Genomic DNA, 144,179 nt, shown 5'->3' with positions numbered 1-144,179 from the left:
ACCTTTAGAAATGAGAATGGATTTGGTTCGGTCAGTATTGGTACTATTCAATCTGTTTCATCCTGACATTGTTGAGAATTGTCACAATGTGATGCCAACTACAGCCTGTATAAATGTGTTGTGGCCCAGAGGCATTCTGGTGTAATCAAGATGGCAGCAGTTGCTGCTGCTGCAGAGCTTAGCCCTTCTCTTCAGAGCACCAGACCCCCCAATTGTTTAAAAAAAAACAAAAAAACAAGTGAAACAAGGAAATATTATTTAAGTAAACTAAATAGGTGCAGTGCCTGTTAATGTATGACTACCCTACATTGTTATAGTCAATGAGAATTATCCCAGCCATTGTGGTGATGAAATGCCTTAGTGAGCTCATGGCACATCACCACATGCATTTTATTCATAGCAGTTTATATGGTATTGTGATTAGGGGCAAAACTGCATTTCATCTTGGCAAATATGAGTTTGGAAAAATGCATTTGCTAAGATACGTTGAATGAAGGGGCTGGGAGGCTTTTGCAGGGGAGTGTCAGCAGTTAAGTAAGAGAGGTGTTAACCTCTCCCACTTTCATTGACCCAGGCGTCATGCCTCCATTGGAGGAATCAGAGGAAGGTTTGAACCTTCTGAGCCAGATGTTCCCATGGAACAGGTTGCGTCAGAGGACCCTGGCACTACTTAAGATGCACCCTCAGAGGTGATGCCTTCAGACCAGTCTCCTCAGAAGGCAGCTTCTGAAGCAGACAGGGGTGCGGAGCCACCACCAGTACTTAAGAACACTGGCACCTTAAGATTCAGGCTAGGACCATGGCAAGGTGAAGGCGTGTCTGCTTGCTGAAGAGGGCTCCTCATGAGTAAAGGACCCCTAATGAATAGTTCAACTTCCAGAAGCCCCTGCCAACATGACCAATGATCAGGAATGCTGGGAGTTGAGTCCAAAACATCTGGAGATCTACTTTCTGCCCACCCCTATCTTAGACTATATGTCTACTTGCAGTCAGATGTAGTGATTAGAGCAGGAATGGGCAATCTTCTTTCTCTCAAGGGCTGCATGCCCTTGGGGGTAAACTGTTGCGGGCCACATGTCATTAGTGGGCAGAGCTGAGGCCATCGGTGGGCAGCACCAAAAATGGGTGAGTCAAGCGTATTCTTGCCCCTCCTCTTCCCTCCCATCCAATTGGGCTGCCAGGGAAGGAACAGGCTGCTCTTGTTAGAGGTCTGATCTGACCATATGTAGAAGGCTTTTGAAATTAGGCCAGGGGCCATGGCATGCAGTCCTCAGGCCACAGGCTGTCCACTGCTGGGCTAGGTGGTTGGAGTAGTAATTGAGTTCAAATTCCCCCTCAGCTGCAACACTTGCTGGGTGGCTTTGGGCCAGTCATTTCCTTTCAGCCTAATCTACCTCACAGGGTCATTACGAGGATAAAAAATGGAGGTGGGGATGAACACCTAGAGTTCCTTGGAGGAAGGAGCTCCTTGTAATAAATAAATCAAATTAGCCTGTCTGCAGCACAGGGTTGCAATCAGGATCATCCCCCTGGATATTTTCTGTGCCTTTGAGAAAAGTATTGTAGTTTGGGTCAGAGGCATCTTACCATTCAGTGCTGCTGAGTAGAAGATACTGAGGATTTCCTCCCCCCCAAGGAAAGGATTGCCCTTTTGGGCAAGTTACCCAAAGTTTATCTTTAATTGGTAACCTTTGGTCCACAAGGCCTGAGGGGGTAGGAGGAAAAGAATCTGGGGGAAGGGTGAATCTAAGACAAAAGGAGAGATTGGTATTAATAAAAAAATGGAAAAGAGGATGTGAGGGACACCTCTCAACTGAAAACTCAGTTGAAATAGTTCCATGATTATCTGGAAGACCAATAATATTGGAAATCAGAAGACAGTATTTAACTCACAGCAGCATGCCCTCTTGGAATCTCCCACCATCCGGTGTGGAAGCCACTGAATTCAAGACAGAGTTAGACACATTTTTGAAAGAGATTGTATGATTTGGGTTCAGGTTCCTCTCTCAGTAATCACCCAATGGGGTGCAGAATACATTTCTCCTTCCTCTGCACTGCTAGAGATGCAACTTATGAATCACCAAAATGAGGGCCCGCATCACCAGAAAAAGGGACATCAGAGGACACTAACTGGCATTAAATTTTATTTATTTATTTACAGTATTTATATACCGCTCCCCATTGAAAATTTCAGAGCAGTGTACAAGATAAAAAATAAATAAAAACAGAATAAAACACTTTAAAATAGATTTTAAAAGAAGCAAAATGTACAGTAAACTGTAGCTGATCATTAAGGAAAGGCTTCCTGGGATAATGACGTTTTTAGGAGGCGCTGAAAGGAATATAAAGTTGGCGCCTGCCTGACCTCCAGAGGCAGGGAATTCCATAGTAGGGGGGCTATCACGCTGAAGGCTCTTTCCCCGGTGGACTCCAATCAGAGGATGGGTCTATGTGGAACCACCAGGAGCATGCCCTCGGATGTCCTCAGTGACCTGGCATATGCTGTTGTATATGGATAGATGCAGATTTCAAAAATAATTATTCAAATCACTTCCAAATTGCATGAGGTACTGGTTCCTCTCTATTCGGCCCTGGTTAGGCCTCATCTAAAGTATTGAGTCCAGTTCTGGGCACCACACTTCAAGAAGGACGCAGACAAGCTGGAGCGTGTTCAGAGGAAGGCAATCAGGATGATCAGAGGTCTGGAAACAAAACCCTATTAGAAGAGGCTGAAAGAATTGGGCGTGTTTAGCTTAGAGAAGAGAAGATTGAGGGGAGACATGATAGTACTCTTCAAGTACTTGAAAGGTTGTCACCAGAGGAGGGCCAGGATCTCTTCTCGATCATCCCAGAGTGCAGGACACAGAATAATGAGCTCAAGTTAAAGGAAGCCAGATTCCAGCTGGACATCAGGAAAAACTTCCTGACTGTTAGAGCAGTACGACAATGGAACCAGTTACCTAGGGAGGCTGTGGGCTCTCCCACACTAGAGGCAGCTGGACAACCATCTGTCAGGGATGCTTTAAGGTGGATTCCTGCATTGAGCAGGGGGTTGGACTCGATGGCCTTATAGGCCCCTTCCAACTCTACTATTCTATGATATTTAAATAGAAATGTAGTATATCTCACCATAATGTGGAAGACTATGACCAGGTAACATGGGTGCCTTGATCAGTCTGCTGTCCAGATGCTAAATCTTTCTTTTGATGGTTCCTTCTCTTTAAGCTGGACTTAGACTAGACAGCCCTTCAAATAAAGGGCTCCTCTGTAGAAGAGGATACTTGGCCAACCTGGCATGAAGTTGTTTTCCCGAATATTTTCCTGCAGCATTCTCAGTGCCTGGTGTTTCTTCCATTCAGAGCCTCCCTACCTGCCCTATTTGGAATAAAGAAGTTTTTTTTTTTTTACCAGCCCAGACTTGCTAGTGACCCCAGGGCATACGTGAAAGTATTGGCTGTGCAAAGCACCTACCATATCCTGCATCAGTGAGGCTTAAATGTGCGGGTGTAGATATATAGGAATTAATTTAGTATATAGAACTGCAGAAAGGAGCTACGAAGGGAAATTGTAAGACCAGACAGCTGCAGTCCTTAAAACCTTTGATACCCATTACACAAAACAGCTTCCTTCGTCCCCTGATGAAAACATGTTATCAACTGTACCTTTTCTCCCCTCCTATAATCCTTTGGGGAGGGAAAAAAAAGACAAAATGAATATTCAGCGCAAAGTTTGGAATTCAGTGAAAGTCATCTGTATACAGGGGCTGAATCTAGTTGGAGTCAAGTTCAGCAAGGCTATTGGAAATGAGCACGTTTTCATCACGCTATTCCAGGAAGGATTGCAAAAGTCAGGCCTTATTTAGCTTAGCAAGAAACAGCCTCCCTAAATCCCTTTGCACCTTGCTGATAATTTGCCCTGCAGGATCAACTTGTAAAAATGGCATCTTTGCTGAAGAAAGGGAAAGGCCAAAGCTCTTGATTATCTTTGCTTCGCTGATAAGTTGCAAAACAAATTAAAATCAGGAGGGAATGAGGGGTAGTTTATTACACACTTCACAGACTGCACAGTCATGTTCTTTTAACAAACGGTGCTATTTGGTCAGCGAAAATTCCAGAAACAAAGGCACTCTTGGCAAGGGATATAAAGGGGTGTTGCATTCCCACATGACTCTTTGCCCAACACCCTACTAACCAGAATGGCTGGCTCAGGTGAAGAAACTTAATTTTCCTCATATGTCTATTGCTTTCTATTCCCTGGCATATATCAGCAGTGGGATTTGGCCTGTTTTCCTTGTGATGTTTGCAACAAACTGCCTCTGGGAGCAAATTAATGAGATTGTCGGAAGTCGCCGTGAAACGGCAGCGTCATTCAGTTTAGCTGCCCCACAAAAACGTTTATTGGCATAAATATGAAAGGGCAGCTCTAAAAGCTTTTATCTCTGTGGCTTGATATGGGGTTGAGTCTGAATCTGCTTCCTGCATGGTATCTTTGGCGAGGTTTATTCCATCATCAGCATTTTTTTTTAACCCCCCCCCCCCCCACAATATCCAGTTTAAAAATGGCACTTAGTGTTTCAATACGGTGACCATATGAAAAGGAGGACAGGGCTCTTGTATCTTTAACAGTTGTATTGAAAAGGGAATTTCAGCAGATGTCATTTGTATATATGGAGAACCTGGTGAATTTTCCTCTTCATCACCACAGTGAAAGCTGCAGGTGCCCTGCCCTCTTTTATAGCTGGTCACTCTAGTATAGCTCCTGCACCTTTAACTGTGGTGATGAAGAGGGAATTTCACCAGGTTCTCCATATATACAAATGACACCTGCTGAAATTCCCTTTTCTATGCAACTGTTAAAAATGCAGGAGCCCTGTCCTCCTTTTCATATGGTCACCCTAGTTTCAAAGGATAGCAGGGAATGTCAGTGCCTTGTTTGGGGATCAAGCTCCGTGATTTCCAATTCAGCTGTTCTAATTAACAGAGTATTCCCTGGTCCAACTCAAGTAGCCCAGTAGCTACGTGGTACCTGTAACTAAGCACCACCCCACTGTTAGGGAAATTTAATTAATTTAATTAAATTCCCATAAGCCCCTTCATCTGCTCCCCTTTCTCTCCTTTTTCCAGATTCTCTGCTTCCACCATTTTTGTTTATATATGTAGAATAACACTTCACTCTAGAAGTGGACAAACTCCAATCGCTTATTAGAGTAGACCCCCTTGCACACATGTAAAACAAGGGACCAAGACGTAAATCGGGTCACCAAGCACTCAGTTGCACGCGAGAGATCGAAAGGTGACTCCCAATAACCCCAGCTGAAATAATAGAACGTAAACATAGCACGGAAGAACAGATTGTTCCCCTTTGGAATGTAGCAGCTCGTAAAAATGTGTCAATTACTAAAACCGCAAAGGTTGAAACGGGGTGAGACCGGAAGCGCTAAGAGAGGAAGGAAAGCACAGGCAATGGGAAGAGAGATGTGGAAATTATACAGAAGGGGTTTAGTGCCCACAGGAAAATGGGGGCGAAGGGACAAGTCACCTACAACGAAAAGAGTTTTGGGGAGACGGGAGCTTCCTCTCCATTTTGGGGAGACGGGAGCTTCTTCTTCTCTGTCCCTTTCTCTCACTCCAGTAGGAATTTGGGAAGGGATGCTGAATTCTGTTTGGATAAAAGGGTGGAGAAGTGGGAACATTTCCGCCATGTAGACAAGGTGGGGCAGGTTTGTCCCAAGGGACATTGCGAAGGGGGTCGGGCAGTAATGGAGATTGTGTGGAATTAACCTCTTCCCTTCCCTACTGAAGGCGTCAGGAATCCTGGAAATGATGGTGGTCGTGACAATTTTGGGCTGGGAGCCAATTGTGTGTGTGTGTGTAATGTTTCCTCCCTGTATAAGACTGGAAGCTAATTTCTGCTCGGGGCCCTTTCCCCTTCTAAATTGGCACGGGAGAGGGGACCTTTGCGCAAAGAGATTTCTTGGTCCATGAAGTGGAAAATAAAGCTTTTTCTTTGAACCCGAAACGACACATCCAGATTGCTTTTTATTGGATTTAATTGGGTTGTAATCCACAGTGTTTATAACACCACGTGTCTGGTTTGCCTAGCTGCGGGGGGGGGGATTGCGGGGGAAGAACAGGACACTTGGCTTGCTCCCATTGGTGGAGGCAAGGTGGTGCCACGGGCTGTGGGAGGGGTCCACAAGATGACATTAGTCATTGGGCCCCCACCCACAGCTTCTTCAGATCACGGTTCCCTCCCTCCCTCCCTGGATGCAGTGTGGGCTTCTGCTGGTTATCCTTTTGGGGGTGGAGTAGGAATGTTGGGTTCTCAGTCTCATTGGCCGGCTGGGAGTCTTTTTGCCTACTCCACACTGTAAGTAGGGCAGGAGTAGGTTATCTGGAGGTTTGTTACTTTGTTAGGTCAATTGGTCACAATTTCAGTTAGAGTGGTGGGGGCGGGCACGATGAGGGAATTCACGAATGGTGTGCATTCTGAGGCACCGTGACAGTGACAGGTGAGCCCTGAGGGCCTCCTGCTGAGCGTTTTATGGTCCCAGTGACCATACAGGTTACCTGTGAGGCCAACTCACCTCACCCACCTGGTGTTTAAGGGCCTTGGAGGGGGTGACACAGGAAGGCCTCCCCTCCTCAAAAGGGCCAGTCCTGTCAGTGATGATCTGGCAGATGCCACTTGACAGGAATGGAATGTTTTTGCCTGATAACAGCCCAACTAGTCACTGGCTGAGTTTAGCTGCCCATCCAGTTAGTCCTTTGCAGATCTAATTGAATAAATGTAGCCCAATTTGATGCCATACTTACCTGCTTCGTCTCTTTATTTCTCCTCATGCACCCGCAATTCTACCAGTGGCCAGAGGGTGGGGAACTCTGACATCAGAGGCTCTGCAACATAAGCCTGACAGTTGTTTGACAGCGGAAGTCATGGCTACTCTAGATGAGTTATGGACCCTGTAAGGAAGAAGAGGGGGACCCTCAATAGCAAACACCAACCAAACAAATCAATGGTGATGTAATTTACAAAAGGCAAAATTATACATTAAAATTTAAAAATATAAATCTTTTTCTGTAAATGTGTGGTACATGTACACCCACAACATGAAATAAATAGACAAGAGCAGGATCTACACTACTGCTTTAGAATGGTTTATAACAGTATTGACAACTGTTGGGGCCCAGGACACAGGCCATAAACTGTTTTCAAACCACTTTCAAAGTGTTATATCCTGCTCGGTGCAGATTTGTCTGTAATTAACATTGGACCAATTGCTTCTTAAGAATATGTAGGGCTGACGTGGCCGATCTGAGTTTCCTGATGGCAGCACAATGCCCCTGGGATCATGGGTCTGACCCCCCTGCTTCCTTTCTTATCGGATTCCTTTCTTATCGCACGGCATGTCCTGTTTACCCTGCTTGTTTACCTCTAGTCTCACACAGGGACAAGATGATAATGAAGTTGGCTCCACAGAAGCGGAGGAGGGAAAGAAGTGGTGGGGGGAGAACTATATAACGACATTGCATGTACACAATAAAGGAACTTCTGCCCTCACGTCCTGGTACGCGTTTCCTTCAAGAATACAATAACGTGTAGTGACAACCATACACAATTTAAGTTAAAAAAAACTTAAGTCAAAAAAAGGGAGGATTGGGTCTCCCAAATATTAACCTATATTATGTAGCTAACAGATTAAGACATATTGTGGAGGCAATTACAGGAATAGGAGAATTAGATTGGATGGAGGATAAAACTACAAGTAATATAGAGATTAATTTGGAAAATGTATTTTTTAGGGAAGGGAAAAAAAATGGGTAGAAAGTATAGATAACCCGCTTTTGAGGTCTCACTGGGAAATTTGGAGTAAATATAAAGGGGAGCTGCTTCCAAGCGGCTCCCCTTTGTCACCGGTAATAATGTTAAAGAATTTCCCGGAGGAATTAAAGAGTAGATTAAGTAAAGTTTTAATAGAAAAAAATAAAATGAAATTAAGGGAATGGTTAAGAGGAATGAATACAAGAGAGGATATGGAAGAGGTCCTTAAAGATAAAAAATTAACTTGGTTAAATTATTGGCAATTAGAACAGTGGACTAAAAAGTGGGTAAGAGATAACGGAGATTGTAGAGAATTGACGAAGTTTGAGGAATTAATAGTTAAGAAAAAATGATAGGGAGAAAAGAACAGTGTTAAAAGGGTTGATGAGTGAAATATATAGAATACTGGTGGAGAAAGGGTTGATGGATAATTCAGGCAAAATGGTTTGGGAGACAGATTTGAATGTACAAATAGGACAACAGGGCTGGGAGGGACTATGGAAACAAAGAGTGTTGAGAAATATGTCAGTAAGAATAAAAGAGAATTATTTTAAAATTATATGGAGGTGGTACCTAACTCCAGTTAGATTGAATAAGATAAATAATCAGCAATCAGCAAACTGTTGGAGAGGATGTGGGGGAAAAGGAACGTATTTACATATGTGGTGGGAATGCAAATATGTACAAAAATTTTGGAAGATGGTGTTTTTGGAGATTGAAGAAATTGTGGAAATGAAGATAGAACGAACACCAAAAGTTGCATTACTGTCACTATTTGAAGATTTTAAATGTAAAAAGGAAATCAAGGAATTGATAATGAATTTGCTGACTGCAGCAAGATTGATTGTAGCTAGGAACTGGAAGATTCAAGGGGAATATTCTATTGAAGAATGGTATAAAGAAGTATGGGATATAGCTATTAATGATAAATTGACATGTAATATTAAATGGAGAAGAGGTTTAGCTAAATCAAATGAGTTTGAAGGAATTTGGAAACAGTTCCTAATATTTGTGTTTTCTAAGGGAAGTGGGAAACCACCAGCATAAGAAAGTATGAGATTTTGGAATCAGGAATAAGATCCCGAGGTGGGGGGTGCACTTGTATGTTAATTTTGATTATGTTATTTAGATAAGATATTATGTATTCAACATTTCAATATTATGTAGTATGTTATGTTTTTTTTATTTCTTTTTGTGATAATGTAAATGTGTATGTTTAAGTATTGTAGGAAAAAAAATAAAATTAAAACAACAACAACAACAATAACCATTTGCTAAAAGCTATGTGGAGTCAGAGCAAAATAATTTTTCTGTTATCAAAGTATGTTCCAGGTCAGATCTTACTTCCAATTTAAGAAAATAGTCGAAGATTTTCCACATGCTATACAATACAACCTACTAAATACAACCTACTGATTATTGTCATATAGAGGCTTTAGAACTTAAATTGTATATGGTTGTCACTGTACACTTTATTGCATTCTTAAGTAGCAATTGGTCCAAAGTTAATTAGAGACCTTGTGAATTTACTTCTATAACTAAATACTGTTCGGTGTACATATGCCACACATTTACAGTAAAAGATTTATATTTTTAATTCTGAATGTATAATTTTGAAATATATTTCACCTGTGAGTCCCTGTACGGGTATCCCACGGGCCACAGGATATGTTGAATCTCACTTTGTGATGGTAAGCGGAAGGCAGTTTACAACGTTAGAGCTTGTGGAAAGGTTTTTAAACATAGGATACTACTGTCTATCACCGGCAACAAAGAGTCTTATGGCACCTTAAAGACTAAGGCCTTAGCTAGACCTAAGGTTTATCCCGGGATCATCCCGAAGTCATCCCTGTTCATGTAAATGACACACAAGGGATCCCGGGAGCAGGCAGGGATGACCCCAGGACAATCCCAGGATAAACCTTAGGTCTAGCTAAGGCCTCAATTATATTTTGGCATTAAATGTATTAATTATATTTTAATGTATTTATTAATTATTTTGTTAAGAGATTTATTGCTCTTTTGTGGCAACAAGCTACTTCAACTCTCCTTCTGGAAATGATCACATTATTGGTTTCTCTAAGGGTAAGTTCAGGGACTCAAAGAAAATTTTAAGAGATGATCTTTCATGCCAAATGCCCATCAAACTAGAGATATCTTATCGAGAGTTGAAATGCGTTTAAAACTAAAGTAAACATAAGTAAATCCTAAGATGGATAGTCCAAAGTTTATGAATATCTCAGCTCCAGTATGAAGTAGATTTCCTTTATTAGCAGGGGGAAAGTCCTAGCTCAGGAGTCTTGCCAGAATGCAAACCCTTGTCACAAAATAACAGTGCACACGGCAGAACACAACAATAGCATACTCGTCATGCAAAATAAACGCTAACATCCCTTATTTTACTTCCCACTGACTTTGAAATTGTTCAGGACCCATCAAAGCTCCACAGGAATATATTTTTGTCTGACAGCTGCTTGCTTCAGAAAAACATCCTCACCGATGACGTCGAGCACTGTTCTGAAATCTGTCCTTCAGTTTCCCAAAAGTTGTATTCCCTTGGAAAAGCGCCTACCTTTTTTTAGCCTCATTCTGAGGGCACTTTAGAATTTCTTTTTGTGGTGTTTTTGAGCTTACCATATTGCTGCGAAGTGTTCAAGGATGCTGTGCTTTCTTCCCTTTCCATTAGACACCTCTACATTACTCCGCAAGTCTCCTTGGTTGCCCAACGTTCTTTGCTGTAAACGCCCATGGGAGGATTTATCCCATGACCTCTTCCTTTGGACATTAATTGAAGTGCAGGAAGCTGCAGACCATCAAAGAGCCCCAGAAATTCTCATACAGACCGCTGGAATGTGTGTGTATGTGTGTGTGTGTCCCCAAACTTACATCAGCTCTCAAAACTGAAAAGGTTGTGGACTGCTGCTTTAAAGCAAAGAAAAGCCAGAGATGGCACCTGTCGCATCTCCAAAGGGAGGGTATTCCAGCTACAGGCCACTTGCAGACAAAAGGCCCTGCTCTCATGCTCAGCTAGCAGAGAGACCAAGGCCTCTCCCGCTGATGTTAAAGCCCAGGCAGATCCTTAGGTAACCAGGTTCTAGACCATGGGCAAAAGGAGTGAAGGTGAGGTGGAGATTGCTCAGCAGCTAGCCTTTCAGAGATTATTTCACCCCAGATAAAAATACAGCTTGGAATATTCTGCAAAATATTTAACTGTAAACACAGCAAGATAATGAAAGATGGCCTAAAGCTAGATAAAAATATTGAAACTGTCCATAATGGTCTTTGTTGGAATGAAATATGCAGTTAATTCTAAGTTTCAGTATCTTGCTACCCCCACCCCCTTGTAGAAATGCCAAATACTCTTGGGGTTCATCTCTTAAAATTTGCACTAACTTCCTGGTTCCACCAGTCAAGGGAATACCTGAACAATGAATTTTGCTACATTGCTTTGTCTTGCTGTGAACCATTTTTATAGCAGTTTTCGAATACGCCTACATGCCTTATATAGTTTACCCTGCCTCCCTATGTGGTAGGTCGCTAACATTCCTAATGAACAAAAGCAATGTCATGCTTAATTCAGATAAGAGCCCCCCTTCCCACCTTTTAGCTAATTTCTAGGAGACGGCAAGTTTGTGTGTAGATGGTTTGGGTCTGATTGACACACAAGATATCTTTCAATTCTCAGCAGACACAAACTGAAACATGAACAGATGGACTCTCTCAGTCATTACAGAAGTGTGAAGAAAAGCCTGGCTGTAAAATCAGTAGACTCAGTAGTTAAAACAACTTTATTTTAAAGAAAACTCCAGCATCCTATCACATTAATTTATCTTTAAAGTTTACAGTCATTTATAAGACACTTGGATGTAAAAGTGGAATTCAGACTTGGCATATACCCATGATCATATATTTATCAGTCTAATCTTATCAGGCATTTCCTCACTAGGGTCAGTTATTTAACTTTTGATGCCACCATATGCAAGGTGGAAACTTGGCCTCCAGTATAGCATTATTAAAGAGAAATAACAATTTATCATCTCTGGTGGACTTGTAAAAAAGCTAAGGCTTTTTGGACACAAGTATATTCTGTAATTCAGAAAATATTAAAGACCAATATAGAAATGAAACCAGAAGCCTTTCTATTGGGGCTGAAAGAGAATTTCAACCAACTGAAAGAGAAGGGGGGAACTTTATTTTTATACATAACAACGGCAGCGAGACTGCTATATGCACAGAAGTGGAAAAATGAAGCAAGACCAACAATGGAAGAATGCCTATTGAAGATATTGGAGTTGGCAGAGATGGCAAAACTTACAACGATAATGAGAGATAAATCAACAGCCACATTCATATCTGAATGGAAACCTCTGATAGAATTTTTGCAAGAAACAGAGAAAATGATGTATTTGTCTGTGGATTCAGTGTATGAGATATAGGACTTAGCTAGACCGAGCTTTATCACGGGGCGAACCCCGGGATCGTCCCTGTGCGTCCACATGATGCACAGGGGATCCTGGGAACTTACCTTTAGTGCACGACTGTTCATGCGCTCTGTCCTCTTTAAAAATGGCAGGCACGATGCCTCTCTTCCTGAGGTCATTGCGCCTCACGTGTGAACGGAGGAGGGATCTCGCATTAATCACAACACGAGATCTTCCCCCCTCCATCGTGGGGTAACAGGTAGGTGTAGCTAAGGTCATAGTTAACTTAGAAGAAACAAAATAATTTGATTATTGTGTTAAATGTATCAAACAAGGAGAGAATATAATTCACATTTGGGATATGTAGAGAGCCAAAAATACAACTTAACTTTTGTGTGAGTATTTTTTTTCTTTTGCCTTTTCCTTTTCCTTCTTTTCCTCAGATATAATGTCTTTATGCAATGTCTTTATTTCATGTATGTTTGTGAAACAATAAAAAATTAATTAAAAAAATTAAAGAAAAATAAATAAAATGAAATGTATTTTAAATGCACACTTTAATGAAATATTATTATTTCACTGTTCTATTTCACTGTCAACACCTGCTTTGTAGGTAACAATTTCATACAAAATAAGAACTGAGTTAGAAAATATTTTTTTCTTTTTCCTACTATTTTAGAGTTTTGTTTTGTTTTTAGGTCGACACACATGCTTCTAATCCCAAATACTTTAAACTCTTTACTTTTTCTACTGCTGCCCATCGGAGGCTTTCTCTTTCATTCCTGGGGACGTATAAAAATATGTTCTCAATGTATACCAGGAAGTGGCCTATCCAGAATAAACCGGTTCTTTTTTAAATCTATCTATGGCCTTAGCTAGACCTAAGGATTATCCCAGGCAAACGGAGGGGTCGTCCCTGCCTGCTCCTGGTATCCCTGTGTGTCATTTGGATGTACAGGGATGATCCCGGGACGATCCTGGGATGGGATACAGGCCTGGTCTAGCCATGGCCTGCCTGCCTGCCTGCCTGCCTACCTGCCTGCCTATCTATCTATCTATCTATCTATCTATCTATCTATCTATCTATCTATCTATCTATCTATCTATCTCTATATCTTCTGTTCTAGCCACTCCATTTCACTTTCTCCTCTGGTCTGGTTGTCTCCCCCACCTCTCCAGTGGCCATTATTCACTGCTGTTGAGTTATTATGGGGATGTTTTGGTGGGTTATTTTTCACCCCTTGAGGGTTTTTACCCCTAAATACTGTTTGCATGTCTGCTTACACCTCTCTCTTGCACATGGATGGTGAGGTTTTGGCTTCAGACTCAAATATATATGATGATAACTTTACCAAATGATAACTTCCACCTCAGGTAATATATGAGGTAGCCCTGAGTGGTACTATAGCACATATTATTTTGACATGACTCTTTTTTTTTTTGCTGGCAGACAACACATGAAAGAACTCTGAAGAGAATCCTCAAAATGGCTCTGCTAACTGAGCTATATAGCATACACAACACATATTACAGAGCCTTGGAGTGGCACCCTTGAATATTAGCAAGTTATGTGCCCTGAAGGCCAGTGTTGGGGATAGTATTCTCTTGTCTCAAATGCAATTACTGACCAGCTCCAAATTACACCCATTTATCTTTGTGCCTACCTAGCGCCCCCCCCCCCCCCAATTAAGCTCTAGACAGAAATGACAGACATGAATATTTTTCTATGCTGCAAACTTCTCCTTCATTTTGTGGTACTGGGAATTAAGAATGTGTTGGAAAAAGAATAGGGATGTTTCTGTTGGTTTTTTTTTTAAAAAAACCCCATCTGATTTAAAAGCAACACTTTTTCGGATATTAGAAATGTGGGTTGCTTTATTCCTTTGGTTATTTATTGCTGTTGTTATGGTCTTCCCTTTCAGGGTGTTTTCCTGGTTCTCCCATCTGCTGCTTTGTAAATAAAATGTTAACTCTCAAGTTACCTAAAAAAAAGAAAGAATTGTAAGTCAATAGATTTGGGCAGGACAGCACCAAAACCCACTTAGCGCACACACGTTCCCCCCCCCCCCGAGGCAGCAGAAGTGTTAAAAGGGGTGACATTGTCTGTATAGAAGACTGTATAGTTGTTGTTGCCCCCTCTACCACCCAGCAATGTTGGAGACTATGGAAATAAAAAGGGAATGCTTTTCTTAAGTGGTTCCTTCCTCTTGTTTCCATTTCTGTTGCTTTCATTTTCAGATCCAGGTTCTCTTTTTGCAGTTATTTGAAGGTGTGAAGATAGGAAGAAGCATGCCAGTAATATTAATTAGACCTAAGTGTTACATTCCTATCATTATTATTATTATTATTATTATTATTATTATTATTATTATTATTATTTATTTATTTATTTATATAGCACCATCAATGTACATGGTGCTGTACAGAGTAAAACAGTAAATAGCAAGACTCTGCCGCATAGGCTTACAATCTAATAAAATCCTAGTAAAACAATAAGGAGGGGAAGAGAATGCAAACAGGCACAGGGTAGGGTAAGCAGGCACAGGGTAGGGTAAAACTAACAATATAAAGTCTGCACAACATCAAGTTTTAAAAGCTTTAGGAAAAAGAAAAGTTTTTAGTTGAGCTTTAAAAGCTGCGATTGAACTTGTAGTTCTCAAATGTTCTGGAAGAGCGTTCCAGGCGTAAGGGGCAGCAGAAGAAAATGGACGGAGCTGAGCAAGGGAAGCAGAGGCTGGCAGACAACACAGAAACATGGCATCAGAGGAGCGAAGAGCACGAGCGGGGCAATAGTGTGAGATGAGAGAGGAGAGATAGGAAGGAGCTAGACCGTGAAAAGCTTTGAAGGTTAACAGGAGAAGTTTATATTGGATTCTGAAGTGAATTGGAAGCCAATGAAGAGATTTCAGAAGCGGAGTAACATGGTCAGAGCGGCGAGCTAAGAAGATGATCTTTGCGGCAGAGTGGTGAACAGAAACCAACGGACTGATGTGAGAAGAAGGAAGGCCAGAGAGAAGAAGGTTGCAGTAGTCCAACCGTGAAATAACCAGCGCATGAACAAGCGTCTTGGCGGAAGAGACAGACAAAAATGATCGAATCCTGGCAATATTATACAGGAAAAATCGACAAGATTTAGCTACTGCCTCAATATGAGGAATAAAGGAGAGCCTATATATCTATATATATATCTATATATACACACACATTTCAGCATCTAATGCCTCTAGTGTGTACGTTTTGTTTTGAGGACAGAGCCTCAAGGAGTATTAATTCATTTATCTCTAATAAAAACATTTATTAGTAAACCTATCCTCCAGATTAATCTGGTGACATATTGTCCAAAGCAGTTGTTTACACGACATGAAGAAAGGGTTTGGAAAGTAGCAACAAGAAATTTGGTGACTGGTCTCAGCAAAAGAAAATCTGAAATCTACATTTCTGTACAAATCAGAACTATCATGCCCCCAGAGAATTATCATGACCCCACTTATTTGCCTTTTAAAAGTCCCAAACATTGTAACCTTTCCTCACAAGGAGTTGCTTCAGCCCCCTGATCTTTTGGCTGCACATTGCAGATGGAAGGTGAAATAGTGAGATGAGACAAGAAGTTGGATTTAAAATAAGGTCACATTTATTTATGAATACCTGCAAAGGAAGATGGAGGCCTAGGCAGGCATCCTATCTTGGCCAACATCTTGGCCACAACTGGGATTGGGCGATCCATTCACATCCCGACTGGTGACACATGTCTATTGCCACCGGTCAGGATTCCCGTTTTGGGGTAGGTGGACCTTCCGATGTCACTCCCCCTTAGGTTGCAAAACTCTAAGTGAGTGAGTAATGTAGGCCTAAGAGGTAACCCTTATCCCGTCATCTGGTGCCACAGGACTCCCAGCTGAGGGCCTCAGGTATTACCAATCACCACAATGGTGCCTAAGAATGCTCACCAACCTTATCCTTGCTCCCGATGCCCGCAAGCCTTCCCCAGTCAAAATGTGACCAAATTCAACCAATTAGCCTAGTTAATACTCCCCTGCTGTCTTACAGTGTGAAGTAGGTGAAAAAACTTCCAAAAGAAATGATTGAGAACAAAAAAATCTTATTTGCCTCCCCCCCCCCCCGGGGCAACCAGCAAACCCACACTGTCTACAGGGAGGAAGGGAGGGAGCTGCAAAAGACTCAGAGAAGGCTGGGGAGGGGAAGTGCTCCATGAATAGGACTTCCAGTCCCCTCCCCACATCGGTGAAACTAAACGGAGGAGGACTATAGTGAGCCTCCACTTGTCTCTTTTCCCTTCCTCGCAATTGCCTTTCTCCAGCTCTATCATATTTTTTGAGATGGTGACAGAAGTATACATAATATTCCCAGTGCGGCTACCCCGTGGATTTGTATAAAGGCATTATGATGTTGGCAGTTTTATATATTCTTGTATAAAAGTAATACAGTTGTATTGCAGAGATAGCTTTCTACAGAATTACAAGACAATAGAGGCAGCGTGCGATTCAAGTGAGAAAAAATTAAATGAGCCAGCAAGTGTCCATAGAGGACTACATTGCTACAATACTGGTCACAAAGGATGTAGACAGTAAAAAATTACAATTCATAAGGGTTACTTGGGCAATATGAAGCAAAGACTTCCAAGCATTTAAATTAATTGTACCAGTTCACCTCTAGTATAAACAATGTGTGACTCATTGCATGAGCATGTAGATGGGAATGCGCATAGAATACACATGATATTCAAGGCGATATAGTGTGGATGAAGAGCATTCTCCCTTTGACTTTGCATATCTGAATGCACAACGAATGGATGCCTGTGGCAGTTCCTAACAGAGAAAGTGATTTGTGTATGGAAGCCCCCTTAGCTGAACAGTGGTTTTAGCAGAATTGGGGATCATATTTACATTCAGCCTAAAAATCTACGAAGCCCAAGAGGTAAATAGGACTCTTGGTTTTCTGCAATTCTGTCCATGCAGAATTGCCATTTGAATTTTGCTCCTGGTGCAGAAATTGAGCTCTTGGGAATATGTGCTTTCATTTAAAGTAAAGCAAGCAAACAAAATACCCAACTAGTCCCATGCTTACAGAGAATTCTGAAAATGTCCAGCCAGAGTCTGTGAAAGTCTTCAGCACTCATGAGTTGAACAGCTGTATACTGAAGGTATATGTCATCTCTCTATATTTCTCCACATGGCCTCCAGTCCTGTTCCAATACTTCTACACAGGGACAACCTCTCTTTCCTATCATTACGCTCTATTGCTTCCAAGGCCCCTGTCATCCAGGACTTGTTCTTCTCTAGATCTCTCCACCTCCTTGCTCTTACTGAAACCTGGCTTCCTGCCCATGATACCGCCACCTCTGCTGCCCTCTCTCTTGGAGGACTCTCTTTCTCTCACTCGAGTCGCCCAGAGGGTCGAGGTGGTGGTGTGGGTCTTTTATTATCGAGTTTGTGCCAGTTCCAACCTCTTTCCATTCCACCTTCACACTGCTTCTCCTCCTTTGAGGCACATGTGGTGAGACTCTTCACTCCGCTGCGACTGCGTGTTGCAGTTCTCTACCGCCCCCCTGGCTCATCCTCTAAATTTCTCTCTGATCTCGACTCATGGCTGTCCTTTCTCCTCTCTGACAACTCTCCTACTCTGATCTTGGGTGACTTCAATATCCATGTGGATGACCCTCACGATGCTGCAGCTCTACGATTTCGCTCCTTATCTTCCTCTTACGATCTTAAGCTCTGCTCTGAAGCACCCACTCATTCCCTTGGACACTGTCTGGATCTTGTCCTCACTCGGAACTGCTCTGTCCTGGACTTTTCTATTGCTGACTTTCCTCTGTCAGATCATCATCTAGTCTCTTTCAATATCACTCACAATCCCCCTCCTTCACGTCCCGCTTCACGCCCTTGTCGTGACCTGCATTCTATCAACTACGAGGCTTTTTCTCAGTCTTTAGCCTCCTCTCTCCCTTCTGTCTACACAGCCGTCTCCTTGGACTCAGCCGTCTCCTCCTTTAACTCCTCCTTATCTTCAACTCTTGATAATCTTGCTCCATCTACAACTCGGATAGTTCGCCCCTCTCAACCCCAACCGTGGCTCACCTCTTTCCTCCGCTACCTTCGCTCTTGTTCCCGGGCAGCCGAACGCCTGTGGCGTAAGACCAAGGACTGGGCGGACTTTGTCCACTACAAATTTGTTCTCTCCTCCTTCTCTTCTGCCATTTCACTGGCCAAACAGCAGCACTACTCAACGTTGATCCAGTCAAATGCTAAGCACCCTCAGCGGCTCTTCGCGTCCTTCAATTCTCTTCTGAAGCCTAATCCGCCATCTCTCCCCGCCTCTCTGTCTGCCAACGACTTTGCCTCTTTCTTCAATGCTAAAATCCAAACTATACGCTCAGATCTAGCCAACTCTGCTCCGCTTCCAGCTCCTGCCCCTCACCTGTCAGTTCCTCCTTCAACTCTCTCGGCGTTCCCTTCGGTCTCAGCTGATGAACTGTCTAAAATACTGCGCTCATCGAAGCCTTCCACTTGTTCCCGTGATCCGATTCCCTCTCGCGTCTTTATTAATCTTATCCCCGCTATTCTCCCGTCCTTGCTTCACATCATTAATTCTTCTCTGTCCTCTGGTTCATTTCCTTCTGCTTTTAAACATGCTACAGTCTCTCCCATTCTCAAAAAACCCACTCTTGATCGACTATCACTGTCTAACTACCGACCTGTCTCCCTCCTGCCCTTTGTCTCAAAGATCCTGGAACGTCTGGTCTACTCTCGTTGTCTTGACTTTCTCTCTAATAACTCTGCTCTGGATCCCTTTCAATCTGGCTTCCGTCCTTTGCATTCCACTGAAACAGCCCTTACCAAGATCACCAATGATCTCCTTACTGCCAAGTCTAAAGGCCATTATTCCATTCTTATTCTCCTTGATCTAACCGCAGCCTTTGACACGGTTGATCACGATCTTCTCTTAGATTCCCTCCATGACCTTGGACTCTGTGGCTCTGTCTATAACTGGTTCGCCTCCTATCTAGAGGGTCGCTCTTTCAGCGTGTCGGCTAACGGCAGCTCGTCCTCCTCTTTTCCCCTTTCAGTTGGGGTTCCGCAAGGCTCGGTGCTTGGCCCGTTGTTGTTCTCTCTATACATGCTGCCCTTGGGCAAGCTTATTCAATCTCACGGCCTCCAATATCACCTGTATGCCGATGATACACAATTATATCTTTCATCTCCGGAACTTTCTCCAGATGTTCACGATCGTATCTCGGCATGTCTTTCAGATATCTCAGCCTGGCTGCTTCATCGTCGTTTGAAACTTAACATGGCAAAGACTGAATTGCTTGTTTTTCCTCCTAAACCTTCTCCTCACCTCTCATTCTCTCTTACTGTCAACGATGTCACGCTTACTCCGGTCAAGGAAGCTCGTAGTCTTGGCTTTATATTTGACTCCTCGCTCTCCTTTACTCCTCACATCGAGGCTGCAGCTAAATCCTGTCGTTTCTTCCTATATAATATTGCCAGGATTCGACCATTTTTGTCTGTCTCTTCTGCCAAGACTCTCATTCACGCACTGGTTATCTCTCGGCTGGACTACTGCAACCTTCTTCTCTCTGGCCTTCCTTCGTCTCACATCAGTCCGCTGGTCTCTGTCCACCACTCTGCCGCTAAGATCATCTTCCTGGCCCGCCGCTCTGACCATGTCACTCCACTTCTGAAATCTCTTCATTGGCTTCCAATTCACTCCAGAATCCAATATAAACTTCTCCTGCTGACCTTCAAGGCTCGTCACGGTCTAGCTCCTCCCTATCTCTCCTCTCTCATCTCACACTATCGCCCCGCCCGGGCTCTCCGCTCCTCTGATGCCATGCTTCTCGCCTGCCCAAGGACCTCCACTTCCCTTACTCGGCTTCGTCCTTTTTCTTCTGCTGCCCCTTACGCCTGGAACGCTCTTCCAGAACACTTGAGAACTACAAACTCAATCACTGCTTTTAAAACTCAGCTAAAAACTTTTCTTTTCCCTATAGCCTTCAAATATTGAGTTTGTTCTGACTCTATACTATTAGCTTTACCCTACCCGGTGCCTGTTTACACTTCCCTGTGCCTGTTTGCATTCTCCTTCCCTCTTTATTGTTAACTACAACTTATTAGATTGTAAGCCTATGCGGCAGGGTCTTGCTATGTACTGTGTTATCTGTACAGCACCATGTACATTGATGGTGCTATATAAATAAATAATAATAATAATAATAATAATAATAAATTATCAAAATATCTCAAAGGCTGCAAAAACTCATATACCATGTCAAGAAAAATATGCATCAATCTAGACACGTCTATGCAAAATAAGCATATTAGCATACATTTCCCTGATTTCTTTGAAACCATTTGCATAATTTGAGCTTGGGTGACAAGAAATTTAGATTTTCCTGGCTGATGTTCCAGATTGTAGGTTTTTTAAAAACTTAGATTCTGGTCATTGTAAGAGTGTGTGAATGATATGTAGGGAGGAATATTTGCCGACCAGTCTGGTGAAGTTACTACGAAGTAAGTCTTATTTATTCCAGTACTCAGTCGATGCCATGAAACAGAAGCATGCATGCTGTCAACACTTATTTTTAATTTGGCAAATATGAAAGTTTTCCTATATTAGCATAAATGCTTATGATAAAGTTCCATTCTTGCTGCCTTGGCTGTGTTTTGAAGCCCTTGAATGGGTTTCTATCATGGGGCATGGAATTCAACCAGTGGCATCAGGGAGAGCAGCCTTCCCCAACCTGGTACCCTCCAGATGTGCTGGACAACAATTGCCAGCATTCCTAACCATTTGGTTATGTTGGCTGAGGCTGATCAGAGCTGAAGTCCAAAACATCTGGAATGGACCAGGTTGGGGAAGGCTGATCTATGGCTATTTTATTCATTTACTTTATTTATCTGGGGCAATGGCCAATGGGGCACTTATGCCCCTGCTGATTCTTTTGCACCCCACCATTTCCTTCCTCGAGCAGCACGCACCACTTGCAGAATGGAGATTTAGGGATTCTGTAACCCAAAATGAGGGGGGGGGGATATGCTCATTTCTGGAACAGGGCAAATCAATGGAGCTCAGATATGGGAGCTCCATTGATCTGTCCCGATCCAGAAATGAAAGTTTCAGCTCATTTTGGGGGCTTCTGTGCTGCTTAAGGCCAAAGTCCAGCTTAAACCTACTGCCAAGACAGAGGCATCAAGCTTTTCATTGTCCTAATCATCTCAGGAGACTAGTAACCTGTCGTGCTTTGCTGACATGTGGCTGTACTAGTAGCAAAGGAGACTCTGGAACAATATAGATGATTGGACCTGGCACTTCCTCTTCATCATTGCAACCTGCCTCTCACTCTTGCAAAAGAAAGAGGTCGGATGGACGAGAGTAGCGTTGGGATCTGGTACTTAATGTTTTTCCTTACAACCTACAGGCTGTATCGCAGAAGTATGAGCAGGTTCCCATATATATTATCACCAGAGATGAGAACTAACTGGTGAGAACTGAGATTAGTGGAGTAGTTGCATGCCTGTAATTTATTAATCGCTGAAGCTGGAGGAAAGGTAGGACAATTGAGATGAATGGCTTAAAATAAATACTTGACACAACTTTTGTAATAAGTGCTGTGTTTTCCCACTGCATCCCATCACTTAAAGTGACTGGGGGCTTTGCTAGACCTGCCGGGATAAGCCGGCAGGGAGGCAGGGTGGCAGCACGCTTATGTTAGCGCGCACCGCCCAGGCTTCCAGACGCAGGACGCGCAGGGACGTCGGATCCCTGCAGCGTCCGCCATTTTTTTTTAAGTTTAAAGGGGCCACGTGCGGCCCGAAGACTGTGGAGAAGGTAAGGTTTTTTTTAGTTAACCCCCCCATCCGCTCCTGTGTCGTCTCCCCTTCTCCCTGCGTGTGTGTGTGTCTGTCCTGTGTCATCTCCCCTTCTCCCTGCGTGTGTGTGTGTCTGTCCTGTGTCATCTCCCCTTCTCCCTGCGTGTGTGTGTGTCTGTCCTGTGTCATCTCCCCTTCTCCCTGCGTGTGTGTGTGTCTGTCCTGTGTCATCTCCCCTTCTCCCTGCGTGTGTGTCTGTCCTGTGTCATCTCCCCTTCTCCCTGCGTGTGTGTGTGTCTGTCCTGTGTCATCTCCCCTTCTCCCTGCGTGTGTGTGTCTGTCCTGTGTCGTCTCCCCTTCTCCCTGCGTGTGTGTGTGTCTGTCCTGTGTCGTCTCCCCTTCTCCCTGCGTGTGTGTGTGTGTGTCTGTCCTGTGTCGTCTCCCCTTCTCCCTGCGTGTGTGTGTGTCTGTCCTGTGTCATCTCCCCTTCTCCCTGCGTGTGTGTGTGTCTGTCCTGTGTCGTCTCCCCTTCTCCCTGCGTGTGTGTGTGTCTGTCCTGTGTCGTCTCCCCTTCTCCTTGCGTGTGTGTGTGTCTGTCCTGTGTCGTCTCCCCTTCTCCCTGCATGTGTGTGTGTCTGTCCTGTGTCGTCTCCCCTTCTCCCTGCATGTGTGTGTGTCTGTCCTGTGTCGTCTCCCCTTCTCCCTGCGTGTGTGTCTGTCTGTCCTGTGTCATCTCCCCTTCTCCCTGCGTGTGTGTGTGTCTGTCCTGTGTCATCTCCCCTTCTCCCTGCGTGTGTGTGTGTCTGTCTGTCCTGTGTCGTCTCCCCTTCTCCCTACCGGGATCTCCAAAAAGCCACGGAAGTAGCTGGACATTCCCCAGCCCCCACCTCAGGAAAAGGCACGCCATAAGCGACTTCGCTTATGGCGCGTTAGAGGAAGCTTCAGTGCGGCCTGGAGCCGGATTCCCCTGTGTGTCATGTGGAAGCAGGCCTCCTCTAGGAACGCCCTTAGCCTTTGCCTTGGCCCATATTAAAAACAAACATTTACAGCAGCAACATTTCTGTTTGTCTCTTAGTGCAGGGGAAAATAAAAATAAACACGGTAAACTAAGAAATGAAAATGTCATAAGGTTTCCCACCCCCTTCCTTGACACTGTACGGTAATTGTATTTGCTTATGTTAATTTTGCTAATGTTGTCACAAGATGAATTTACTTCGCACATTGACAAATACAGTTATTTAGCGCTGCAGAAGGTTGAAAGGAGGACACACCTGCCGGAGGGCAAGATGATCTCAGATGTATTGGCAAGACAGATGTGCTTAAGCCTTTCAGTGTCCTATTTCTCTGTTCACTTTCTGTGGGAAGGAAAAGAACTGGGACAGGACTAGGGATGGTGGGCAATAAATCTAGCTGAAAGGCGGCATCGTTCATCTTGCTTTCTGCTTTACCAGGTTACAGCTGTCAGCGGAGTCCTTGACCATAATTCATTACGGTTGCTAGTAGGATTACCCACGCTGGCATGAATATTATTCCCCATGAAGCTGGTTGAAGAAAGCTCTAACCACAGCTACAGAGCTCAGATATTTTTCATTCATTGGAACTCGGTCACCCTTTAAAAGGGCTTTTTAAAAGCCTTGAAATATGCTCTTTTAGTGAGGGGCTGATCCCCCACCACTTTCAGAAAGCCAGTTGTACCCTCACAAAAGTGCAAGGGAGTTTGTTGGCACTTTGATGAGGGTGGGATGGGGGAGAAGGTAAATTCTATTCATTTTTGGAAGGCAGGAGGCTTACCGTTAGGACATGATGTGGCCAAAGGCTCTATACATTTCCCCTTTCTTTTACATGCAAAAATACTTTGCTGCTGCTTCATGGGGTGACAAACCTCAGCAGCTGTCCATGTTTGAGACCATTACATGGTCCAACGGGAGTAACATTAGAGCCATATCCAGGCATTCTATACCTGGAAAGATCAATCATATAAGCAGAGGAAGGATTCCAGCCCCGCCCCTCAGAGTCATCACATTCATCTGAAGAGGAGGTCCTCCTGTATCCATGGAGGAGGTTCACCATGCGATGGGAGAATACTGATTTCCCAGCATTCTCAATCACATGGAGAATCTCCAAGGATACAGGAAGCTCTCCTCTGCAAACTGTCGCCCTCCACGAGTTCAGTGTGAGCTTCTCTGGTTATTAAGGGAGCAACCAGTGCTGTACCCCTTAATTTTTCTCTGGCTTAAGCACCACTTGAACTAAGTGCTGTATCTAAAAGGAAACATTAATGTGGTGGTTCAGGTGGGGAAGAGGGGGGGAATTTGGGCTGACATTTTGTGTCTTTTAAAATGTTGACCTTTTGGAAATATCACTGTGTACATTTTAAATATTAATAAAGGAGCTGGCTGATAGATAGAAGAGTGGCTGTTTGTTGGGGTGGGTGGGTGACCTTTCATTGAAGCAAAAGAAAATTGACAGTTTTATTAGCTGTAGAGGACTGTGGGGCGGGCAGGAGGGAGGAGAATCTGCCACTTCAATTAGTTAAATGAGCAATGCGCTGTAAATGAATCAGATTTGAAGGCTGAGCTTTGAGGTTCCTAAAGGCATAGCTCAGGCCATTTTCTTTTTCTTTTTGAGCAAATATTTGCTTTGCTAATTGGAAAGTCAACCCAACTGTTAAGGCCGTTGGAGGTGATCTGAAATCACTTGGCCTGGTGAATCACACAGAGCTCTCCTCCCAGTCATGATACCTTCAAACCACAGTTTTGGGAAGAACACCAGGGGTGGGGTGGGCACCCAATACAACTCTTCAGGATATTCTGTACTTAAAGCAATAGTCCATCACCAAAGTTCTTGCCTGAATAGCTTTTCTGGAAAAACCTCAAAAGGTGGTTGCAGCAGACTAGATCAGACCAAAGATCCACCCAGTCCAGCATTCTCTTCAAACAGTGGCCAACCGGATGGTTGTGGGAGGACCACAAGCAGGACAGGAAGGCAGTAGAACCTTTTCGCTCATTTTCCCCAGCAACTGTTATTGAAAGGCCTACTGCCTCTGATAATGGAGGTAATATACAGACCTAATGACTAGTAGCCATTGATAGCTTTCTCCTCCATGAATCTGTCCAGTCCCCATTTAAAACTGGTGGCTTTCTCTATCTCTTGCAATAATGAATTCCATAGTTTATCTATGCACTGTATGAATATGTCCATTCTACCCTGAATCTCCCATCATTCAGCTTTATGGGATGACCCCAGGTTCTAGTATTATGATGGAGGTTTTTCCTCTCTGTCCACTTTATTGACACCATACATAATCTTTTTTCATATAGCTCCATCATTTTGCCACACATTGTAACACATATATGCACTTGATGTGTAGAAAACAATCTCATTGCCTCTCGGCCAGATGATACATATGGTCAAGATACCATGGAATAAGAGTGCCCAACCTAGAGTGTTTTGGTCCTATGCCTGGGCTTTAAGAACCACAGAATCATAGAACTGGAAGGTCCTCGGGGGTCATCTAATCCAACCTCTTGCTCAATGCAGAATGCAACTACAACAGCCCTGAGAGGTAGCCATACAACCTTTTCTTAAATACCTCCAGTGAAAAAAGCCCACCACTCCTCAAGGCAGTGTGTTTTTCTGTCAAACAGCTTGCAGTGTTAGCCTGGAAACAGAAGATACAAGATTTTAGCCAAAATCTCTTCCCTGCAATTTCCACTTACTAGTTCTAGTCCGGCTGTTTGGAGCAAGAGAGCACAAGTCTGCTCCATCTTTTATGGGTCAGCCTTTCGAGATCACTATCATGCCTAAGAGAATTCTCACTAGTTCTTCGAATAACCTTTATCTTATGGGAAGTAAGAGCTTAAGAGCCAGTAGGCTTCATTCTGTAGGGCTCATCTTCATTTTCTCTGGGCTCATCTACACCAAGCAGGATATTCCACTATGAAAGCGGTTTATAAAAGGCAGGAGCCACACTACTGCTTTATAGAGGTATTGAAGTGCACTGCAGGATCTACACTATTGCTTTGTAGTGGTACTGAAGTGCACTGACAACTATTGGGGCCCATGACACATCTACACCAAGCAGGATATAACATTATTAAAGTGGTATGAAAGTGGTATATGGCATGTATCATGGGCCCTGACAGTTGTCAATGCACTTCAATACCTCTATAAAGCAATAGTGTGGCTCGTGCCTTTTATAGACTGCTTTCATAGTGGAATATCCTGCTTGGTGTAGATGAGCCCTCTTTTTCTCACTTTTCCAGTCTTAAACTGGGTTGGTTTTGAATTGCAATTTTTCCAGTCTTAAGCTTGGTTTATCCTGAGTATTATTTTTAAATGTTCACATGAAAATTCATAAGCATTTTTGTGCACATTTGTCCCAATTCATGTGTTTTTTGCCTCATATATGCATTTTTTTGCAAGCTGTTTTTCTAATACAAGGTGTTTTAAAACATTATTTCCCTTAATACACATATTTTGGATTGAAAAACTCCATCGCAAAATTCAGAGAAGTGTGAATTGGAAAAGTTAGCTGAGCTTTGGTTTGCATAGTGGTTTAATAGTGTGAAATTAGATAAGTTTGCATTAAAATGCTAACTGAATGACTTTCTTCTCTTTCCCTATCGCTTTGTGGGCAGGTGGGCATGTAATGCATCTGTGTAAGTAATGATTTTGGAGATGTTCCTATTTTAAAACACATTCATTTTGGACATCAACCAGTCATCACCCAATTTTATCAGATTTAAATGGAAAAGAGGGGAGGGGTCCACCCATCCCTATGAATAAGCTGTGAAGTCACACTCACTGCCCAGTTTGTCAGCAATTTGGATGTACTAAAAATGGGATATTGTATTTGTCCTGTATGTGGGTTAAATCCAACATTGCACACTGGAACTTCTCCTTCTATCTCTCTAACGATCTAAAATTATTGCTAGGCTGCCTTTAAGAGTGGAATCCTCCCTTCCTCTTGTCCTCCTTGCAGACCCCTGAAACTTCCCAGGGATCCCCCCTGCCCAACCCTCTGGGAGATTTGGGAGGCATGTGGGGGCCTGAAGTGGGAAAATAAATCTGTTCCAGTGGACAGCTAGTCTTGGATCCAACCCTACTTGCTTATTTAAAAAGCAACAAGTAAGTGATGATCCCCCCACCCAAGTTGAACAGTTCTGATGTGTTTGTGTGTGTGTGTGTGTGTGTGTGTGTGTGTGTGTGTGTGTGTGTGTTTTAATGAAACCTCTTGTCATGAAGTAGATCTGTTTTGGATCAGATCAGACTCTGGATAGTCTGATCTGGAAAAGATCTGTCCAACATCCTCCATTAATGCATTGAATTTATTAAACAGAAGTCCAAGAAAAGGTTTCTAAAAACTGCTAGTGGACCAGCCTTAGTTTGTCTCTGTCTCTAGCCTTAGCTAGACCTACCTTATTGTCCACGATGGATGAGGGAAGATCTCATGTTATGATTAACGTGAGATCCCTTCTCTGTTTACACGTGAGGTGTGACAACCTTAGGAAGAGAGGCGTTGCACCTGCCATTTTTTTAGTTTTTAAAGACACGAGTGCACGAATGCTCGTGTGCTGAAGGTAAGTTTTTTTTAAAATTTTAATTACTTTCCCTGCTCCCTCCACCCTACTCCAGATGGGTGCAGTGCTCCTGAGGAGCTCTGCGCCCGGTGCGTGGCTCCCAGCTCTGTGCAAGTTTCAGTGACCAGCCACGAGTCAAGGCGTTCTGCTGAATGCTTTATTGCTTTAGTTTTTTATTGCCAATTACCCAGCCATAAATCTCTGGCCAAGAATGCAGGAGGGAACTGTTGCGTTTTAAGAAGAACACAGTCCTTTAAGTAAAGTAAAGTTCTAGCCAGAGACAAGTTCTGAAGTGCAAGCCTACCGATCCGGGTCGAAGAACCAAACAGAGGGTGCTGGTGTCAAGGAGCCAAGAGCAAGCGAAGGTCAGGTCCAGTCCGATATCAAGAGCCAAGTCAGTCGTCCAAAATGCCAGGGATAAACGTCAAGCAGAGTCAATCAAGCCAGTCCAGGTCAGGAAACCAAAGTCGCAGTCAAACGGTAAGGTGTAGGGCACAGTAGCAACCGGAGGGACGAAAGGTGTTTGCTACACCAGACCAGCGGTCAGGTTCTCCCTTTTCAAACCCTGCCAGCATGACCCCACCCAGATCCCAGCTGTGCCTCATTCGTTCACCTTTTGACCCAACCCCCTCCTACAGTTCAGCGTCTTTTCCCTGCCTGTTCTGCAGGCGCATACTTCGCCTCACCACCTGCATTTGTTCTGCCCTTCTCCTTCGTCTCCTTTCGCGGGGGCTGGGTGGTTGAACCACCTCCGTCTCTGACTCAGCCTCAGGAGCGACAGGCAGAGGAAGCAACTGACTGGCCCGTGGCTCCTCCACGGGACCTGCATTCTCTTCCATGGAATGACTCCCTACCAACTGTGCACTGGTCTCTGGTCCGGCTGTGGGGGAGGAAACACCCTCTACTTCTTGTAAGTTTGCCTCCTCCTCATCTGAGGAGGCTTCCTCGGGTGCAACTCTAACAGCAAGGAATTGCGCAGGGCCAGGTCAAACCGTGGCAACAGGCCACACATTCCGCAGTCTCGGGCTCAGCCCAAGACCACAGAAGAACTGGGCCTAATGTGTAGGGCTCTATCCCGGGGCAAGGAAGGGATGATCTCTCCCTGATCCTGGGATCCCCTGTGCATCATGTGGATGCACAGGGACGATCCTGGAGTTCGCCCCGTGATAAAGCCCAGTCTAGCTAAGGCCTCTCTCTCTCTCTCTCTCCTCTTTTCATGAAAGTTGACCTGATGGGAAAATACCAAATTAAGTGCCAAAGAACTCTGCAAAGGCCAGAATGAGAAGTGTCTCAAGGGTTTCCCTTAAACCTGAAGATGACGGATGATTTCACTGGAAGGTGACTGAAAGATTTCCCCCCTTTTTAAAGATGTGTGTTCATCACTGCCTCAGTCCCAAAAGGTGAATGCTCCTGAAACTGATATAAATGTTGCAGTCCTTAAAGCCTTTCCAAAATGACTCAGGAAGTCAAGTAAATTCATGGGGATGAATGTATCTGCAACTTCAGAAGCAATAAGCTAGAAAGAGTCATTTTCTCAAATAAGTGGGTTAACTCAGGGAGATACAAAAGCACCACTGAAATTCTTCCTAAGAGTTGCTATGGAGATCAGCCCTATCTAACTCAGTTTGGATTTCTTTGCACATGGCAAGAAACTGCCACACACACACACACACACACACACACACACACACACACATAATTTCCCCAGCCCCTCCCCTCACTTCTGTGATAATGAAATTATTTTCGCTAGGCCAGGCCTAATCAATGCAAATGGGACACCTTAGAATTTGCTTTTCAGGAGCAGCTAAGGAAAAGCAAAGTAAGAGGTAGGGTGGCCTATCTAGGCATTGCCAAAGGAGAGGAAATGCATCACGACAAAAAAAGAGGACAAAGATTTACATAGAATTTGCTTATATTAATTTATGGATATAGAGTCAAATTTAGGCATTAATATAATTTAAATCAAAATACAACACATGCCACCATAGGGAGGCGGGGGGGAGGGGGGACTGGACCAGGTGATCTGTGTGCTTGCCCAGTCTGCTGTTGAGTTGTTCACTGTTGATGGGCAACTTCCAGGCTCCTGCGGCCTTCCAATAGAAGACTGTCCTCTGACAGCCCTTCGAACAGAAGACTGTAATATAGCACACATGACCACCCTAGATAGAGGGCCTGATAATAGAGAGAGAAGGGGTAGGAAGAGCCAAGCAACAGTCAAAGGGCTTGTCTATATGGGTTCTTTACCCCAACCTAAACATGCAGATTCATGTTTCAGGACACATGATGCAGCCATCCATTCGCCATAGCGCTGGGTTTTTAATGCAATAATGCACATATTTGTAGTTGCAGTTTACCGCGACTTTTGGATCAATGTCCGAGTTTGCACCGCATTATAGTTATGTGTCGCTGGGGGAGTTAAATCACATTTTGACATGTGGGCAGAGCTTTGAGGGCAGGACAAAGTGACTGGCCGATTTTTCACCTTCCCACCTATCATGTCCTCCTCTGGCTCCCTCATTCCTTCCCGCCGTTTTCATTTTAAATTATATGATTTAATTATATGAGCTCCACAGATAAAGCTTATAATATTAAAACAAAGAGGGGGGCAGCCAGAGGGAGAAGACATGTTCAGTCCCTGTCTCGCTCCTTGGAGAAAAGCCTCCATTTTCCTTTGCAACGCTGCTTTCCTCCTTCTCGCGTCCTCCTTTGCTGCTGCGTTTCCCCCCTCTCAGTTTTTCTGTCATAGGGTATACAGAGGAGAGAGGAGCGCATTTGCGCATTAATAACTACACTACCAAAAAAAAAATTTAAAAATCAAGAGATAAATCGCTATTGCTGCTGCAATGTGATGCTCTTTGCCTAGATTTGAATCAATGAAAATTTGGGTTTATATTGAGGAGCAATCCTGTTGTATAGACAGGAGCAAAGATTCCACAGAGAGCAAAAATGGCTGCAACCTTGAGCTGGGTGGCAGATGTGTGAGAGCTGTCCAGTAGTGTTCCTTTCAGGAGCCCAAGCCCAAAGCTGTATTTATTTAGGATATTTCAAACCCATTCTTCAGTCTAAAAGGATTTTGAAAGCAGCTTACCAGAATTTAGAAAATAATAATTATAACGATAACGATAACGATAACAGTAACAATAATAATAAAAACACATGAACAGAGTGGTTGCATAGTCAAAAGCATGTCAAAAACTGGTTAAAACTACAGCTTGAAATTTAAAAGATTTAAAAGGCCAAAGCGTTTTAAAAAGTCTTCATCTAGTGCTGAAAAGATATCCAACGTTAGTTCCACGTGAGGTGGTCCATACTGTCCAAGAGGTGTTGCAGTTTATAAAAAGGTCTCACCTGAGGAAGGGTGTTTGTTGCCATGGATACCACTTGGGCCTAAAGTGTCAAGGCCAGATCTAATAGCACTCCAAGCTGTGAATTTGGGCCTTTAGGGGAGTGTAATCCCACCCAGAACAGCCCGAGCAGCACCTCCTGTGAGACAAACCACCTGTCAACAGTACTTCTGTCTACTTTAGAATGGTGATTTTTGAATGGATAAAAAAGAAGTTATGCGTCACTGAATATTGCAAATTTGCACAAAAGAATATTACAATTTGCATAAAATGTGCATATGTTAATGGAGACTGTGGTCAGGTAACCTGTGTTTCTGCTTGTTCAGTCTGCTCTTTAGATGCTTTCTATTGATGGGCAAAAGTTCTTGTGGTTCTTTATTTTTAACCGGCACTGAACAGGACAGTCCAAATTGAGAATGGCCCTCTGTAAAAGAGGACACACGTCCACCTAATTGACCATTGGTTTATTGGCCTTCTTCCAGTCCATTACTGATTCCAGGCACTGATTCAGTCCAAATTCACGTATTAGTTTCTGACATAAGAATCACATTGTGGTAATTTTACAAAGTGCAGCGAACATTTCGTATCATGGAGAACTATCGTTTTCACTATATTTTCCGGATGTAGTAAATCTCTGATTTTACTCCAAAGAAAAGCAGACATTTAGATAAAAATATTCACAATCTCAAACAGTGGGCAAGAGTGATTGTGGGGAACATACCATTTCAAAATAGTGATAATGAATACAAGCTCCAACAGATGTAGAAAAAGAGGTGTATCTGTATCCCTCTGTTTGGGATTATTAGCTTGACTGGGGCCTTAGCTAGACCTACTGGTCTAGTGGGAAGCAGGGGTGAAGATCTTGCGATATTTTTATCATGAGATGTCCCCCTCTGTTCACACGCGGCATGCAACGACATCAGAGGGAGAGGCGTCGCACCCGCCATTTTGTGTGTTTTTTCTTAAATGGGAAGATGCACATGAATACTCGTGTGTAAAAGGTAAGTTTTTTAAAAATATATATATTTCCCCTGCTCCCCCCACTCCACCCCACCCCTGATGGATGCAATGATCTTGAGGAGCTCTGTGCCCATGTGCGGGTCCCAGCTCCTTGCAAGCAACTGCGAGGAACCAGGACTAACCATGACGCCCAGCCACAAATTCTGCGGTCTCAGGGTTAGCTTGGGTACGCGGAAAAACCGGACTCAAATGGTAGGGCGAGATCCCAGGGTAAGGGAGGGATCATCCCTCCCTGATCCTGGGATCCCCTGTGCATCATGTGAACGTACAGGGACGATCCTGAGGATTGCCCTGGGATTTCGCCCCATCTAGCTAAGGCCTAGGTATAAGAATTCAGGGGTGACTTTGCAGCTTGGTAAATGAGAGCTTCAAGCAGAATGGATAATATAAGGAAGGATCTAGAAGGACCAGGATGGCTCTGGAAGTGTTGGGTCCCAAGTTATTTGCATACTCTTACATTTTTGAAATCAATGAATATTTATATCCCACCTTTTTTTACATCCTAAACATCTAGAGCACTAATATGCTGAAGATATGCTTTATCTGCAAGATATCCTGCTCCTTATTTATGCATTTTATGATCTGTATGACAGGTTACTTTGCAGAGGGGCTAATATGTCAAATTGTGTGGTGTTGAATTTAACTGTCAGCAAAAATTGATGGGCCTCTGATACCCTCCACCCATGTGTCACTTCTGTGACATAATTACTGAATATTCTACTTAGATTGTGGTCCTAAATGTCAATTGGAAGCAACCCCCGCTGAAAACAAAGAGCCTCTCTTCTAGGCATTGCTTTTAATTAGGGTGCCAGTTAGGCCTTCCTTCATACCTATGTACAGTGGTGTTGGGACCCTTTGTCATGGGGTGATCTCATGGCATGAGCATGCATGAGTAACTCCAAAAATCATGTAGGATAGGACTAATCAAATGGGTGTTTCCCATGAGATAAGCACCACACTGGGAGAGAGTGTACTGATTGGGTGGAAAAGTCTCGAGACCTTGGTCCCACCTGTGTGCTTGCAAGGCTCGGTGCTTGGCCCGTTGCTGTTTTCTTTATACATGCTGCCCTTGGGTAAGCTTATTCAATCTCATGGCCTCCAATATCACCTGTATGCCGATGATACACAATTATATCTCTCATCTCCGGAACTTTCTCCTGATGTTCACGATCGTATCTCGGCATGTCTTTCAGCCTGGCTGCTTCATCGTCGTTTGAAACTTAATATGGCAAAAACTGAACTGCTTGTTTTTCCTCCTAAACCTTCTCCTCACCTCTCATTCTCTCTTACTGTCAACAATGTCACGCTTACTCCGATCAAGGAAGCTCGTAGTCTTGGCTTTATATTTGATTCCTCGCTCTCCTTTATTCCTCATATCGAGGCAGTAGCTAAATCCTGTCGTTTCTTCCTGTATAACATTGCCAGGATTCGACCATTTTTGTCTGTCTCTTCTGCCAAGACTCTCGTTCACGCACTGATTATCTCTCGGTTGGACTACTGCAACCTTCTTCTCTCTGGCCTTCCCTCGTCTCACATCAGTCCGCTGGTCTCTGTCCACCACTCTGCCGCTAAGATCATCTTCTTGGCCCGCCGCTCTGACCATGTCACTCCACTTCTGAAATCTCTTCATTGGCTTCCAATTCACTCCAGAATCCAATATAAACTTCTCCTGCTGACCTTCAAAGCTTTTCACGGTCTAGCTCCTGTCTATCTCTCCTCTCTCATCTCACACTATTGCCCCGCTCGTGCTCTCCGGTCCTCTGATGCCATGCTTCTCGCCTGCCCAAGGACCTCCACTTCCCTTACTCGGCTTCGTCCTTTTTCTTCTGCTGCCCCTTACGCCTGGAACGCTCTTCCAGAACACTTGAGAACTACCAACTCAATCACAGCTTTTAAAACTCAGCTAAAAACTTTTCTTTTCCCTATAGCTTTTAAATGTTGAGTTTGTTCTGACTCTATACTGTTAGCCTCACCCTCACCCTAGCCTGTTTACACTTCCCTGTGCCGGTTTGCATTCTCTTTCCCTCCTTATTGTTTACTACAACTTTATTAGATTGTAAGCCTATGCAGCAGGGTCTTGCTATTTACTGTGTAATCTGTACAGCACCATGTACATTGATGGTGCTATATAAATAAATAAATAAATAAATAAATAAATAAATAAATAATAATAATAATAATAATTGATTCACATATATACATTGTAGCAGTGTTGGATCAACCATGCCATCAGGAAGCATCACACATTCTCTCTCTTTCTCTCTCTGGGACTTAGACTGGGCTAATTCAACCCCACTGCTTATTTATTGAGCACACAGTGAATTCTTAAACCCACCCTGTGGCAAACTGCACCTCCAACTCTCCCCACCCCTGACATATAGAATACTTCATATCAATAAATTGGAAGGGACACTTTCCTTAGCTTTCTTTGCTCTCTCGTTTTATATTTCACACATACGCAACAGGAGTGCTTTTGCCTTCAGCCATCATCACCTTGTCCAGACATGAAAACATGTAGTCAAAATGCCAGAGGGTCCCAATAACCAAGGACCTTGCAATTTCACCTTTCCATTTCCAGTTGTTTCTGCTGGAGGCACAATGAGAAATATAACAAGTTATGGTTTGTCAGTGTTCACACTTTCACACGTCAGCGAGATTTAATGAGGTAAAAATGGTGCAAAACTCAGAAGAAACTTTACAACCAGTAGCTCTAATTAAGGCTTCTCTCATGTGAGATGGGGCATTGCAGGATATAACTAATTATTTCTTGGCAGCATTTCTTTGTTACCTTCTTTGAACAATGTCGAGGAATTTCCACACATAAGAAACTTGCATTATGATTAAAACCATGATCCACACAGCATCACTGGGCCAATGATTGTCTGGTCTGCTAAAGGCCTGAATCTTAAACTTAATCCCTGGAGTCAGGATCTACACTACTGCTTATAACGGTTTATAAGGGCTATGACAACTGTTCAGGCCCAGGACACATTACATATACCATTTTCATACTGTTTTAAAAGTGTTATATCCTGCTTGGTGTAGAATTAAACTTGAGTTGGAACCACCCTAGAGTCTAGTATGTTAGTACTACCGGAAAAACATGGAGTAGACTTCTAAACTTTGTGTATGAATTACAATGAAGGAGTGTCCTGGAGAGGGTTTGTGAACACATCTGCCTGCATTTCTGGATTCTCCTTTTTGTGGGGCTGTGAATTTTAGTCAGAAATAGCCAGAACACCACAGGAGCTGTCCAAGGTGCTGAACCAGAATGGTTAATTACTATGAATTTTCTGGCTGTTATGGCTCCAGCAGTATTTGTTAAAGCCCAGAAGAAGGACGTATCAAAACGTATCATAGTGAACCTCCTTAAGTTCAAAAACAAATTGTTGGTAATCAACCTTCTAGAACCAAAGTGAAATTTGTAAAGAATGTTTTCTAACATTAAGCAATGCATATTCTTGAAGCTAATACTATGCTAATACCTAGTTGTAAGTCTAACTGGTTCTAGATTGTCTTCGGCAATCCTGGACATGTCTACTCAGGGGTAGGTCTAGGGCACTCACTCCTAGGTGTGTGTGGATAGATATGGAAATGGGTAGTGTAACCCTATTGCATTGAAGGGAGTTCCATAGTGGAGAAACTGCCACATCCAAAGTCTTGATGGTTTACTTGATGGCAGGTGCTGCTGATGCTGGAATGGGGTGAGGAAGAGCATATTCATTTTTATTTATTCCACTTCCCCACCCCCACCCATCCTATTGACCCCATTTCCAGGGCTGGTGTAGGAGAGGTTCTTCTTTTGGTTATGTTGGGAGAATATTGTAAGATCTCCCAAGGTTAATTACTGAACACTGTGCTTGCTTGTTATAAAATATGAATGTGAATTCTGAACTAAACTATTGTTTATGCTTATACCAAATTATTAAAGGCTTTTTAATTGATAGAAAATGTTTGCATTTTTCTTTATAGCTTTTTTTTGGAAACCATATTAACTAAGTCTACTAAAGACATTCATTTCGTTTCAGTTATTACACTTCTATACCACCCAATAGCTAAAGCTCTCTGGCTGGTTTACAAAGATGAAAACCCTAAAAATATAATACAAAACATAATATAAACCATCTGCATACAAAAATACACCCACACCCACCCACCCGCTGTATAAAACCCCAGGACCCATTAGAAATGTTATCATATGCTGTCAAATGCCTGGGAGTAGAAAAAAGTCTTAACCTCGTGCTGGAAAGATGATAATGTTGGTGCCAGGTGGACCTTACTGTGGAGAGCATTCCATTATCAGGGGGCCACCACAGAGAAGGTTCACTCCATTTCCATATATTCTTGTTCTCTGTTTGCTACCTTACCAGGATATCAAATAACCATTGGATCTGATGCTAGCATGTCAGTGAGTAACTGTCCAGTAGGGTTGATGGTAGTTCCCCTCCCTGGCTGCACTGAGAAACCCAGCCTAAGTGAGATATTCCTAGTTGCCCCCACGTATTCTTAACTGATTACTTGTTGGCTACACATTGGAATTTGTCACCCTCAAATCTCCCTCCTGGCCTTGCTTTCCAATTTCTATCTGATTAAATATGAGGGTGGAAATATAATTGCCACTTTAGCAAATGAAACAGAGCTAAATCACACCTGGCTTTACGTAATGGTTTATAATTTTATTTTTTATTTTATTTTAGTTTGGTATTTTCTACAGAACGCATCAAGAGAGACGAGCATTAAATTGTGTGATGCTAGAAGGCCTTGGGGAGAACAAAGAATATTAATAATGATGAATGTAAAAAAGAAAGATAGTGAATTAAACCATTTATTCTGCCCTATAAAAGAGCTAGTTTACTTGGTTATTGTCGGTTTACTTTGTTGGGAAAATATACCATGCAAGGTGGGTGGAGAGCTATTGTCAGTAGGGGTGTGATCTGCTCCGATTAGGAGCGTAGAAGCAGTAGCGGATTGGCCTGCTCCGCCTTACCCAGAGGCAGAGTAGGAGCGGACCGCGGACCCCTAGAAGCAAGGCGAAGAGAAGCGACCATTTTTCAGAGCTCCTAGTTCAGGCGGAGCGCTCCGGTCGCCATCTTGAAAACATTTCGCCATAGGATTGCATTGCGGCAAATAATCGTGGATAACTACGTTCTTTTTGAAGCTATCGTTCTGGAAATTCTTGTGCTCAGAGAGTCGTGGATGGGGGTCATTTTTGAGACCATTCTCACCTCTCTGCGTCGTGCGGGTCGCGTGCTATATTTTTTTGAAAATCGGGTCAACCGCGTGGCTCAAACGGCGTTTTTGGCTTTTCGCCCATAGGATTGCATTGCGGAAAAGAATCGGGGATAACTGGGGGGGGGGTTAAGCTATCATTCTGAAAATTCTTGTGCACAGAGAGTCGTGGATGGGGGTCATTTTGAGACTACTCTCAACTTTCTGCGTCCTGTGGTTCACGTGCAATTTTTTTTTTAAAATCGGGGTTTGGGTTTTTTGTTTTGTTTTTGGAAGCGATGACAGGCACATTCAACTCCCAATCCTGATGAGAATTGATCTCCTCAGAAAGCATCATCCTCCAATCCCAGCGTTGGAGGGGGGACTAAGACAGACCCACCCTGAGAACTTTCTGTTTTGTGTCTCTTTGTGGGTTGGCGTTCGTGGAGGGAACACTTAGTTAGTTAGTGCTCCTGCTTTGGACTTTGGAGATAGATTAGGATAGATTTAGTTTGGCGCGCGTGTGTGTGTGTTTGTTTGCTTCTTTCTGACTTATAGCTTAGTTTGCCCTTTGTTTTTCCCTTACTTTGATTTAATATAAACTTTATTTTTAAATTTTGGAGTGTGTGTTTGGTGGGTTGGTTTGGTTGCCCCCCCCCTGACTGTTCTGCTTTTGTGAAAGCTTTCTTTTGAAATCATACACACACTTCTTGTCCCATTTCCCTACATTTATTAGTAATATTCTTAAACATATTTTATTATATTCTTTTACATATTCTTAGTAGTATTCTCATACATATTATTATTAGTATTAATATTTTATTCTTCTTATACATATTAGTAGTAGTGTTTGGTTGGTTCTTTTCCCCCCTCCCCTCTCTTAAATCCTGATTGTGTTTCCTTCTATCTTCTATATACCAAAAAATACCAAAAAATACCAAAAAAAAATTATTCTCTTTTTCTTGTCTGTGTAACTTGGACTGAGTGTGCTGCTTTTGTGAAGTGCAACAGGCAGCCACAGATTGAGCATTTTGGGGAAAGCATACACACACTTCTTGTCCCATTTCCCTACATTTATTAGTAATATTCTTAAACATATTATTATATTCTTTTACATATTCCTAGTAGTATATATTCTCATACAAATTATTAGTAGTATAATATTTTATTCTTCTTATACAGCATACACACTTCTTGTCCCATTTCCCTACATTTAAACATATTATATTCTTCTTATACATATTCTTAGTAGTACCTTATACTAGGGATGTGCTCCGCTCCGATTAGGAGCGTAGAAGCAGTAGCGGATTGGCCTGCTCCGCCTTACCCAGAGGCGGAGTAGGAGCGGACCGTGGACCCCTAGAAGCAAGGCGAAGAGAAGCGACCATTTTTCGGAGCTCCGAGTTCAGGCGGAGCGCTCCGGTCGCCATCTTGAAAACATTTCGCCATAGGATTGCATTGCGGCAAATAATCGCGCATAACTAGGTTGTTTTTGAAGCTATCGTTCTGGAAATTCTTGTGCTCAGAGAGTCGTGGATGGGGGTCATTTTGAGACCACTCTCACCTCTCTGCGTTGTCCGGGTCGCGTGCTATATTTTTTTGAAAATCGGGTCAACCGCGCGGCTCAAACGGCGTTTCGGCTTTTCGCCCATAGGATTGCATTGCGGAAAAGAATCGGGGATAACTGGGGGGGGGTTTAAGCTATCGTTCTGAAAATTCTTGTGCACAGAGAGTCGTGGATGGGGGTCATTTTGAGACTACTCTCAACTTTCTGCGTGCTGTGGTTCACGTGCAATATTTTGTTAAAAATCGGGGTTTGGGTTTTTTTTTATTTATTTTTTTATTTTTTTGGAAGCAATGACAGGCACATTCAACTCCCAATCCTGATGAGAATTGATCTCATCAGAAAGCATACTCCTCCAATCCCAGCGTTGGAGGGGGGACTAAGGCAGACCCACCCTGAGAACTTTCTGTTTTGTGTCTCTTTGTGGGTTGGCCTTCGTGGAGGGAACACTTACTTAGTTAGTGCTCCTGCTTTGGACTTTGGAGATAGATTAGGATAGGTTTAGTTTGGCATGTGTGTGTGTTTGTTTGCTTCTTTCTGACTTATAGCTTAGTTTGCCCTGTGTTTTCCCCTTACTTTGATTTAATATAAACTTTATTTTTGAATTTTGGAGTGTGTGTTTGGGTTGGTTGGGTTGGTTGCCCCCCCTTCCCTGTATTAAAGCCTGACTGTTCTGCTTTTGTGAAAGCTTTCTTTTGAAAGCATACACACACTTTTTGTCCCATTTCCCTACATTTATATTCTTAAACATATTTTATTATATTCTTTTACATAGTCTATTAGTATATATTCTCATACATATTATATTAGTAGTATTCATATTTTGTTCTTCTTATAGTAGTGGTTGGTTCTTTCCCCCCCTCCCCTCTCTTAAATCCTGATTGTGTTTCCTTCTATCTTCTATATACCAAAATATACCAAAAAAATTTGATTCTCTTTTTCTTCTCTGTGTAACTTGGACGGAGTGGGCTGCTTTTGTCAAGTTCAACAGGCAGCCACAGATTGAGCATTTTGGGGAAAGCATACGCACACCATTTCCCTATTCTTAAACATATTATTATTATATTCTTTTACATAGTCTTAGTAGTCTATTAGTATACATTCTCATACATATTATTAGTAGTATTCATATTTTGTTCTTCTTATAGTAGTGGTTGGTTCTTTTCCCCCCTCCCCTCTCTTAAATCCTGATTGTGTTTCCTTCTATCTTCTATATACCAAAATATACCAAAAAAAAAAAATTATTCTCTTTTTCTTCTCTGTGTAACTTGGACGGAGTGGGCTGCTTTTGTGCAGCCACAGATTGAGCATTTTGGGGAAAGCATACACACACCATTTCCCTATTCTTAAACATATTATTATTATATTCTTTTACATAGTCTTAGTAGTCTATTAGTATACATTCTCATACATATTATTAGTAGTATTCATATTTTGTTCTTCTTATAGTAGTGGTTGGTTCTTTTCCCCCCTCCCCTCTCTTAAATCCTGATTGTGTTTCCTTCTATCTTCTATATACCAAAATATACCAAAAAAATTTGATTCTCTTTTTCTTCTCTGTGTAACTTGGACGGAGTGGGCTGCTTTTGTCAAGTTCAACAGGCAGCCACAGATTGAGCATTTTGAGGAAAGCATACACACACCATTTCCCTATTCTTAAACATATTGTTATTATATTCTTTTACATAGTCTTAGTAGTCTATTAGTATATATTCTCATACATATTATTAGTTATTCATATTTTGTTCTTCTTATAGTAGTGGTTGTCCCATTTCTTGTCCCATTTGCCTACATTTATTAGTAATATTCTTAAACATATTATTATATTCTTTTAGATATTCTTAGTAGTATATATATATATTAGTATATTCTCATACATATTAGTAGTAGTATATTTTATTCTTCTTGTCCCATTTCCCTACATTTAAACATATTATATTCTTCTTATACATATTCTTAGTAGTACCTTATACATAGTATTAGTAGTATTAATATCTTATTAGTCATCATGAAAAGAGGAAGCAGGCGTGCTGAAAGCAGCAAGGCTCAGGCTGCCAGCAGTAAGCAGGCTGCCTCTCCTCCTGTGAAACTCAAACGGGCAACTCCTTGGCTGACTGCTCCAAAACAGAAGCAGGACAAGCAGCAGGCAGAGCCACTCTCTTCTGCAACTTGTGCCCGGCGTTCTCTTTTTGAGGGTGGGAATGGGAAAAGTGCCCGTTTGCAAGAGGCACGTGGCAGCAGTGCCATTAGAGGAGGAGGAGTATCCCCAACTCCTTCATTCTCCTTTCAGCCCACGAGCCCGCTGATGGACCTAGACGAGGTCCTCAGCACAGTGGAGGGGGGGAGGAGGAGGAGGCGGTGGGCATCCAGGATGTGGGGGCTGAGGAGGAGCAGCAGCAGGCCGAGGCTCTCTCCCCAGTCTCATCCCACACCCCTGTTTCTGTGGCAACACCAGAGAGCTCAGGCGGGCAATTGGTGGTGTCACCACGGAAACGAAAGACAAGCATCGTGTGGGACCACTTTGAGTTGGGAGCGGATCCCCGCTTTGCTGTCTGTCGCCACTGCAAACTCAGCCTAAGCAGGGGTTCATCGACAGGGCATTATGGAACCAGCAGCATGAAGATGCATCTTCATAGGCAGCACCAGGCGATCTTGCTGGGGAAAGAGGCGGGCAAGGCGACTGGTTCCAGGGGAAAGCCGAAGGCTGCTGCTGGCACTGCCACTCTAAGCTCTCCATCTCCCATCCCCACAAGGGTTAGGCAGGCAACCCTGCAGGACATGGGGTGGGGGAAGTATTGACCCACAAGATGGCATTTTCCAATGCCCACCCAGGGTGCTACTGTGGTGGGGCATCTGCCGGGACTGACTCCTCCCCAATACTAGATCTATGACATGTCACTCTGCCTGCCCCTCTGCTAGCCTGTCCTCCTCGGTGACCGACTCGCTGGGATGGTTTGCGTTTGCAATGCGTGACTAACTGCAATGCTGGCTTAGAAACCAGCCATCACTTCCTTGTGCCCCCAGAAATGCCCGCAGCCTGCCTGCCTGCCTGCCCGCCTGCCCGCCTGCCCGCCTCCCCCGGGGTGCTGCTGTGGTGGGGCATCTGCCAGGACTGACTCCTCGCCTACTCTGCCTGCCTCTCTGCCCGCCTGGTGCCTGGTTTGCTCCCAATCGTCCTCCTCTGTGCCCCTCAAGGCGTAACTGCTGGCTTAGAAAGAAACAACCAGCCATCTTTGCCTCACTTGCTCCTTGCGCCCGCTTACGGGTTGGTTTGCTATGCGTTAGTGCTCAAGCCATCCTTGTGGCACTACAATGCATGCTGCCTGCCTGCCTGCCTGCCTGCTTTCCCTCCCTTCTCCCCTTCCCGCCTTGCAGGGATGGTGGATGTGTCTTGCTTTGACTCAGGGGAGAAGTCCTTCCTGCGCTCACTTAGACTTTATCAAGTTCAATAATCCCTTTTTCAAATGTGCAAGAAGATTTAGGGTTATCTCGTGGCATGTTGGGATTGCCTTGGAACTGGCCCCATTGAGCTGTCTGCAATTGCAACTTTAAATCCCTGACATACTAGAGTGTCCGAATTTCAAAAGTTCCCCTAACATCAGGGGATGATGGGATTGCCTTGAAACTTGGTGTCCATGGGGACACATGGGTAAGCTGTCATGGGACCAAAGGATAGGTTTCTAACGTGCAAATTGACGTAGTTGTAGAATGGGACTTGATTTGGGGTGAGTTAAAAAGTTTAAGCCGCGCCAAAAATCAGGGGATGATGGGATTGCCTTGAGTCTGGGCGTCCATGTGGACACATGGATAAGCTATCATGGTGCCGAGTTTGAGGTTTCTAACATGCAAATTGACGGAGCTATCCCAAGGGGTGTGAATGGGGTGCCCGATTTTCATAAATTCCCCAAAAATCAGGGGATGATGGGATTGCCTTGAAACTTGGCGTCCATGTGGACACGTGGATAAGCTATCATGGTGCCGACTTTGAGGTTTCAAACATGCAAATTGGCGTAGTTGTAGAATGGGACAATTTGGGGTGAGTTAAGCCATGCCAAAAATCAGGGGATGATGGGATTTGCTTGCAACTTGGCATCCATGTGGACACATGGATAAGCTATCATGGTGGTGAGTTTGAGGTTTCTAACATGCAAATTGACGGAGCTATCCCAAGGGATGTGAATGGGGTGCCTGATTTTCAAAAATTCGCCAAAAATCAGGGGATGATGGGATTGCCTTGAAACTTGGCATGCATGTGGACACGTGGATAAGCTATCATGGTGCTGAGTTTGAGGTTTCTAACGTGCAAATTGACGGAGCTATCTAAAGGGGTGTGAATTAGGGTTATGGGTGGTGCGTTAGAGGGTAGAGCCGCGCCAAAAATCAGGGGATGATGGGACTGCCTTGAGTCTGGGCGTCCATGTGGACACATGGATAAGCTGCCCTGGTGCCGAGTTTGAGGTTTCTAACATGCAAATTGACGGAGTAATCCCAAGGGGTGTGAATGGGGTGCCCGATTTTCAAAAATTCGCCAAAAATCAGGGGATGATGGGATTGCCTTGAAACTTGGCGTGTGTGTGTATACGCCCATGAGGTGTCATGGTGCCAAACGTGAGGTTCCTAACTTCAACGGAAAAAAAGTTGTTTACTTTTTTAGCTTTCAATGCAACCCTATGGGGGGGAAAAAACGGAGCTCCGGATCCGGATCCGGAGCTCGGAGCGGAGCGGAGCGGAAGTGGGTGGAGCGGGGGCGGAGCGGAGCGACCGGCTCCGGAAAATGGCGGATCTGCAAGTGAAGCGGAGCGGGGGGTCCGTGCACACCCCTACCTTATACATATTATTAGTAGTATTAATATTTTATTAGTCATCATGAAAAGAGGGAGCAGGCGTGCTGAAAGCAGCAAGGCTCAGGCTGGCACCAGTAAGCAGGCTGCCTCTCCTGCTGGGAGCTGTCCTTGTGAGGTAGCTGGATCTGCTGGGACTGACTCCCCCGCAGATCTATGGCTTACTTGTGCAAGGTACCAGCTTTTCTGGGCCCGCCAACCCATGCCTGCCTGCCCGTCTGCCTGCCTCCCCGGGGTGCTGCTGTGGTGGGGCATCTGCCAGGACTGACTCCTCGCCTGCTCTGCCCGCCTGGTGCCTGGGAGATGGGCTTTGCGGTTCGTGCCCAGCACCCTCCGGCACGCTTGCTCCCAGTCGTCCTCCTCTGTGCCCCTCAAGGTGTAACTGCTGGCTTAGAAAGAAACAACCAGCCATCTTTGCCTCACTTGCTCCTTGCGCCCGCTTACGGGTTGGTTTGCTATGCGTTAGTGCTCAAGCCATCCTTGCGGCACTACAATGCATGCTGCCTGCCTGCTTTCCCTCCCTTCTCCCCTTCCCACCTTGCAGGGATGGTGGATGTGTCTTGCTTTGACTCAGGGGAGAAGTCCTTCCTGCGCTCACTTAGACTTTATCAAGTTCAATAATCCCTTTTTCAAATGTGCAAGAAGATTTAGGGTTATCTCGTGGCATGTTGGGATTTCCTTGGAACTGGCCCCATTGAGCTGTCTGCAATTGCAACTTTAAATCCCTGACATACTGGAGTGCCCGATTTTCAAAAATTCCCCAAAAATCAGGGGATGATGGGATTGCCTTGAAACTTGGTGTCTGTGGGGACACATGGGTAAGCTGTCATGGGACCAAAGGATAGGTTTCTAATGTGCAAATTGACGTAGTTGTAGAATGGGACTTGATTTGGGGTGAGTTAAAAAGTTTAAGCCGCGCCAAAAATCAGGGGATGATGGGATTGCCTTGAGTGTGGGCGTCCCTGTGGACACATGGATAAGCTGTCCTGGTGCCGAGTTTGAGGTTTCTAACATGCAAATTGACGGAGCTATCCCAAGGGGTCTGAATGGGGTGCCCGATTTTCAAAAATTCCCCAAAAATCAGGGGATGATGGGATTTGCTTGAAACTTGGCGTCCATGTGGACACGTGGATAAGCTATCATGGTGCTGACTTTGAGGTTTCTAACCTGCAAATTGACGTAGTTGTAGAATGGGACAATTTGAGGTGAGTTAAGCCGCGCCAAAAATCAGGGGATGATGGGACTGCCTTGAGTCTGGGCGTCCATATGGACACATGGATAAGCTGCCCTGGTGCCAAGTTTGAGGTTTCTAACATGCAAATTGACAGAGCTATCCCAAGGGGTCTGAATGGGGTGCCCGATTTTCAAAAATTCCCCAAAAATCAGGGGATGATGGGATTGCCTTGAAACTTGGCGTCCATGCGGACACATGGATAAGCTATCATGGTGCCAAGTTTGAGGTTTCTAACGTGCAAATTGGCGGAGCTATCGAAAGGGGTGTGATGGGTGGTGCGTTAGAGGTTAGAGCCACGCCAAAAATCAGGGGATGATGGGACTGCCTTGAGTCTGGGCGTCCATGTGGACACATGGATAAGCTGCCCTGGTGCTGAGTTTGAGGTTTCTAACATGCAAATTGACGGAGCTATCCCAAGGGGTGTGAATGGGGTGCCCAATTTTCAAAAATTCGCCAAAAATCAGGGGATGATGGGATTGCCTTGAAACTTGGCGTGCGTGTGTATACGCCCATGAGGTGTTATGGTGCCAAACATGAGGTTTCTAACTTGAACCGAAAAAAAGTTGTATACTTTTTTAGCTTTCAATGCAACCCTATGGGGGGGGGAAAACGGAGCTCCGATCCGGATCCGGAGCTCCGAGCGGATCGGAGCGGAAGTGGGCGGAGCGGGGGCAGGGCGGAGCCACCCGCTCTGAAAAATGGCGGATCTGCAAGTGAAGCGGAGCGGGGGGTCCGTGCACACCCCTAATTGTCAGTTTACCTAGAAAAGCTGATTTTATCACTTCTGTTCTGTACTGAATTTAGTATATATTTCCCTAGCAGAAATCAATACCATGATAAAAAAAAGCTGTCACAAATATCTCACCTTTCCATAGTTTGTTCCTCTCTGAGGATCACATGGTACTTACAAGTACGCCACTAGCGCAGTAGCATTTTGCCCGGTGACCTCATTCTGTCCTCTTGCCAATCCTTCCCCCATGGCTTTTACTCCTCATTCCCCTTGCTTTTGGTTAGTCCTCTTCCCCTCTCTTGCCTTATTTTGCAGGAAGGACATGACTGTGAAGAGAGAAATATTGTGAAGTGAACTACAGCATTTGTGTTATAAGAGCCTTCTGAGTCTACAGATCTCGCAAGTTGCCAGCCCAGGATGCTCTAATGCTCTATCTTCTGGATGAATACCTGCCCCTCCAATGTTTAAGCTGTCAAGGGATGTAAGAATGTAAGAATGTAATTATTAGAATGTAAGCCTATGCGGCAGGGTCTTGCTATTTACTGTTTTACTCTGTACAGCACCATGTACATTGATGGTGCTATATAAATAAATAATAATAATAATAAAGGGATAGGATCTCCAAAGGCAGGGAATTCCATAGGAAGGGGGCCACTACACTGAAGGCTCTTCTCCTGGTGGACTCCAAGCGGATTATGGGTCCATATAGAACTATCAGGAACATGCCCTCAGATGATCTCAGTAACCAGGCAGGTTGGTAAAGGAGAAGGTGTTCTCTCGGGTATCCTGGTCCCAAGTTGTTTAGGGCGTTGTGCATGAGTTTTAAAATATTAACCCTGGCTTGGTAGCAAATAGTTCTCTCAACAAAGAAGTTGCATGCTGAAAAGGGGCAGCTCCCAACGACAGCTGAGCTGCTGCATTCTGGACTAGCTCCAGCTTCCAGAGCAGCTTTAAGGGCAGCCCCACATAGAGTGAATTGCAGTAATCCAGCCTTGAGGTTACTAATGCCTGTACCACCATGGCCAAGCTATCCCTGTTTAGGAGAGGCTGTAGCTGGCAAACCAGGTAAAGCTGGTAAAAGGCACTCTGAGCTGCTGTGGCCACTTGCGCCTCTACTGGCAGTGATGGATCTAAGAGTACCCCCAAAGTACAAACCCAATTTTCAGGGGGAGTGCAACCCCATCCAGAACAGGCAATGAGGCTATCTCCTGGGCTTGGAAACCTCTCACTCACAGGGCTTCCATCTTGCCAGGATTCAGTTTATTGGCCCTCATCCAGCCCATTACTGAGTCTAGGCACTGGTTTAGGACTTGCACAGTCTCACCTGATTCAGATGTCACAGGGAGATAGAGTTTTATGTCATCAGCATACTGATAGCATTTGGCTCCGAATTCTCTAAGTACCACTTCCAGCAGCTTCATATAGATGCTAAATAATATTGGGAACAAGATGGTACCCTGCGGAAGCCCATAGCTCAATTGCCAAGGGCCCGAGGAATAGTCATCCAATGTTCCTCTCTGAAATCAGCCCCATATGTAGGCCTGGAATCATCGTAGCACAGTGGCACTGATGACCATCTGACAGAGTTGATCCAGGAGTACCATGGTCGATGGTATCAAAAGCCAATGAGAGATCGAGCAGAATTAACTGGGTTGTACTCCCCGTCCTTCTCTCAATAAAAGTCAACCATCAGGGCCATGAAGGCTGATTCAGTCCTGTAATCAGGTCGAAATCCAGACTAGAATGGATCTATATAATGTCGAGGAAATGTGTGAATGGGCTGTTTTGTCTGTGCCTGCCCTGTTTTGATGTAAGCCCTTTGCTATTAGAAATTAAGCTCTATAGCAATTTGATGCAAACTGTAGCTGAAAATATATTGAGCAACACTTGCTCAACCAACAAGAAGTGTAGTCAGAGTGTGAGCCTCCCAGCGAGGACAGGAAGAGTAGAAACTACAAAGGAACAGATGTTCCAGGATTGCAGTACCCATCTACGTATTGTTTTTCTAGTCTTGGAATTATCTGCACTTTGCATATGCATAAATGCCATGTCACAAGACAGACAGTTAAACAGATAGTAAGACGTATTTTTAAGGCAAGCTAACCACAACTAGGAAACAGATGGAGATGTTTTTCCTGTAACTATTGCAATACCCATTATAGTATTCTAGTCAGAGAAGTTCTTGAACTCTGTATATGCTTAAATGCTTTGCTTCTCATTGGTTATTGTTGTGCAGAGCTGTATTATGATTGGTGGGAAGGTTCTGCCATTGTATCTGGGGGGAACTGATCCTATAAATATGTTAGCCTTTGCTGAAATTGTCGGGCAGTTCCTCAGGTCTTTTGAGACTGTCACCTTGCAGCACTGCAGGCTGCTCGTAATAAACCTTCTAAGGTGAGAGAAATTGTGTCTTGAGAATCTGTGACCACCACTCAGCGAACCACGGGGACCCACCCTTTCGGGTTCCACCACAATAATCAGTATCCTTCAAGAGTCCCTGCAGTCGTTCCGCCACAACCCTCTGAAGTACCTTCCCTAGAAAGGGGGTGTTTGTGACTGTGCTGTAGTTTAGTACCATGGGGTCCAGGGTGTACTTCTTCAGGAGTGGTTGCACTCCTTAAGGACAGCAGGGACCACCCCACCTGAAGGGAAGCATATATCACTCCATGGATCCACCCAGTCACCCCACACTCAGTTAGCTTTTATTAGCCAGGAAGGAGAGGGATCGAGAGGGCAAGTGGATGGTTGCATTGCTGCAAATACCTTGCCCACATCATCAGGCCACAACAACTGGAACTGATCCCACAAAATCGGGCAGATAGTGGTATCAGACCCCTCAACTGGAGCTGCACTAACAACAGTGTCAAGCTCACTGTGGAGACAAGTGATATTGTTCTCAAAGTGTGATGCAAAAAAGGTCACAGCAGGTCCTCAATGGGGCCAGGGCCCCACTTGTTAGGGAGGATGTTAACAGCCCATGGACTACCCAGAAGAGCTCCTCTGGACGGCTACTCGAAGATGCAATGGAGGCAGCAAAATAAACCTTCTTTGCTGCCCACACTGCCACATTATAGGCATGATTATGTGCTCTAGAGCATGTTCAGTTATCTTCACTTCATGTCTTACACCATTTGCACTCTAGCCTGTTTCACTGAGTGCAGCTCCCCAGTATATCAAGGAGCACAGCAGGCTCTAGAGGGCACTCAGGTGCAATCAAGTTGATGACACTCTGCATCACACTGTTCCACAGTGAAACTATGGCCTTGGCTGGATCACCAGCTTTCTCCACCGGGAAATCCTCAAGAGCATTCAGAAATCCATTGGATTCCATCAGTCTCCTGGGATGGACCATCCAAATGGGTCCCCCACTCCTGCAGGAAGGAAGTAACACCATGAGTTCAAATCTTATAAGGAAATGATCTGACCATGACAATGGGATTACTCCCCTCTCCCCAGTCTTCAGACTACCCATCTCACAACTTGGAGCAAAACCCAAATCAAGGGTATGCCCTGCTTCATGAGTTGGGCCAATGACAAAATGAGAAAGCCCCATGGTTGTCATGGAGGCCATGAAGTCCTGAACTGGAGCTCCAGAAATGGCCTCAATGTGGAAGTTGAAGTCACCCAGAACCTCCTTCCTGGGTTCCTCCAACACCACACTTGAGGCCAGCTTGGCCAGGGAGGATGCCGGGCAGCAAGGTGAAAGGTACATCAGCACCATCCTCAATCTGTCTCTATGACTGTTATTCATACTTTCCTCTTGGTTCAGTTTCACTATACTAGAAGTCTTTCAGAGCTCATTCTTATTATTTGAAGAGATTTGCTTCCCTTTAACCTTTTTGTTACAGGCAAGTTGCTCAACAGCAAATAAATGGCAGAAGGGACACACCCAACGAATGTTGGAGAACTGTGGCATAGCCATTCTAGGGTTAGTCTAAGGGCATGTCTAGACCTCCCAGCTTTCCAGGAGGGAGCGGGGAGGATCTTGTGATATGAGAATCGTGAGATCCTCCCTCTCAGTCCACACACGGCGTACGATGTCCCGGGAGGACGGAGGACATAGCGGCTGCCATTTTGTTTTTGTTTTTTACTGAAAATGAGCGCACGAGTGCTCAAACGCCACAGTAAATTTTTTTTTAAAAAAAGAACCTGCTCCCTCTCCCCCACCCCATCCCCGATGGGCATGGAGCTTCTGAAGGGCTCTGTGCCCCATGCCCAGTTTCCGGCTGCTTGTCTTTACTCACAAGGAGCCAGGGCAAACCAGGACAGCTGGCCACACCTCCCATGGTCTCAGGATCATCCCGAGACTGTGGGAAAAAAATCCCTCCCTGCCCCCGGGATCCTCCCCTGTGTGTCATGTGGATGCCCAGGGACAATCCCTGGATGATCCCTGGGATATCACCACATCTAGACATGCCCTAGGACTGGGAAGTCCTATGTTCAAAGCTTCACCCAGCCAGGAGGACCACTATCTCTCACCAGTTACTATCTCTTAGCATAGTCTTCTCCAAAAGGTTGTTGTGGGGATAAAATGAGGAGAAAGAACTGTGCCTGCCACCTTGAGATCCTTGGAGGAAAGATGAGATAAAAATATATAAAAAGGGCGGTGGAGCTGGACACCATGAAGGGTAAGATTTCTTCTTGAGAACTCCCGTTCGGGGGGGGAAATGAAACTTAATTATCTCATTTAAAAGGCATGGGTCATTAATGAAAATGAAGGAAAATGATTATGATTGCTAAGAAAGGGTGGAAATCCTGTTTTTGGAAGCAGAATCAGCATAAGGATTGTGAAAAGCAGCCCGGTGTCTGGCTGTAAATTAATCAGACGGAACAGAGGGGGGAGCAATGAAAATAAAACTGGCTTTGGAATGTTAGAGCTCTTCCGTCTCCTAGTCTGATAAAGCACGGTGATTTATATTCCTTATCTGAGGAAAAGGACTAATTGGCAGTAAATTCAGAGACGGTGCGGACTGTAAACGGGACATTGAGTGAGAATTTTAAATAGATCCATGCCGAACGTTAGAAAATTAAAAAAAAAACCTGGGAAGGCTGCCTGGCAAAGAGTACGGCCTTCTAATCATAATTGGGCCCGTCTTGAGAAAGTGGTTACAGAAGAAATTTCACAAAACAGCGGGAGTGAAAGCAACGGATCTGTCAAGATGGTAGAGAAATCTGGCACAGTGCCAACTTCAACTACAATGGAAGATCTGAAGAGGCTGATTTTGGACAGTACAGCAACACTGAGTAAGAAGATGGATGAAAATGATAAGAAGGCGGATAAAAGGATGGGGGTGCTTGCAGACAAGATCGCTCAGAATGATAAAGCTATAAAGATGCTAGATGCTGAAGTAAAATTAGTGGAGAAAAGGCAGGATGCCTTTGAAAAAGGCTGTGAGGTGAAATTCCAGGAACAAGAATTAAAGCTGATTCAATTGCAAGATCAGGACCGACGTTTTAACGTACGTATTAAACACTTTGTTGAAGAACCAGCAGAGGACTTGAGAAAAATAATACTGAAATCGTTTAATGATATGATGCCTGATCTGGATATAAAAGACTGTGACCTGGAAAGGATCCACAGAGTGGGGGAAGAAAATTACAGAGGAACCAAGGACATTCTTGTGAAATTTGGCAGTTATTATAAAAAGGAGCAAGTGATGAAGAAATTGAGGTCCATGGCTATGATAAAATATAAAGGCAAAGCAGTGCAAGTATTCAACGATCTTTGTCAGCAAACACTCCAATGGAGACGCAGCGTTAAGCAAATAACTGAAACGTTAACAAGAAACGCAATAAAATATGCTTGGGGTTACCCTATTTTCTTAAAGTTTTCATATGGTGGGAGTCAACACAGAGTAACCTCTTTGGATCAAGGCATGGAGTTGCTGAAGAGTCTGGGTTTATCTAAGGAAGCAAGTCTTGGAGCTGAAGCTGGAAACGGAGCTGAAGCGGGGGCGTCTGGGATGGGGTAAAATGTTGAATGGTTATGAGATAATAATACATAAAAGCTGTTAAGTATAGAGATCTTGCCGCTCGGGCGGAGCTCCGCCTCCCCCCTCCCCTAAGGTAGCTAATGGCCGGAGTGGTAGACTCACGGGGATATGGGGGGGGAAGGTAGTGGGGGGGATGGGAGATTGGGGGAGTTAATAGGGTGGGAAGGAGGGAGTTGAAGGGGGTTTAGGGTTTGTGTTTTTTGTTGTGTATGTTTATGAGTTGCAGAGCACACGGGATCGGAAGAAAAATCAAAAGGATAAATATGAATAAAAAAATTAAAGTATCAACGCTTAATGTTAAAGGTCTGGGGGCAGTCGTGAAAAGGAGGAGAATAGAACAAATGTTAAATAAAGAAAGATCTGATATAATTATGATGCAAGAAACACACCAAAAACTTGACGGCGTAGACAAAGTGGTCAGTTTATTATGAAAAGTCATTGGGGACATAAAAAAAAATGGAGTCGCAATTTTGATTTAAAAAAAAAGTGGATTTATATTGAAAACTATAAAAAAGGATGATAATGGTAGATATCTTATGATAAAGGGACAAATTGAAAGTGAACAATATACATTAGTCAATGTTTATGCTCCCAATGAGAGACATAGAGAGTTTTTCATGGAATTATTTAAAGAAATAGAGGAGTTTAGGGAGGGGCATCTTATTTTAGCTGGGAACTTTAATATGGTAATGGATAATAGAGTGGATAGATCAAACCCCACTAATGTGGAAAAAAGAAATAATATTACTATATTGAATAAACTAGTAGAAGAAAAATATTATGTAGATTGTTGGCGTTTACTGAATGGGTCAAATCCGGGCTTCTCTTACTACTCCTCAGTTCATCATACATACTCTAGAATAGATTATATATTGGTTTCAAAAGAGTTTGCAAGTAAGGTATGTAAAATGGAAATGGGGGTAATAAAAGTAACAGACCATGCATTGCTAAGTTTAGAGTTTACAGTTAGAAAGAATTATAAAGAAGCGTTTAGGTGGAAATTAAACACAAAACTTTTGAAGTACAATAAAGTGGTAGAAAAAATGCAAAGAGAACTGACAGAGACTTGGGAAATTAATGAGAAGGGAGGAACGTCAAGGGCAGTAGTTTGGGATACCATGAAGGCAGTAGCAAGAGGGATATGTATTAGAGAAATGTGTAATTTAAGGAGGCAACAAATAGCAGAGCAGGAACAATTGGAGGAAGAGATTAAGAAATTGGAGAAAGATTATTGGCAATCTAAAAATAAATATAAATTAGTAGAAATACAAGCAAAGAAAAAACAATTAGAAAATTTAAATTTAGAGGAAGTTCAGAAAAATTTAATATATATGAAAAGGGAGTATTTTGAAAATAGCAACAGAAATTCTAGATTGCTTGCCAGGCTCACACAAAAGGAAAAAGCCAGGAATGGGATAGGAATATTGAAGGATAAACAAGGGAATTATTGTCATACAATGAAGGGTAAAATAAAAAAAATTCAAGAATTTTATCAAGAATTGTATAAGGGAAAGGATACTCAAAAACAGAAGTTGGAAGCTTATATAGAAAAGTATATAAAGAAGGGAATAAAAATAGAACATAAAGAGTTAATGGAAAAGGTAATAACTCAAAGAGAAGTAGAAGAAGTAATTGAGAATCTGAAAGTGGGTAAATCACCAGGGGTAGATGGTTTAGGCTCAGAATATTATAAGGTTTTTAAAATAATTTTAGTACCAAAATTATTGAAGTTGTATAACTCCATATTGGAAGGAGAAAGAACACCAGAATCATGAGAACATTCATTAATAATTTTAATACCAAAACCAGATAAAGATTTGACTGTCCCTGATTCATACAGACCTATTTCATTAATAAACCAAGATGCTAAGATTTTTTTCAACTATTTTAGCAAGGCGGTTGAATAAATTTATAGAGGAATATATAGGGGAGGATCAATGTGGATTTGGAGCAGGTAGGCAGATGCCTAATTTAGTGGGAAGGGTTCTAAACAGGTGATAAATAAGTCTAGGGTTAAAGCGGGAATTCTGGCATTGGATATTTTCAAGGCTTTTGACTGTTTGAGCTGGCAAGCTCTAAAGATGGTTTTAAATAAAATGGGATTCGGAAATAAATTTAAAGCTATAATAGAACAGTTGTACTCTCAAGGCAAGGATGTCCACTCTCGCCGATCCTATTTGTAATGGTAATAGAATTATTGGCGAATGCAATACGAGAAGATGAGGAGATTGAAGGAATAGGTAGTATGAAAAAAATTAAACTGAATATGTTTGCAGATGACACGTTGCTGACGATTAAAAATCCAATAGAAAAGATGGGGAGAATTAAACAGCAACTGAGAGAATTTGAGGATGTTACTGGGTTAAGAATAAATTGGTCCAAATCAGAAATGATGTTGTTTAACTATACTAAAAAGGAAGAGAAGGATTGGGAAGGAAAGGGAAGAGAAATGAGAGTTAGGAATCAGATTAGATATTTGGGAATAAAAATTACGCAGAAGTTAGAGAGTTTAGAGAAAGAGAATTTAAATGTGTTAAAAAAAGAGATTTTAGCAAAATTGGAAAAATATAAAAGATTAAACTTATCCTGGTTTGAAAGAATAGCATTAATAAAAATGAAGATTTTAGCAAAGATTAATTTTGTGTTTAGGATGCTACCAATAAAAAATTCAGAATTAGAGATAAAAAGTTGGCAAAGTATTATAAATAATTATTGTAATGGTGATAAGAAAGCGAGGGTAAATAAAAGTAAATGGTATTTAAGTCAAAAAAAGGGAGGATTGGGTCTCCCAAATATTAAACTATATTATGTAGCTAACAGATTAAGACATATTGTGGAGGCAATTACAGGAATAGGAGAATTAGATTGGATGGAGGATAAAACCACAAGTAATATAGAGATTAATCTGGAGAATGTATTTTTTAGGGAAGGGGAAAAAATGGGTAGAAAGTATAGATAACCCGCTTTTGAGGTCTCACTGGGAAATTTGGAGTAAATATAAAGGGGAGCTGCTTCCAAGCGGCTCCCCTTTGTCACCGGTAATAATGTTAAAGAATTTCCCGGAGGAATTAAAGAGTAGATTAAGTAAAGTTTTAATAGAAAAAATTAAAATGAAATTAAGGGAATGGTTAAGAGGAATGAATACAAGAGAGGATATGGAACAGGTCTTTAAAGATAAAAAATTAACTTGGTTAAATTATTGGCAATTAGAACAGTGGACTAAAAAGTGGGTAAGAGATAACGGAGATTGTAGAGAATTGACGAAGTTTGAGGAATTGATAGTTAAGAAAGAAAATGATAGGGAGAAAAGAACAGTGTTAAAAGGGTTGATGAGTGAAATATATAGAATATTGGTGGAGAAAGGGTTGATGGATAATTCAGGCAAAATGGTTTGGGAGACAGATTTGAATGTACAAATAGGACAACAGGGCTGGGAGGGACTATGGAAACAAAGAGCGTTGAGAAATATGTCAGTAAGAATAAAAGAGAATTATTTTAAAATTATATGGAGGTGGTACCTAACTCCGGTTAGATTGAATAAGATAAATAATCAGCAGTCAGCAAACTGTTGGAGAGGATGTGGGGGTAAAGGAATGTATTTACATATGTGGTGGGAATGTAACTATGTTCAAAAATTTTGGAAGATGGTGTTTTTGGAGATTGAAGAAATTGTGGAAATGAAGATAGAACGAACACCAAAAGTTGCATTACTGACACTATTTGAAGATTTTAAATGTAAAAAGGAAATCAAGGAATTGATAATGAATTTGCTGACTGCAGCAAGATTGATTGTAGCTAGGAACTGGAAGATTCAAGGGGAATATTCTATTGAAGAATGGTATGAAGAAGTATGGGATATAGCTATTAATGATAAATTGACAAGTAATATTAAATGGAGAAGAGGTATAGCTAAATCAAATGATTTTGAAGGAATTTGGAAACAGTTCCTAATATTTGTGTTTTCTAAAGGAAGTGGGAAACCACCAGCAGAAGAAAGTTTTTGTGAACCGCCCAGAGAGCTTCGGCTATTGGGCGGTATAAAAATGTAATAAATAAATAAATAAATAAATAAATAAATAAATAAAATAAGTATGAGATTCTGGAATCAGGAATGAGATCCCGAGGTGGGGGGTGCACTTCTATGTTAATTTTGATTATGTATTTAGATAAGATATTATGTATTCAACATTTCAATATTATGTAGTATGTTGTTGTTTTTTCTTTATGAGAGGATGTAATGTGTATGAAACGAAATAAATCAGCAAAAGCAATGGAAGAAAATCAGAAGAGATGAAATCACGAGTGTAATGACAAATGGGAGGACCTTGCATATACAGGGGTCAGATTTTCAGTTGAAATAGTGGAACATATTTTATTTGAATGAATTTATAAGTAACCCATTTTTTTATGTTTTATAATTTAGATATAAGTAACCCCATTCCCCCAATTTTATTGGCATTAATGTTATAAGTAATCATGCTACTTATTTTGCTGCCTAGAAGGACAGTGTGATTTTATAGGCTGGTTCTCACAATCAAACAGCCCACCACGGCTCATTTATGGTCACCCTAAATAAGGTTGAAAGTGAAGCAGAACAAACAGTCAAATATTTAGCTGTGGCTACTGAGACGAAATTACATTTAGCTAATGGGTGACAGTTATGATTACTGGGTGATAAATGGTGTGAGCACTGTTTATTAGGCAAAGTTGGTTGATTTTTTTTTATTCTGTTCTATTTTATATGTGTTAATTTATCCTTGTTTTACTATTTCGTTCTAATAACTGTTTTTATGTACTAGCATGTGAAATGATCTATGGACTAAATAAGCATTTTTGGTTGGAAAAGATTTTCAGTTGAAGTTAACTTCAGTGATATAACTGCCATGTATATCTGGTGGAGTGAAACAAATTGTGGTTGAATTGGTGAAAGGGATTCAAGGTTAGATAGCATGCCTTTGCTGTTGTGCAGGACATATGATTTTGGAAACTGCCATAGAGCTCTTATGTAAAGCATTCCTGCTTCCGCACATCACCAGTCTGAATGGAATTAAAAGACACCACCATCCCATTTGAGACATACAAAAGCAGAGGGCCTTGAGTAAGGATTATAGCTAATGCATCCCTAATTCACATGGATAGGTGATCTACCTCAGGAACAGGCAACCTGGTATCCTCCAGATGTTTTGAAGTACAACTACCATCATCCCTAGCCGGCATGGGATTATGGGAGTTGCAGTCCAAATCTGGAGGGCACCAGTTTCCCTACCCAGGGGACCAACCCATTCAAGTCTTAAGAAAACTGTTGCGCAATTAATGTACTAGATCGGAATCTCCCCCAGAGGCAAAATCCATGCCATGCCCCCACTGACCATGAGTAAGGAGCTGTTGGTGATGGCTTAAAGAGAGCTGTTAATTTAGCAAAGATCTAGAGGAAACAAAGAACTTTATATACTCTTTGCTGCCTATTCCTCAACTGGATCATTGTTTTCAGCTGGAACTTATCCCTCCTCCAGAGTAGACCCCTCCTCCAGAGTAGACTCCTGCTGATTCCTTCTTCATCACAACAGATAAAACTGAAGGAACTATACTAGTGACACGATACAAAAGCCGTCAGGTCTCCTGCAGCTTTAACTGTGGTGATGAAGAGGGGATTTCACCAGGTTCTCCATATATACAAATAACACCTGCTGAAATTCCCTTTTCTATGCAACTGTTAAAGATACAGGAACCCTGTCCTCCTTTCCGTATGGTCATCCTATTATTGGAGAACTCAGGGGAAGCATCAAGAGTCCCATCTCAGGCTCCCCTTTGGATCACTGCAGGTTCCTCCTGGACTTCAGTTGGAGAGGCATTCTCCATGTAGTTACAAGGCTCTTCCTCTGAAGGAGTTTCTCCAGGATCTGGATTGGACAGGACCCTGACACCCAACCAGATTTACTGATGGTGGCACTGCCATGGCAGGCAGCCATGTTTCAGAGGCAGTACTGATGCCATCTCTGATAAGCACCTGAGAGCCATCTGCTATTGTTATGCTCCCCGTGCCCTGAGGTAGCATCACTCAAAGGCATAGTAGGAGTGTCACAGCAGCAGCTTCTTATGCAGCTGCCACTGCCCCACTCAGTAAAGCCAAGTAAAAAAACACTGGTGGGTGGGATGGATGGGGAAGTAAACCACTGTCAATTTTGGACATCTGAAATGTTAGTACAATTCAGTTATTACAATGCTGGGACAGTACTGGGAACATTTGAAAAATCTGCCTGACTTAACAGCAAAAATGAAGTCCCATTAAGGCAGACACAAAATGCAGAATTTTAACGTGGCGTTAACTTCATAAACAACATTAGCTTATACAACATCCTCCCCAGAAGATTATACATGAAGGATGAAATGTTTTCCACACAAGCAATCAAACAAATGGATGAACAAGAAGAAAATGATTATGGAACTATAAGCATTCTATTATTAACTAGCGGTTTGCATACATGCCTCCAATTAATGACTAGAAAATGGGATGCAAGTCAGTTGAAACCTAATTACCATCATAACACTTTGTTGATTACGAATACTGTAACAGTAAATTGAGTCTGCTTTATTTGCATAACAACTCAGTAGGGTGTCAGTCATTGCTCTGTCACCCAGATTTTTTTTTTAATTTCCCATAGCAATAACTTTGGGTAAATGTACACTTGTCACTCAGTTTAATAATTGCTCTTAGAAACGACAACAACAACTTGTGCTGGGATAGTAATAGGACTTTACTTTGATTTTAAGATAACAAAGACTGTTAATGATCAGATGTTAAAAAAGAAAAGAAAACACCCGACCCGCCCTGGTAACATTGAAGAAAATTCCTGCATATAGGATACTTTGAATGGTGGATGATGATTTTTTTTAAAAAAAATAAAAGGTCATATGCAAAAAGGTTAGGGTAAATAAAATATTTATTGCACCAAGTTAAGTCTTGAAGACAGGGCTTTTAAAAACATGTAATGAGACACAATGAAAAAATTCCATGAAAAAATGTGCAGTTACATAGGAACATTGGTGCAGTTCAAAAATTTGAGCCATGTAGAAGTTGTTTTATGTTAGTTGGTAGCAATGTGAAGAATAAAGTGGGCAGTTGAGATTTCTCTACAAGCCTAAATCCTAATCAAGTATACCCATTTTTCCTCTCACTAACAAGGCCATTCCCTGAAGACTCTGCTGCTACTATGAAGGAACAGAACTGCTCCCCCTTTTGTGTTTTGTTTCGTTTTATGATTTTATGGGGTTAAATCTTTGTGGGTGTGAGTGTGCTAGTCAGTTTCAGTCAAAAGGTTAATTGTTTAGTTAGATGTAGAGGTCAGGAAATTTGCTCTGGAAGCCAGGAGATTATGAAGTTCAACAGAAGGACAGAGAAAGAGAGAGAAAACGTTTGAACTCAGGAAATAGAAGCTTAGTTTGCAGAAATGAACATAAAACGACCCTCCTGAATGGTTGGAGCTGGGTAGAAAAAATAAACTAATTTTAAGAATAAACTAAGGCAAAAAGGCACTCCTCTGCCATCACTTCCCATAGAAAACTAGCACGTTAGTGCAAAGGCTAGGTAGAATCCTTTCCCTTGACATATAGTTTTCTATAGGGTTTGCTTTGCTTGCTGTATTGGGAGGAAATGGTAGAGTTTTTCTAATATCATTCTAAGATCTTGTGTGGGAAGGCAGGAATTTTGCAACTTCTATAGCTTACAGTAAATTGCTTTCAAAGTGCAACCATGCAAGGCCACCGTCTTGCTTCAATGTCTTGCTTCCTTTCTAAAATGCAAGATGGATAAAACAAACTTCTGTGCATCGAGTTGTATTCAGGCTTTTCACCAACACAGAACTCTTCAACAGGATGACTGCATATTAATGGCCCAATCCCTCTGATGTGCCTTTGCAGCCATGTTAAGGTTGGGGTACCAGTGTAATAGAATCACAATAGCAAATTACTCATTCAGTTTCCAAAGATAATGGAGGGAGAAACATGGTGAGGGTGTTCAGGCTTTAAACTTGATTTCCAATATAAGAAATGCAATTCAGCGAAGAGGCCTCCAGGGGTGTGAAATGAATAATGAAGTCCACATTTCTATTGTTATGAGATGAGGGAGAGCAGTTGGTTATGAATAATTCATTCCTTGAAGAATTTAATGTCACTTTGCAATGTGTGCGCAAACAATACAGACCACTGTTTCTTGTGTTCAGCCCTATGAAAACAGGGTGAGGGCCAGGTTGTGTCATCGACATTTGCAAGCCACAACTTAATGAGAGGCAACAAAATAGAAAAGGATATGCACGGGACATCTTTAAGAAGAGAAGAGCAAATATTCCAAGAGGAAATGGATTTCATTAGCAGTCCACATCATCCTGGTGCACTGGGGAAAGCTTTTATTAAGATGTGCCGTTTCAGCTCCCTAAAGTAAATATAAAGTTCGTTTAATACCCAGCACTTCAACAGGCAACATCTTCTGATGGGAACAGGAGAGATTTTCCATCCTAAATTCCTTGCAAAGCTTAGGCAAGAGCTATGAGCATTTCAAGTAAGGGAACTTTTTTAAAAAAATGTTTCTGCTGCTCGTTGCCTTATCTGAGCATCATTGATTTTGGAAGTAAAAGCACATTAAGGAACCGGAAAAAGCTCTTTCAGCATTTTCTCACATTGGCTGTGTTCTGAATCCTGCAATGCAATCTTAAACACCTTTCTTCTTTAATAGATTGCTCAGAAGCAAATAGGCACAATGCTGAAATTTTTATAGCTACTTACACTTCACTTGCAGTTTTGTTTCTTATCAGAGGTACAAAGAGAAGTACTGTGATGGATTTCTGATCAGAGGTCTGTGAGTATGTTGCCAAAATTGTGGATTACAACCCAATTAAATCAAATAAAAGGCATCCGGATGCAGTGTCAAAGGGGGAATCCGCACGTAGTTCTCAGGGCGCTTCCATCCGCCCCCAGTGCACCCCGAAAATGAGCGTCTAACTTGCCTGTAAAAGAGCCGGGGAAGAAGCGTCCTTGCCGCCGCCGCCGCCACCACCCAACTCCCTCCTCGCCGGCTGGGACGGAGAGCTCGGGGGAAGAAGGCGGGGTGGAGAGCGGAGCTTCTTCCCCGGCTCTTTTACAGGCAAGTTACACGCTTGTTTTCGGGGTGCACTGGGGGCGGATGGAAGCGCCCTGAGAACTACGTGCGGATTACCCCCAGAAGAAAGTTTATTTCCCACCTCAGGTACCAAAAATCTCTTTGCACAAAGGTCCCCTTCCCTTGCCAATGTAAAGGAAAAGGACCCGGAACAGAAGTTTACGTTTCATTTTATACAGAGGGAAACATTGTACACAAATAATTGGTTGCTAGCTCAAATTGTTACAGCTGATCCTCCTCCTTGTTTTCCTGACATGCCCAGATGGGGAGAGACCCTGTTGACCTTGCAAAACTCCATTATCACATGATTCCCTTAGTAACGAATCCTGGGACATTCCTGTCATGTATTCCATTGTCTTTAACTACTCCCTGTCCACCACTCCCTCCCTGGTTCCCCTCCCTCGCAATGTCCCCTGGGACATTCCTGTCCCACCTTCCTTCCATCCAATCAGTATTCACTGCCCCTTCCCAAATTCCCGCCGGAGCTTGTGGAAAGGAAGGTGAAGAAGAAGTCCCCAGCCCTCAAGACGGTGCCTGACATTCCTTTCAATGGGCGAACTTCCCACCTCTTATTTCTCTCCCTTGTTTCCCGCTGAGCTATGGGGAAAGGAAATAAGAGGTATGTGTGTGTGTGTGTGTGTGTATGCCAGCTGCGCAAGCAAGCACCTGGCGATTTAACCAGTGGCTAGGGCTCGTCCTTTACACCTGAGTAAGCAACCTTACCCAAACAGGTAAATGGGACTTTTCTCTTCTACCTGGGTCTATTCTACTCATCTAAATCACTTAGAAATCACCCAAGGATGGCATTTTGGGAAAGAGAAATGAGGGATCTTGGAAGAAGGAGGGGAGAGAAGAGATGGACGAAGGGAGTAGTGGGAAATCAGTTATTTTTCCATAACAATTAGAGTCATCAGTGTGGGTTCTGCTGAGGTAAAACAGGAAGCTACTTTATACCGAGTGAGACCATTGGTCCATCTAGCCCAGTATTCTCAACAGTGACTGGCAGAAAAGGCTCTCCAGGGTTTCAGATAGGAGTTTCCCCAACCCTACTTGGAGATGCCAGGCATTGAATTTAGGACATTCTGCAGGTAAAGCAGGTGCTCTACCAGTCGCCTACTGATTATATTCTGCTGATTATATCCAGGTGATGTGACTCAGGGAGCTAAGATGGCCCAAGAAAGACTAGGTGATGGGTGGAGATAACTCACCCTTTTTCCACCTGCCAATGCTCCCATACCCAGGGGAAGGTGGTGAGCCAAGTGTTTGTGTGTTAAAAAACAGGAGAAGTCTTCAGTTTTGAATATCCTCATCCTAGTTATAGAATCCTGAAACATTACACCTCCTTTAGAGTTCTGACTGATCCTACCATGGCCTACGGCTTGCCCAAACGATGATGCCCGCTTAGGCCTTCACTCCCTTTTGCAGATCTTTAATAAATGTGGCCCATATTTAATCCCATTTATGTGTCTCGTCTCGTTATTTCTCACCCCACACTCCGCAAATGGCACCCGCCCTTTCAGAGGCCACTTCCTCCATCCCTGGTTATGTGCTATAAGGCCAAACAGGGAGAGTAGCAAGGTGCCACATGCCTTACTTGAGACCGAAGAGATAGATGGATAGGTTTATTAAAAAGCAAAGGATTATTTTTCTTTGTTTGTAGTTTTGCAAAGAAAAATGGGATCTTGCTGAGATATAAAGCTTTTGTTAAGGAGTCTAAGCAGAAGGTGCAAATTGGAACTTGTGCAGCTGATGAGAAAGGTTCCGGAGAGCATTTGCTCATCATCGTTGAGGCTCTTGAGAGTGGAATTGGCAGCCTCGAGTGTGTTGGTTTAAAGAGTTGCAGGATTATTAGCAACTCTAATTATTCCCATTCCAATTAATGGCTGAGCTCCCACTGGGTTAATCTTAAAAGTTTTTATCTATGAATTTCAGAAAGTGCATAAATCACAACGTGAACCTTCATACCGAGCTGGTACAAATAATTGTTTGTGATTATCAGGCCGCTCCCGATCTCAAGGAAATGCTAATGGAAAAGACCCTGTAGATTGGTTTTTATTTGATAAACCAGAAAATAGATTAAAATCAAAAGCTGCAAACCCACAATTTCCATTCACAGACAGCAGGGTGTGAAGCAGGTCCCTGAGCTCTGGTATAATCCTTCTGTCCCCTCCCCTCCCTTCAGGCTGCTGCCATGCAGTGTGTGCTGGTGTTGCTTCAGGTATGTTCTTTTACCAGTGTTCTTTTACTTGGCTTTACTGAGTGGGGCAGTGGCAGCTGAGCAAGAAGCTGCCATTGTGGCACTTCCACAATGCCTTTGAGTGATGCTACCTCAGGGGATTGTGGGAGCATAACAATAGCAGATGGCTCTCAGGTGCTTATCAGAGAAGGCATCTGTGAAGGTTTGAGGCCTACACAGTCTTGAGCTTGGTTTAAGCCTGAAGGCCCAAAAATCTCCTGATGGGAGGGGGCATTCCTTGAGTTTCATTTTCTCCCTAAAGGAGTTAAGTTTCATTTCCCCAGTTTTAGGTTACCTGATTGTATGGTTTCAGTTCTGGGGAAGGTATAAAAGGGGTGGAGTTAACTGTTCAGGAGGAAAGAGAGGAAGAACTACAGAGAGACAGACTCTGAAGAACAGCCATGAGAAGGCTGGAAGGGACTCTAGGCCAAAGCCTACAGGTGAAAGAGTAGCTAGGCTAGAGGAAACTGCGTTTTTATTTCTTTTATGCCTTTTAAAGTCTGTAGGGGAAATTGTTATCCCTCTCTTTGGCACACTTTCAGTATTGGCATACCATGCTGAGATGTGCTAGAACACAGGATAACACTTTTAAGATAAAGCCTTGCTAAGTAACATCTTGGTACTTGCCGGCCAATGCCTTGGAATGTACTGACGTAAGGGCCACAGAATACAATACAGTATTGAAATCACTATGCTATGATCACGTATTTCCTTAACCCTTATATGGTATATTCATGCTGACCACACACTAACCAACACCTCCTGTGCACCCCCTGTGCACGAGGTAATCATGCATTTAACATGCTGTACTTAACAACCAATCATAGCTTGTATACAAGAAATGTAACCACTTAGTTCTTAATAAAAACCAAGACGGGGCTGCCTGTTTGGGATGCCTCCCCTTCATGCAGTTGGACTCCTTGCCAGTTATTTACTACAAAAGTCTTACAGCTCTGTTTGAGTAAATGCCTTAAGTTTATCTGTCTTTGCCTTATGTCAAATAATCTAGTAAATATTTGTTGTTAAAACCTGATGTTCAGGAGTGTCATTTACACCACGCCTAAGGCCAAAACCCCACGTTACTAAGAGGGGAAAGTAAAAAGATATTGGATGAGAAAAAGGGCTCTTAAAAAGGCAAGATATCTTTAAGGAGCTGATCAAGGGGTCCAGGTAAAGGAGGAACCTTGACAGCATCAGTACTGCCTCCGAAACATGGCCGCCTGCCATGGCAGTTCCACCATCAGTAAATCTGGTGGGGTGTCAGGATCCTGTCCAATCCAGATCCTGGAGAAACCCCTTCAGAGGAAGAGCCTTGTAACTCCATGGAGAATGCCTCTTCAACTGAAGTCCAGGAGGAACCTGCAGTGATCCAAAGGGGAGCCTGAGATGAGACTCTTGATGCCTCCCCTGAGTTCCTCAATAATAAGGTGACCATATGGAAAGGAGACAGGGCTCCTGTTTCTTTAACAGTTGTATTGAAAAGTAGGGTGACCATATGGAAAGGAGGACAGGGCTCCTGTTTCTTTAACAGTTGTATTGAAAAGGGAATTTCAGCAGGTGTCATTTGTATGTATGGAGAACCTGGCAAAATTTCCTCTTCATCACAACAGTTAAAGCTGCAGGTGCCCTGGCCTCTTTTAAATCTGGTCACAGTATAGCTGCAGTAGTATAGCTCCTGCAGCTTTAACTGTTGTGATGAAGAGGAAATTTCACCAGGTGCTGCATGCATACAAATGACACTTGCTGAAATTTCCTTTCCAATAGAACTGTTAAAGATACAGGAGCCCTGTCCTCCTTTTCATATGGTCACCCTAGCTAAATTTTAGACAGGCTATTGATTTTTTGGGGGGTGGCTCTCCCATGGTTCAATTTAGAGAATCCAGTGACTGCTCTTTTTCAGGCCTTCAGAAAACAACTCTACTCTGGTTCATGCTGGAAGTATCTTGTATACTGGGGCCCTAAAGAAAAGAACGTGTACCAATTGCTTAAGTGCATGCAGCGGAACTTGAGTCAGATAGATATTCAGTTTATGTTGCTCTCAAGAGGAAACTGGTCTAGTAAACCTATTAAACATATTTGTACTAAACATAACAGTGCTCCCCCCACCTCGGGATCTCATTCCTGTTTCCAAAAACTCATAGTTTCATCTGTTGGTGGTTTCCCACTTCCTTTAAAGAACACAAACTCTAGGAACTTTTTCCATATACCCTCAAAATTCAGAAAGGCTGAAGTAATAGTTTGATTTCTAAGTCGAATCTGTCTCTGAGCAATTTGCACAAATAATGGCTGAATTTGATCCCATGGTTCCATATGGAAACATTAGAAACTGTCCTTGGCACCGCCAGAAAATGAGTGTGCTGCAGATGAAAATATTGGCCTAGTGTCGCCAGCCATCTTAATTTCCTAATAACGTCTGAGGCTCATGTGTAATCCAGAGGTATTCACAGGAAAAGGACACTGCAGCAGCTAGAGGCTCTAATTTTGCTTAGAAACAATCCCAGCTGCCTGTAAAAAAACAACCAGGGTGACCATATGAAAAGGAGGACAGGGCTCTTGTATCTTTAACAGTTGTATAGAAAAGGGAATTTCAGCAGGTGTCATTTATATTCATGTCATACCTGGTGAAATTTCCTCTTCATCACAACAGTTAAAGCTGCAGGAGCTATACTACTGCAGCTATACTGAGACCAGATTTAAAAGAGGGCAGGGCACCTGCAGCTTTAACTGTTGTGATGAAGAGGGAATTTCACCAGGTTCTCCATATATACAAATGACACCTGCTGAAATTACCTTTTCAATACAACTGTTAAAGATACAGGAGCCCTGTCCTTTTCATATGGTCACCCTAAAAAAAAACCCAAACCAAAACACACACACACACACGTTATTTTCCAGAAATAAAAAGTGGGATGGGTAGGACATCTCAGCAGATACCATGAAAAGTGTCTGAGGGTGCACTAGTGCCCACGGGCATCACTTTGCCTAGCTCTGCTGTCTAAGGTTGCATCCTAAGTTTCATTTCCACAAAATAAGCACAAGAACTTGTGGAGCTGGTCCAAATGATGAGCAACAAATTTGTGGAAAGGAGCTGTTGAATTTAAAACACCAACAGCTTTGTCATCAATACTACCTTGTAACTGAATCTATCATTTATTAAAAAAAATAATGTCCCGTTAAGGATTCAAAATTGTGCTGCCTCTTGGTCTAAAGTAACAGACAGGTGCACATTACTGTATTAGTTACTGTATTTCATGGATGCCTAAAGGTTTTCACTGACATTGAGAGAAGCAAGGATTGGATTTAGTGCACTAACTAGGAGAAAAACCTCTCACCTTTAATCTAATTTATGCACATTCTTTATTTTCTAAGCCACTCACATACCCAGCATTTAGAGTTGGGCTTCAGGCTGCCAGGGCCATTTTTTGATAAATTGCCTCCCAGCTAGAGCTCTTTGCAGTCTCTAAAATAGTTTTCTTTATTAATCTCCTCCGCTTTGCTAATGGAATTTCTGCAAAGGGCTTAATTTAAAGGAGCAGTCTGAAAGTGTTGGGTAGTTTAAGATTTCAGAGACAGTGGAAACCTGTCAGCATTTGTAGCAAAAAAGAAACACCATACTCTTCTTTTTCTTCCAATATGGGGTTTCAATAAACCTTTAAGAAACAAACACCTGAGGTTGCTGAATGTTTTTTGCTCAAATGGAAATAAGAGATATTACATGTGCTTTCATCTTGGGACATCCAGCCAGCTGGTGAAACCAAAATAACTGCAAAGGATCAAGCCATCTATTTTGAGGTGGTCTTTCTGAGTCCATTGCTTTGCTGTGGGCATTTCAGGGTAGCATGAGTAGATCATATCCTAAACACAGAAAACTAGGAAACCAATGTAGCTGTGACCCCACCAGCTGCAGCCCTGAGTTGCAATTTTATTGGCTCATTATTTTTGCCAAGGACAGCCCTCTATTTTTGTGAACCGCCCAGAGAGCTTCGGCTATTGGGCGGTATAAAAATGTAATAAATAAATAAATAAATAAATATTTGAAGGGCAGCCTCTATCTGTCCTCTCCAATTCTGGTGTAGGGTGACCATATGAAAAGGAGGACAGGGCTCCTGTATCTTTAACAGTTGCATAGAAAAGGGAATTTCAGCAGGGGTCATTTGTATCTCTCTTCATCACCACAGTTAAAGCTGCAGGAGCTATACTAGAGTGACCAGATTTAAAAGAGGGCAGGGCACCTGCAGCTTTAACTGTTGTGATGAAGAGGAAATTTCACCAGGTTCCCCATATATACAAACGACACCTGCAGAAATTCCCTTTAGGAGCCCTGTCCTCCTTTTCATATGGTCACCCCAGATAAAGGGCTGTAAGAACAGTTGACTATCAACAGTTAGTACCTGAGCAGAAGATTAAACAGGCAGGCACACAGGTAGCTGTGTTAATCTGTTGTAGCAACATTTATAGGTCTTTATGGTGCCACAAGACCCATAGGTAATTCCTTTTTTAACTAAGATTTTTTTCTTGTATTTTTGAAAATGTTGTTTTAGGCTCATATTAACATTTACATTTAAAAACAACTGTATTACCAATACTTCAGGTGTACTTTTTTCTTCTTTTCTTTTAAAACGTTAATCATACTTTTCAGGTTATTTTTTCAGTTCCATCAGTGTTCTTTTTTAGTATTTTTAGCAAAGGAGGTTCAGTTCTGAGGTGATGCTTAATTATGTTTGCTTCAAACTCTGTCATCCTGCCTTCTTCTACATTTTTCTTTCTTATGTCTGTTCGATCAACTCCCATCTTTTCAGCAGGTTTTTTGTTTTTCTACTTACTTTCCCAATTCTACTCCATGGTTGTTGTTTTTATTATTATTTGCTTGTGGCATCTTCCTATGTTTTAAATAGCTGTGCTATGTGTATCTTAGCCACATTAATTCCCTCAGGTCTCATAGGCCATAGCTAGGCCTAAAGGGTCGAGCACAATGGAGGAGGGAGGATCACATGATATGGTTATCGCAAGATCTCCCCCTTGTTTACACATGGCGTGCAACATCCTAGGAAGAAGAGGACATTGCGCCTGCCATTTTTTAAAAAGGAGACAGTGTATGAGCACGTGAGCAAAGAACAGTAAGGTGGGTTTTATTTTGTAAAAAATTCCCCACTCCCCCAACCCCCGATGAGGAGCTCTGTGCCCTATGCCCAGCTCCCGGCTCCTCGTGGTTACTTGCGAGGAGCCGGGACAACCCGCGACGCCCACCCACACGTTCCGCAGTCTTGGGATCATCCCGAGACCATGGAAAAAGCAGGAAAAAAGCATAGGCCGATATCCCAGGGCAAGGGAGGGATCATCCCTCCCTGTTCCCGGGATCCTCTGTGCATCATGTGGACACACAGTGATGATCCCGGGGCGATCCCCGGGATATCAGCTGGTCTAGCTATGCCCTCAGTCTATTGTACAGTTTTCTTAATTTCCTCTTTGACAACACAGTTTCAAACGTTTCCCCCTTTTATAGAAATATTCATGATTTCTCCCCTCTCATATTTCTCTCACCCCCACTTACCTTTTACATTTTCCCACTTTGATAGTAACACAGCTTCAGTTGAATGCATTGAGCAGAGGGTTGGACTGCATTGAGCAGAGGGTTGGACTCAATGGCCTTGTAGGCCCCTTCCAACTCTGCTATTCTATGATTCTATGATTCTATTTTGTAATACCCTATATCTTCGATTCTAAGACACACTTTCCCCCCCATATAAACATCACTAAAAATGGGGTGCGTCTTAGAATCGCGGGTGTGTCTTAGTGTTTTTTTCCCTGTTGGTGGTACTGAAATTAGTGTGTGTGTTACAATTGATAGTGTCTTACAATCGAAGAAATATGGTATATGGCATTTTCTCACCACCTTCCGCATCTCTTTACAACATATGAATAACTTTTCTTTTGCTTTGTTGACTGCTTGTGGATTTCTCCCACCTTTTTTAAAAAATCTTTGTAAACTGCCCAGAGAGCTTCGGCTATGGGATGGTATATAAATACAATAAATAAATCTTGCATTTAATTATTTTATTTTTACATGACACTTTGTTTGGTTTCACTTCAATTAACCATATGAACCTCTCATTTTTATTGGCATTTATTCTATCTTGACAATACAGTTTCAATCTTTTTAAAAGTGCAGAGCACCAAATGAGCATGAAAGGGCCAGAAGCATGTATGTGGTCAGAGGTCAAGATTCAAGGCAACTATCAGGAGGAGGGAGCCGCTACTAGACAGAGTCCTCCTCACACTACTAGAGATAAATTGCTCAGACTGAGGAGCAAACTCTGAGGCCAGGGATTTATCAAGCCTGGTGTACTATGATTGCCCTCTGGAATCAGCTGACTGGATATGCAGGCTGGCTAATACTGCAGCCTACATAGGGGGTTGGACTCGATGGCTTTATAGGCCCCTTCCAACTCTACTATTCTATGATTCTGTGACCATTAAGCTTGGAACTCAGCCTATCAGGTTTGTGGTAGGAGGGAACACTCTACGGATGGTGCCAGGAAGTAATGTCCCAGAGCCTGACCTTCCCGCTGTGCTTTACAGTAGGTTAAACAAAAGGGTATCAGTACAGTCAACTCAATTTAACTTTTGTGTGCCTTTATGAGTAAAGGCAGAGGGTAATTTATAGTGGGTGAGAGGTACCAGTTGTGAATAACAAAAAAAGAGGACATGCATCACCAAAAGAGAGGACAATAGAGAGGAAGACAGTGACCACGTGATCTGTGTGCCATGTTCAGTTTGCTGTCCAAGTGTTGTCGCTGGACAACTTTAAGGCCTCTCCCTTTCTTATGCTCGCTTATGCTTTCTTATGCTCTCCCTTTTTTATGGCTGTTTATCTTTAAGAAAGACCATCTGGATAGCCCTTTAAACTGAAAACATCTTCCAATAAAGAAGTGTCCTCTGACAGCTCTCCAAATAGAGGACAGTCCTCTGAAAAAGAGGACACATGACCACCCTAGCAGGTCCTGAGTTTAGCACAGGTTCTGATGTCCTTTAAATCAGATACCATACAATAATTATTTCAAAGTGGAAGAGTTTTTAAAGAGCCATAGCTGTTCATGCGCATATAAGGAGTAACAATTTATTTGCAGTCTTATTCTTGGAGCTCCATCTGGGCACTCACGAATTTTTCGGAGGCCCCTCACATACCTCCCGCATGCCTTCCGCCCCTTCTGGCCTTCCTTGTGCTGCAAGAAAAACCAGAAAAACTCTGAAATATTTTTTAAACTGGAAGTTGCTGCTCTCTCCTGCTGTGTGCGGGAGAAGCAGCGTGATTACAATGCCCGACTGAATGGGCCTCATGCTCCTGGTTTACTTCCTGTTTTCAAACAGGAAGTAACTGAGCGACGACGAAGAAGCGATGGGAGCCAGCATTTTTTCCCAGGTGTGATGGAGTTTTTGGAGCGACCATTTAATTTAAACAGTCAGCATTTCTGGAACATTTACCCCTCCCCTCAAAAGGCAGCCCCCCAAACAGGAAATATGCCTCCATTCATATTCAGGAATCAATTATATGCTAAATACACTGGCATGTACCAAAATCAGCTTTTTTCAAAAGAGGCCTTTGAATACATAAATGTTGCCATTAATTTGGCAGGACTGTCTGGAAGCTTCCTTCAACTTAACATTCCTTTCCTTTCTTGCCACCTGAAAAGGGCTCTGGCAGTTTCATATATGACATATTCTGAAATTCAACTTTCAGTTGATGTAAATGGGTAATGGATCAGGCCAGTGGATGAAATAGACTTTAAGGTGGGTTTGGACTGGCTAGCATCATCAGAGATGTCTCACTTAGGAAGGCCATTTCTAACATTCCTAGGCTCATTGAACCAAGTTTCAGATGAGAAACTAGCTATAAAACAGTGCAGACCTCATATATAAATGAAAAGCAGCAGACTTTGGTACATTGAACAGAGCAGTCTTTTAATCTGCAGCTTCTTCCGCCTCTTCTTCTGACATCTGTAATGATCCTGCTGCCAACCAAGCAAGAAAGGAACAAGAAAAGAAAACCACAACTGTGCTTGAAAGGGCATGAATGCGGGTTCTCTCACTGGGTAATCTCTCTAGTCTCCTACACATTTACTCTACTTCTCCCCTGATATACCAATATTTGTGTAGCTGCAGCATTTACTTCTATGAATGATGAGTACCTCTAAGTAATTAGGGTTGGTTTGTTAGAGGCACAGAGGACACTAGCAGAGGGTTTCTACAGCATATATAGGCTGCAATCTTAAGCATACCTATGAGCTCACTGGGACTTAGTACGAATATAGACCACATGGATGGGGAAGTGCAACCCTGTTGGTTCTTTCATACCTCAGCAGTTTTCAATACCATTGACCATGATATCCTTCTGAGTTATTTATCTGGGTTGGGCCTAGGAGACACAGCTTAAAGTGGTTCTGTTCCTTCCTGGAGGACCAGCTTCAGAAGTGGTGGGGACTTCTTTTCTACCAGATGGCCATTAGCCTGTGGGGTATTGCAAGGTTCCACCCTGTCCCCCATGCTTTTTAACATCTACATGAGGTTTGGGCTGAAGTGTCAGCTGTATCTCTCATTTCCATCTACACATCCCAAGGAGGCTGTGAAACCCTTGAACTAGCGTCTGGAGGCTTTTTCAGAAGGATGAGGGTGAACAAGCTGTATCAATCTGAAGGCCTGATCCACTAAGGGCCCAGTCAAAATCTCCAGGGCCCGATGAACTGCATCCAAGAGTAATGAAGGAGCTAGCGGAAGAACTCTCAGAACCTTTGTCTATTATCTTTGCAAAATCATGGAAGACGGGTGAGGTGCCGGATGACTGGAGGAGGGCTAACGTTGTCCCTATCTTCAAAAAGGAAGAACCTGGGAACTACAGACCAGTCAGTCTGACATCCATCCCTGGGAAAATTCTGGAGCAGATTATAAAGAAGTCAATCTATAAACACCTTGAAATCAATGCAGTGATCACTAGAAGCCAACATGGATTTGTCAAGACCAAGTCCTGTCAGACAAATTTGATCTCATTTTTTGATAAGGTAACCTCCCTTGTGGACCGTGGGAACGCTGTGGACGTCATATATCTTGACTTCAGCAAAGCTTTTGACAAAGTACCACATGACATTCTGATTAATAAAGAGCCCGGTCAGCTCCTTGGTATACACCTGAGCTGAGGGCGATGAAGCAAGAGGGGAGACGGCTAGAACGCAGGTGGAGGAAGACTCGTGCTGGGTCTGATCGAACACGGGTTAGAGCTCACTATCGAGCCTACTCTGTGGCGGTGAGGGTGGCAAAGAGGCAGTTCTTTTCCACCAGCATTGCGTCTTCTCAGTGTCGTCCGGCGGAGCTTTTCCGGGTGGTTCGCGGCCTGTTACACTCTGGGCCAGGGCGAGAGATGGTGGAACCCTCGGTAGCACGCTGTGACAAATTTGCACGGCACTTTGAAGATAAAGTCGCTCAGATTCGTCATGAATTGGACACCACACTTAATGCAGCTCCACTAGTAGAGGTGTTCAGAGCGCCGTCCGGTTCAGTTTTATTGGATGAGTTTCAGTTAGTGAGGCCCGAGGATGTGGACAAGGTGCTTGGCCAAGTCCGGTCGACCACCTGTGTGCTTGATCCTTGCCCCTCATGGCTCATTACATCAAATAAGGAGGGGATCGCCGGCTGGGTCCAGGAGGTTGTAAATGCCTCCTTGAGAGAGGGAGTGGTGCCGGCCTCTTTAAAAGAGGCGGTAATTAGACCACTCCTGAAGAAGCCTAATCTGGACCCGGAGGATGTTAACAACTATAGGCCGGTGGCTAATATCCCTTTCCTGGGCAAGGTGCTTGAGCGGGTGGTTGCAGGACAACTCCAGGCACTCTTGAATGAAACGGATTATCTAGATCCATTTCAATCGGGCTTCAGGCCTGGTTTTGGAACGGAAACTGCCTTGGTCGCCCTGTGGGATGACCTCTGTCGGGAGAGAGACAGGGGAAGTGCGACCCTGTTGGTTCTCCTGGACCTCTCAGCGGCTTTCGATACCATCGACCATGGTATCCTTCTGGATAGGTTGTCTGAGCTGGGAGTTGGAGGTACTGCGTTGCAGTGGTTCCGCTCCTACTTGGATGGCCGATTCCAGAAGGTGGTGCTGGGGGATTATTGCTCTGTGCCGTGGCACCTAAGCCATGGGGTTCCACAGGGCTCTATCTTATCCCCTATGCTGTTTAACATATACATGAAGCCGCTGGGGGAGGTTATCCGGAGATGTGGACTGAGGTGTCATCAATATGCGGATGATACCCAGCTCTACCTTTCCTTTTCATCAAACCCAGGTGAGGCAGTGGCTGTTCTGAACCAGTGTCTGGGCACGGTAATGGACTGGATGAGGGCTAATAAACTGAGACTCAATCCAGACAAGACGGAGGTACTGTTAGCGGGTGGTTCTTCTGTCCGGCGAGGTGATGTTTGCCCTGTCCTGGACGGGGTTGCACTCCCCCTAAAGGATCGGGTCCGTAGTTTGGGGGTGCTCTTGGATCCAGAACTGTCACTTGAGGCACAGGTGAACTCAGTGGCAAAGAGCACCTTTTATCAGCTCAGGCTGATATACCAGCTGCGCCCTTATCTGGACAGAGATAGCTTAGCTACAGTTATCCATGCTCTGATAACCTCTCGTTTGGATTACTGCAATGCGTTATACGTGGGGCTGCCTTTGAAAACGGTCCGGAAACTTCAACTGGTGCAAAACAGGGCAGCAAGGTTATTAACAGGGACTGGCCGGCGAGATCACATTACGCCAGTCCTTTTACAACTTCACTGGCTGCCAGTCCAGGTCCGGGCCCAATTCAAAGTGCTGGTATTAACATTTAAAGCCCTAAACGGTTTGGGGCCAGGTTATCTGAAGGAACGCCTCCTCCCATATGTACCTACCCGGACCTTAAGATCATCTACAGGGGGCCTTCTCCATGAGCCCCTGCCAAAGGAAGTGAGGCAGGTGGCTACTAGGAGGAGGGCTTTCTCCGCTGTGGCACCCCGGTTGTGGAACGAGCTCCCCAGAGAGGTCCGCTTGGCGCCTACACTGTACTGCTTTCGTCGCCAGCTGAAGACCTTTTTATTCACTCAGTATTTTAACACTTAATTTTAACTTAAATTTAAATTTTACTGTTTTAACTCTGTATTTTAATCCTATATCAACTTTGCTGTGTGGTTTTATCCTGGTTGCGCTTTTTATACTGTATTTCGTAATTGTGTTTTAAACTGTTGGGTGTTTTACTGTGGTTTTAATTTTTGTGAACCGCCCAGAGAGCTTCGGCTATTGGGCGGTATAAAAATGTAATAAATAAATAAATAAATAAATAGCTAAAAGTGGGCTAGATGGAACAACTATTAGGTGGATTCACAGTTGGCTACAGAATCGGACTCAAAGAGTACTTATCAAAGGAACCTTCTCAAACTGGGGAGAGGCAACGAGTGGGGTACCGCAGGGCTCAGTCCTGGGCCCAGTGCTCTTCAACATTTTTATTAATGATTTGGCCGAGGAGGTGCAGGGAATGCTTATCAAATTTGCAGATGACACAAAATAGGGTGGGATAGCTAATACCCTGGAAGACAGAAACAAACTTCAAAGTGATCTTGATAGGCTGGAGTGCTGGGCTGAAAACAACAGGATGAAATTTAATAGGGATAAATGCCAAGTTCTACATTTAGGAAATAGAAACCAAAGGCACAGTTACAAGTTGGGGGATACTTGGCTCAGCAATACTACAAATGAGAAGGATCTTGGAATTGTTGTAGATTGCAAGCTGAATATGAGCCAACAGTGCGATATGGCTATAAGAAAGGCCAATGCTATTTTGGGCTGCATTAATAGAAGTAAAGCTTCCAAATCACGTGAGGTACTGGTTCCTCTCTATTCTGCCCTGGTTAGGCCTCATCTAGAGTATTGTGTTCAGTTCTGGGCTCCACAATTCAAGAAGGATGCAGACAAGCTGGAGCGTGTTCAGAGGAGGGCAACCAGGATGATCAGGAGTCTGGAAACAAAGCCCTATGAAGAGAGACTGAAAGAACTGGGCATGTTTAGCCTAGAGAAGAGAAGATTGAGGGGAGACATGATAGCACTCTCCAAATACTTGAAAGGTTGTCACACAGAGGAGGGCCAGGATCTCTTCTCGATCCTCCCACAGTGAAGGACACGGAATAATGGACTCAAGTTAAAGGAAGCCAGATTCCAGCTGGACATCAGGAAAAACTTCCTGACTGTTAGAGCAGTGCTACAATGGAATCAGTTACCTAGGGAGGTTGTGGGCTCTCCCACACTAGAGGCCTTCAAGAGGCAGCTGGACAACCCTCTGTCGGGGATGCTTTAGGGTGGATTCCTGCATTGAGCAGGGGGTTGGACTCGATGGCCTTGTAGGCCCCTTCCAACTCTGCTATTCTATGATTCTATGAAAACAGATTCTGGGGTTGCCAAGATGAAACAAGACCACGTGTAAAAGAATGACATACAGTTCGTTGAATACACAGTTATAATATGGATGCAGATATGAACAATACATGCACCAGAAAGCTTACACACGCTCTTCCATTGGCAATCATAATCCCCTCAATGGGTGTTGCATTGGTTCCCTGGATGCAATGGGGAGGCCGTTCGAAGGTCCTAAAGTCTCTGGGCAGGCATGCCCCCTCCTCCTCCTAAAGTGAGAACAAAGAGCAAAACAGCCGGCTGGATTTTATAGATGTCTCTCCTCAGTTATACAACCTGTCATGAGAAACCCCGGATAGGAAACAAATCACTCCGCTCAAGAGAAGGGGAGACTCTACTTCTAGGACAGACACACTAAAATGTCTCTCAAACTTTCTCCCTCTCTCCTTTTGGTGGGCAGCAGCTGAGAGAGGGCACATTGGCTATTTCTTCTCTCCTTTGGGCAGGCAGCATCAGTATGAGGTCACAAGGGCCAATCTCTTTCCATCAGGTAGGCAGCATCAGCATGAGGTATGGGCAAAAATCTATCAACACAGTGTGGCAGACAGTAATAGGAGTGGATGGCACAGTCTCTGCAGAAGCAGATGGGCACACAATTTTTTTTTTCTTATTGAGGTGGGTAGCAGCAGTGTGTGAACTCTCTCTCTCTCTCTCTCTCTCTCTCTCTCTCTCTCTCTCTCTCTCTCTCTCTCTCTGTCTCTGTCTCTGTCTCTCTCTCTGTGTGTGTGTGTGTGTGTGTGTGTGTGTGTGTGTTCACCTACAGCAGGCAGAATACCCCACTATGAAAGCGGTATATAAAAGGCAGGAGGCACACTACTGCTTTATAGCGGTATTGAAATGCACTGCAGGTTCTACACTACTGCTCTGTAGTGGTACTGAAGTGCACTGACAACTGTTGGGGCCCAAGACACATCTACACCAAGCAGGATATCCCACTATGAAAGTGGTATGAAAGCAGTATGTGGTATGTGTCAATGGGCCCCAACAGTTGTCAGTGCACTTCAATATAAAACAGTAGTGTGGCTCCTGCCTTTTATATACCGCTTTCATAGTGGGATATCCTGCTTGGTGTAGATGAGCCCTGTGCCATTGAAATGGTTGGTTGCATGTGGGCATTGGAGGAGCAAGGAAGGAGAGGAGGAGGATTGGAAGCTGGGCACTCCACCTATTACAGGTCTTCTGCTGACAGCAATTACCCAAAGGTAGACTGCCACAAAAAGAGGTGGAGAAAGTGGAGGCAGGCACAGGAATATTGGCAGCAAACTAGATATAATGGAGTGAAAGCTTGCAGCATTTGGCAGAGCTGGGCACAGTTTCAGAGAGAACCTGGTGGTCTTTAGATGGGCAGGAGAGTAGCATGATACCATAGACACATTGTGGGCCCCTGCTTCTGAAGTGTGCATGCCCTCATCAGGGGCAGATTTGGAGAGACGGAGATTGAGAGAGACCACATGCTTGCAGCAGCGTCAGGCATTTTCTGGTACTTCAATTATAGCGGCCTTCAACTCGCAAATATGTCTGCTAATGGTGGCCATATTTGGAAGAGACATCAGATGGTAGCTGGAGAGCAAAGGAGCAGGAGAATCTCTTTTTGTGCTTTTGTGTGGGATGGGGAGGGGTATGCAGCCAAATGGTCTGGCCAAAAGCCCCTGGTGCCCCTTGATCCCTAAGCCTGTCCGTTCTCACCCTGGAACAGGGGTCTAGCTGGAGGAAAGGTGTGGCTGGAAGGGGTGGTGGAGGCTGGACTTTTCTCCCCTAGCAGAAAATAAAGTGTGACAGCACATAAGCCTACTGAACCAAGGTAAGGCACTATTTTTAAGTTAGACGTTAAGAGATTGTACCACAGTGCTTAAGTGTTCTTAGTGTCCTTGCAAGGAAAGGCAATAAGGACAAAACCAGAATTACTTGACCAGGGCCGGCCCTACCATTAGCCAAAGTGAGGCTACCCCCAATGAGCATCAACTGTCACTGCTTGCAAAATGTTCCCAAAAGTCCAGGGGGGGGGACAGAAATTCTGAATTTAGATCCATGTTCAAATCCCAACATCTCATGACAGTTCTAATGATCCTTGTGAATAGAAAAAGACTGTGGTTAGAGGAATGGCCTGTGAAAGGATGGCCAGAATCTTTAGCTTTCCCATAATTTCAGAGGAACTACAAGGTGTAATGCAGGATTGGAGAGATTCTTTCAGCCCGAGGGCTGAATTCTATGTTGGAGAAGCTTTGGGTGGCTGCATTTCAGTGGTGGGCGGGGCTGAAGGCAAAATGTGCAGGGGCAAGAAGAAAAAGGGGTGGTTCTAGATTACCAAAAATACCAGTATATTTTAATTTAAAGCTGTTACTGCTCGTAACTAAACCTTTGAAGAGGCATTTCAACCTTTTAGACGGGGGAAAAAATGCATAAAAGCCAGGAAACCACCAAATGATTGGTGGGTGAGGGAAAGGAGGTGTGGCCAAGGGAGGGGTGTGGCCATCTGGGGGACTTTGGAGAAATGGATTTGGCCCATGGATGTGAGATTCAACATCCCTAGTGTGCTGCTTTGGGGGAAAAGGGGTGGGCGGAAATCTTAAATGACCTTTTTTAATGGCCAATTGGCTCAGTTTCTCTGACTTTTTCTCCCTTTAAACTTCGAAACTCATATGTTGGTCTTGTCCAATCATTTGTTGGTTATTCCTTTTTGTTAGCTTCTTGCTCTTTGTGTGCCCCGGTGCATTTACGCTTTATGTCACCATATAATATCATAAAAGGCTTCAGAATGAATTTGAACTTTCCTCCCGTTGTTTCACTTTCCCTGTGACAGTCCAGCAATTTATTCTTCACTAAGAAACAGGAAAGCCCCCTGCCTCTGGGTAAGAGTTCTGACTGCTGGATATAATAACCAGTGTCACAATACAATAAAATTTTATATGTTTTCTTTTATTGGCTCCCTCCTAGAAGAATGATGACAGTGGCAGTAGCTTGTTGAGCAAATGTGCATGGCTGCAGGCATGGTGCATCTGTCTCTCTTACAGAAGCCATGTGCTCTCCCCTGCCACACCTTCTCTCTATACAAGGAAAATTCACATCAGTCATTCAAACACAGATGAAAATAATTTGTTAACAGGGCTTGCTTCCCTTCTGTGCTTGCTTAAAATTACATCTGATTTTTTTTCTTTCCTGGAAAAAGGCCAATAACAGCTTGAAGCTTATTATTGATATATATAATTTAAATATTGCCATGGATGCACAAAGTGTTTTGCACTGCTTTTTCTCATTTAAGGCACAATCCTATGCGTGTTTAGACAGAAAGCAAGTCCAACAGCTCCCAGCATTCCCTAGCCAGCCATGCTGGCTGGGGGATTCTGGGAGAGTTGTAGGGGTTTCTAAACATGCATAGGATTACACTCTTAGGCATTCAAGAGCATTTACGAGGGAGGTATAATTTCAGTATAGTTTCGTTTTTGCAAGCTGAGCTGAAAATGAATAACCCAGGTCGCATGTAATGATCAATCATGGGTTAAACAACCTATGAAAAGTTGGAGATGCGCGGGAGCTTTGTTTCTGGATTACAAAACAACTGTGCACTGTGATATTCCAATCCTGCACAGTGGGGTGTTGAGAAAGAAATAACCCGGAGTTTTAATCCAAGAACAAAGCATGGGTTAAAACGGGGCATTCCTAGGTTGTGAATGCAATCCTGGTGTTGTTTTGTAATCTGGAAAGAAGGCGGAAGCAGTGAGCTGGTGGGAAAGAGTGTACTTACTCACTCCCATGTGTGACCAACAACCCGTAAATTAAACAACCCAGGTGTTGTTGTTTTGTACGAATGGGGCCACTGACTTTCCAAATGCCAATCATTGAGTAAACAGGGTTTTTCCCTCGGGGTTTCAGCCCAGGTCTAAGTGAAGTGGTCTCTATGCTGGACTACACTTGTTGTTCCCCCAGGGTACTGACTTAGGTTGACCCAGGTCCTACCCTAACATAATGGTCATCAATGCCCTCCAAGGCCATAGCTAGACCTAAGTTTCATCCCTGGATCGTCCAGGGGTCAAACCTGTTCATCTAGGTGACACACAGGGGATCCAGTGCTCAGGCGGGGGGGAACCCTGGATGATCCCAGGATAAACCTTAGGTCTAGCTGTGGCCCTAGTTATCTGAAATGAAACTTGGTGAACTGCAGCTAGAGATGTGTGAATCAGCAAAACTTGAGCTCGCTAAAAACCCCAAATTCCATCTTGAAGCTCATTCTGACTCAAGTCTGCATCAGATTGCGAACTTAGTTTTTTGTTTTTGCGTGAAAATCTCTGTGTCTTTCTGTGAATATTTTTCCAAATGTAGGTGTTAATTGCATCCATCTTTGAAACGCATGCATTCTTCTCCCATTCAAATGTACACAGACTGTCAAATGCATTCCTTGGTCTGCGAATCACATTGCAACCTTGGAAATATACGACAGACCACATTTTTGTCCAATCTGTGCTCAGATTTTGTGGTCTTGCTGGATTTCTGCGGTGCCCATGACTCAGCTTGCATTTGCAAGCTAAGCTGCAACTTTCTTCCCAAAATCCAGGAACTTTTTTGGTTTTTAAAAATAAATAAATTGCAGTTTGTGCACATTGTGGAGGTAAATTGTGTCATTTGTACAACTTATGCAAATTGCAGCTGCAATTTGTGGCCACAATTTGTGCAAATTGCTATTTACAGTGGTGGCCAAAATTGTGGACACTTTTTGAAACTTTCTTGTTTTGTAACTTTGCATGCTTATAGAAAATGTTGTTTCAAGAAATTCAAATGTTTATATATCAATTGAAAGACCTGATTCACATAATACAACATTCCTGCTTCTTTTCCTGGGTGTTCCATCAACTCTTTTCTTTGGTGCCATTGTATGTACTTACACTTTTAATTTGAGAAATGCTTCAAATATTCACACAGGCCTCATCTACACCAAGCAGGATATTGCACTATGAAAGCGAAATATAAAAGGCAGGAGCCACACCAAGCAGGATATAACGATATGAAAGTGGTATATGGTATGTGTCTTATGGGCCCCAACAGTTGTCAGTGAACTTCAATACCTCTGTAAAGCTTTTATATACCGCTTTCATAGTGGAATATCCAGCTTGGTGTAGATGAGGCCATAATCTCCAATTGTGCTTCAGTTACAGAACAAACAGCAAAACTGACTTTCTCCAACTTGAAACATGATGTATCACAGCTACTGCCATGTGATTGGTCCCCAGAACAAGGACTGTGATTGGCCAGTAGGGTTTGCAATTCCAATCAGCTTCTTCACTCGATCACACCTGTGTTTGTTTTTAGACTAAAGTAAGCATAACTTTTTTGTACTGCAGATATTTGCATTCTGTTTTTTTATTGAATTCAGCATTAAATTCCCTTTCAATTGATATATAGATATTTGAATTACGTGAAACAGAACATTTTCTATAAGCATGCAAAATTGCAAAACATTAAAATTTCAAAAAGTGTCCATAATTTTGACCACCACTGTACAACAACAACAACAATCCATGAACTGGCCTGATTTGAAGCAGGTTGAGTCGGGCCAGCTCAGGGGAAAGCAAACTGAAGTCCCAGAGGCCGAGCTGATGAAAGCTCAGCCAGCTCCACCCCCTGAATTAGGGTGACCCAATGAAAAGGAGGACAGGGCTCCTGTATCTTTAACAGTCGTATTGAAAATCAGCAGGTGTCATTTGTATATATGGAGAACCTGGTGAAATTCCCTCTTTCTGCACCTGCACCTTTAACTGTAGGGATGAAGAGGGAATTGCACCAATGTTCTCCCTACATACAAATGACACCTGCTGAAGTTCCCTTTTGTATGCAACCGTTAAAGATACAGGAGCCCTGTCCTCCTTTTCATATGGTCACCCTACCCTGAATGCATTGCTCCAACATCCCTGCTACAAATATAAAGGAATCCTGGATGTGGGAGGAGAAGAGAAACCCTTTGGTGCAACCTTTTTGTGAAGCAGCCACCTCAGCCAGAGACTTCTATAGGTCAAGAAGAGGGAGAACAAGTGGCCATGATAGAGCGGGCACTTCTATGTCTCCCCCCACAAAAAGAGATGAAACATATCACCCTCCCCCAAATGGATAGAAGTGAGCAGTGATTTACATAAAATTTGCAGATGCTAAGTTATACGTATAGATGCAATTACTGGAAACATAATACAGTTCAGGGAAGGCGGGGGGTGGGGAGAGACTGTGACCAGGTGGCCTTTGTGTTGGATCAGTCAGTTGTCTGGGTGCTAATTGCTGATAGGTACCACCCACCTCTCACTTGTTATGGTTTTTCTTCTTTAAATGAGACTGGGGCCTTAGCTAGATGGAGCAAAATCCTGGGGCGATCCCTGGGATCGTCCCTGTGCGTTCACATGATGCACAGGGGATCCCGGGATCAGGGAGGGATTTATTTATTTTTATTTATTTATTACATTTTTATGCTGCCCAATAGCTGAAGCTCTCTGGGCGGTTCACAAAAATGAAAACCATGAAAAGCATAAAACAACCAACCATTTAAAAACATGAATACAAAATACAATATAAAAAGCACAACCAGGATTAAAACCACAGAGCAAAAATTGATATAGGTTAAAATATAGAATTAAAACAGCAAAGTTTAAATTTAAGTTAAATTAAGTGTTAAAATGCTAAGAAACCCTCGCCTTTGGGCCAACTTTTTCTGCAGTCTCGGGATGATCTCGAGACCGTGGAATGTGTGGGCGGGCATCACAGGTTGTCCCAGTTCCTCGCAGTTCCTTGCGATGAGCCATGACCTGTGCATGGGGTGCAGAGCTCCTCTATGTGCCCATCGGGGGTGGGGTGGGGTGGGGGGAGGGGAAAAATTAAGTTTAAATTGAAAAACCCTACCTTTCTGCTCACGAGCGTTTGTGCGCTCTTCTTCTTTAAGAAAAATTTAAAAATGGCGGCCACAACGTCCTCGCCCTCTGAGGTCGTCCTGCACTGCGTGTAAACAGAGGGGGAGATCTCACGATAAAAATATTGTGAGATCTTCACCCCTCTATCCTGCTAGATCGCTAGGTCTAGCTGAGGCCTTGGACTGGACAACCCTTCAAATAGAGGACTGTCTTCTGTAAAATAGAACTTGTGGCTACTCTAGACCATGATGCCTCCATCCCCTGCTGTCAGAGAAACCTCCTTGCCCAAATCCCTAGCCACTGATGAATCTTTCCCAGAGTCAAGATGTAGAAGAGACAATAAGAAGGGGAATGCAATGGTGGGAAATCACAGGTATATCAATAAGGAGAGTTGGTAGTCTGAGGCTCTTTAGAGGGCACTATAAAATTGGTCTTAGTATCTGTTGCTCAGCAAACCTAATGAAGCCTCTCTTTTTTCAGCAGGATAATTAAGCCCAACAGAGCTGTTGCTGGTTGAGGTCAGCTTTCCCAGTGCATCTGATGATCAAGGCATTGGAGTGCTCCTCTTTCATTCCTGTTCTTATTTGTATTCATTTTCCAGCATGAGTCAGAACTCTGAGCAACAGATGATCCATTACTACAAACAAGGAACAAATGTGCTAAATTAAAATAAATTGATATAGATTATAGAGATTACATTCTTAAAGGCCTGCAGCGCAGCACTGAGAAGGCTATTAGACAAGCTGAAGCAGAAAATGGAGACTGGCTCAAAGGTACTAATATAGCCTTGTTTCCAGGAAACACATCCTATTATCGTTGTATTTCACAAACAATATGGGAATAGAGGGGATATGAGATTTTGCTTTCACAGAACGTCAGTCAGGTGGTCTGATTAACTTCAAACAAAATTGGTATATACTGCCTGGTAGGCCTGTGTAAAGATTCCGATTCGGATCCTATTCACAAAATGGCCAGCACCACGGCCACATCCCAAAATGGCTCCCTCCACAAACACAAAATGGCTCCCCCTATAACCCCATCCCAAAATGGACACAATGATGTTACAGGGTAGATTCCAAGGTATTCCGTCGAAAGATAGACTATGTATATGTGGCAACCCTGAAAGAGAAGATTTAGCCCACTATTTACTTGAATGTTGTTTATATCCAAAATGTAGAGAACATTATCTTATCTACAGCCAAGGATAAATTGTCCTTTCTCTTACATGGTTCTAACTATTTTGTGACCCAGAGGGTTGCTCTCTTCGCTCTTAAAGCAGCCAGCATAAGGAATTTCCCCCCTGAAAAAATGGATTAATTAATAAGTTTTTATCAAATGTTGTAATATACAAGGGGTCTTATTAACTGTTAGTCATATATAATATACGAACTGTATATTGTTTTTAAATTTTAAACCATAAATTTTAAGTAATGTCTGTTTGTTCTTAATGATTATGTGATTTTTTGAAATGGTCAGAAGATTTATTCAATAAAGGTATTCATTCATTCATTCATTCATTCATTATAACCCCACCCCAAAATGCCCCTCTCCTACTAGCCCTTCTCTATTCCCTACTTATCCCCCCCAAACCAAAGACCCCAAAGCCCCTTCATCAATTTACCCTAACCCTAACTAAGGGTGGGGGTGGGAGAGGGGGGAAAAGGGATTGTGGGTAAGGAGGGACTAAGCCAAAGCTTAGTCCCTCCTTAGTCACCCACTTTGCCCCTCCCAGATTTGGACATCCGAATCCAAATCTTTGCACAGGCCAACTGTCTGGTGCTGTGGGTTTTTTTTGTTTTTTGTTTGCTATGGGGAGGGACATCAAATTCATCGCCGTCTTGTGGACTTCTCCATGGCATTTGGTTGGCCATTGTTGGAAATAGCATGCTAAATTAAATGGGCAGGATCTACATGACTGATTTATAATGGTTTATAGCAGTTTTGACAACTGTTCAGGCCTAGGACACATTACATATACCGTTTTCAAAGTGTTATATCCTGCTTGGTGTAGATCTGGACTTCTGTCTGATTTAATGAAGCTCTTAGGTTTTTCATGTCCTTGCTGTTCAGCTTTGGTGAAACAGGAAACAATACTAGGCCATGAGGGAATCCATCCAGTGTCCACATATTGGTTGATATCCTTTACTTGAAAATCTATCCCGATTTTAAGGACTGGTAAAAACAGAATGAAACCAAAAGCTAAGACCCTTTTAATTTGGAAACAATTAGAATGGCTTTCATGCCAATCTAATGATGTGTAGCACAATCCTATGCATGTCCACTCAGAAGTACATTCCAGTGAGTTTAATGTGTCTTTTTCTCAGGCATGGGCTGTTGTAGGGTACTGGGGAGCTTGTTTGTCATGGCAACAAGTCAGTCTGGCCAGGTTCACATGACATAGACTGTTGCTAGACGAGGCGTTAGCGCGGTGTGAGGCCCAGTCTCCTTCCTGTGCATCCAGATGACGCACAGGGGATCCCGGGGTCAGACCGGGCTAAGACCTCCCTTATCACTTATGGACCGGCTTTTCCGCAGCCCCGGCCTGAAGCCAGGGTTGCGGAAGGTCTAGCAGGGGCTGTGGCTTTTCCCGGCTGCTGGCTTACTCGCGAGTAGCCACGGACTGGGCACAGCACTCCATAGGAAAGACCGGACCCGGCAGGAGAGGGGGGGAGAAGGACGGGCATCGGGGACAGGGACAGGGCATGACGAGTGGGCATGGCGAGCAGGGATGGGCATGGCGGACGGGGGAAGGATGGGGATGGGCATGGTGGACGGGGGGAAGAAGGACAGGGATGAGCATGGTGGACGGGGGGAAGAAGGATGGGGATGGGCATGGTGGACGGGGGGGAAGAAGGACGGGGATGGGCATGGTGGACGGGGGGGAAGAAGGATGGGGATGGGCATGGTGGACGGGGGGGAAGAAGGACGGGGATGGGCATGGTGGACGGGGGGGAAGAAGGATGGGGATGAGCATGGTGGACGGGGGGAAGAAGGATGGGGATGGGCATGGTGGACGGGGGGAAGAAGGACGGGGATGGGCATGGTGGACGGGGGGGAAGAAGGATGGGGATGAGCATGGTGGACGGGGGAAGAAGGATGGGGATGGGGATGGGGATGGGCATGGTGGACGGGGGGGAAGAAGGACGGGGATGGGCATGGTGGACGGGGGGAAGAAGGACAGGGATGAGCATGGTGGACGGGGGGGAAGAAGGATGGGGATGGGCATGGTGGACGGGGGGGAAGAAGGACGGGGGGAAGAAGGATGGGGATGGGCATGGTGGACGGGGACAGGGCCTGGCAAGCGGGGGGAGGACGGCTGAGCAAGCAGAAAGGGGGGGCATCAGGCATTGTGGGGGGGAATCGGGGCAGGGGGAGCGGGGGACCCTTTATTTTTTTTAAAAAAAAACCCCACCTACCTTTTCTGGCGGTGTGCTCCTGCGCACATGGACCTTTAACTGCAGAAAACCCGGAGCACGCGACGGGTCTTTCCCTTGCCCTGTCGCGTGTTGACGTCTAGAAAAGGGTGATGGGGCGCACTAGCTGTAGTGTGCCGTCGCCCCAACTCCCAAACGGATTTTCTGGTAGGTCTAGCAAGGCCCATAGTCTGCCCACTGACTTCCTGCTATATACACAAAAGTTTTAGTCTTTTAGCCCTGTTTTAAAGCTGGTATGGTATTTTAAATCTCTGCATTGCTGCTGGATTTTTTTTTATTGTGATTTGTACTTTTATATCGGCATTTTAAGATTTTACATTTTATACTGTATTTTATGATGTTTTGTGGTTTTAACTGTTGTGAACCTCCAGGAAGCTTCGGCTATTCGGTGGTGTAGAAATGTATAAATAAATAAAGCTGTTCCTGAGTGCATCTCTAATGGTTGTTGCATGTTCCGTCTTGTAATCAATCCTTGTTTGAGTTATGAAAACAATGAAGTCCATTGATCTCTTTACACATTTGGGAATTACAAACCCAATGATTTAACCTATGAACCAACCAATTTTGAGCTTCCAGACTCGTTAGCAATGGAATGTTTTTGACTTATTTTCACATATGTACATTCTTGAAACATTCATAGAGAAGTGGCTGTGGGAAATGGAGAAATACATATATTTTTGTGACAGGAAGACAGAGGCCATGGCTAGACCAGGCCTATATCCCTGGATCATCCTGGGATCATCCCTGTGCATCCAAATGACACACAGGGGATCCCGGGAGCAGGCAGGGACGACCCCTCCATTTGCCTGGGATAGGTAATCCTTAGGTCTAGCTAAGGCCAGAGTCATATAATGAATCTGAGGTATGCATCTGATGAGGCTTCTGAAATTTCTGAGGGCACAATCCTGTGCATGTTTAGATAGAAAAAAAGTCCCACAAGCCCCAGCATTCCTCAGCTAACCATGCTGGCTGGGGAATTCTGGGAGTTGCAGGACATTTTTTCTGCCTAAGATCACGCCTTTCGCTACTGATACATCTCAATCTCATATCTCTGTATTCACACAGTTGAAAGGCAAGGCACGCTTCTTTGGCGGTCTTCCAGGAACAGCACAGATGAGTTTGGTTGTGGCACGGCCAAAGAGCTCCAAAACGCACAGCAAAGCGTAACCGTAATTCTACATCTTGTTCTTGATTGCGAATAATAAAAAGGGAGTTCTAGACAGTGAGCTGGGTTTGTGGCAGTCCGCGTCTGGTGGCTTAGAACAATTGATAAGTAAATGAGGCACTTTGCAGGGCAATCTATCACAGCTGAAAGCATCAAAACAAACAAAAACAGACAGTCTGACTCTAAACAACAATAAAATGCTTTTGTAGTTTGACAGCTCACTGAGTTCCAACTGAATATTTCATAGAGAGACTGAAGAGGCTCTGGCAGCTCCTCATTTCATGCTTTGCTCTTGAAACTAAGGCTGCAATTATGTGCACAGTTGGCCAGCTTAAACCCTATTGATTCCTCCCATGTAAGGTAGAATCTCCCCATGAAATCTGCTCATGATAGAAGTATGTGCATTTTCGTATCATACTTTTGCTGATAGAAATGGGCTCCTTGTTAGGACAAGGTAGCTCTACCATAAGCAATAACCAAAAATCAGAAACTTGCTTTGCTTTGGCTTTTAGGAGTGAATGACACATTGGCCACCTGTGACCCCCCACTCCAACCCCATTCTGCTGAAATTTGTAGCAGAGCAGTAAATAGGTCACTTTTACCTTGGGAAGAAGTTTGGCCGCAAACTACAACTTTTTGCAGCAGCTGTGGAGGAAATTTCATGGGACACTGCCAGGAATAAGACCCATGGGTGTCTGTGTCAGGGGGCCAAAAACGCCCCCCTGACCCTCCACAGTTGCCCATCCCTGAATTACATGATCACCAATGGTGGCTTTTGTCACTTGTGTTAAGGATCCTCTCCTTTGTTATAATTTGTGTAGGCATAAAAATTAAACCATGCCATAAATGTTTCTTCAAAACAACCAGTACAGCCCATTGCCAGTTGTTGGTTAAATCTGTCAGCATAGTTTGCAGTGCACACATTTGGGGCCATGATCCAACCAAGAATGATTTCAATGGGAAAGCGTTAAGCAGGCGCTTAACTCTGGCACAGAAAAGCAATGGGACTAAAGCGTGCTTAATTTCGGCTGGATTTTAATTATAAGACAGCATGTTATTAGAGATTGATAGTCTCCCTCCCCTGACTAATTTTGGCATGCACTTAAAAACAAACAGGGAATGGAATCTTTAAAATCCTTCAATTCCACTTGTCCATTTTGAAATGTAAAATTGAAGAATTAAACAAGGATGTTTGCAACTTAAAATAAACAACAACAACACTAACCACTAAGAACTGTGGAGCTCTTGTAACCTTTAAGATAATGGATCAGGATCTATGGCAAATTCCTCAGGAAGAACATTAGTACCTTTCAACAGTCTTCTTCATCAACTTCTAGAATAAGCTGGAAACACTGCATGGCATGGCGTTGTCCCTTATAGAATTTTCTTGGCTGAAGCAGCTGGACATTGCTACCTGTTTGCCATCTTCTTCCCTCAATTGGGATATAAAAAAGCAGGGTTAAGGGGATTTGTGATCCTCCAGATGTTGTTACTGGTCTACAATTCCCATTTTCCCTTATCATTGGTCATGCTGGCTGAGGCTGATGAATCCAGGGGAACAAGCTAGAGTGAACAAATGTCTCCAACTAGAATGATTCCTCCTGAGCAGTGTAGCTAATGAGGACTCCACGGGGATTGAAGTGGGAGGAGAATTCCCACCCCATGAGCTTTGAGTCAATCAAAGTTAGGCTGACGGGTGCTATCCAGAGGACCTTCCCTTCTGCTGCTCCCAGACTGTGGAACGGCCTGCCGGAGGAGACTCATCAACTTGACAGTTATCAAGACTGATATCTTCTGGCAGGCCTATCCAGGGGGATTTTAGGATGTTTTTAGAAAGTTTTAAGATGTTTTAACAATGTATATTATGTTTTTAATTCAGTTTCATGTAGTTTATATTTACTGTTGTTCCCCGCCTCAATCAAAATAGAGAGGCGGGTAAGAAATAATAATAATAATAATAATAATAATAATAATAATAATAATAATAATGCCCAAAAGAAGTTGTATTTCTGATCAAAACAGGGTGAGTTCACTGCATAAATGATGTAAGACTGGAATCATGCTAAATAAATAGAAAAAGAAAATACAAGAGTATAAGTCAAGAAGGACACAGACAAGCTGGAGCGTGTTCAGAGGAGGGCAACCAGGATGATCAGGGGTCTGGAAACAAAGCCCTATGAAGAGACTGAAACAATTTGGCATGTTTAGCCTGGAGAAGAGAAGATTGAGGGGAGACATGATAGCACTCTTCAAATACTTAAAAGTTTGTCACACAGAGGAGGGCAGGATCTCTTCTTGATCATCCCAGAGTGCAGGACACGGAATAACAGGCTCAAGTTACAGGAAGCCAGATTCCGGCTGGACATCAGGAAAAACTTCCTGACTGTTAGAGCAGTACGACAATGGAACCAGTTACCTAGGGAGGTTGTGGGCTCTCCCACACTAGAGGCCTTCAAGAGGCAGCTGGACAACCATCTGTCAGGTATGCTTTAGGGTGGATTCCTGCATTGAGCAGGGGGTTGGACTCGATGGACTTGTAGGCGCCTTCCAACTCTATTATTCTATGATTCTATGATATCTGGAGGGCTTTATGGCCTTATAGGCCCCTTCCAACTCTACTATTCTATGATTCACCATGATTCTATGTGCATAGCCCATAATACGTGGAGTGCATGTGAAGAACTGGGTACGCATGTCTAAAAAAATTCCTCCAATCACTTCTTGGTTTTTGAAAGTCTAATTTTGCATGTATATTTTGTTTCTGTCCTGTTTGACATGGTACACACATATTTTTTTCACTCATTTATGGATACTCAAGTACAAAACATAGCATGAGAACATAACTTGAGAACTGAACTTAAAACACTTTGACATGTGATGTTATTGCTAGAGTGTTTGACTGACATTTGGCCCAGGTTCAAACCCATACTCAGCCTTGAAGCTCACGGGACGGGGTGACTTGAACCTGTCACTGCCACTCAACCTAACCTGTCTCACAGGATTGTTGTGAGGCTAAGATGGAGAAATCTGCTTTGGGGTTGGAGTTTGACATGCTTTCCTAGGCTCAGCCCCCTGGACTTCATTTCAGTTTCTGCTGCAGTGCCCATTTGTACATTTTGGTACATTTTGTGGGGGAAGGTTTCTGTGCAATTTGTACAAATTTACAGTTTAATATGTACAGATTATGCAGATTATAGGTGAATTTGAATAATTTGCACAAATTGGGTTGTGATTTGCAGAAATTGTTCAGAAGTTTGCACAAATTGTAGATCCTTCACCCTTCCAAAGCCAAAATAAAAAAGGTCCCAGAGTTCAGGGAAAAGCCTACAACTTGATTTGCCGATACAAAGTGCGTTTTGCACACCATGGAACCTCGTCCAGCCAAATAACAGCCAGACTAAGCAGCGACAGACATCACTAGAATACACAGGCACAACTTTTAACAGATGCATATATACAAAGTGAATTTGACCCACTACTCGTAGCAACTGAATGCAGACTCAAGTTTCAGGCTGCAATTGTAAACCAATTAATTTGTATGTAAAGCTTTTTGTTTTGTTTTGTTCCGCAGATATCCTTAGTACTACACCTATTTAAATGCAAGTAATTTGCTCATATTGTAAGTTGGAAGGGAGAATGTTGAAGAATTAAGGATAGCCTCATTTTTGTGTGGGGCTATACAGTTTGCTTCTGTGGAAAATAAGGAGACCCCCCCTCCCCAAAGTTCATGTTTACATCAGATGTTTGTATATTTCAAGAATATGACTGGCCTTTTTCCTTTTTACATGTCTGGTGAATTGCAGTAGTTTTGTGTCAGTATTGATTACTGGCGCCTTGAAAACAAGCTCTATAAAGTTTTATGTGGAGTGTTGGTCCCAAAATTAAGAGAAAATAAATCAAACCTTTTAGTGGGCCTTCTTTGTTTGTGAAAATAAAGGCTCGTATACTTTCTGTTGAAAGATATGCTGGGTGAGCTGGCTGCCAAAAGCAGAGATGGGATATTGGTTGGTGTATATTGTACAAAAGGAAAAATATCCCTTGGGGAGACTTACTGGGTTGGCTCTTGTCAAATTCTTGTCTGTTCCTGTGTGTACTATTCCTCATATTGTATCTGAAGCTTCTATGGATCTTAGGCTATGTCTCATTCAGCAAAAAATCTTGTTTCAGGTTTATTGGACTCCGTAATGCCTTTGCCATAAGGTTCTGTCTAACTTACACAATTGCTGGAGATATAATGCACCTAATGATTCTTTAATTCACATGTTTTGGCAGTGCCCAGTAGTTGCCCCCTTTTTGGAGGAGATTATAATAAGGATAAACATTGTACTGAAACAATCTTTAATATGGAAGGACGTGCATGCCCTCCTCAACTATCTACCAGTTTCTTGTCATCTAACACATGGTCAGCACAAATGGATCTTCAGAGCCCTTATGACAGCTAAAAGACTTATATTATTACATTGGAAGAATAAAAGTTCGCCTCTCATAATGCAATGGACTGAGGACTTAACACTATCAACATTTGAACAGGTGTTATATAGGCTGGATATGTATAAGATATTTGGTCTGCTTTTCTTGAAACCTATGCATAAATCTTCCCCCTTTTTTAATTGATGGTATATCTGATGAAGTACTTGCCCATGAACAAGTGCTCACATATAGCCATCTCTCTGCCAATGTCCCCACAGAATGAATTCAAAATGCAAGTGTGAATCTTGCTATCAGTATCCCCAATAACAGTGATTGTCCTGATCTTCTTTTCTCCTCTCCCCCCCCCCGACAATTGATCTCTCACATTTAGATAGTAAAGAAAATGGCTGCAATTTGACAGCAAAGCAGAAGAAATCATTTCTTCCATTCATTCTCCAAAAATATTGAGGGGAAACAATACTGCTGCATTTATGACATGATTTGCCCCTGCTGGCGCTCTTGAAGCACACCTTTGAGAAAGTTGCGTTTGAAAGAGCCGGTTTCTTTTTATAGCACTATGTGTATGATAGCCAAAGATGTAGTCTCCTGAAAGCCATTTCATCTTATGATCTAATTCCATTTAAGAATCCACTAGGGTTCCAGGGAAGATTAAAGAATTTAGACAGAAATGGAGTGTGTGTGTGAAATGGAGTGTGTGTGTGAAATGGAGTGTGTGTGTGAAATGGAGTGAGGCTTGTGTGTGCGTGTGCATGTGCGTGCACGCATGTTAAAGCCACAACACGAAGGGATTTAAATAGAGATTTTCCTATTAATAGTTGCTTATGTCACAAGACATCCATATCAGAGAGAGACAGAATATATTTTTCTCATATCTACCAGATTAGCCCCAGGGAGCTTATGGGATACCTTTTAAGGGCTTGACAAATGGAAAAAAGAAAGGAAGGAACAGCAGCAGACACATGGAAATTACCTGGGTGATAGAGTTAAGTGACTTACAAAGTCTCATTCTTTCTTCTTCTTCTTCTTCTTCTTCTTCTTCTTCTTCTTCTTCTTCTTCTTCTTCTTCTTCTTCTTCTTCTTCTTCTTCTCTTCTTCTTCTTCTTCTTCTTCCTCTTCCTCTTCCTCTTCCTCTTCTTCTTCGCCTAAACTCAGATTGCTACCTAGACAAAAATATAATTGGAGTAGATTGCTTCTGGATGTTGCTTCCAGCTGGAAGGAACTGATGAATAAAAAAAAAGTGTGGATTCTGTCAAATCGTAGCTGCAAGTCTGTTCCTCACCCACCCACCCACGCTTTCCCTTGTGGGTTTTTTATTTTTTTTTATTTTAACAACTGAGTTGATAACAAATCACAGAGAGCTGTCAAGAAACATTGAGAAGTATATTGAGCACAACTAACATCAAAGATAAGTAAGGAGTGGGGGAGGAAAAAGAACTTCTGCTGAACATAATAATTAGAGTGGCCAATTTCCTTGAGCATTTCATGGAGTCATTTAGATTTTCCTCACAGATTTCCACACTGACATTTCTAATGGATAATGTTACACTTCCCTGTTACAGTCATGCGCACTCTTCATTTTTGTAACCTTCTGAATGCTTCTTCCAAATGCGCTATGCCATGGGAAATTGTTTTTGCTTTAGAAACGAAATGTATTCCACATCCTTGAAAGAAATGAGTCACAGTGGTGGATTGACAGGTGTGGTGTGCTTCAGAAGTAACACGTCATTTCAGCTTGACTGAAAACAAAACAAGCCAGTGCAGGTGTGACGAACACAAAGCTGCTAATTCAGAATGTTAGAGTGTGAAGTATCTATTAGGTGCTTGCCTGTAATTATGATCTTTTGTTTTGTATTGTTATTTCCCCCCCCAATTAATACTTTTATTTATTTTCCACAAAAAAGACACATAAGGAAAGGTACAAAAAACAAAACAAAACAGACTACAAACTATACAAACTACTACACCATGCATATATCTACTAAAATCAACACAGTATATAAGGCTATATTCCATTTAAAGCAATCTTCATGTCAGACGGCAAACATCCGTTGTTTCTAGATTGCCAGGTACGAATTTGATAACAACAAGCTAATGTATATATATCAAAGGCAAAGGTACAAGTTATATATGAAACCCACAAACAAATAAATCATCCTTTTGCTGTTCTTATATATAGTCAATAAAAGCTTTCCAGTCCAATACATGTTCTATTGTTCTACATGTGCTATTGTTCTTTCATGTACTAGTGCTGTTAATTTTGCCATCTCCGCCAATTCCATCACCTTGTTGGTACTTGTGTTTTTCCCCAATATTGCGCATATAGTAGTCTTGCCGCTGTCAACATATGTTGAAATAACTTTTTTTTTTCTTTAAATTGATCGTCCCCGAGTCCAAGCAAAAACAATTCTGGTTTCATTTCTATGTTTATCTTTATTTATTTTTTACATTAATACATGTATTTTAATCCAGTATGCTTTTGCTCTTTTACAAGACCAACACATATGATAAAAGGTTCCTTCTTGTTCTTCACATTTCCAACAGTCCCCCAAACAACTACTATACATTTTCGCTAACTGATGGAGACATATACCATCTACACATCATCTTATAAAATTTTTCATTTAATCTGGTACTTAATGTGTACTTTAAACTTTTTGTCCACATATTTTTCCATAATTCATTTGGAATCTTATGCCCCACATTGTTTTCCCATCTGACCATACAGTCCTTCATTTGTTCTTTCTCCCCCTCCAGCTTTAATAACAGTTTATATACTTTACCAATAAGATGTTCATCATTAGTACATAATACTTCTTCGAACAATGACTTTGACCCCTCAAATCCCCCATCTTTTAAATCACTCTTAAACTTCTCCTGGATCTATAGATACGAAAACCATTGACATATATGTCCTTCTTTTACCAACTCTTATCTCGTTTTTAATTTGGTCTCTCCTTGGGTTGTCTCCGGGACATCCCTATATTTTAACCATTTGTGTCCACTTGATAGTTCTCTTCTGAAAAAAGCTTCTTGAGCCGACACCCACATTGGAATCTTCTGACATAATCTCGATTTGTATTTCTTCCATACATTCAAAATAGATCTTCTGACAAAATGATTGTTAAAATCCACATTGACCTTTGCTTTCTCATACCACAAGTATCCATGCCACCCAAATCTTATATCATGCCCCTCCAACTCTAATAGCCGTCTGTTCTCCAACAGTATCCATTCTTTCATCCACACCAAGCAACATACATAGAAGTACAATTTCAGATCGGGTAATCCCAAACCTCCTCTTTCTTTGGCATCTTGTAAAATTTTAATTTTTATTCTTGATTTTTTACCTTGCCAAATGAATCTAGAAATATCTCTATGCCATTGCTTGAATGGTACATCCCCTTTTACAATAGGTATTGATTGGAACAGAAATAACATTTTTCGTGTTTTGTATTGTTATAACTCGTCATAAGTATAACAATGTTATCAGCACAGGTCCGACTGACACCCTACTTTTAAAGCAAAGCTAGAGGTGCTTTAGCATTTAGAATTGCCAAAACTATTCTGGAGTAAGCACATGTGTTGTGAAACACGGTTGGGTTGAGAGGGCCCTGTTGCTCTCCCTACAATGACATCTCTGGTCTGATGAGATACAAGCAGTTGATTCAGATATGAATTTTGAAAGAAAAAAGGCCCACGTTCAGAGGAGAGAAATCCAAAACTTCAACCTTGCCAACACTGTGGTTTCACTTCTACTGAGGTGAGATGGAGAGGAGCAGAACATACTGTGAATAGTGCATATACAAATAGAAAAATGTCTGCTTTAGCAATTTTTTTGTAGATCTCTGCTTATCTCTGTCATGACAAAACCAAACCATTTTTAAAAACAAGATGAATACCTACTTCTGGCTGAAGTGACAAAGCACAAAGCACGTTGCTTTTCAAAATAATCATAATAATGATATTCTGGGCAGTTTACAAACCAAACAAAGCCTATGAAATTTGTAAAATCAGAACCATTGAAGCTAACCCTGGCTGTCTATCAAGTCTTCTTATCTGTTGAGTGCAAGGCCTACTTTATTGTCCAGTTGTCTGTCTCAGACAGTCTGTGAATATCCCCCTATTTCCTGTTTTTCTCCATTCTATCCTTTCCTCAGTATCTAATGTTACTGTAAGTTAATCTACCATTGTTGGGGGATTCCTGCACATTAAGAACATAAGAGCATAAGAAGAGCCCTGCTGGGTCAGACCAAGGGTCCATTTAGTCCAGCACTCTGTTCACACAGTGGACAACCAGCTGTTGACCAGGGACCCACAAGCAGCACATGGGTGCAATAGCACCCCCCATGTTCCCCAGCAACTGGTGTATATAGACTTACTACCTATGACACATTGCCAAGTTCTGGTGAGCCGTGGTACTTTGCTTACACGTATCCTCACTCTCTCTTCCCAACTCTTCCCGCCCAAAGGCTGGCTGCTCCCTGTCACTCTTCTTCAATTATCCTAGTGCTCCTCTGCCCGCTAGCCACTGACTGGTCTCTTTCTCCCTGGCAACTTTTCTCTGCCCCTACTCTGAGGCACATGTTGTAAGCTGAAGCAGACAATGCCTATATTTATCCAATAAGAGAAGGAGAGACTGTGTCCACCAGCTCCTGCATATGCTCCTTTTAATGAGAAAGGGACTGTGCCTACACATTTCACTTTCTCTCTGCCTCAGTGAGTTGAGGGAGAGACTTTGTCATTGTGCTGCCACTGCCTCCTTCAATGAGGGAGGGACAGTGGCCATTGTGACCTCATGCTGTCATTGTCAACTTGGAGAGACTGGCCATTGTGAGCTCAAATAATGCTGTTGCCAAGTCCAATGCTGTCGCATTGGACTTCAAAAGAGGATACCTAAAAATGAGGGAACTGGTAAAAAGGAACTTGAAAAGGGGAGTCAAGAGGGATAAAGCCCTTCAAAATGCTTGGGGGTTACTCAAAACCACAATAATTGAAGCTCAGCGAGAATGTATGCCACAGTTTAGGAAAGGTAGCACCAAGTCCAAGAAGTCACCAGCATGGCTAGCGAGTGGTATCAAGGAAGCTATTAGAGAAAAGAAGACTTTCTTCAGAAAATAAAAGTCTTGTCCAAATGAGGAGAATAAAAGGAAGCACACATTTGCACAAAGGAGAAGCAAACAGATTATAAGAAATGTAAAGAAGCACTTTGAGGAGCATATCACTAACAACATCAAGGCCAACAATGAAGAATTCTTTAAATGTATCGGAAGCAGGAAACCAGCTAGGGAGACTGTTGGACCATTGGATGAAAATGGCTTTGAAGGAGCACTAAAGGAGGATAAGGAAATTGTGGAGAAGCTAAATGAATTCTTTAAATCTGTCTTCAGTACAGGAGGTTAGGGCAGATGTTTTTCAGAAGGGAGTCTGAAAAACTGAGGCAAATATAGGTGACAAAAATGAAATTCTCAACCTTATTCAAAATTTGAAAGTTAATAAATCACAGGGCGCAGATGGTATCTATCCTAAATGACTGGGTAATGCAGAGGGTTGTAGGACTTTTTTCTGTCTACACATGCATAGGATTGCATCGTAAATAACTCAAATGTGAAATTGCTGATCTTCTGACAAAAATATGTAATATGTCCTTAAGTTTAGCCTCTGTACCAGACGACTGAAGAATGGCCAATATAATGCCAGTTTTTTAAAAAGGATCTTGGGGTGGGATCTGGGAAATTAAAGCATGGTTAGCTCAATGTCTGTTCCAGATAAATTGGTTGAAAGCATTATTAAAGGAAAAGTTAGTAAGCAATAGAAACACAAGCCCAGTTGAGAAAGAATCAACAGAGTCCTGTAAAGTAGGCATGTGCTCTGCTCCGATTAGAAGCGCAGAAGCAGGAGCGAATTGGCCTGCTCCGCCTTGCCCAGAGGCGGAGTAATAGCGGACCGTGGACCCCTAGAAGCAAGGCGAAGAGAAGCGCCCATTTTTGGAGCGCTCCGGTTTCCACGGTCCGATCTGATCGCCATCTTGAAACATTTTGCCCATAGGATTGCATTGCGGAAAAGAAAGGGGGATAACTGTGTTGTTTTTGAAGCTATCTTTCTGAAAATTCTTGTGCTTGGAGAGTCATGGATGGGGGTCATTTTGAGACTACTCTCAGCTCTCTGCGTGGTGCGGTTCGTGTGCTATAATTTTTTAAAAAACCGGTGGGAAAATACCTTTTCCAAAGGGCTGAGGGGCAGAGTCAACTTCCGGTCATGATCACATGATCCCAAAGTTGGAGGAGGGGATAAGCAAAACGGGTAACTTGGGATTCTGGGAACTTCTCTTTCTTAGTCTGAACGGACTTTTCCCAGTGTTTTTTAAAACAGTAGCCCCACCAAATGCACAAACACAACCTGAAATCATATACTAAGCCAATAATAAGAGATAGAAACACAGCACTGCTACCCACCCTAACTTTGGGGAACAACTGAAAAGATGTGGTGCAAGGGGATGAGCTCCCCTAGGGCATCCATGTGGACGTGCCCCCACTCTCTCCTGCACTGGAAGGCCATCAGAGCCTTCCAAAGAGAGTAACCCAGTGGAGCAATGCCTATCATGAGTTAAAGTGACAGTTCTACTCCTCGGCTCTCGTGGTGAAGCAATGGCTTTCATGAGTTGAACTGGCAGCTGCTTCCCCCTCCCCTGGGCATGTCCCCCTATTGCTGGTAAAAGACAGATATAGCCTTTTTAAAAAAGTTATTCTTCTTGTTTATTCAGCAACACTGCTGCTTTTAATTCCACCCCTCCTTTGTTTATTTATTCATTTATTCCATTTTATACGCATTACTGGCTTATCCTTGGCACACTTCCTTATGCCCCCAGAAATGTCTGCTGCCTGCCTGCCTTCCCTCTCTCCTCCCCTGCCCGCCTGGCAGGGATGTTGTGTGTGTCTTGCTTTGACTCAGGGGAGAAGTTCTTCCTTGCTCACTTGGAGTTTTGGAAGTTCCAAATCCATTTTTCATGTGTGGAAGAAGATTCATATAGGTTTATCTCTACTCCCCAATTCATGGCATGTTGGGATTTCCTTTGAAATGGCCCCATTGAGAGGTCTGCAGGTTTAAGCCCCGCCAAAAATCAGGGGATGATGGGACTGCCTTGAGTCTGGGCGTGCATATGTATCCCTGGATAAGCTATCATGGTGGCGAGTTTGAGGTTTTTAACGTGCAAATTGACGGAGCTATCGAAAGGGGTGTGAATGGGGTGTTGGATTTTCATAAATTCCCCAAAAATCAGGGGATGATGGGACTGCCTTGAGTCTGGGTGTGCGTGCGTGTCCCTGGATAAGCTATCATGGTGGCGAGTTTGAGGTTTTTAACATGCAAATTGACGGAGCTATCGAAAGGGGTGTGAATGGGGTGCCCGATTTTCATAATTTCCCCAAAATTCAGGGGATGATGGGATTGCCTTGAGTCTTGGCGTGCATGTGTATACCTCCATGAGGTGTCATGGTGCCAAACGTGAGGTTTCTAACTTTCACAGAAAAAAAGTTGTATACTTTTTAAGCTTAATGCAAGCCTATGGGGGGGGGGGGAAACGGAGCTCCGATCCGGATCCGGAGCTCCACAGCGGAGCGGAGCGGGCATGGGGGGAGCGGGGGCGGAGCTAAGCGGCCCAATCCACAAACCGCAGATCTGGAAGTGAAACGGAGCGGGGGGGTCCGTGCACACCCCTACTGTAAAGGTAAGTCCTGTCTTATGTTTTAGAAATCTTTGCGAGTGAATAAAAACATATGGCATGGGGTGATCTGGTAGACATTGTTTATGTGGACTTCCAAAAGGCTTTTGACAAAATCCCTGACCATAGACTCCTTAACAAACATAGCAGTTATGGAACAAAAGGAGAGGTCCTCAGATCAGTAACTGGTTAAAGAACAGAAAGTGTGTAGGAATAAATGGTAAATTCTCCCAATGGAGGGATTTAAATAGTGGGGTCCCACAGGGATCTTTATTGGGATGAATGTTTTCAACTTGTTCATAAATGATCTGGAATTAAGAATGAGCCATGTGGTTGTTCATGTTTGCTGATGATACCAGATTAATAAAAGTGATTAAAACAATAAAGGCAATGCAAAGAGCTGCAAAAGGATCTCTCCAAACTGGGAGAATCCCATTCAATGTAAACAACTGTAAAGTGATGCAAAAAACCCAACAACAACCCTGCACATATAAACTGATGGGATCTGAGCTAGTGGTGACTGACCAGGAAGGAGACCTTGGGGTTGTGGTGAACAGCTGAGTGAAAATGTTAGGTATAATTAGGAACAGCAAATTCCATGTTAGGCATAATTAGGGAAGAAATTGAAAATAAAACTGCCAAGATCATACACCCCTTATACAAATGTAATCACACAAGGAATACTCTGTACAGTTCTGGTCACTGGATCTGTAAAGGATCTGAAACAAGTTGGAGCAATCCACTAATGAGGCATTTTGTGATGGTGCCCACAGCAGTATGTCAAATTCCCAAGCTCACCCATGGGTCCAAAAGAGTTGGGGAGCCCTGGAGTAGACCACGAAGAGGGCACTGAAACAGAAGATTCTCCTTTCAAAGGTTTCCTCTGTTCTCAAGTTTGTATATTAATTTTGTAGCTATTTGGGAACACCTGAATAAAAGATCTTTGTCTTCAGTTATAATTCCATATCCTTCAGCAATAGGGTCTGGTTTGAATAAAGAAAGTGTTTTTGGTTTGTTTGTTTCATTAAAAAGAACACAGAAGATAGTTAACAAGTGATTAAGTATGATCTATCTCCATACTTTGGAAGGAAATTGGCAGGTTAATTCTACCTTGCTTTCGCTGATGGAGGTGCCACTGGAATTCCTAAAGAAACATGTATGGCATTCAACATGCCTCTGTGATACTCAAAATGTAAGCAGTACCGAGTTCAAAGAATACAATTCTATGCAGGACAGAACACCATTTGTCTTACTTTGCAAGGTTCATACCAAAGCCCTGTTTCTCTAGGTTGCGTAGTCAAAATCAATTCATACGTCCATTCATTGCGCCTGGGGGAATTAACAGATGCAGTTTCGGTATCACACTTCTACAAGAGTTACTTCCATTATACTCCATTCCCATTAAATAAGTCTAATTCATTGATTTTCGGCAAGAGTCTGAGGCTGCAAATGACTGACTCTGGAGTAGGCCTATTGAAAGAAAGTGGTTTTCTTCCAAGTGAATGTTTTTAGGGCGAGACTCTGCAAGACACTCAAAGGAAAATCGCACAGCAAAATGATAAACAGAGGGCAGCATCTTCTCTGCACAGGGGTAATTGCACAAAAACCTCGAGCTAGCAGACTAGATGCTATTTGCAAAGAGCAAGCTAGCTAAGACCCCATGGAGCCTTTTTCAAAGATGAATTTCTATTCCTAGTTTTTATTGTATGCCGATGTAGCAAAAAAAAAAGGGGGGGTAATGGAACTGTTTTCTTTATGATTTTAATGGACATTGAAACAACAACCCTTGTTAAAGTATGAAAAAAGAACAAGCACAGTTTGAAGCCAGGAGAGATTAGTAGGCAGAGGTATAGGCCTGCCCTTTCCCCTCTGTTGTGGGGCAACTCCATCTAAGGGGTATGGAGTAGACACGCCCCTCCTTCAAGGGGCTATGGGGTGAACAGGCATTGAGCTATCCACACTTTAATGGACCATGACATGAACTTTTTGCAGCCTCTAGGAATCTGAGCTTTCCACCCTGCTGCCATTAATACAGTGAGGAAAAGAGCCAGAAACCGGGGCGGGGGCCACCACACATTCATGAGCCTTGTGAGCCTTGTGAGCAACCTAGTTTGTGGCTGTAGGAATGGTGGGGCAAGTAATCACTCATTTTGGCAGCCCCTATTTGCTAGTATATTACGAAGTGACTAATGAATATTGAAGAAATAGATAAAACTTCACCAGGGCTTGCTTGAATCATGCAAAAATCTGAGGGCATGACCCCATGAACACTCATCCTCACATCAGACATCACTGTTTGAGCCTTCCTGAGGTTATATTAACCTACTTTGCAGCACCATGACTTGTACTGGCATCAGAAGTAGGATGTGCTAGTAAGCTGATAAATAATGATTTCCCTTTTAAAAGAACTTAAGAATGTTTAACAGAATGTTTAACTTTACAATGGATCAAATAGAATATCAGCACCGCAGACACAAGTAGCAACATTTACGGCCTGGATTGGAAGTTATTTGTTTTTGGGTTTTTTTGAGGGGGTGGGGCATGTTATCTGGAAAGGACTAAAGTGCCATTTTGTCCATATGTATGAACGTTCATCTTCCCTCAAATATTCAATACCTAAAAAACCGGATGAAGGGACTAAAACTAAAGAATTCTAATAGCTTTGGCTATTGGGAAGCATAGAAATATAATATAATATAAAATTAAAATAACATTCTGGTACACACATTTGTTCCCTAAAAAAAATTGTTAAAACCAAAATCTGTAAAGACTCTTCAAGAGACCAATTAGGATGAAGTATTTTACCAGGAACACATACCCAAAAAGAACTATCCTTATTAAACATGAAATTGGAGCACACACAGTGGAGGCTGATGGCTCCTAATTCATTGGGGTTGTGATTCTGCTCTGAGTTTGTCAGAACCAGCCAAAACTCTAAAGCAGCTGTCCAAAATGCTGAACCCTAAACTTAAAATAGGTTCAGCACTTTGGATAGCCCATTAGAATTCTGACTGGATATGACTGAAACCCAGAGCACATTCATTGCCTTACTCAAATAGGACCGACCAGCCTCCACTAAACGTATATGATCTGGCTTCCCACACATTCAGCAGCCCTTGCAGGCAAATGTATTGGGAATGTTTCTCTGATGGACTGAAGTGTCTGTTACAAATGTTGCGCTGCATCTACAAAGGTGTATCATAATGATTCATTTTGTTTATTTGAGGGCTACACCATCTGTATTTATTCATTTATTTCTAAGATTTATTAGTTGCCGTATAGATAATTGCTCTCAGAGCAATGTACAATAAAAACACAGATAAAACCCACAATCAACATAAAAACAAAAACAGCATAATAAAACAATTAATCAAAAGCAGCAATCAATTAAAAGCAGCAGAGGCTAAAACAGCCATTAGAAGAAGAACTAAAAATAGCCATAGAACTACTTAAAGAACACAGCATAATAGCAGAAATATAGGAGATTAAGGGCTTGAGAGAAAAAGGCCAAGAGATGCTGAAAATATAACATAGACGTAGGCAGACTTCTCTGGGGAGGGTATTCCATAATTGGTGGAATAATGCACCATGAAAACTGAGTGTGACTGAGTATGGGTTGTCGATGAAACACGGGTTATCATGTTCTCTGAACCCAGCGCATTTTCCACAGAGTGGCCTGTTAACCATGTGGGGTGGGTTATTTTTCCATCTTGAGAACCCATGGTTTGTTGTTGGGTTGTTCAAGGTGGTAAACAGGCCACCCTGTGGAAAACGTGCTGGGTACAGGCAATACAATAACCCCACGGTTCACCAAGAACCCACAATGACAACTCACACTCAACCCATACTCAACCACTGAGTGTGGGTTATTGTGTTGTGCGAGGAGAAAACAGGACATAGATTTGCATAAAATTAGCATATGCTAATTTGCAAATTCAGAAAATATTGTAATTTAAATAGGAATTCAGTATGATAGTGTGGAAGGCTGTGACCAGGTGACCTTTATGCCTGCCTGCTCAACCTGCTGTCCATGTGCTCACTTGTCATAGTCAACAGTTCCTATGGTTTTTTATCTTTAAACTGGACTTGGACTGGACAGCCTTTCAAAGAGAGGACACATTTAAATAGAAGACAGTTCTTTGGCAGCCCTTCAAGGAGAGGACTCTCCTTTCTAGAAAAGGATACAGATCCACACTTTCAAAACCCTCCCTCCCTGAGTGGGGAGAGAGTGGCTCCCTCCCTGCTCAAGCAATAGAAGGAGTGCTTTGAAAAAAATGGATCTGACCAGATCTCTGCTTTCAAAAGGTGTGTGTGTGTGTGTGTGTGTGTGTGTGTGTGTGTGTGTGTGTGTAAGAGAGAGAGAGAGAGAGAGAGAGAGACTGGAGTAACTTTGGCCCTACCCACCACTGGCTCTGGCTCCACCCCTTCCTGACTAGGATGGACAAACCATCCAGCGCCTGCCCCAGGTACAGCTCACCGAACTGCTACCACTTACCTGTCCCTGTTCAGTTCCCTGGATGAGCTGCTCAGTAGTCTCATTTCGAAATGGCAACTCATTTTCCGTAAAAGACATCTTATGCAAATTGTGGCTGCAAAGCAGCCGTGTATGCAAAATCACAGGCATCAATAGATCATTCACACCTGTAATCTTGCATTCATGGCTGCTCTACAGCCACCATTTGTGTAAGATGTCTTTTACGGAAAACAATGAGCCATCATTTCAACACAAAATGGCAGCTCGCTGATGAGTTGGGTTCCCATGCCCCACTCATTGGGCTCCCTCATCTCGTCTGGCGGGAGTCATATAGGGCTGGTAAGTGGTGGCAGTTCTCAGACAGGAGTCCAGGAAGTTGGGTGAGGGTGGGGGAGTCCCTTGACTCCACCTCCCTCCTGGACTCCCATGACATACCTACTCCTGACATGGGGCCTACAACTAACTCCTTGTGAGGAAATGTGGCCCTTGAGGGGGAAAAGGTTGTCTACCCCTGCTCTACGCACTCAGTCGGTGTTGTACCATATAAGCATTTGAAGTTCTTTACAATGAATACAGTTGGTTGGGATCCTAATATCACCATTTCCTCTACCCCTACATATGTGTCTGCCAAATAATTGTAGATTTTAGCTTTCAGATTTTCTTGTCTAGGTCAAAAGTGCCCTGATGATGCACATGATGATTTTTAATTATTAAGAATTAAGAAAATGTTTTGAAAGATAGGTATCCAATAACTCTCCCCCATACAGTCCTTGGTTCTCTCATGCTGAAATGTTTTTCCTTCAACCAAGGATGTCATTTAGTAGCTTTAGGGCTGGCATTGTTCCCAGGTATCAGATTACACACAGTCATTTTTCGGGAGGAACTATATTTTGGGCAATCTCACTGGTTCCACATGCAGTTCTAAGTCAGCTATCCTCAACCTGGTGCCCTGAACGTGTGTTAGAGTAGAACCCCCATCATCCCCAACTAGCACAGTCATTGGGCATGCTGCTTGGGGATGATGGTGGTTGTAGTCCAACACAACTAGAAGGAACCAGTTGCAGAAGGCCATTGTAAATAGTTCAATGCAGCCTCTAACTATGCCAAAGGCACAAATCCTTTTACTTAATTTTTCTACAAGGGTGATAATATTGCTATTGTGCTGATAAGAATGAAAGTGTTATTATATTAAAAAAGAAGCATGACAATGTTCTTGAAATACACTGTATTTTGCAATTTAATTCTGAATGTATCTAGGAGACGGCCTTCAAATCGTACTGAGAATCTTGCACCTGCTTCTGAAATCTCTGACCCTTCTTTATTGAAAACTGAAATGGTACACATGCCTTCGGTTTCTGAAAAGATACTCTCTCCTTGTGTGTGTGTGTGTGTGTGTGTGTGTGTAATGGGGATGAGCTCCGCTCCGATTAGAAGCGGAGAATCAGAAGCGAATTGGCCTGCTCCGCCTTGCCCAGAGGCGGAGTAGAAGTGAACCGCGGACCCCTAGAAGCAAGGCGAAGAGAAGTGCCCATAGGCAGAGCGATTCTCTTTCCGTGGAGCGCTCCGATCGCCATTTTGAAAAATTTCGCCCATAGGATTGCATTGCGGAAAAGAAAAGGGGATAACTGTGTTGTTTTTTAAGCTATCTTTCTGAAACTTCTTGTGCTTAGAGAGTCGTGGCTGGGGGTCATTTTGAGCCTGCTCTCAGCTCTCTGCGTGGTGTGGTTCGCTTGCTAGAATTTTTGGAAAAATCAGGTAAACAAACCGGGACAACGGGTAAACCGGCGGGTGTGTTTTTTTTGTAGCGATGACAGGCACATTCAACTCCCAATCCTGATGAGAATTGATCACCTCATGAAGCATCCTCCAATCCCAGTGTTGGAGGGGGGGACTAAGGCAGAGCCACCCTGAGAGCTTTGAGCTCTCAGTGTCTTTGTGGGTTTGGCGATCGTGGGGAGAGGAGTTAGTTAGGTGCTGCTGCTGCTGTGTTTGTTGGAGGAGATAGATTAGGATTTAGTGTGTGTGTTTGCTTCTTTCTGACTTTTTGCTTAGTTTGCTCTGTGTTTTTCCTTTTCTTTGATTTAATATAAACTTTATTTTTAAATTTTGGAGTGATTGTTTGGTTGGTTGGTTCCCCCCGCCCTTCCCTCTCTTAAAGCCTGACTGTGCTTCATCTTCCTTCTTTCTTCTAAATACAAAAAAATACAAAAAAATACCAAAAATTTTTTCTCTATTTCTTCTCTCTGTCACTTGGACTGTGTGTGTGACTGTGTTATTGTGTGAGTGTGCTGTGTGCACTGTTTGTGAAGTGCAACAGCCACAGATTGAGTATTTCAAATCCTGTTTGGGCAAAGCATACACACTTCTTGTCCCATTTCCCTACATATAGTATTAGTAATATTCTTATACATATTATTAGTATTATTAGTATTATATTCTTATACATATTATTAGTATTATTAGTATAATATCATCATGAGAAGAGGGAGCAGGCGCATGTCTGTGGCGGGGCATGCTGAAAGCAGTGGTCAAGGGAAAGCTCAGGCTGGCACCAGTAAGCAGGCTGCCTCTCCTGCTGTGAAAATCAAACGGGCAACTCTTTGGCTGGCTGCTCCTCAACAGAAGCAGGACAAGCAGCAGGCAGAGGCACTCTCTTCCGCAACTTGTGCCCGGTGTTCTCTTTTTGAGGGTGGGAATGGGAAAAGTGCCCCTTTGCAAGAGGCAGGTGGAATGCTAACAATCGTTGAGTTTATGAGATGTCCTTCTTTCCTTGATACATCTTCACTTGGCTTTCTGGCCACAGGTTTTAGTTCGCTATCTCTGTAATGTTTAGGGGCATTACTGAGAAAATAATGTGGTTGTTAGAGTAGGAAGTGGGAGGAATCAAAGACCTCAGAGGGGGATGGACGAGTTCTGCTCCAGCTCCAGCTCCAGCTCCAGCAAAAGCAAAGCAAAGCAAAGATAAGTAAAGCAAAGCAAAGCAAAGGAAACAAAGAAAACTTGAGATAAAGTAGTGAAAGAAACAGTGCGGAGAAGAAAACAGGATAAACAACAAAGAATAAAGCACAAATACAGACAGATAAGAGCCGTGAAGAGGACAGGAGTGGAAGAGCTAACGTAAACGTAACCCAACGAGAACTTTATAAGTATTGCAAGATGTGATAAGTAATTAGTACAATTTTTTTAAATACAATTTTAACTTCAATTCGTAACTAAGTGTGCGGTTTGGAATTTTAAGAGTTTTAAGAGTTTTAAGAGTTAAGTGCAGCAGCATTAACAGCTCAGAAGCAATAGAGATAAGCCAAATTTGAAGATATCAACCAGCTGCTGGTGGTGTAATTGATGCTGCTTTGAGAAGGGTTTTAATTACTAATTACTAAAGTTACTACAGTTGTAGAAAGTGCAACCAAAAGGGAATTTCTCAACGGAGTAAGGGAAACCAAGCATTTAAAGGACCTGAAGTAACTGCTGGAGACTATCTGTAAGTCTTTATCCCATATATCTATTGTACTATCAAATCTTGTTGCTTTAACTCAGGGGCTGACAGTATCTATACAGCCTCAGAGATCTTTAGCAGACTTTTTACAGAATTAACTCTCACAGTGGATAACATGGTTCTTACCAGAGGTGGCTATAAACTACAGGGGATTGTCCCAGTGACCGATGATGTGGAAATCCACATCAAGGCTGCAAAACAAAAACAACTAAAAATCACAGACTTCCTTTGCCCCAATTTAGAGACACACTCAAGCCCGAAACAGGAATTTACGCAGCACAATGAGAGTATACTGGATTGGTCACTTGGCCCCCAGTGTATAATGAGGACCTCGGAGAGGAATGAGCAAGATGACTTAGCCTCTGAGCTAGCACTGATTGAAGAAGCACCATCGAGCATCATGCATATTCTACGCTCGCCTGACTGTCCTATGAATAATAGCGAACAACAGTCCAATACACAGCGCAAAGAAAGCGACCCCTTGATACCCAGTTTCTCCCTCTACCTAAACCCCCATGGAACAAAGAGTAATAACCAAATAGACTTAATAAACTTACTCAATAATCATCACGAAAGAACCATAAGCCTATTGCTAGATCAGGCTGGAAATATATCTTCTATTAAGAAATTCCTTGCGGAATGCAAAGATCTCTTAACAACTCTAACCAGCTTTGCCATTGTCAAACTTACCGGTGAGGAACAGCTTAAATCCATAGACCCTAATTGTGGGATTTCTCAATACCACTCTAACTCTGATGTTAATGATGTAAACGTCAATGGGTCCCCCGTAACAGCTAATAATAAAGACACTAATAAGAACAAAGGCAAGGAGAAAGGGAAAGCTAGAAATTATTCCAACTCCAAATACATAGATAAAAATATAAACAGAATCTTAAAGGTAAAATTGCCAAAGCTAAACCTCAAGTAGCAAAAAAACCAAAAAACCAAAAAACATATGCAGGTAAGAGGAGGGCAGCATCTAAACTAAACTTTGCCAGACTGTTTAAGACACTGGAAACAATGGATAATGACAAGAAGCTGAAAGAAACAACGATGAGAGCTGAAGTAGAGATTAACAGAGCCCCTATTAATGGATCTCAGTTGCCACAGAACCCCGGTCTCCAAGGGCAGGCTACACGTGATATAATTGAAGATGCCCCTCTAGATCCATGGTCACCACAGAACCTACCAAGTAAGCCTCTTTCTTCAATCTTGGCAGTTCCGAACTCTGCCCAAATGCCAACGCTTTGTACACCAAACAGCTGGCAGCTCCAATTACAAAGTCAAAGTATAGTCATTTCAAACTATCCAAAGATAAGAGGAATCTTGACATCATCGGAGCGGAAAGAACACGCTATACAAGTCTTGTCCCCTATCACCAACCTGCAATTGCATGATGTTTCTATTCAAAAAGTAGAATATGTTTTCTACAATTACAACAACGCTCGTGCTATTGTTACATTTGCCTCCTCCGATATAGCTTCCAAAATCTTGCAAGCTAAGGAGGCATTTAACAGATATGGCATGCAGATACATAGATACTTTAAGAACATGTCTCCAGCATACCCTATAGGACCATCATCTTCAAACAGACCTCTTAGCAAGGAGCCCGCAGTAATGGATTTGATTGATTTGACATCAACTGAGGATCAAGGCATAAGCAACCGATCACCATTTAAACATAGTAATAACAAAGAAACCTCTAAAATATCTGAGTATAATGTGAACAATAAATATGGTAGTACCCCTAATCTTTATGAGGACCTATCGATAGATGAAATCAATCTAATTAACAGTTACGACGCTATGCCAACCCAGGAACAACTTAAAATTTTATTAAGACTTTCTTCATTGAAAGAACTACTCCTGCTTAAATTACAATTGAACAATAAAATCCCAGCGTTAACCCCCCCAACGCTCTTTGAACCCCTTTATCATGTAATCACAGACCCAAAGGAGGTTATTGAATTACAGCTGACAGAGCAGCCTTTAGATGGAGAATGGCACCACCAACCAGTAAAAGGAGGTCCAGTATTGAGTCCTAAAATTCTGGTTTCAAAATCTGGCCAACCATCTACAAAAGATCTGCTAACTAGTTCGACCAAAATGGACCAAATGGTAGATTCTAACAAAGGCGCTGACACTGTACATAGAGGCAAACTTCAAGCATCCGTTAAATCTAATCGACTTTATACACAACATCCAGAGTCATTGATAAGAGTAACGCCGAAGTCTAACAACGATCAGCGCCCATGTAGGGCCCTAACGAGCCTACAGCCTAAATCTTCTAACGGTTGTATCCAAGAAAATATGAAAGATCACTTGGATATAATAACTGAACTCGATTGACTCAAGAAAAAGGAAGCCATGACCCCCCTAAAAATCATCTCTTGGAACATTGCTGGATGGAGTACTAAATGCAGGAAAGAGGATTTCCTTGACTATCTAGCTGATGCCGATATTATTCTGCTCCAGGAAACTTGGTGCCGAGATGACATTTATTTAAATGGATATACTTCCATCTGCCTCCCTGCATATCCCATTAGCATAAAAGGCAGAGCCAGCCAGGGACTTTGCATATTAATTTCTACTGCTCTTGATTTTAAGATCACTAATCTCCCCTGCAGTGATTCATTTATACAGGCCTTGATCCTGGAACTGAAGGTTTGTAGGATATCTATATTATTGATAAACATTTATATTATCCCACTAGTGCGCAAAGAAGAAATTTTGGCAACATGGCTTAAATTTGATTGTCTCTATTCCAGATGGACAACAAAATATCCGAATGCATATCCAATTATTGCAGGTGACTTAAATGCTAGGACAGGCAGCTACCTGGTAGATCCAGCTACCTGCGGTAATAGTTTGATTGCGCTCAAAACAAACCTAAGAGTTAACTCTCGAATTTCAAAGGACTCTTATATTAACCCTGCTGGACTATGCTTACTACAATTTGCTGCAAGGAATGACCTATTAATTCTGAATGGCCATGGTATTGATGATGAACAAGGAGAGTTTACCTACGTTTCCTCCAAAGGATCCAGTGTAATTGACTATTTTTTAATCCATAAGGAACTGGAATTATTGGGTTGTAATCTTAAAATTGCTGAGCGGCTCGACAGTGATCACTTGCCTTTGGAGCTCTATCTTACTTTGCCAGGGAATATAAAGACAACAGTGCAATATCCCTTCCTTTCTAATATGAACTCTGTGCCAACTATTAAAAGAATAAGATGGTCAAAAGACTCTGAATACCAGTTTAAGACCATTACCTCTGCTCCATCTACTCTAAACTAGGGATGTGCTCCGCTCCGATTAGGAGCGTAGAAGCAGTAGCGGATTGGCCTGCTCCGCCTTACCCAGAGGCGGAGTAGGAGCGGACCGTGGACCCCCTAGAAGCAAGGCGAAGAGAAGCAGCCATTTTTCGGAGCTCCGAGTTCAGGCGGAGCGCTCCGGTCGCCATCTTGAAAACATTTCGCCATAGGATTGCATTGCGGCAAATAATCGCGCATAACTACGTTGTTTTTGAAGCTATCATTCTGGAAATTCTTGTGCACAGAGAGTCGTGGATGGGGGTCATTTTGAGACCACTCTCAACTTTCTGCGTTGTCTGGGTCGTGGGCTATATTTTTGTGAAAATCGGGTCAACCGCGCGGCTCAAACTGCGTTTTCGGCTTTTCGCCCATAGGATTGCATTGAGGGAAAGAATCGGGGATAACTGGGGGGGGGTTTAAGCTATCGTTCTGGAAATTCTTGTGCACAGAGAGTCGTGGATGGGGGTCATTTTGAGACCACTCTCAACTTTCTGCATCGTACGGGTCGCGGGCTATATTTTTGTGAAAATCGGGTCAACCGCGCGGCTCAAACTGCGTTTTCGGCTTTTCGCCCATAGGATTGCATTGAGGGAAAGAATCGGGGATAACTGGGGGGGGTTTAAGCTATCGTTCTGAAAATTCTTGTGCACAGAGAGTCGTGGATGGGGGTCATTTTGAGACCACTCTCAACTTTCTGCATTGTACGGGTCGCGGGCTAGACGTTTTTAAAAAATCGGCGGGAAAAATACCTTTTTCAAAGGGCTGAGGGGCAGAGTCAGCTCCCGGTCATGATGATCCCAAAGTTGGAGGAGGGCATAGGCAAAACAGGTAACTTGGGATTCTGGGAAACTTCTCTTTCTTCATCTGAACGGGCTTTTCCCCGTGTTTTTTAACACAGTAGCCCCACCAAATGCACAAACACAACCTGAAATCATATACTAAGCCAAGAATAAGAGATAGAAACACAGCACTGCTCCCCACCCTAACCTTGGGGAACAACTGCAAGGGGATGAGCTCCCCTAGGGCATCTCATCGTGGACGTGCCCCCACTCTCTCCTGCACTGGAAGGCCATTAGAGCCTTCCAAAGAGAGTAAAACGGTGGAGCAATGCCTATCATGAGTTGAAGTGAATGGTCACTTTTCAGTGGTGGAGCAATGCCTGTTCTGAGTCGAAGTGAGCGTTTTACTTCTTCTCAGAGCTGTGGCTGTCAGTGCCTTGAACTGGCAGCTACTTCCCCCTCCCCCGGGCACGTCCCCCTATTGCTGGTAAAAGACAGATATAGCCTTTTAAAAAAAGTTCTTCTTGTTGTTTATTGAGCAACACTGCTGCTTTTAATTCCACCCCTCCTTTGTTTATTGATTGATTTATTCCATTTTATATGCATTACTGGCTTATCCTTGGCTCACTTCCTTATGCCCCCAGAAATGCCAGCTGCATGCCTGCCTGCCTTCCCTCCCTCCTCCCCTGCCCACCGGGCAGGGATGTTGTGTGTGGGGTGCCCGATTTTCAAAAATTCGCCAAAAATCAGGGGATGATGGGATTGCTTTGAAACTTGGCATGCGTCTGTATATCCCCATGAGGTGTCATGGTGCCAAACATGAGGTTTCTAACTTGAACAGAAAAAAAGTTGTATAATTTTTTAGCTTTCAATGCAAGCCTATGGGGGGGGGAAACGGAGCTCCGGATCCGGATCCGGAGCTCCGGGTGGAGCGGAGCGGAAGTGGGCGGAGCGGGGGCGGGGCGGAGCGGCCCGATCCGGAAAATGGCGGATCTGCAAGTGAAGCGGAGCGGGGGGTCTGTGCACACCCCTACTCTAAACATCTTTAATCGTATTATTGAAGCTACGTCCCCTGAAAGTGGTATGCTTGCTTATGAAGAGCTGTCTCAAACGCTGTACCCTATACTTTATAGAAATGCCACCAATCTAAATGGTACAAGACACCAGTCTAAAAAGTGGTTCGACAGAGAATGTGCCCAACTAAGAAGAGAAATCCAGGGGGTTTACCGTTCATATCGAGAGAACAACGATCCCCGATTACCTAGATTATATTATGAACTAAAAAAGGATTATAAAAAACTTCTTCAACAGAAGAAAAATGAGGCAGATAAAGAAATCTGGGAAATGCTGATAGCGGCCTCTATTTCCAATAACATGAACTCTTTTTGGCAAATAGTGTCAGGCGCCCTAGGTAACTGTAATGGAAGTGGCGACTGTCATGTTCCCCCTGAGATCTGGGAGCCCCACTTCTGAGCGGTCTGTGGGAACTGTGATATGCTAAACCTTGCGCCCACTCTGCCTCCAGACACTCCTGAATGGCCAAACGTGGACTATACCACGGTAGAGGATCTAATTTTACGGCTAAAGCCAGGCAAGGCACCAGGACCTGACGGCATCCCCCCTGAAATGCTGAAATGTAACATTGGATGGTGGTCAGCTCTTTTATCATCTCTCTTCTCCCTAATAAACAAAACCAGAGTAGTTCCAGTGACCTGGCTGAAAGCATTTGTTGTTCCAATACACAAAAAGGGCCCTAAAGACGACCCACATAACTATCGTCCCATCAGCCTACTATCCATTGTGGGGAAAATTTATGCAAGTTTCCTAAATGATAAGTTAAAAGCCTGGATCAGTGAAAAGAATATCTTGGGAAGAGAACAGATTGGGTTTAAATCTGGATGCTCATCTCTTGACCACTGTCAAGTTCTGGCCCACATGGCATATAAATATACTGCCCCAAAGGGCGGCAAACTTTTTGCTGCCTTTATGGATTTAAAATCTGCATTCGATTCAATCTCTCAGCCCCACCTCTGGAGGAAACTAAAACATCTCTCTATTGAAAGTAGACTTTTATGCTTGATCCAATCATTATACCATAATAATTTAATCCAAGTGCGATACAGCAAGTATGGTCATCTTACTAATGAGATTGCTGCCAAACAAGGCGTCAGACAAGGTTGCATCCTGGCACCTACTTTATTTAATCTGTATTTAGTTGATCTTCCCAACTCGCTAGCGAAAATCCAATCTCATCCGCCTAAAATCGGCTCAACCCCAGTCTCACTCCTCCTATATGCTGATGATGCCGTCCTGATATCACAAACACGTTTGGGTCTTAAACGCCTAATGAACGGCTTTGTAGACTTTTGTGAGAAGAACTCTTTAACAATCAATAACTTTAAATCCAAAGTGATGGTCTTCAGTAAGAGGAAGATTAAATTGACCTGGACTATAGGGGGGAAGAGAATCTCCCAGGTTGATTCCTATAAATACCTGGGGATTTGGTTTCGGGAAACCCTAAACTGGGGCACCCATGTTAAGCATGTAAAGACCAAGGCCGAGCAGGCAGCTGGTGCGCTTGCTCGGTTTCACTACACAAAGGGTGGGAAATTTCTACCAGCAACCATTCGGGTTTTTTGAGCCAAAACGGTGTCCCAGACTCTGTTTGGGTCACCAATCTGGCTACCTTAATACAAAGGATCTTTTGAATGTATCCAACACCTCTTTCTAAGGTTAATATTTGGGCCCCCAAAATGTGTTTCTGGTGCGGTTTTAAATTTGGAAGCAGGACTTAATTCGCTTAATTGTCTAGCGTGGACCTACACTATATACTTTTGGCTTCGTTGCCACTTAGCCACTACTTCTAATTCTCTACTCTCACTGATCCTGCTGGACACTGGTAAATCCCGCTGGGCAAAAACGATTGAAGAACAAATCTGCACTAGCGGGCTCTCGCCTCCTCATCTGCTACTAATGGACCTAGCAAAGGCTAAATCGATTGTTAAACAGCGATTAGCGGATATTGATCGGCAGGAACTACAGGGACCTGCCTGTGGCCCATGCTCCCCATACTCATTAGGCCTAACTAGATACACTAATAAAGATGGTCCTCCATATTTATGCTGGTTGACTATTCCCAAGTATAGGAGGGCTTTTACCTTGGCGAGATTTAATGCCCTTCCTTCCAGGTTGATGGAAGGTAGATTTAAAAAAATTCCTTTATGCAAAAGATGCTGCCCTTGTAACGAAATTGAAGTAGAAACCATTACCCATGTCCTGTTTTTCTGTAGCTTCTATGACGATATCAGAAAAGAGCTGATACATCCTATTATACAGGCTTTGCCTGGCCGCTCCCCAGAGACCCTGATGGTTAGCCTCCTCCAGGGCCAAAATAAATCAATTACTATACAGGTTGCCAAGTTTCTGAATCTGGCCATTCTCCTCAGACCACATATGATTGCTTGAATTTTCCTCCTATGTTCTGTTCAAGATCTAATGTTAATACATGTCCCATCCTTGCTCTGATCTTACTCCCTTTTACCCTTGATTTTTATGTATTAAAATGTATTACTAATGATATGTTTTATTTTTAGGTTATCTTATTGACCTTTTGCTTGAAATAACTGTACATTTCTTTTTCTGGTCTATTGACTGTAAATAAAGGATTGATTGATAAGAGGCAGGTGGCAGCAGTGCCATTAGAAGAGGAGGAGGAGTATCCCCAACGCCTTCATTATTGTTTGAGCCCACGAGCCCGCTGATGGACCTGTCTCCAGACCTCCTAGATGAGGTCCTCAGCACAGTGGAGGGGCAGGAGGAGGAGGAGGCGGTGGTCCTCCAGGATGTGGGTGCTGAGGAGGAGCAGCAGCAGGCTGAGGCTCTCTCCCCAGTCTCATCCCACACCTCTTCCGCTGTAACCCCTGTTTCTGTGGCGACACCAGAATGCTCAGGCGGGCAATTGGTGTCACCACGGAAGCGAAAGACAAGTATAGTGTGGGACCACTATGAGGTGGGAGTGGATCCCCGCTTTGCTGTCTGTCACCACTGCAAAGTCACCCTAAGCAGGGGTTCAGCTACAGGGCATTATGGAACCAGCAGCCTGAAGATGCATCTTCAGAGGCAGCACCAGTCGATCTTGCTGGGGAAAGAGGTGGGCACTTCCAAGGTGACTGGTTCCAGGGGAAAGCCGAAGGCTGCTGCTGCTGCTGGCACTGCCATTCTAAGCTCTCCATCTCCCATCACCACGAGGGGCAGGCAACCCTGGAGGACATGGGGTGGGGGAAGTATGGAGCCACAAGATGGCGTTTTCCAATGCCCACCCAGATCACCACCTGCATCGGTGAGATGGTGGCGTTGGACGACCAGCCAGTCAGCCTCGTCGACAACGCAGGCTTCAAGAGGCTGATGGCGCTTGTGGTTCCATACTATAAGCTGCCGTGTTGCACCACCCTTAGCAGGCAGGTGGTGCCTTCCCTGTACCGTTCCTGCAGGGAGTTAGTGCTGGGTCGTCTGTGCCAGGCAGAGGCACGGATGGTGCACTTCACCTCAGACATTTGGTCCAGCGAGGGCGGAGCGCACGCTTACCTGTCCCTGATGGCTCACTGGTGGGCAGGCGTGGGGCAGGAAGCATCCAGCACTAGAGGGACTGGCAAGGAGGGCTACTGCTGGGCCCTCCTCCATATGCAAGTGATGGACCAGTCCCACATGGCAGGGGAGATTACGGAGGCCATGAACTGCATGGTGGATGGGTGGCTAGCTGGGCAGAAGCTCACCCACGGTTACATGGTCACGGATGGGGGAGCCAACATGGTGAAGGCGGTGCGCGACGGCAGATTCGAGGGCGTCCGCTGCATTGCACACGTCTTGAACCTGGTGGTGAGGGATGGCCTTGGGATGGGCCGGTATCCATAACCTCCTGGAGAGCTGCAGAAAGGTGGCAGGGCATTTCCACCTCAGCGTCAAGGGCAGTCAAGAAGCAGGAGGAGTTGAATCTCCCGCAGCACAGGCCAGTGCAAGACGTGGTGACACGCTGGAACTCCACCTAACTGATGCTGGAGCGTATGGTGGAGCAACAGCGTGCCATCCACGACTTGTTCAGGGTCAGGGACATGGGCGTCCACCCAGCCCTGGGCAAGCAGCAGTGGGACGCCATGTCCCAGCTGGTGGTGGTCCTCAAGCCGTTCCTTGAGGCCACCGAGACCCTGAGCACTAGCTCTGCCCTCATCAGCCAGGTGATCCATGTATGCAGGCATCTCCAGAAACAGATGGGCGAGTTTCTGGAGTACAAGGATCCCGTCACCGGCAGGCGCTTCGAGCCCGAGGTAAGCGAAGCGGTGACTAGGCTGAGGGACGGCCTGACGCAGAGGCTGGAGCCCATCCAAACAGACAGGGTCTACATGTTGGCAGCCATGTGTGACCCTCGTGTGAAGGATGGGCTTTGTGGGCCAAATACCAGGCAGCACTGGGTGGAAATGCTGGTGGGTGAAGTGCGGGCGGCACAGGCCAAGAGGGTGGGGCAGAGTGAGGCAGAGGAGCAGGCCACCACTCCCCGCAGCGGCAGCACCAGCAGCACCAGCAGCAGCCTCACCTGCATCCCTCCCAGCAGGAGCACAGGCCAGGGGTTTTGGGCACAGGCTCTGCATGCCGTGGTGGGGCAGAGACCCTCCCCAGCCACCGGCCAGAATGACGCTGCAACCGCCGTGCAGCGTTACCTGGTAGAGCCCATGGAGGAGTGCTCCACGGACCCCCTGACCTACTGGTCATCCCACCGCTAGATTTGGCCGGACCTGGCACGGGTGGCCAGCGATCGACTCAGCTGCCCACCCACCAGTGTTCCAAGCGAGAGGGTGTTTTCTATGGTGGGCGACATAGTGACCCCTCACCGCTCTCGCTTGGAGCCGGACTTGGTGGAGCAGCTGGTCTTTCTGAAGGGCAATCTGCCCCTGCTGGGATACCCCACCCTCAAGCCCTCGTGGGAGTGACAGGCAGGCTCCCCTCCCTTTAATTCCACCCCTCCTTCGGTTGGCAGGCAGACTACAGTTCAGGCAGACAGGCTTTTATTATTATTATTATTATTATTATTATTATTATTATTATTATTATTATTATTTATTTCATTATTTAGTGGCTGCGTTTCAGTTCACAACATCAACTCTGAATCATTCAATTCGTCTCTCTCAGTAAGGTCATGCCTTCTTCGTCTTACATACAGGCAGGCAGGCTGTAGTCCTTCTACAATTCAGTTCACTAATTCAGGCTATCTCTTCCTTACTACCACAGTAGACGTAGCAGGCACTGCCAGGCTGAATCTTCCCCTAAAGGAGAATACTTCATGCCTGGTGGGCATCATGAGTCTCTGCAAAAGCTGTAGGCAGAGTTTGTCATTGTGTGTGGTTGTGTGTGTGACTGTGGCTGCCTCTCTCGCTGCGAAAATGAAAGAGGATAGTCCTCGCTTCACTCACCACAATGTGTTAGTGTTGGCTTTGAGAAGCGACCTGACACTGCAACTCATGGAAGTCTCATCCAACCCCTCTTCCTCGGTAACGTTCATGGCTTTGAGAAGCAACCTGACACTTTAATTCATTCACTTCCCCAATTGCGGGAGGTAAACTGCAATAGTCCACAGGTCACCCTTTGGAGTGCTCTGGGAGTGGAAGAGGTACTCCTGATCCAGAACTATGGTTTTGAGAAGCAACCTGTCACTTCAACTCATGAGCCTCTGTGCAAAAGCTGTAGGCAGAGTTCGTCATTGTGTGTGTGGTTGTGTGTGTGACTGTGGCTGCCTGTCTCACTGCGAAAATGAAACAGGATAGTCCTCGCCTCACTCACCACAATGAGTTAGTGTTGGCTTTGAGAAGCGACCTGACACTGCAACTCATGGAAGTCACTGACTTCAGCACAGCCACTATTGTGGAGGCGGTGGTCCTCCAGGATGTGGGTGATGAGGAGCAGCAGCTGGCCAAGGCTCTCTCTGCAGTCTCATCCAACCCCTCTTCCTCAGTAACGTTCATGGCTTTGAGAAGCAACCTGAAACTTTAAGTCATTGACTTCCCCAATTGAGGGAGGTAAACTCCAGCAGTCCACGGGTCGCCCTTTGGAGAGCTCAGGGATCAGATGGACTACTCGACCAGTCTGCTGATTTTGAGAAGCAACCTGTCACTTCAACTCATTGACTTCCCCTATGTACGGGAGGTAAGCTCCAGCAGTGCACCAGTCGCCCTTGGGACAGAGAAGCTGCATTGCATGAACCAGTGCCATGGCTTTGAGAAGCAAGCTGTCACTTCAACTCATTGACTTCCCCTATGTGTGGGAGGTAAACTCCAGCAATCCACCGATCGCCCGTAGCACAGCCACTTAGTGCATATGGACAGTTTAACTTTTCTGAGAAGCGAGCTCTCGCTTCACTTCATCTTGAAGCTCAGACATTTTAGCACAGCCACTACGGTGGATGCTCTCTTCTCCCTCCTCAATCTCATCCCACCTCTCTTCCTCTTCCGCTGTAACCCCTCTTTGAGAAGCAAGCTGTCACTTCAACTCATTTACTTCCCCTGTGAGAAGAAGCTAAGCTCCAGCAGTGCACCGGTCGTCCTTGGGACAGCTCTCGTAGGAGAAGCTGCAGTGCATACGCACCAGTGCCATGGCTTTGAGAAGCTGAGACCCATCCCAGCCACCGGGAACAGGAGGAAAACTCCAGCAGTCCATGGGTTGCCCTTTGGAAGGTTCTGGCTCAGGCTTGGTTTTTCCATGTCATCCGACACTTCCACTTTGCATCCAGCAGCAACATTAATGCTCCAAGCCTGCACACAAATCTTCCACACTCAAAGTAACTGCTTTAATAAGTACTAGCTCCTTTTTGCCCACCGGCCCATGCCTGCCCGCCTGCCTGCCTGCCTGCCTGCCTGCCCGCCTGCCTGCCCATGCCTGCCTGCCTTGGAGCCGTCCTTGTGAGGTAGCTGGATCTGCTGGGACTGACTTCCCCCGAGATCTAGGGCATACTTGTGCATGGTACCAGCTCCTTTGTGCCCACAGGCCCATGCCTGCCCGCCTGCCTGCCTGCCTGCCTGCCTTCCCTCCCTCCCTTCTCCCCTGCCCACCTCGAAGGAATGGTTTGTGTGTGTCTTGCTTTGACTTAGGGGAGAAGTCCTTCCTGCGCTCACTTAGACTTTTTCAAGTTCAAAATCCATTTTTCTGGTGTGGAAGAAGATTTAGGGTTATCTCATGGCATGTTGGGATTTCCTTTGAACTGGCCCCTCTTTGCAGCTTTAAATCCCTGAGATACTGGGGTGTCCAGTTTTCAAAAATTCCCCCAAAATCAGGGGAGCCTTGGATTGGCTTGAGGCTTGGCAAGCAGGCAGCCTCTCCGGCTGCGAAAATCAAACGGGCTAGTCCTCGGTACACTCACTCACCACAAGTGCTATCTTTGAGACTCTACCTCACACTGCAACTCATGGCAGTTGTTGACTTCACCACAGCCACTACTTAAGCTTTGCCCAGTGGTTCAGCAGCAAACAAGCAGTCCTTTGTTTGGTCTTTAATTGTTCTTCCACCTCTCAGAAGAAGACACCTGGCAGCATACAGTGCTCCTGTCTGAAATCATGGCTTTGAGAAGCAACCTGTCACTTCAACTCATTGACTTCCCCAATGTGTGGGAGGTAAACTCCAGCAGTCGACCGGTCTCCCGTAGCACAGCCACTTAGAGCGTACGGACAGTTTAAGTTTTCTGAGAAGTGAGCTGTCACTTCAACTCATCTTGAAGTTCACCAAGTTTAGCACAGCCACTACGGTGGATGCTCTCTTCTCTCTCCTCAGTCTCATCCCACCCCTCTTCCTCTTCCGCTGTAACCCCTCTTTGAGAAGCAACCTGTCACTTCACTTCTTCTTGAAGTTCAGAGACTTTAGCACAGCCACTTCGTGTTGGATGCTCTGGTCCTCCAGGATGTGGGTGAGGATTAGCAGCAGCAGCTGGTCGAGCCTCTCTCCCCAGTCTCGTCCCACCCCTCTTCCGCTGTAACCCCTCTTTGAGAAGCAAGCTGTCACTTCAACTCATTTACTTCCCCAATTAGGGAGGTAAACTCCAGCAGTCCACCGATCTCCCATAGCACAGCCACTTAGTGTGTATGGACGGTTTAAGTTTTCTGAGAAGTGAGCTCTCACTTCAATTCATCTTGAAGTTCAGAGACTTTAGCACAGCCACTACGGTGGATGCGCAGCTGGCCGAGCCTCTCTCCCCGGTCTCGTCCCACCCCTCTTCCGCTGTAACCCCTCTTTGAGAAGCAACCTGTCACTTCACTTCTTCTTGAAGTTCAGAGACTTTAGCACAGCCACTTCGCGGTGGATGCTGTGTTCCTCCAGGATGTGGGTGAGGATTAGTAGCAGAAGCTGGTCGAGCCTCTCTCCCCAGTCTCGTCCCACCCCTCTTCCGCTGTAACCCCTCTTTGAGAAGCAAGCTGTCACTTCAACTCATTTACTTCCCCAGTTGAGGGAGGTAAACTCCAGCAGTCCACCGATCTCCCGTAGCACAGCCACTTAGTGCGTACGGACAGTTTAAGTTTTCTGAGAAGTGAGCTGTCACTTCAACTCATCTTGCAGTTCAGAGACTTTAGCACAGCCACTACGGTGGATGCGCAGCTGGCCGAGCCTCTCTCCCTGGTCTCGTCCCACCCCTCTTCCGCTGTAACCCCTCTTTGAGAAGCAACCTGTCACTTTAATTCATTGACTTCACCTGTTGAGGGAGCTAAGCTCCAGCAGTCGACCGGTCGACCTTTCAAGTTTAGGGTGAAGTGCATAGGAACAGTTTAAGTTTTCTGAGTAGTGAGCTCCCACCCAGGAGGAGCACAGTCCAGGGGTATTGGGCACAGGCTCTGGCTGCACGCCAAGGTTGGGCAGAGAACCGCCACAGCCACCGAGAAGAGGCAGAAAACTCCAGCACTCCGCTGGTTGCCCTTTGGAGGGTGCTGGCTGAGGATGGATTTCTCCAGGTCATCCAACACCTATACACTTAGAGGTGGATCATCCAGCAACGTTAGTGCTCCAACCAAAGTGTGGTTGATTGCCTGCATCATCTGCCACACTCAAAGTAACTGCTTCAATAAGCTATAACCTACCTGCCCATGCCCGCCTGCCTGGGAGCCGTCCTTGTGAGGTAGCTGGATCTGCTGGGACTGACTCCCCCACAGATCTATGACTTACTTGTGCAAGGTACCAGCTTTTCTGGGCCCGCCAACCCATGCCCGCCCGCCTGCCTGCCTGCTTTCCCCCACCCAGGGTGCTACTGTGGTGGGGCATCTGCCGGGACCGACTCCTCCCCAATACTAGATCTATGAAATGTCTCTGCCTGCCCCTCTGCTAGCCTGTCCTCCTCCTCGGTGACTGACTCGCTGGGATGGTTTGCGTTTGCAATGTGTGACTAACTGCAGTGCTGGCTTAGAAACCAGCCATCCTTGCCTCATTTCCTTGTACCCCCAGAAATGCCCGCTGCCTGCCTGCCTGCCTGCTTTCCCCCACCCAGGGTGCTACTGTGGTGGGGCATCTGCCAGGACTGACTCCTCGCCTGCTCTGCCCGCCTGGTGCCTGGGAGATGGTCTTTGCGGTTCGTGCCCAGCATCCTCTGGCACGCTTGCTCCCAGTCGTCCTCCTCTGTGCCCCTCAATGCGTAACTGCTGGCTTAGAAAGAAACAACCAGCCATCTTTGCCTCACTTCCTCCTTGCGCCCGCTTACGGGTTGGTTTGCTATGCATTAGTGCTCAAGCCATCCTTGCGGCACTACCTTGTGCCCCCAGAAATGCATGCTGCCTGCCTGCCTGCCTTCCCTCCCTTCTCCCCTTCCCGCCTCGCAGGGATGGTTTGTGTGTGTCTTGCTTTGACTCAGGGGATAAGTCCTTCCTGCACTCACTTAGACTTTTTCAAGTTCAAAATCCATTTTTCAAGTGTGGAAGAAGATTTAGGGTTATCTCATGGCATGTTGGGATTTCCTTTGAACTGGCCCCATTGAGCTGTCTGCATTGCAACTTTAAATCCCTGAGATACTGGAGTGCCCGATTTTCAAAACTTCCCCTAACATCAGGGGATGATGGGATTGGCTTGAAACTTGGCATCCATGTGGACACATGGACAAGCTGTCATGGGACCGAACGTGAGGTTTCTGACATGCAAATTGACGTAGTTGTAGCATGGGACTTGATTTGGGGTGAGTTAAAAGGTTTAAGCCCCACCAAAAATCAGGGGATGATGGGATTGGCTTGAAACTTGGCATGATTGTGGGTCTAGATGGCATCTATGAGGGTGCCCAATTCAATTTTTTTTATCTGTCAAAATGTTGGAGAACAGTCCATGTCTGCAAATGGGGTGCCCAATTTTCATAAATTCCCCCAAAATTAGGGGATGATGGGATTGGCTTGAGCCTTGGCATGCATGTGTATCCCTGGATAAGCTATGATGGTGCCGAGTTTGAGGTTTCTAACATGATAATTGACAGAGCTATCGAAAGGGGTGTGAATTGGGGTTATGGGTGGTTCGTTAGAGGTTAGAGCCCTGCCAAAAATCAGGGGATGATGGGATTTGCTTGAAACTTGGCATGATTGTGGATCTAGATGGCATCTGTGAGGGTGTCCACTTCAATTTTTTTCATCTGTCAAAATGTCGGAGAAAAGTCCATGTCTGAAAATGGGGTGTCCGATTTTCATAAATTCCCCCAAAATCAGGGGAGACTTGGATTGGCTTGAGTCTTGGCATGCGTGTGTATAAGTCCATGAGGTGTCATGGTGCCAAACTTGAGGTTTCTAACTTTAACAGAAAAAAGTTGTATACTTTTTTGGATTTCAATGCAAGCCTATGGGGGGAAAAAGCGGAGCTCTGATCCGGATCCGGAGCTCCGCAGCGGAGCAGAGTGGACTATAGGTGGAGCGGGGGCGGAGCGAAGTGGCCTGATCCACAAATTGCAGAACTGGAAGAGAAGCGGATCGAGGGGTCCGTGCACACTCCTAGTGTGTAACAGTTAACTGTTGTGGAAAATAGTTGCCATTTCAAACAAAGTAAATTTCAGGCAGTAGCATCCATCTGACATTTTGCTCATTTCCCTCTTAATTCTCTCCGCATGAAATCAGTGCCATTCACACTCCTGAAATAAATTAGACCTGATAATCTTCTTCTAGCTTGCCATTAAAGAGATCAAAAGTGCTCCAGGCTAGAGATGGCCTTACTGCTGATGAAATGACCCTCACAAGTTTTAATTACAATATGATCTGGATATGGAGTGTTAGATCACAATCGTTTCCTTCTCAGTGCTGTTTTTTCAACATTTCTCATAAGGTTATGTAAGGAGACTCACTCCCCCTCCGCTCCCGCTTTCAGATTACGACAGCTGAAAAACTAGCTGCTAATGACATTTCATTGCTGTCAGCAAGAGGTTTTGATAGATTTCCTATGCTTGAGACACTAAATTTTTTGAAGGGTTGACTCACTCTGGGTATTCCGGAAATTTAACATCAAGATCTACCCTTTTCAGTATTATCTGTAGGCTTTATTACTGTTTCAGCACTATAATAGTACCATTGGCTTTAAAGACAAGTGGAGCCCCATTGCCCTGGAGATTCTAGCATTCATCCTGATTTCTCCCATTACACAATCCTGTTGTTAAAAATGGCAGCATTCTTGGCCTCCTTTGGGGCTTTTAGGGTGAACTGGTAGTAGCAACTCCAAACGTGGTCAGATTTAGGAGCTCTATCTTCTGGGCACAAGGGAGTGCCTGTTAAGTGGGAATTATTTGATATTGTTGCCTCTGGTGAAAAGACAGTTAGCAGAGGAAAAAAACAAAAAACAAAACAAAAGGCAGAATGAAATGAGCATTTACCAGTCCCACAAGACATGCCAAACCACAGTGGATCACATTTTTGAGCAATTCATTGCGGGTTTAGCGTGTCTTGTGTCAGGAGAGTTCCCATCCTACAGTGGGCAGACTACTCACTTCCGCTAACCAACTTCTGCAAGATGATTAACAGGTGTCCATGGTGGTTCCCAGGTCATATGATGAGAACCCCATGGGTAGGGTGACCGTATTTTGGAAACCAAAACGGAGGACAACATGGCTGCCCCCAAGGGGGCGTTCCCACCAACAAGTCCAGCCCCCAAGGGGGCATGCTCACCAACACGTCCAGCCCCCAAGGGGGCATTCCCACCCAAACATAGCCTTGGTCACATGTCTGATTTCACACCACACAATTAAGACAAACCTGTTCTACATAACATCTTAATGTTAAAATCACTGGAATAAAGAACAAGTGAGACACTCAGTGTATCTGAAATTAACTTCACTCACACCTACTTTTGTAGCTTCTGCTGTACTGAGCTTTTGCTATATTCTGTGTGATACAGTCTCCCCTTCCCTCAAATATCTTTTTTGACAAAATCCTTCACTGGATGTCCATAGTCTCACCTTTCTAACATTTAACACTCTATCCCCATCACTCATATTCATACAGATTCAGCATACTGCTTAGGGTGACCATATGAAAAGGAGGACAGGGCTTCTGTATCTTTAACAGTTGTATTGAAAAGGAAATTTCAGCAGGTGTCATTTGTATATATGGGGAACCTGGTGAAATTTCCTCTTCATCACCACAGTGAAAGCTGCAGGTGTCCTGCCCTCTTTTAAATCTGGTCACTCTAGTATATCTCCTGCACCTTTAACTGTTGTGCTTAAGAGGGAATTTCACCAGGTTCTCCATATATACAAATGACACCTGCTGAAATTCCCTTTCCAATGCAACTGTTAAAGATACAGGAACTAGAGGTGTGCTCCGCTCCGATTAGAATCGGAGAATCCGAAGCGAATTGGCCTGCTCCGCCTTGCCCAGAGGCAGAGTAGAAGTGGACCGGGGACCCGTAGAAGCTCGGCAAAGAGAAGCGCCCATAGGCAAAGCGATTCTCTTTCCGCAGAGCGCTCCGATCACCATTTTGAAAAATTTCGCCCATAGGATTGCATTGCAGAAAAGAAAAGGGGATAACTGTGTTGTTTTTTAAGCTATCTTTCTGAAACTTCTTGTGCTTAGAGAGTCGTGGCTGGGGGTCATTTTGAGCCTACTCTCAGCTCTCTGTGTGCTGCGGTTCGCTTGCTATAATTTTTTGAAAAAATATGTTAAAAAACTGGGAAAAGGTACCTTTTTGAAGTGCTGAGGGGCAGAGTCAACTCCCGGTCATGATCACATGATCCCAAAGTTGGAGGAGGGGATAGGCAAAATGGGTAACTTGGGATCCTGGGAAACTTCTATTTCTTAGTCTGAACGGACTTTTCCCAGTGTTTTTTTAAAACAGTAGCCCCACCAAATGCACAAACACAACCTGAAATCATATACTAAGCAAATAAATAACAGATAGGAAACACAGCACTACTACCAACCCTAACCTTGGGGAACACAGCACTACTACGAACCCTAACCTTGGGGAACAACTGAATAGATGTGGTGCAAGGGGATGAGGTCCCCTAGGGCATGTGGACGTGCCCTGTGCTGAAGCTAATGCCTGTCATGAGTTGAAGTGAAAGGTTACTTCTTAATCCCCCTCCCCTTGGGCACGTCCACTTCCCTCTTACTGGTAAAAGACAGACAGAGCCTTTTAAAAAAAATTCTTCTTGTTGTTTATTCAGCAGCACTGCTACTTTTAATTCCACCCCTCCTTTATTTATTTATTCCATTTTACACCCCATAGCCCAAGCTCTCCTGGCTTTTCCACTTCAGTGAAGTCAGGCAGGCTTTCATTGTGGTTAAACTCCTTATTGTTGTTGTTGTTATTATTGCAATTAATATTAATTAGTACTGCTATTATTAACATTATTATTTTGTTGTTTAGTAATGGCTGTGATCACAGTACAGTCAATCAACTCTGACACAAGGATCACAAAGCTTTACTCCTAGCCTCCTAGTAGTTATGGGATGCAAAAGAAAAGGCTTCTCTCTGTGCTGCTCCCCCACCTCACAGGGATGGTTTGCATTACTGGCTTTGAAATTATCCTTGGCTCACTTCCTTATGCCCCCAGAAATGTCTGCTGCTTGCCTGCCTTCCCTCCCTCCTCCCCTGCCCGCCTCGCAGGGATGGTTTGTGTCTTGCTTTGACTCAGGGGATAAGTCCTTCCTGCGCTCACTTAGACTTTTGGAAGTTCTAAATCAATTTTTCAAGTGTGGAAGAAGATTCATATTTAGGTTTATCTCTACTCCCCAATTCATGGCATATTGGGATTTCCTTTGAAATGGCCCTACTGTACGCAGCTTTAAATCCCTGAGATACTGGGGTGTCCGATTTTCATAAATTCCCCAAAAATCAGCGGATGATGGGATTGGTTTGAGTCTTGGCATGCTTGTGTATATGTCCATGAGGTGTCATAGTGCCAAACTTGAGGTTTCTAACTTTAACAGAAAAAAAGTTGTAGACTTTTTTGGATTTCAATGCAAGCCTATGGGGGGGGAAGCGGAGCTCTGATCCGGATCCGGAGCGGAGCGGACTATAGGCGGAGCGGGGTGGAGCGAAGCGGCCCGATCCGCAAATTGCAGATCTGGAAGAGAAGCAGATCGGGGGGTCCGTGCACACCCCTAACAGGAACCCTGTCCTCCTTTTCATATGGTCACCCTAATACTGCTACCACTGAACAAATGAAGCAGAAAAATCTAGTACAATAAAAAGAAAGCCATGCTGTAAAATAACCATAATCTCAAAGACATAGGGCTCATCTACACCAAGCAGGATATAACACTATGAAAGTGGTATGGAAGTGGTGTATAAAAGGCAAGAGCCACACTACTGCTTTATAGTGGTACTGAAGTGCACTGACAACTGTTGGGGCCCATGACACATCTATACCAAGCAAGATATTACATTATAAAAGCAGTTGTGAAAGCAGTATATGGTACATGTCAATGGGCCCCAACAGTTGTCAGTGTACTTCAATACCACTATAAAGCAGTAGTGTAGATCCTGCATGTTATGTACCGCTTTCATAGTGGAATATCCTGCTTGGTGTAGATGAGCCTTAAGTCAAAAATAAAAATTCATTCACACACACTCAAGGTAAAATAACAACAGCAATACACACCTCACATATGCTCATCAAAGACAATAAAAATTAAAATCCACACACCCCTACACACTCACCCAGCATGGAAAAAACTCCACACCCTCCCAAAGACAATCTAAAAAAAACCAAAACTCCACACATACTTAACTGGGGGTGGGGGATAAATCCATCCCACACTCACCAAAGGCAAAATAATAAAAATCTACAGCAACACCCCCCAAGGCAAACAATAAAATAATATCAAAAATACAATACTTACTCACCCAAGGCATCATCATCAACATCATCATAGTGCAGTGTAGTGGCTAAAGTGTTGGACTGGCAGCTGGGAGAATCAGGTTCTAGTCCCCACTCAGCCATGGAGTGACTTTAGGCCAGTCACAAACTCCCCAACCCACCTCACAGGGTTGTTGTTGTTGATGATGATGATGATGATTTACATTTATATACCGCCCCGTAGCCGAAACTCTCTGGGTGGTTTACAAAAGTTTAAAACAGTGAATGTTAAAAACAAATACACAAAATTTAAAACCATAAAAAGCAGGAGGGAGGAAGCAAGCCCACCACAGCCACGTACCTTGTTTCCTGATGAACTGAACCGGGCTGCTGCTTTGTCCACCTTGGTTCCGCTCGAAGCAGGGAGGGGAGGGGAGCGGAGCTGTTCTCAGAAGTCTGAGAATGCATCCCTCCAGGAAGCCTGAGCCGATCTGACTCAAGCTCCCCACCCCACCCTGTGCACCGGGCGCGGCTGCAGGCCCAGGCACTGGGAGGAAGCCTGGGCCCAGTCGAGGCGCACCCCGTGTGCGCTGGCCGCGGCTGCAGGCCAGGGTGCTGGGAAGAAGCCCGGGCCCAGCTGAGGTGCACCCCATGCGTGCTGGCCGCGGCTGCAGGCCTGGGTGCTGGGAGGCAGAGCTGGAGGACCCGTTCCCAGAAGTCTAGAAACAAGGCCTCCAGCCCGCCCGGCGACGGCTCAGCATCGCTGGGGGAGGGAGCTGGGAGACCCGTTCTCCGAGAACGGGTCTCCCAGCTCCTCCTCCCCAGCAACGCAGGCCTTCTCCTCTGTGCTGGCGCGCGTGCATCAGCACAGAGGAGAAGGGGAGGGCGTCATTGGGAGGCGGGGGCTGCAAGGCCCGCTCTCGGAGAATGGGTCTCCCAGCTCCTCCCCCCCAGTGATGCAGGCCTTCTCCTCTGTGCTGGCACACGTGCGTCAGCACAGAGGAGAAGGGGAGGGCATTGCTGAGGGGTGGGGGCTGCGAGGCCCGTTCTCGGATAATAGGTCTCCCAGCTATCCCCCCCCCAGCAATGCAGGCCTTGGCCAGGACCGTGATTTTCCCGGACATTTGGGGTGGATTTTGAAATCTACGCCCCGGATCCCGCCTGGGGGCAGGTTTTCCGGACATGTCCAGGCAAATCCGGGCATATGGTCACCCAACCCATGGGTATTTTTTTATTATTATTATTATTATTATTATTATTATTATTATCATCATCATCATCATCATCATCATCATTTCTATACTGACCTGTAGCTGAAGCTCTCTGGGCAGTTTACAAAAGATTAAAACAATTAAAAATGATATACAAAATTTAAAACAATAAAAACATGCAACATACACAAAAACATGCATCTAAAAACAACTATAAACAACTTTAAGCTGTCAGCCAAACCTAAAAACAGATCCTGGATCAGTGAAGCTCATTGCATATTGCTAAATGCCCAAGAAAAGTGAAAAGTCTCATACTGGCACCAAAAAGACAGCAATGTTGGTGCCAGGCAGGCCCTGTTGTATAGATCATTCAAAAATTGGGAGGTTACTACAGAGAAGGCCCTCTCCCTTGTTGCCGTCTTCCGAGCCTCCCTCGTTTCAGCAAAAAACCAAGAAAAAATGGCAGTGACCATAGAGGCTGACTGCCATTTCCATCTACCATAGACATTTTCTATGGTCTGCAGGCATTTCCCCCCCCCCCCAATTTTCCAAGCAGAGTCCCTGTATAATTTTTTTTTGGACACAATAAGAATTGAAGTTGCACCTTTAGGTTAGATGACATGCAGGCAACTGACAGCCCATAGGCAAGCCATGGAGAGTCAGTCCTATGGCCTGCTGAGAGCTTTTGCTGATCCCTGAACTCCTCCCTGTAGGGATAGGGCAGCTTAACCCAACAGGGTCATCTGGGATTTCAACTCTCATCAGCCAGCATGGACAATGATTAGGAATTCTGGGATTTATAGTCCAAAACATCTGAAGGGCACTAGGTTGAGGAAGGCTGGGATAGGAAAAGGCTCTCCACTGGAGACCTGCCATGCAAAGCTGCAAGGCCTGGGGTTGATGATGCAGGTTGGTTTTCCTAGGCACATCAGTATGAGTGCTGTGAGGGACCATCAATAGGAGGAAGGCTAGCCAAAGGCCCTGAGGCAGGAGAATGTGCCCAGAAAACGCTGAGGAAAAAAAGATCTGAGCCCTCCTACCTCAGTCTGAGAAAGCACCTGCATTAGAGTGGGTGAGCTTTTGGTTACATTTAAAGTTAACCCACTTCAGAAAAAGTTGAATGAAGTTGTTGCTAATGTTAAACCCAATGTCTGGAATCTTGCCGCATCCTTTCAGAGATCTGAGCATAACAACCCTATAGGAAATCAATCCTGCCAGATTACCATGACATCCCTGTGTTTCACTCCCCGTTATAGCTCAATGGCATGATGTAACAACATTGCCAGGCCTTCTGGTATCCACGTCCACTGAGTTGCTGGGCAATTCATTGAAAATGTGGAACGGTTCAGTAGTTTTTGGCCAGGGAACAATGCACTTCATTTCCACAAACCTGAATAACCATTTGTTAGGGCTTAGCTAGACCTACCTTCTATCTCATGACAGAGGAGGGAAGATCTTGTGTTGTGATTAATGCGAGATCCCTCCTCCGTTTACATGTGAGGCGCGATGACCTCAGGAAGAGAGGTCGCACCCACCATTTTTTTAAAAAAGAAGATGGAGCGCACAAACGGTGCTGTGCAAAGGTAAGGTTTTTTAAAAAAATAATTTAATTTCACCGCTCCCCCCACCCTACCCCCAATGGGTGCAGTGCTCCTGAGGAGTGCTATGCCCTGTGTGCAGCTCCCAGCTCTGTGTGAGGAATCGCATGGAGCTGGGTCAAGCCACCGCAATGGGCCACATGTTCCGTGGTCTCGGGCTCAGCCCAGGACTGCAGAAAAAGCAGGCCCAAAGTGGAGGGCGAGATCCCAGGGCCAGGGAGGGATCATCCCTCCCTGATCCCGGGATCCCCTGTGCATCATGTGGACGCATAGGGACGATCCCGGGGTTCGCCCCGGGATTTCGCCCGGTGAAGTTGAGGCCTCTGTGACAATTATGGATGTTGAGAACTATGCTGGGAGTTCTATACTAAGGCATGATAATTTATGAGAAATGTGCAATGTTGGGACCTGTATAATGGGAGTGGGGGTGCATGCTGTGGCCCTCCAGTTGATGCGGGACTACAATTCCCATTGTCCATGATGATTGGCTCATGCTGGCTGTGGCTTATGGGAGTTGGAGTCCAGCAACATCTGTAGGGGCACAGATTCCTCACCCTTGACACAGATCTTTGCGTGCCAAGGAGTGCGTAAGTGGCATCACGAGGTTTATCAGAGGCAGGAAAATGGACTGAGCCAAGCTGCAATGGTAACATCTCCAGGAGATTCCATGGAGACCATGTAACACCAGTTTTAAAATCTTTACACTGGCTGCCAATTCATTTCTGGGCAAAAACTTGAATTGTTCTGACTTTTATACTGCCTGTTTGGTGCATTCTCTTACCCTCCTTATTGTTTTATTATGATTTTATTAGAATGTAAGCCTATGCGGCAGGGTCTTGATATTTATTAGGGGTGTGATCCGCTCCGATTAGAAGCGTAGAAGCAGTAGCGGATTGGCCTGCTCCGCCTTACCCAGAGGCGGAGTAGGAGCAGACCGCGGACCCCTAGAAGCAAGGCGAAGAGAAGCGACCATTTTTCGGAGCTCCTAGTTCAGGCGGAGCACTCCGGTCGCCATTTTGAAAACATTTCGCCATAGGATTGCATTGCGGCAAATAATCACGGATAACTACGTTCTTTTTGAAGCTATCGTTCTGGAAATTCTTGTGCACAGAGAGTCGTGGATGGGGGTCATTTTGAGACCACTCTCACCTCTCTGCATCGTGCGGGTCGCATGCTATATTTTTTTGAAAATCGGGTCAACCGCGCGGCTCAAACGGCGTTTTCGGCTTTTCGCCCATAGGATTGCATTGAGGGAAAGACTCTGGCATAACTGGGTTGGTTTTAAGCTATCATTCTGAAAATTCTTGTGCACAGAGAGTCGTGGATGGGGGACATTTTGAGACTACTCTCAACTTTCTGCGTGGTGCGGGTCGCGCGCTAGAAGTTTTTAAAAAATCGGCGGGAAAAATACCTTTTTCAAAGGGCTGAGGGGCAGAGTCAGCTCCCGGTCATGATCACATGATCCCAAAGTTAGTGGAGGACATAGGCAAAACGGGTAACTTGGGATTCTGGGAAACTTCTCTTTCTTAATCTGAACGGGCTTTTCCCAGTGTTTTTTAAAACAGTAGCCCCACCAAATGCACAAACACAACCTGAAATCATATACTAAGCCAAGAATAAGAGATAGAAACACAGCACTGCTACCCACCCTAACTTTGGGGAACAACTGAAAAGATGTGGTGCAAGGGGATGAGCTCCCCTAGGGCATCTCATCGTGGACGTGCCCCCACTCTCTCCTGCACTGGAAGGCCATTAGAGCCTTCCAAAGAGAGTAAAACGGTGGAGCAATGCCTATTATGAGTCGAAGTGAGCGTTTACTTCTTAGTGGTGGAGCGATGCCTGTTATGAGTTGAAGTGAGTGTTTACTTCTTAATCTCAGAGCTGTTGGTGGCTGTCTTGAGTTGAACTGGCAGCTGCTTCCCCCTCCCCCGGGCACGTCCCCCTATTGCTGGTAAAAGACAGATATAGCCTTTTTTAAAAAATTCTTCTTGCTGTTTATTGAGCAACACTGCTGCTTTTAATTCCACCCCTCCTTTGTTTATTTATTGATTTATTCCATTTTATATGCATTACTGGCTTATCCTTGGCTCCCTTCCTTATGCCCCCAGAAATGCCAGCTGCATGCCTGCCTGCCTTCCCTCCCTCCTCCCCTGCCCACCTCGCAGGGATGTTGTGTGTGTGTGGCTTTGACTCAGGGGAGAAGTCCTTCCTGCGCTCACTTGGAGTTTTGGAAGTTCCAAATTTTGCAGGTTTAAGCCCCGCCAAAAAACAGGGGATGATGGGACTGCCTTGAGTCTCGGCGTGCGTATGTATCCCTGGATAAGCTGTCATGGTGGTGAGTTGAGGTTTTTTTTTAACGTGCAAATTGACGAAGCTATGGAAAGGGGTGTTGGATTTTCATAAATTTCCCAAAAAACAGGGGATGATGGGACTGCCTTGAGTCTCGGTGTGCGTATGTATCCCTGGATAAGCTTTCATGGTGGCGTGTTTGAGGTTTCTAACATGCAAATTGATGGAGCTATGGAAAGGGGTGTGAATGGGGTGCCCGATTTTCAAAAATTCCCCAAAAATCAGGGGATGATGGGATTGCTTTGAAACTTGGCGTGCGTGTGTATAGCCCCATGAGGTGTCATGGTGCCAAACGTGAGGTTTCTAACTTGAACAGAAAAAAAGTTGTATAATTTTTTAGCTTTCAATGCAAGCCTATGGGGGGAAAAAACAGAGCTCCGATCCGGATCCGGAGCTCCGAGCGGAGCGGAGCGGAAGTGGGCGGAGTGGGGGCGGGGCGGAGCGGCCCGATCCAGAAAATGGCGGATCTGCAAGTGAAGCCGAGCGGGGGGTCCGTGCACACCCCTAATATTTATTGTTTTACTCTGTACAGCACCATGTACATTAATGGTGCTATATAAATAAATAAATAAATAAATAAATAATAATAATAATAATAATAATAATAATAATAATAATAATAATAATAATAAAATATAAAGAGCTGGTTCTTACCTTTAAAGCCCTACATGGTCTTGGTCCAAGGTACCTTAGGGAGCACCTCCTCCCCTATGTTCCAGCCCACCACTTAAGGTCCTCGGAGGGTCATCTGCTCTGACTGCCTAATGTGCGATTGGCAGCCACATGCCAGGGGACCTTTTCCTTTGCCGCCCCTCAGCTGTGGAATGACCTGCAGGTTGAAATGTGCCTGCAGACTTCTTTGAATGTCTTTAAGCAGGCATTAAAGACTCTGTTATTCCTGCAGGCCTTCCCTGTTTAGCATCTTATTGCTGAACGTTATATATTGTTTTTATGCTGTATGGTTTTATTGATTTTAAAATTGTTTGTAACATTTTTATGCCACCTATGGTATTTTATTGATTGTTTTATCTTGTTTAAATTGTTTTAACTTTGTATGTCACCTAGGGTATTTGTAGATAGGTGGGGTATAAATTGAATCAATCAGTCAATCAATCATCATCATCATCATCATCATCATCATTGTCATCATCTTCTCTATAGCCACGGCAGCCCTGGACAGGCTTCTTTTTACAGAGGTACCATATTTCAGATTTATGCATGATTGTAGCCATGCAGATTCGGGTTTCACAACAACAGGTTAATGTATGCTTTCACTTCTCAGAGAAGAGAAAAAGAGCATTTTGGAAGGCCTATGGCCCTATGCAGTGGCTCCAAATATTTATTTATTTATTTATTTAATTATTGCATTTATATCCCACCTTTTTTCCTCCAAGGAACTCAAGGCGGCATACACTATCCTCGTCCTCCCCTCCATTTTATCCTCACAACAACAACCCTGTGAGGTGGGTTGGGCTGAGAGTGTGTGACTGGCCCAAAGTCACCCAGTGGGTTTCCATGGCTGAGTGGGGACTAGAACCCGGATCTCTCAACTCCCAGTCTGACACTTTAGCCACTACACCACACTGGGAGCAGTCTCCATCCAGCAGTCCTTTGTATGTCCTCAGTGACCTATGATTCTAGCCATGGGAAATCAGAGCTGCTCCTTGCTCTGTAGACTTCCTCCTCCCTCTAAATTTCAGCCCACATTTATTATGCATTCTCTAGTATTACATCCAGTACCAGGTTCACATCACTCAAGGACAGGACACATCTGTCAAAGGCTGGTAAATGAAGTATGACAAATTCATTCATGTTTAATACCTGCTGTGGTGCCTGATGACAGTTACATCAGTGTCACTAATATCCCCAGAGCTACACTGAAACACTAATTTGGTGACATGTTTCCACGCTTCACTTTCACTCCAACTCTCCCTTTTCAAGGAAGACTGGATGTGGAGATAGTGGCCATGTCTACACCTGCCTTTTTTCCTGGGATCATCCTGGGTTCATCCCTGTGCATCCAAGGCCTTAGCTAGACCTAACAGTCTAGCGGGATGAAGGGGTGAAGATCTCACAATTTTTTCATTGCGAGATCTCCCCCTCAGTTCACACGTGGCGCACGATGACCTCAGATGGAGAGGTGTCGTGCCCACCGTTTCCCCCCAGTTAAAGGGCCAGCAGCGCACGAATGCTCATGCACATAAGGTAATTGTTTTTTTAAAAAAAAATAATTACTTTTCCTGCTCTCCCCACCCCTCCCCCAATGGGCACAGTGCTCCTGAGGAGCTCTGTGCCCCATGCGTGGGTCCCGGCTCCTTGCAAGGAATTGCAAGGAGCCAGGACAAACTGCAGTGCCTGGCCACCAGTTTCACAGTCTCGGGCTCAGCCCGAGACTGCGGGAAAACTGGGCCTAAAGGGTAGGGCGAGATCCCGGGGCAAGGGAGAGATCATCCCTCCCTGATCCTGGGATCCCCTGTGCATCTTGTGAACGCACAGGGACGATCCCGGGGATCACCGCGGGATTTCACCCTGTCTAGCTATGGTCCAAATGACACAGGGGATCCCAGGAGCAGGCAGGGCCAATCCCTCCATTTTCCTGGGATAATCCTTAGGTGTAGAAAGGGCCAGATTCCTTCCTAATTGGACAGTGAAATCCCCCTTCTAAAAATGTAACTTAAACAGATGGTTTCAATCTTCCCTGTCCCCAGCAGGAAGCATAACATGGAACTCTGAGGACCACTCAGGGCTGGTGCTACCATGGAGGCCACTCAGGTGGCTGCCTAGAGCGCCAAGCTAACTCACGCGCGTTATTGGCTGTGACCTGGCCTGGCCCAAGGATTCAGCTGGGCCTGGGCGGGCGGGGTGGCACCCTGTGCCCGCCCATCCGAAGCGAAGACAGGGACGCTGGGGTGGGGGGTGGGGCGGCTCCACGTTCGGACTTCCGCCTGGAAGCCGCCCTCCCAGAGCCGGGAGGCCACTGCCGCCAGAAGAAGAAAAAGCATGTGGTGAGCTCGACCCTGGCCCAAGCCAGCCTCTGCCTTACTCCCGAGGAGAGGGTACTGGGTCATCTCGCAATGTCCAGGCAGGTGGGCAAGCGGGACTCCCTCTCCCTTCCCCCAGGAAAGCTAGGGACTTGTGGACTCCTCGAAAGGCAAACTCTCCTGCTTCCCGATCCTGCGCATGCTGATCAATGGGACTTGCATCCGAGAAAGCATTGCCCAATCCGCCTATGCCTCCTTACTCGGAAGCCTTATTCCCCCGAGTAAACGTGTGGAGGGGATCGGGATGCCAGGCTGCATAGCGGGTTGTGTTTGCACGGAAGTAAGTCCCGGTGAATTCCAGACGGCTCAGTCCCAAATCGAAGTGAGCCAGTCCCAGCTCTCCACTCGGCGCACACGTTCGGACTTCCGCGCAATTTGGGGTGTGTGTGTTTGCAAGTAGCTCGCCTTGCCTAGGGGGCAAAATAGTCTGGCACCAGCCCTGGGACCACTGACACTAAGATGGAAGGAGCAGCACTTAACACAATACATCTCTTCTCCTTGGGAGCTTGGGGCCTTTAATGAACTTGAATGAATTATGTATTACTCAAGTACTGTAATTAGACACTGTGTGAAAATGAAAAGCTCTTCTTGGAGGACTCTATGATTTTATTGGTACTATTCACAAAGTAAGATGGAAGAAAAGATGTATTTATTATTAATCAGCCCAACAGCACTTTAACACCCCAATTCTAACCCATTTGTACTGCATTATCCATCTGTGAGGAGAGATTCAGACACAACAGTTGAAGGGGGAGGTGGGTCTAAGATTCATCCAGGCATACTACACATAGTTCTGTTACATGGACAGTTTTGCCAGCAGTATTGTTGCATACTCATGTATTACCAATGCAATCCTTTCTTTGTTTCTCATCAGTCATGTTTGCAACATACTTTTCGTAGAGGCAGGTTTTCTAATGCACCACTCTATTCTTGGATCTGTGCTTTTCATGTCAGTGGGTCACGAAGCTGCTCCCATCAAAGGGCAGAACAACCATACATTTGTTCTCCTCTTGAAACTCTGTGTACTCTTTCTCATTGGTACATAATACAATTGAATGAATAGCAACACTATCATATAGGAACTGACCGAGGGGACAGGAGCAGGCAGAAGTAACATCGGGGCCTGCTCCTGCTGGACTCTTCCCCCCCCCCACAGGGCAAACTGCCATCTTGGCCCTGTGGAGAAGAAGAAGGACCGAGGGGACAGGAGCAGGCAGAAGTAACATCGGGGTCTGCTCCTGCTGGACTCTCCCCCCCCCCACAGGGCAAATTGCCATCTTGGCCCTGTGGGGAAGAAGAAGGACCGAGGGGACAGGAGCAGGCAGAAGTAACATCGGGGCCTGCTCCTGCTGGACTCTCCCCCCCCCCACACACAGGGCAAACTGCCATCTTGGCCCTGTGGGGAAGAAGAAGGACCGAGGGGACAGGAGCAGGCAGAAGTAACATCGGGGCCTGCTCCTGCTGGACTCTTCCCCCCCCCCCCACAGGGCAAACTGCCATCTTGGCCCTGTGGAGAAGAAGAAGGACCGAGGGGACAGGAGCAGGCAGAAGTAACATCGGGGTCTGCTCCTGCTGGACTCTCCCCCCCCCCACAGGGCAAATTGCCATCTTGGCCCTGTGGGGAAGAAGAAGGACCGAGGGGACAGGAGCAGGCAGAAGTAACATCGGGGCCTGCTCCTGCTGGACTCTCCCCCCCCACACACACAGGGCAAACTGCCATCTTGGCCCTGTGGGGAAGAAGAAGGACCGAGGGGACAGGAGCAGGCAGAAGTAACATCGGGGCCTGCTCCTGCTGGACTCTCTCTCTCTCTCTCTCTCTCTCTCCTCCCTCCCTCCCTCCTTGACTCCTTTTCCTTGTGTCATGTCTTTATTAGATTGTAAGCCTGAGGGCAGGGACTGTCTTTTTTGCTAAGTGTAAGCCACTCCAAGAGCCTTTTTTGGCTGAGGAGTGGGGTATAAGTATGATAAATAATAATAATAATAATAATAATAATAATAATAATAATAATAATAATAATAATAATTCACTCCTTCCTCTGAAGTCAGGAAGCAAGGAAGGTGGAATGCAGACCTAAATATACCCTAGTACAATGGTGTTCTTCCATTCCTTTCAGCCTTGTCCTTACAGATTGGAACACAACATGTAGCAACTTCTAGTTGTCTTCTGATGTCCAGGGTATAATCAGTGATCATCAGAATGTCCAATTGACAAAGTTCTCCCATTATCTTTGGGCTTTATATGTATGGATTTATCCAACTATAGTCCCAATAATACTAGTTGCCTTGATTAGAAAAAAATGTTTGCCAGTGCTGGGTTGTTCTTCTCTTCAAAGTAGATATTGCTCTATTAATGGTCTTTTTAAAAAACCAAACAGATATAGTGGGCTTACAAGAAAACATTACAAAGGAATATCTGTCCTGGGAAGAAGAGATTTCCTCCTCATCCTGTAATCAAATCATGTAATTTCAAAATAATACTAATACTAATACACCTTTACATAGAATAGATCTATGTAAAGAATAACATCTAGGGGTTGTGTCTAATGGTGTTGTTCTGCTGATGGAAGCAGCTCTATCAGTGGAACCTGGGTGTGTGTGTTTCCCCTCCCTCTGCAGCCCCCAATGCACCCACAAAGTCTGTTCCAGAGGGCTAGGAAATCTCTGGAATAGATATTCGGGAGGTATGGAGGGGGTGCAGAGAAGAGGAAAGAGGGAGGAAGCCCCATCACACTAGCAGACATTTCAGATTAACCCTATGTGTCAGTAAAGCTCAGCCTCTTGTCGAAAAACCGTACATCATCTGAACTAAGAGCCAAACAAAATGTGACGCCTGTAACACAGCCACAAGGACTCAAAATCAGAGCTGTGTGTACGTGTATTTGTGTGTTTTAGGGTGGCCACATGAAAGGAGGACAGGGCTCCTGCATCTTTAACAGTCGTATAGAAAAGGGAATTTCAGCAGGTGCCATTTGTATGCATGCAACACCTTGTGAAAGTCCCTCTTCATTGCAACAGTTAAAACTGCAGGAGCCCTGCCCTCTTTTTTATCTGGCCACTCCAGAGTGACCAGCTACAAAAGAGGCCACTCTTGAGTGACCAAATCTTTAAATGTGTGCACATGTAAAAGTTTAAATGTGTGCACATTTAAACTTTTCCCTGAGGCAGTCCTTCATTTAAAATGTGGACGCAAACATGATAACCTGTAGACAAAATCTTATGAAATGAAGTTATTCCATTACAGAGAAGAAGTAGCTGTTAGGGTCCATCAGGTTTGGCCCCAAATGGTCAGATTTAGGGCAATGATTAAGTTCTTTAAGCAGAGATGCTCAGAAAGACCAGAAGCAACTAAAATACCCAAAGACAAGCAGGAGGTCAAGTTCTGAAGGCAGCAGTGTGGGTGGAAAAAGGGAGCAGAAGCTTAGCCAGGCGAAATGCTTACTGGAAGCAAACATAGCATACAAATTAGTAGGCATGTGCTCCGCTCCGATTAGGAGCGGAGAAGCAGTAGCGGATTGGCCTGCTCCGCCTTACCCAGAGGCGGAGTAGAAGCGGGCCGCGGACCCCTAGAAGCAAGGCGAAGAGAAGCGGCCATTTTTCGGAGCTCCTAGTTCAGGCGGAGCGCTCCGGTCGCCATCTTGAAAACATTTCGCCCATAGGATTGCATTGCGGGAAAGAATCGGGGATAACTGGGTTGATTTTTAAGCTATCTTTCTGAAAATTCTTGTGCACAGAGAGTCGTGGATGGGGGTCATTTTGAGACTACTCTCAGCTCTCTGCGTGGTGCGGCTCTCGCGCTAGAATTTTTTAAAAAACCGGCGGGAAAAATACCTTTTTCAAAGGGCTGAGGGGCAGAATCATAGAATAGCAGAGTTGGAAGGGGCCTACAAGGCCATCGAGTCCAACCCCCTGCTCAATGCAGGAATCCACCCTAAAGCATCCCTGACAGATGGTTGTCCAGCTGCCTCTTGAAGGCCTCTAGTGTGGGAGAGCCCACAACCTTCCTAGGTAGCTGATTCCACTGTCACACTGCTCTAACAGTCAGGAAGTTTTTCCTGATGTCCAGCCGGAATCTGGCTTCCTTTAACTTGAGCCCGTTATTCCGTGTCCTGCACTCTGGGAGAATCGAGAAGAGATCCTGGCCCTCCTCTGTGTGACAACCTTTTAAGTATTTGAAGAGTGCTATCATGTCTCCCCTCAATCTTCTCTTCTCCAGGCTAAACAGGCCCAGTTCTTTCAGTCTCTCTTCATAGGGCTTTGTTTCTAGACCTCTGATCATCCTCGTTGCCCTCTTCTGAACACGCTCCAGCTTGTCTGCGTCCTTCTTGAATTGTGGAGCCCAGAACTGGACGCAATACTCTAGATGAGGCCTAACCAGGGCCGAATAGAGAGGAACCAGTACCTCACGTGATTTGGAAGCTATACTTCTATTAATGCAGCCCAAAATAGCATTTGCCTTTCTTGCAGCCATATCGCACTGTTGGCTCATATTCAGCTTGTGATCTACAACAATTCCAAGATCTTTCTCATTTGTAGTATTGCTGAGCCAAGTGTCCCCCATCTTGTAACTGTGCATTTGGTTTCTATTCCCTAAATGTAGAACTTGGCATTTATCCCTATTAAATTTCATTCTGTTGTTTTCAGCCCAGCACTCCAGCCTATCAAGATCACTTTGAAGTTTGTTTCTGTCTTCCAGGGTATTAGCTATCCCACCCAATTTGGTGTCATCTGCAAATTTGATCAGCGTTCCCTGCACCTCCTCGTCCAAATCATTAATATGGTCAGCTCCCGGTCATGATCACATGATCCCAAAGTTAGAGGAGGGCATAGGCAAAATGGGTAACTTGGGATTCTGGGAAACTTCTCTTTCTTAATCTGAACGGACTTTTCCCAGTGTTTTTTAAAACAGTAGCCCCACCAAATGCACAAACACAACCTGAAATCATATACTAAGCCAATAATAAGAGAGCACTGCTACCCACCCTAACTTTGGGGAACAACTGAAAAGATGTGGTGCAAGGGGATGAGCTCCCCTAGGGCATCCATGTGGACGTGCCCCCACTCTCTCCTGCACTGGAAGGCCATCAGAGCCTTCCAAAGAGAGTAACCCGGTGGAGCAATGCCTATCATGAGTTAAAGTGAGCGTTTACTTCTCAGAGCTCTTGGTGAAGCAATGGCTTTCTTGAGCTGAACTGGCAGCTGCTTCCCTCTCCCCCGGGCACGTCCCCCTATTACTGGTAAAAGACAGATATAGCCTTTTTAAAAAAGTTCTTCTTGTTGTTTATTCAGCAACACTGCTGCTTTTAATTCCACCCCTCCTTCGTTTATTTATTTATTTATTTATTCCATTTTATATGCATTACTGGCTTATCCTTGGCTCACTTCCTTATGCCCCCAGAAATGTCTGCTGCCTGCCTGCCTGCCTTCCCTCTCTCCTCCCCTGCCCGCCTTGCAGGGATGTTGTGTTTGTCTGGCTTTGACTCAGGGGAGAAGTCCTTCCTGTGCTCAAGTTCCAAATCCATTTTTCAAGTGTGGAAGAAGATTCATATAGGTTGATCTCTACTCCCCAATTCATGGCATGTTGGGATTTTCTTTGAAATGGCCCCATTGAGAGGTCTGCAGGTTTAAGCCCCGCCAAAAAACAGGGGATGATGGGACTGCCTTGAGTCTTGGCGTGCGGCATATGTATCCCTGGATAAGCTGTCATGGTGGTGAGTTTGAGGGGTTTTTTTAACGTGCAAATTGACGGAGCTATTGGAAAGGGGTGTGAATGGGTGTTGGATTTTCATAAATTCCCCAAAAATCAGGGGATGATGGGACTGCCTTGAGTCTCAGCGTGCATATGTATCCCTGGATAAGCTGTCATGGTGGCGAGTTTGAGGTTTCTAACGTGCAAATTGACGGAGCTATGGAAAGGGGTGTGAATGGGGTGCCCGATTTTCAAAAATTCCCCAAAAATCAGGGGATGATGGGATTGCCTTGAAACTTGGCGTCCATGTGGACACATGGATAAGCTATTATGGTGCCGAGTTTGAGGTTTCTAACTTGCAAATTGACGGAGCTATGGAAAGGGGTGTGAATGGGGTGCCCAATTTTCAAAAATTCCCCAAAAATCAGGGGATGATGGGATTGCCTTGAAACTTGGCGTGCGTGTGTATACCCCCATGAGGTGTCATGGTGCCAAACGTGAGGTTTCTAACTTGAACAGAAAAAAAGTTGTTTACTTTTTTAGCTTTCAATGCAACCCTATGGGGGGAAAAACGGAGCTCCGATCCGGATCCGGAGCTCCGAGCGGAGCGGAGCGGAAGTGGGCGGAGTGGGGGCGGGGCGAAGCGGCCCGCTCCAAAAATCGCAGATCTGCAAGTGAAGCGGAGCGGGGGGTCCGTGCACACCCCTACAAATTAGCCTGCTGAAGGATGATTTAGACAGATACATTCCTTTACTGCTTGGTTTGAGTGCAATTATCAAGCAGGGAGCTATCTATCTATCTATCTATCTATCTATCTATCTATCTATCTATCTATCTATATATCATGTTCTTTTTATTTCAGATGTATCAGTGTCAAAATTGTATTAACCCCATATTTGCTAGAGACCCCATTCCAGTCCAATGTCTCTTGTTTGGAAGCATCAAAATCAAATGGGGGTGGGGGGGGAGAGAGAGAGGTAGCTTTTTTATTATTCCTGATACCTTTTAAATCTAAAACCTTCAAGGTTGGGGAAAGAAGCAGTATGCCTATGTGTACAACAGTTGCTTCTGAACATGAGAGCATGAGAGTTGTGTTGCACTCATGCCTTGCATGTGGGCCTCCCACAGCCATCTGGTTGGCCACTGTGGGATCAGAATGTGGCCTAGATGCCCCTTTGGTCTGATCCAGTATGGCTCTTCTTATGTTCATATGATGGGAGAAATGATGGTTTTCAAGTTCACCCAAGTTCTCTGAAAATCACTTTGAAGCTCACTTTGGCTTGCTCCTGATTTTGTTTTGACCTGTTTTTCGGCTCCTTCGAACATGAAAACAGCGCATTTCTGAACATATTTTTCAAAAGTGTGCACTTCTCTCCATTGACTAAAGCATGAAAATGCATATTTATTTTTGAAAAATGCATATTCGAAAGTGCAGTTCTTTTTTAAAAAAAGCTTTTTTGAGCATGTTTGGAAATTTGGAAATTTGCAAACATTTCTTGAAAAAATGCATTCCTGCTCACATTCATCTTTGGAAACAGAAGTGAAATTCCTGTACATACCTACTGCAGGGACTTCCTCCCAGCCCCTCATGTATGGAAGCAGGACTTCTACAGAGGAGAGACTTCTCTACTTAGGGAGCTTCCCCGGGTGCTTTAGAATCCTGGGTTCTCAGGGGTCCCCTACTGAAGAAGGCACCCCCCTCAACATGTGAGGAACCATGAAACTTTGGGGGCAGGGCTAAGTGCACTGCCCTTTTGTTTCTCTGTTGCCCCTTTGTATGAATAACATGTTGAGAGGGCTCTATACACTGCAAATAGAGTAGCATCAAGCCAATCTGGGAAGCCCAATAAAAAAAGGATTCTGACACACTGAAATTAATGGTTGCAAAGAGAGAATCTAAATCCCCCCTCTCCAGTTTTGTCTTATCAGGAATTGGGAAGATCTCCTAGAGCAACCTTACCTAACTTGGTTCCCTGCAGATGTGCTGGACTGCAACTCCAATCATTCCAAATGGTCACTCTGGCTGGGTATGATGGGAGTTGCAGTCCAGAGCATCTGGAGAGCATCAGATTGGAGAAGGATGGTGTAGAGTTTTCAGGATACTCAATGGTGCTTAAAACTGAATAGGCAATCATTAACAATTTAGTAGGGTGACCCTATGGAAAGGAGGACCGGGGGCTCCTGTATCTTTTAACAGTTGTATAGAAAAGGGAATTTCAGCAAGTGTCATGTGTATGCATGCAGCACCTGGTGAAATTCCCTCTTCATCACAACAGGTAAAGCTGCAGGAGCCCTGCCCTCTTTTGTTTTTGGACACTCTAGCATAGCTCCTGCAGCCTTAACTGTTGTGATGAAGAGGGAATTTCACCAGGTGCTGCATATATACAGACGACACATGCTGTAATTCCCTTTTCTATACAACTGTTAAAGATACAAGAGCACTGTCCTCCTTTTCATATGGTCACCCTATTATTATTATTATTATTATTTATTTATATAGCACCATCAATGTACATGGTGCTGTACAGAGTAAAACAGTAAATAGCAAGACCCTGCCGCATAGGCTTACAATCTAATAAAATCATAGTAAAAGAATAAGGAGGGGAAGAGAATGCAAACAGGTACAGGGTAGGGTAAGCAGGCACAGGGTAGGGAAAAACTAACAGTAGAAAGTAACAGTAGAAGTCTGCACAACATCAAGTTTTAAAAGCTTTAGGAAAAAGAAAAGTTTTTAGTTGAGCTTTAAAAGCTGCGGTTGAACTTATAGTTCTCAAATGTTCTGGAAGAGCGTTCCAGGCGTAAGGGGCAGCAGACGAAAATGGACGAAGCCGAGCAAGGGAAGTAGAGGCCCTTGGGCAGGCGAGAAACATG

This window comes from Elgaria multicarinata, chromosome 4, assembly GCF_023053635.1.
Source record: "Elgaria multicarinata webbii isolate HBS135686 ecotype San Diego chromosome 4, rElgMul1.1.pri, whole genome shotgun sequence".
NCBI classification, from domain to species: domain Eukaryota; kingdom Metazoa; phylum Chordata; class Lepidosauria; order Squamata; family Anguidae; genus Elgaria; species Elgaria multicarinata.
The sequence above is the reverse complement of the archived record's forward strand: the minus strand, read 5'-3'. Positions refer to the sequence as shown.